Raw genomic sequence first — 144,179 nt, forward strand, 5'->3', positions numbered from 1 at the left:
CTCCACCTGCTGCAGCGGACACTGCGGTGTGCCACCCGGAGCCTCCTGCAGGAATGAGGCACTCGTTGCCCGGCTGCTGGGAGCGTGGGCTGCTGACGGCTCCCAGCCAACGCCTCTCCCCGACCTGCCTCTGCCCACGGGGCTGCCCTGCCCGGGGTCACACCCCCTCCTGTCGTGGGCTGAGCCCTCTGTTGCTATGGCACCGGCATCACAGCTCAGTTTCTCGTCTGCTCAATCCTCCGTCCTCCACGGCCTCACAGGGGAAGTTTCCAAGAGTTCTCCTAGTAAACTTCCATCTGAGAGTCTGTTTCTCAGAAACCTGACCTAAGACTCTTGCACACAGTTTTTTCAAATGCTGAATTTTGATCCTAGTGCTTGCCAAGTACGTAAACTACTTTAATCACTGACCCTTACAAGGTCCTATGAGGCTAATTTTAACACCCTCTTCTTCCAAGTGGGGAAGAAGCCCCAGAGAAGTTAAAGGTCAAATCATTTGTCCAAGGTCATAGAGGTTGAGTCAGGATTAGAATCCAGGTCAACTCTAAGACCTTGGCTCTTTCTATCAATAACACATCGTGTTCTGCAAGGCCCTGCCTGAGCCCTCCTCCCCTCTTCAGGGTGCTGTCCATGAGCTCCTTAATATATTCTTACGCTCTTTCTCTTTCTCTCCCTGCACATCTCCTTGCTAAGCCTCTCTATGGCATTTTCACTCTACATTCCATATGAACTTTCAAGGCACTTACCACTCCTTGACAGAGAGCCTGGACCATGTGTGCCGTGGGTCACCTGTACACATCCGTTCCCAGCACATGAGGGACACAGGAGATACTCGGTGCATTGAGTTAACTGACTCCTCACACAGTAGGATGTCTTCTTCGGATTCCTAGGATACACTGCTTATGAAAATACATGTCTACTTGGGGCCTATGTGACCTATTTAATCTTCATAGTTCACCTGTCCATGTGGTATCTAAGGACAATCTAATACCCTGATTCAACTTTGAGATTTTAAAAGAGATTTCTAGAAACAAGAATTCTTTTTCAGGCTTTGAATGTGACACAGTTTCCGAAGACATGTGTAAATGAATCCTGGGACATAAAATTATGAAACAGAGTTCAATCCTAAAGACCTAAAGGAATCACTACTTAGGAAGCTGAAAAATCTCTCTACCTCTTACCTAGGCATCAGAGGGCCAGGTCACAGTTTATTACCAGGCTAGGCCACCAATCTCCAACTGGTTTCCTGTAACTCACCCTTCTCCTTGTGGAAAACCATCGTCTCCACCATCTTTATTACTGACGAGCCCTTGCTACGTGCCAGGCATGAGCTGAGCACTGCTGAGACATTATTTCATTTGTTCTTCTCAATAAAATACCATTGTTATTCCCATTTTAGGGAGATAGACTAAGCAAATTGCCTGAAGTTACACCAGAGAAAAGTAGCAGATCTGGGGGTCAAATCAAGGCTACAGGCAGAGCTGAGAACTAAACTGTCTCCCAAAACGGTAGAAACATCACTGTCTCTAGGCGATGAGCTTGTACTCCCATCCATCCCAGAGTTCCCAAGAGACCAAATAAATACCAAATTAATAATGATTCTGTTCCATGTATTTTTTGCTGTCTAATTCTTTACGTCTCTGTTGGAAGACAATTATCCACATGTTCCAGATTATCTTTTCAAGGATGCTTGTATTGCAAATGGCGATGGAAGATAGAGACAGTGTCTCTGTCCAGAGCAAAAGGTAGATTTGTTAACAGATCAGGATAATAAAATAATGTCTGCCTCTGGGCAAAGCTCAGGGAGGCTTACTGCCCATTATAAAAGCTTCTGGTTCCCAAAGCTGGATGCCCTTCTTTTACAGGTTCCCCATTGCCTGCGCAGAAATTAGGGCACAGGGAACTGGTGTCAGTGCTGACGCCCTGGCTTCTGCTATTGCTCTGAGTAATAAATTGCCCTTTGTCTCTGACCCTGGAGTCTTGTGTCTTCTGCCAGCACCCTGAAAACTGCGGCGGACTGACTCGTTAAAATGCCCATAGAATAAAATCTCAAGTCCCCCACAGTTCTTGATATTTTCCTCCATGCTGGAGCAGTAGACACTCTCCTGGACCGAAAGTCCCAGAAAGGTCTTCCTGGGCGGTGTTGCCTGTGTGGTGACAGCTGTGAGCTCATCGGCTCCAACACGGCCTTCACCGCTGGTCATCCCAAGGGGAAAGCAAACACAGAGGAAGAAAAGCAATCCTTACAGATGGAAACGTAAACATTAAAAATAATGACATGGATGGTGATGATGATGTCGATGAAGATGCTGATTATGATGAGGAGGAGGATGACAATAAGGTTGATGGTGATGATGATGATGATAAGGCTGATGATGATGTCAATGAGGATGATACCAGTGACAGCAATAATGCCAGAGCAGCTGCCATCGGCTAAGCACCTAGTGCATGCCAAGCACACACACCGCCTCGTTTGCTATTTACAATACACCTGTAAGGTGCAAACTACAGATTCTCTCACTTCCTTCTAAAGTCTTTTTTTTTTTTTTGAGACAGAATCTCGCTTTGTTGCCCAGGCTAGAGTGAGTGCCGTGGCGTCAGCCTAGCTCACAGCAACCTCAATCTCCTGGGCTCAAGCCATCCTGCTGCCTCAGCCTCCCGAGTAGCTGGGACTACAGGCAAGCACCACCATGCCCGGCTAAGTTTTTCTATATATATGTTAGTTGGCCAATTAATATCTTTCTATTTATAGTAGAGACGGGGTCTCGCTCTTGCTTAGGCTGGTTTTGAACTCCTGACCTCAAGCAATCCACCTGCCTCGACCTCCCAGAGTGCTAGGATTACAGGCGTGAGCCACCGTGCCCGGCCCCAAAGTCTTTATTCAACTCTGTCTGTTTCAGTTTCAACAGTCACTCTGTTTAAATTACAGTATTTAAACCCCACTGCAACACACATCCCCCGTCCCTTTACTTTGGCCTAATTTTTCTCCCATCACACTTACCACCTTCTAACATACTATATAATTTATTAATTTATTGTGGGAATTGCTTATTGCTTATAACTTTCCAGATGAGATGGAAGTTGTATGCAGACTGGGGTTTTTGTGTGTTTACTTCACTGACGTTGATCCCACATGAGCAGAAGGGTGCCTGGTCATAGTAGACCCTAAATAAATATTAGTTAAATAAATGAGTAGATGAACTTGGCTTTGTGCATTTTGGGGAGTGTCACAACCTCCCTGGACCTTGGATTCCACAGCCTTAAAATGAGAACTTGTTGGCTTCCATGGCTTGACCCACTTCTGAAATCCCAGGGGCGTCACAGATGTTAATGCATTAATCTTCCGACACTGCTCCATGACAGAGCCATAATTTTACTTTGTCAACTGTTTCTGCTTAGATTTTATTCCTTAATCAGTCACTCATTCATTTAATCAATTAAGAGTTTTCAAGCTCATCCAGTTCTGACCGCTGTCTGTGAGGGTTCTAGTAGACACCAGGACCACTCAGGGACGGGTGTGTGTGCTCATTTCAATGAGGCTCTGAATTTTGGACAGGTGAGAGAGAGAGCAGCCATGTCCCCAGGTGGCTTCAGCTCTGCAGGAGGTATGCAGCCAGCAGACCCTTCGGGCCTTTCGCTTCGGTGGCATTGACGTCCTTGGGCTGCACAGGGCCTGGGGAAAGTGACCCTGTGGCGTGGACCCGGGTTCTCTTTCCTTTTCAACTCCCCACTTTTCACTGCCCCCCACCACACCCATTCAGGTAAATCTCTGTCTCATTTACACACTGGTTTGAGTGTGGTTCCCACCAGAGCAGAGGGGGTGAGGGTAAGAGTGCTGGGTGTAGTAGAACACTCAACTCAACAACAACGTGGACAAAGAAACCACTATGTGCAGGGCTCTGTGCCGAATGTCACTGCGCATACACAGGTGGCTCGAGACACGGTCCTGCCCATCACAGGCTTGTGGGGAGGCAGGTTTATAAGTCAAACATCACAGAGCAACGCAGCAAGGGCTTGCTCACGCGCCCAGCTGAGGAGCAGGCTTCTGCCGGGACATCAGGATGGCACATGCCAGGGAACTTTCCAGCTGGGGCTCAAGGAAGTGACTTGGAGTTTGCCAGGCGGAGTTTGGAGGGGGAGGACAGGGTGGCCCGGCACAGGGAGGCCACCGGTGTGAGGGCCTTGAGGGGCAAGGCCTCGCCAGGCTTGATGGCTGCTCACTGGGTGTGGGTTGAGCACAGGGCATGGCTAGGAGGAGGGGATGGTGGCTCCAGAAGGCAGTGGCATCACCGTCGCATTGGCTGCTCCAGCCCCAGGATCCGGCCCACCAGGCGGCACATGATGGTGCCTAATGAGCATTAACTGAACAAGTAAATGAAGAATTAAAATGGGAAGAAAACAGCTGCCACACAGAAGAGCTGCAAACTGTCAGACGCTCTCTTGTTTACCCGCCGGGCCCCTGTGTTATACTCAGGTTTCCCGGGGACAAAGACTAGTTCTTTTTCTCTGTGGAACCTCAGTGTCCGGCACAGCCCTGGCCACCGGAGCCCTGGCACAGAAGACATGGCGGGTGGTGGGCAGCATCTCTCTCTGCCCCTGTCCATGCAAGGCCACCCCTGGCAGGCCCGGGGACTTCTGTGGGGCGTGGGGGGAAGGGGGTGATGCCATTCGGAGGAGAGAGGCAGGCAGCAAAGCTCCTGGTTCAGCTGCGGTTCCCTTGAAGGGCGTCACACTTTTCACAGCGTCAGGTCACATGGTTCTGAGCTGGCCAGGTTGGGGCTGAGGCAGCGGCCCTGTAAGCAGAGATGTGGGGGAGGGGGAAATCTCCTGCACCCTGATTTCCTCTCCTCCCACATGGGGCAGAGACTCCACCCAGCCAAGAGTTAGTCACCATTTGGTCCTGGTGGACCAAGAGTGACTGTGCCACTGAGGAGGGCTGCTGGGAGGCGCTGGCTGGACCAAGGTGGAGGGTGATGGCAAGACGGTGCAGGGCCCAAACCTCATGGCTCCACTGGTGCTGGAGCCGGGGCACGTCCTTGGGCACCGCCCAGCAGCCCCTCTGACTTGGGACCGTGAGTGAGGTGTGGGCTAGCTGATCCTTGGAGAGGGCCACGGGGCATGGTCCCATTTGTTCCTGGGAAGGCCAGTTGGCTGTGGGGTGTGTGTCAAGGACTTCCCAAGCCCGCCCCGTCCCTCTGGTAGCCTCCCTAGCAGGGAAGCTGTGCCATTCTACTCAGCCACCTCTGCACGTCCTGAAATGCGCGCCCAGTCAAAACTGGGCCCCTCGGCCAGAAAGCCTTGGGGGGCAGTACACAGTCAGCGCCTTTCCTGTCGCTCCGCCAGAGCCCAGGTGGAAGCAGGCAGGCCAGGTGGGCAGGTCCGGACGCCGCCCTGTGTGCACGGGATCCAGGGCAGAATAAGGCCACGTGCATGAAGCCTGTGCCCCACGCCCGCCCCACCTTGGCCTTCCCCGCCATGTTGTCTCCCCTGCATTCTGGGGTGGGGGTGCAGGCAGGAGCAGGTCCCCTGGCGGAACTTGCTGCCAGCCCTTTGGGCTGCTGCCGTCTGCCTCCCATGCGGGGTCCCGGGCCAGTCTGTGGTCACCCCTTTCAGTTAAAACTTTCTTTCATCCTGGCCTCTGCTCTTTCCCTCACTTTTTTGATCGGACGCGTGTAATTTATGGGCTGTGATATACTGCACTTCAGAATTGATTTTTGTGCTCAACTGGTGTAAAACATTTTTGGTGACTAATGCCTCCGGGTGAGATATTTCTTCGTTATTGATGTGTGCTTGGGGCTTTCGTCCCCACATCTCTGGGCCTTCTGGCCAGGGTCACTCCCTGGCTCCCTGAAGCAGGAGCACTCAGCCAAAGGCGAGGCAGCCTTTTGAACTAAAGAAAATATTAATTTAAGACATTGTTTCAACACGAAATTACAGGAGCCTTCAGAGCGCCTTGTTACTTTGATTCAGGGCTGAGTTCCACACAGTGTCTTAAGGGCTGAGATTGGCCAACTTACAAAAAGTTTGCTGCCAGTGAACTAAGGGAAAGAATTCTGCAAGGGCCCCCAGAGCTTCTAGTCCTCCACACAATCATTACCAGTTGATTTGCCTGGAAAATCTCTTGCTGGAGAAAGAAAAGCAAAAATAGCCCTGTCTCATCTTTGGTGGCAACCTCAGCTGGGCAGTTACTGGCCGGTAATTCCTGAAGCAAGAACTGGACTTCGTGGGCTGCCAGATGTGAATGTACTTAGGGGACCCTAGGAACAAATGGACCTTGAGACTTCTTGGAAAATATGAATCCTGTGTCACCGTACATGTGACATTCCAATAGCTACCACTTACCAAGTGCCACATGCCTCAGGAGATGAGTCCCATTTTACAGATTAAAAACCGAGACCCAGAGCAAGTACGTTGCCGCAGGGCATTCAGATAGGAAGGGGATGGAGGAGAGGAGGGCCCAGGTGTTTCTGACCCCAAAGCGCACACTGTCCCACTGTCCCGTTGCCCCAGGCTGCCCGCCCAGGCTGGGCTGTGCCCTGTGCTCTGACGCCAGTATGGCCAGCTCCCCTTCTCAGCCAAGGCCACGCAATCCAGCCCAGCAGAGCGAACAGCTCCCACCTCCTCTGCCCCTCTGGTACTGGTCAGGGTACAGGTACAGGTACCCGGTACTGGTCAGGGTACAGGTACAGGTCTTTGGGAACTTGCAGCTTCTGCAGGGGGATGGCTTCCTAGGGAGTTAGTTCAGTGAGTGGGGTCAACGTGTTCATTAGGCTCAGGGACTGAGACACTTTTGTAAGGGTCCATGAAAATGTTTTCCTATTTATTTCTCTTAAAGTCAGGAGAAGAAATGAATATAAGGCTAACGGATGCATGATAACAAATCCAGCCTGGATTGTGTGCATCTTTAGACTCATGCAGTCATAAAACACAATTTTAATCTTAATGGAGGAAAGGTTTGTGAGGGTGAAAATGCCCAGGGGCCCCTGAAATTCATAATGTGCCCCAGGCAGGGAGGTAGGACCTGGTGGAGGCACGGCCCCGGGTTTCAGGTTGAGGCGGTGGGACCGGTGCGAGGAGAGGGGTGGTGGGTGGTGTGCAGCTGGTCTCCTGACTCTGAGGGTGGCATTCGTCCCCACAAGCCATTCTGTCTTTCCAGAGCTGAAGAGCTCCCCCTGGATAAAGGGGAGAGCCCCGAGCCCTTGCAGAGCAGGACAACCGCTGTACAGGGTATTTAGGCGTCCTGCTCTGCCCCTGCTGTCCCCTGCCCAGCTCACCAGGGCGTGAAGTAGGCCTTGGGGGGAGAGACTGAGACAGATGCCTCCAAAGAGGCCAGTCCTGACCCCATGTGAGCCGCCCACCTCCAACATAAGGGACAGTACTGCAACTTCATCTTCTTAGCCAATGACACATAAGAGCATCTCAGAGATCACCGAACCCAACCCCCTCATTTTACAGATGGGGAAACTGAGGCACCATGGGGAAGGTAGCGGAGCAAAGCGGAGCTCTCCCTTCTTTTCCAGAGTACCTTTCCCTTCCATATTCCTGCCTGCAGAAGATTAGTTTCCATGTCACATGTGCCAGTGTCCGTCGGCCTGGGCGCATCAGAAAGTGTTCCTGGCAGACGGAATAAAACACAGTGAGTCACTGTCTCTCATCCCCTGCCCGCGTCCACATTCCCTGCCAGGCGGAGCTCCGAGCCCCGGCTCCTCCAGCTGGCGTGGGGACCAGAGGCTCCGATGACATAATCAGGGACGGCGCACTTTCTCCACAGGTGCCATTTATTTTCAAGCATCCGCTCGATCCCTGCAGAGGGATGAAAACCGCAGTGTCAACTGCCTTCAACCCAGCTCCTTCGGGGGCCCATTTGGTATTAACATCAAAGCGCTCTGCATATTTATCATTCCTCGCGCCTCGGCGGCAGGCAGGACATCTGACAGGCACACAAAAGCGCCATAGTTTCCACTTGGACTCCAAAAAGGCATCAGCAAGTTCAAACCCAAGTTGAAAACTCCCTCAAATAGGTATATTTTCCTTCCTGGGAACCTGGGCAGGATTATCACTTAGCATCCTCTCCAAAGTCAATTTGCGTCCACTTACAGTCGCTTCTGGTATAAAGTAAAGGAGCTTACGGTTCATCATTCGGGATTTAGCAGATGACACCCGGCCAGCTCCCGAGAGAATATTTCTGGGTGGAGGATGGGATCAGAGACAATGCCCTGTCTTTGGTCTTGCTTTTTTTTTTTTTTTTTTCAAGAGCAATCATGCCTGCTCTTTGAAATATAATGGGGACATGTTAAAATACGGATTCAAGTAGGATCTGACAAAGGAAAATATTCGACTCTGGTTGTGCTCAAAGTACTTACATTTTCTTTGAAAAGTTAAGGAAAGGACAGAAATCTGGAACTTTGGGGAAAAAAGTAAGTGTGCACTTGTTCATGAAAGAAGCATGAGTGGAAATCAATTTCTATCACGAGTGATATTTATCTCACTTCATATTAAAACTTTGTCTTGATTATTGGTGTTGCACATACACACTGGCTTTGCCTCCAGCGAAAGCAAACAAAGCTTGTTGTAACTTACCCGGTTTTGTTTCATGTGCTGGAGGACTTTTGTGGGTGAACCAGCCAGGAGGGACCCAGACAAGGGGCCCCTGAACTCCTGTATGTGAGCACCGATGCCCCTGCTGTGGCCCCTCTTCTCTACCCACAGTGGGACCTATGATTTCCAGGTGACTGACAAGAGCGATGAGTTTTCCAGAAAGGTGCCTGGGTTTCCTAAGAAAACTGAGTTGAAATATGGCCTGCAGCCGCCGCGGCTACTCCAGCAACGCCGGGGACGGCTGAGTGCAGCACCCCATCTAAAGACGAGGCAATGAAGGCCCAGAGCACAGAAGGGACCACCCGGCTCACCTCATTGGAGAGGAGCAGACTCCAGACCCAACCCTGTCCCACCCCAGGCCGTCAGAGACCACACCCTGATGGGCGCCTGCCCCAGCAGCTCCTGGGCAAGCTGCTTCTGTGCATTTTAGAGATGAGGAAGCAAACATCTCTGGAGGAGTGGCTTTTCCAAACCCACGAGACGAGCTGGTTGAGGAGTGGGACTACGTTCGGTTTATCCATGTCCCAGTTGCGGGGTTGGGGGTGTTCATTGTGTCACGATCCCCAAGCATGGCCACGAAGGACCCCAATGCCAGTTACTCATCATTCATGCATGCAATAAATATTAATGAGGCACTTGGTATATGGAGGGAAAGGACGTGGGCTCTGCCCTTGTAGACCTCATGAATGGCTAGGGGAGACAGGCACACAGTAGAGTGATGGTGAAGGCTGGGCATGAACTGGAGGCAGGCATGTTCACCCGAGGTAATCCAGGGAAGGGCATGAGGAACTCTGCCCAGGTTGGTCAGAGAGGGCTGCTCAGGAGGGAGCTGGGGCTAAGGAGGTAGGATGTTCAGCAGGAGGAGGAGGGAGAAACATCCAGGAAATGGCGTGTGCAAAGGCCCTGAGGCAAGACTGAGCTCAGCTGCCTAGAGAATGGACAAAGGTTACGTTGGGGGCACAGAGTGTGCAATAATCAAGAATGCTCAAGCACCAGGCAGTAACAGAGAAACCACCAAACCTCAGTGGCTCCACAAAGTAACGCTCCAGTTCTTAGTCCTGGGCAGCCCAGGCAGGGTCAGGTGGCCCTCACAAATCTGAAGCACGCCATGGCCTCTGAGGCCTCAGTGGTGGGGGGAACATGCAGGCTCCTAATGCCTCCACTTGGACATGTCACATGCCACTTCTTCTCATAGCCCATTGGCCAGAGCAAGTCATATGGTCCAACCAGACCGCAAGGGATGCTGGGAGATGTCGGGATGGGCGTGTGGATATTTGGTGAGCGCCACCAGTTTCCTACCGAATGCACTAAGAGTAAGGGGGCTGAGGGGACTAGTGGGAACTGAGAGTGTCAGATTGTAAAGAGTCTTGGGGAGAAGTCAGGCCTCAGAGATGGAACATGGGTCGCCCAAGGTCACCTAGAGTGGGGGTCTCCTGGCCACCAGGCCACTGCCCTTTCTATTATGTGGCTCAGTTTCCAAAGCTGGAAAAGCAAGTCCTCTAATTGGCTGTCTCTTGTTGCTGCAGGACAGAGCAAAGGAAGTGATAACTTCACCTGCCTGGGGCAGCTGGCGGATTTGGGACGCCTCCTGCCTCGAGGTGAAATAGACCTCAGACTGGTCTCACCCTCTACTCCGGCACACTGCAGTTTCCCTTCCTCCCACAGGTGTGGACCAGCCCCAGGAGCTGGGCTGTTTGGGTTGAAATTCCAGCTTCACCACTCACTAGCTGGGTAACCTTGGGCCTCAGCTTCTCATCTGTAAAATGGGGTGAATTGCATTGCCTACCCGGAGAGACATTTTATTAATAGCAAAACAATAGCTATTAACTACTCAGCTTCCCCCCACCATTTCAGCTGCTCTGGAAAGCACCTTACAGGCATTATTTCATTTAATCTTCACATCACACGCACTAGCCCATTTTACAGACACAGAGACCGAGGCATATCAGGCAAGCAGCAGCCAGAGTTTGAACTTGAGCTTACCTGATGCAAAGCTGCTGTTCTTTCCATGGAGCCCATGACCTTGGGGCACTGGTCCTAGAGGTCAAGCTTCTCTGGGGTCTTGTACCTTTGCCATGTGGCCGGGGGCAGCGCTGGGCCTCTCTGAGTCTCAATCACAGACTTCCTCGGACTGGGAGGCCGAGAACTCCCTTTGTCGAGGACCAACTCGCTCTTCTTCCTTTTCCTAGCTGGGGCATCCGGGCATTGCCCGCTCAGGAAGTTTCAGAAGTTGCCTTCTTCATAAGACACACAAATGACGTCCCCCCTCATCCTAAACTCAGGCCTCGGGTCTTCCCGAACAGAAACGCCTGGTGACCTTCCTGATTTTTGTCCCGTGGTCCCCCTACTTTGCTGGGCTTCATCATCCTGCCTCTTTAAAATTTGCAATTACCAATAATTCCCTTTGTTGCACCCAAATGCGAACCACCATATTAAATTATTAAATATAAGTGTTTCTGAAATATTTTATCTTGACATGTATCTCCGGAGTCAAATGACCCCGGGCAGTGTTCATAATTAATTTCTTCAAAAGGAAAAAAAAAAGTGCTGGCAAGGGACTCTCTGAATGACTCCCTGTCCTGGAGAAATACAGCTGACACTTGGTCCCTTCTCTCTCTCTCTCTCCCTTTCCCCAGGACTCCAGGGCAGGGCAGCCTGCAGAGTGGCTCTGTCCACAGCATCCCAGAATTTCAGGCCCGGAGGGGACTCTCACGATCATTTTGGCCAGCCCCTTCAGTGGCACAGCCTCTCCTGTGCCTTGGCTCCGCTTGCACTCCCCTTACCCGTCCCGATTCACCCCTGCACCTCCCCCCCCACATCCCCTGCTAGAGGAAATACCAATTTTCCTCTTTCTGTGGCAGAAGAAACAGGCCCCCAGAGGTAGCAGTGACCTTCCCAAGGTGGCAGAGACAGAGGGTGGCATTAACTGGACATGGGGCTGCCCCCAGCCTGGTTGCCCCTCAAATCCTGCTTGGCCTCTGCAAGGCTCTGAAGTAGCCACATAGGCCAGGGCTGCCTCTTCCTCTTCTTCCTCCTCCTCCTCTTCCTCCTCCTCCTCCTCCTCCTCCTCCTGGACCAGAGAGGTTCACTTAAAGGAGCTGGGGAAGCAAAACTGCTTCTGCACATGAAAAATGCCCTGAAACAAAGGGCTTTTTTGTCCCCCTCCCCCACCAGGCTCACAGAGAGAGAGAGATTAAGTTTGAGGAGTCACTTCCAATCAGAAAGCTACCATTTAATTACAATGCGCAGGAAATTACAGAGTGAATGGGCAGGCCGGTGATAAGGGACTGCCCTGCAGGACGACAGGCTTGAAATCCAACCACTTCATCACAGAGCTACTTATCACGAGAGGCTGTCTGGAAGGCTGACAATCTGATTGTACTGTCAACTCAATTCATAATTAATATATTTATCAAATTAATTACTGAAAATATCTCCCCGGCGCTCGCCATAAAACAGTGGCTAGCTTCATGGCGGGCTGGCTTCGTTTTCTGCTAATAACCGTGCTGTCAGTTTAATGAGGGCGGGGAGCGGCCCCTGTTTTGCCTGCCTGACAGACAAATTGCCCTCTTGCAGGGAATGATCCCTAGAATTTAAGAGAAGAAAAGAAATATGGCATTGTTTGGTGACAGCCGCAATCGCAGGCTTGTCTCGGAAACTTTGCATCAATTCTAACATGCAAGAAAGGGAGGGGGGGTGCTCTGGCAGCTAAATAAATACTTTATGAATTCCTGACTGATCCTTCACCAGAGCCTCTGGCGGAGCAGTTTCTCTGAGCCCAGAGTTAACCCCCAGCCTGGCCGGAATCTGCCAGTTGAGGTTTGGATTTGGGGACCTGAGAAGTAGGAGATTCTCCATTGATGATATTTTGTAAGGAAGAAAAATCCACAGGCCAGGGGTTCCCAGTGTGCAGTCAGATCCTTTCGATGGGCCCTGACCGTTTGATCTCTGTGTGGAACGATCGTTTTCTGCTCTGCCTGGGGACAGGCCTTGAGAGGGTTTCTCCCAGCTGGAGTCCGCCGCCCACGGGGCTCCTGAAGACCCTCTGGTGAACCGAATGCCCAGCCACCACCTTTGCAGCCTGCGTGGCATCTGCAGCTCCCAGCGTCTGGGCCTGCACCAGTGGCTGGGCAGGGCTGGCTGCAGAGACCTTGCCTGCCTTTGCAGAAGCCCACCTGGCCAGGTGAGGCGAGACACCTGGGTGCAGGGGACGCAAGCTAGGGAGATGTGGGAAGCCCATATCTTAGCCAGACGGGGCAGCGGTCCCGGGGCAGCCGCATTCATTGCTGGGGAATTGAGGCCAGGGTTAGAGCCACCACGGAGACCCACGCTTGGGGCTCGGCGTGGGGAGGCCGGCCGCGCTGCAGAGGCTGCTTTCAGAGGGGTGTCCGCCAAGGCCTGGGGAGGCTCGTTTTTATTCCAGCCCTGTCTGCAGGCACCTCGGTGAGCGCGAGGCCTCACGCGTGTTCAAGGCCTCTTTGACGCAGCACGACCACGGCCTTGAGCTCGCCTGGTCTCTGTCCTACTCGCCTCCCCAATGCCAGTCTTCTCGGCTCCCCTGTGCCTTGGCTCCCCTTGCCCGTCCTGACTCACCCCTGCAGCTTCCCCCCAATCCCTGCTGGAGGAAATACCGATTTTCCTCAATGAGCAGGAAAAACAACCACCTGCTTTTGCCAAATGTCAAAGCGAGGGGTTCCAGGGCCCTGGGGCCACTGCACCTGCCTCTGCGGCCGGGCCCCTTTCCTCAGCCGCGCCCTCCCTGCCCTCAGCCCCATCCCAAGGCATTTCTGGTGCCAGCCAGCTTCCTGTCCTCCACCTGCCTCAAACCTCTCTGGCGTCTGTCTCAGAAGGCAGCTGTGAGCCCATGCTCGGGTCCGGCCTGTTGGCACCCACCCGCCAGGACTCCCCCTTAAGGCAGAGCAGACACCTGTGGTGACGGCCGTGGGGGGAGGCGGTGACTTCAGAGCCCAAGCCGCCGACACGGGCAACTCACTCTGGGGACAGAAGGTGTCTTGGCCAAATAAATCTCCATATCCATCTAAGCCTCCAGGTGGAAAACTAACCTAAAGGAAAAAAAGAAAGAAAACAGAGCTCTGCCTGGCGGTCAGGGCTACACTCTGCACCACCGTGGGCAGCGGTCACACCCTGCGCCCCCCAGCGGCGGGCAGCGGGCCGGCAACCTCGACCGGCCTCAACGCGCGCTCTCCTTTCACCCCGGCGGGCAGGAGAGCAAGTACACACGTGATAAATGAATGAATTAAACTGTCATGTTAATACTTTGATCAAATTAAGAGGTTGTTAATTTTTTAAATCACTTAATGTGAGTGTGTTGCCTGTTTAAGGTGCTTGAAGGGTTCAAAAGAAGGATGTCATCCTAATTTGAAATTATGAGATTGTCAAAGCCATTGGTGGTCTCTAATCCATGTACAAATGCACAGTGTCCTTTAACAGACCAACAACTCACATGAACGGCCAGGAGAGTGTTTTACGCAGCTTGCTGTGTGACGTGGGAACACGGGCTGTCTGTCACCAGGCCCAGTTGGTGGCACAAGAGGAGACAGTCCATGTGGCTGGCAGGGGACATCCAGTGACACATTCTCAGGAGGTTTTTAGTGGCAAAAGATGTGGGTAATTTATATGATGTTTAACTAGCTTTTAAACAGCCAGTTTTTCTTGTACAGTGACTGGGTTTCCATAAAACAGCGCCAAGGCCTGCTCTCTGGCGTGGGTGTAGAGGGAAGGTGCCGTAAAGTTAACGCAGTGAGAAATCTATCGCGCTCTGACATTAAACCCAACACGGGACATAAAGAATTAGGCTTGCTCTAAGCCCGGGCGGCAGCAGGTAAGAAGATCAAGCAATCGTTGCAGATGGAAACCACCCCTAGTGAATTGGAGTGTGTCTCCTCCCACTGCAGAGCTGGGGGCCTGGAGAGAGGGGTGAGCCGGGGACCTGCTTCACGAAAGGGTTTGTGCTACAACCACCAGCTTGGGAAAGCAGCCAAGCCAGCCCAAGCAATGCACCATTCCTGGACTCCCAAAGTCAGAGAAGTACTGGGAGAGAGAAGAGGAAAAGAGAAGAAAGAAAACAAAAAAGGAAGTCCAAGGCTGTGACAAGGGCTGCCTTATGGGGGTGGGGGAGCAAGTGAAACGTCTCAAATGACAAAACGGTCCTTTCGGGTGCAGGTGGCTGGAAGAACGAGAGGAAGAAAGGGAGGAAAGAGCTGAACCGATGGAACTAAAGCAATCTCGGGCAGGCGGCCAGCAGGCTTCTTATCTGAGGCGGATTGGTTGGCTACGGACAAATGATGAGGTCACCGGGGTCAGGAGGCAGGGAAGGAGCCCTCAAAACTGGGTGGAAACGAAGAGAGCAGAGACCTGCCCGAGGGTCCCCAACAGCCCTGCATCGTTCTCATAAATGTAGACATTTAATTGGGGCAAAGAACAGTGGCATAGGTCTCAGTCAAGGGGATGAGGATGCACATAGCAAACCTCAGGGACAGGTGACAGACGCCTAGTGAACAAGAGGGAGATGTCACATGCTCTACCTGTGCACATGGCAGGTGCGTGGCTTGGAGGATAGGGTAGACAGTGATTGATTCCAGAGAGTTATTCTCTGGAATTATTATTCTCTGGAATTATTATAATAATATTATTATTATATTCCAGAGAAAATATTAATAGAACCCCTTTTTGTGGTCAAGTTCAGGGATATGGCCTCACTGATTCATCCATTCATTTATTCAACAAATAGTTTATCACCGCCTTGCGCCAGGCCTTGGGCTAGGCATGCAGTTGTCGACCACGTAACTCCCCCAGCTGTCCCCAAGTGCCCGGTCTCAAGCTCTAGGTACTAAAGTATCACCTGGGAGCTTAAAGTGCAAATTTCTGGGCCCCATCCCCAGAGAGTCTGATGTGCTTGGTCCTAGGTGGGGCCCAGGAACCTGCATTTTTAAAAATCTCAGGTGATTCTAATGCAGAACAAGACGATGTCTGAGGCTCAAGCTTTGAGAAATGCTGGCCTGGTAGGAAATATGAAAAGCCAATAACTCAAGGAAAGGAAGCCAGGAACTTCCCAGAGATGCTCGGGTCCCAGAGTTAAAGGCTCCTGCATGGAAGGGGCGAACACTAGGCCTGTGTTATCTTCATCATCACCATCATCATCATCATCATCATCATCAAATTGGACACATTGGGAAAAGGAGACTGTGCTGCCAAGGAGCAGTGCCTGTCGAATCACATCTAGTGCTTTCCACTAGAACTCGGGAAGCGCAAGACCCCTCCCCGGGCTGGGGAGGGTGCGGGCTGGTGGCCACGCTTGGCAGGTGGGGGGAGTTTGGTGGCAGGAGCAAAATGGCGGCCTGCCGAGAGGAGGCCTTCTTCAACCAGTCGGCCAGTCGGGCACCGGCTTCACAGTCCCAGGGCCCAGGGCCTGCGGTGCGGCCGAGGCAGGGTTGGGGAGACCCAAACTGTTGTCCTGGTGTTCCTGGATCAGCCACTTCTTCAGTCACACCACGGATGTGTCACCCAGCAGCAGTGGCACAAAAGACAGAGACCAATGGGACAGAGTGACGGAGGGAAGTCACCGGCCAGTGTGATAAACTGCTACCATGGTTCTTGGTGGTCCAGAGAGTGCTGGAATAATCTGGAAAACATTCAGAGCTGCAGCTGTCTAGCCTGCAGCTAGGCCGGCAAGTGGCCTCCAGACAGCGACCGAACGAGAGTGAGGGGCACAGCGGGCAAAACCCCGGTCTAAGCGGCCACACCCAACAGGGCTGTGTGACCTTGGCAAAGTCACTTCCCTTCTCTGAGCTTCAGGGTCCTCATTTGTAAAATGAGACGGCTCGGCAAGATGTCTTCAAGGGCCCCGGTATCCCTGAAAGCCTATAAAATTGTTCTTATTTTAATAAATAATAATTGCCCTCAACTTTACTAGCCTTAAAGCCTTCTAGTCATTAAAGCCATAATAATTAAGAAAGCAGAGAAGAATAAATACTCTTAAGAGTTGTGAAAATACTAAAACTGAGACTAAAATGAAAACCTGGCATCTATCTGAGCACCCAGAACGGCCCGGCCCAGCCCACGCCGAGGAGTCCTACTCCAGCCAGAGCCTCCTCCCGACACTCGGATCCTGGGGAGTGATGTGATCGCTTTGCTTTGGAGAAAAGAGCAGAGCGAGGGCCGAGGCTGCTCCTCCATCGGTGCCATTCCACTGGCTCCTCAGATTTCCTTGTGGACAACAACTTCCTGAGAACAAAACTCAGCACCAGGAATCTCAGGGGCCTGCAGAGTGTGTGGACACAGGCCGTGATTACCAGCTCATCACTGTCACGGTGAGTTAATTAATAGGTGAGTCACATCCCAGCATCACTGTTGCTGCCTCCCACCCCACGAGAGAAGGAAGCACAGACCCCAAGTTTCATGTTCTTTAGACTCCACCAGATTGTATCTGCTGCATCTCCCCCATCAAAGAACAGGGAGCTGCCTAAAGACCAGGGGACACGGGAAACACCCAGAGCATCGTGTATGTGCAGTTAAAGAAGGCCTCAAGGGGAGGCAGGAGGCCTTTGTAAGCCAGGCAGACCCAGAGTCAGTAATTTTCGAGCAGTTATGTAGACAAGCTGCTTATCCTCTCTAAACCCCAATTTTCTCATCTGTGACATGGGGACGATGATCATGACTTCCCAGAAGTATTGAAAAGATCACCAAGTTTGTAAATAGCAGGAGCCCAGGAACAGGAGTGCGACCGATTCTATATCCCAAAGAATTGTTCCACATGCTCTTCCAGACTCTCACCTCTTCCCATCATGACGGGGAGTCCATTCTGCCTCCCTGGAACCTGGGCGGGACTTGGTGACTAATTCAATGACTAGATTGTGCCAGTGGTAATCCTACATGACTTCTGGGGCTAGCTAGGTCATATCTTAGTCCATTTTCTGTTGCTATAACAGAATCCCAGAGTCTGGGTAATTAATAAAGAAAATAAACTTATTTCTTACAGTTCAGGAGGTCGGGAAGTCCAAGATCAAGGGGCTGGCATCTGTTGAGGGCCTCCTTGCTGCACCATGGCAGAGGCATCTCGTGGCGAGAGGGCAAGGGCATGCATGTCAGCTCAGGTCTCTCCTCCTCTTCTCATAAAACCACCAGGCCCTGTTCAGTCAAACTAAGATTGGCCCAAGGAGGCCTCCGTATGAGTTTCCAACTGCAACCTAACTCAGTAGTAAAACAAAAACCTAGCTCAGGAGCCAATAGCTGAGTCTCAGCCAATCACAGGCAGCCAACTGTTCAAACCACATTCACATAACACAAGTGGCCAATCGGCTGCCTCGCGCTTCCTTTTCTCTGCCTATAAATATAACCTGCACATGTGGAGGGGAGGAGCATTGTGAGCCATTTTGATCTGAACTGCTGCTGATTCTAGAATCACAAATAAAAGCTTAAGATCTACAACACTAGATTTGCTGTAATTTTGTCTTTTAACACCCATGATGGGGGGCCCCATCCTGATGACCTTATCTAACCCTGATTATTCCTCTAAGTACTGAGCTCCAAAGTCAAATTCAACATATGAATTTGAGGATTAAATTTTCAACACATGAAACTTGAGGGACATTCAAGCCATGACAGTGGCAAAAAGATGACACGGTTTCTTGGTGCTCCTGGGACATGTGCCTTGGGATCCCTGGGCTGACATTAAGAAATCGGTGACCCAGAAGTTACTGAGCTGGAAAGACAGTGTGGAGAGAACTTGCAGAGACTGAGAGATGCCCAGCGAGCCCTAGCTGCTCCCCCTCCGTCTTTGGAGCCTTCCTGGCCTGGGCGCCAGACAGTGAGTGAGTGCGTGAGCTCGCAGAATATTCTGGCCCTCAGGCTCAAGCCCCCACAGCTTTGCCAACTAGAGTGGAATGCAGATTCTTGAGAAAAATCAGTGCTGCTGTCGTTTTATGCTTGGCAACGGCTTGTGGTGCAGCCTTGGCTGGCTGGAAGAGCACCCCACCTGGGCTGTTACTGTTCCACATGGGAAGGTGCAGGGAGGGACTCCGGATTGGGCTTGGAGGAGGGGAGAGAAAGCCCACCTAGTGGATGCGCTGAGAATGCTGCAGAGAGCCCAGGCAGACCCCAGCTCTAGCGGGGCTGGGTCATTCCTAGAATGAACGACCTGGAGGCAGTTGTCTGGGCACCAGGGCACAGGAAGTGCTGAGAAAGCTAGCTGGAAGGCTGGGAGGGAATTCTGAGGCCCTTCCTATGGCTGGCCAAGGAAAAGGAGAGACAGCCAGTGCAAGACACTGTCTGCTGCGCCCCGGGGCCCCAGCAGGCCTCAGAGATGACAGCCACCCGACAAGGGAAAATCTACCCACAGGAACAGCAGACAGTTCCCTGGCTAAGGAGCCAGAAATCAGCAAACTATGGCTGGTGGGCTAAATCTGGCTTTCTGCCTGGGTTTATAGATTTTTATTGGAACAACCACACTCATCTGTTTGCACATTGGCCATGACCGTTCTTGCACTACATCAGCAGAGTGGAATAGTTGTGACAGAGACCATCTGGCCCACAAAGCCTAAAGTATTTGCTGTTTAACACTTGTGGCACAAGTTTGGCGACCCTGTCTCAAACTATCAAAACAAGATCCTGAGAAACAAAATGCTCTGCCCTGGCACGATGTCTGCTCAGAAAGGCCCTTTAGGGTGTGTGCACATGCCACTCCGTTCACTTAGTCGTTAAATGTTCGTGCACACTTCGTGCACGGCAGGCTCCCAGCTCTGCCTTGGGGACAGAAAGATGGATCCATACAGTCCTCGTCCTATCAGAGGTCACGGTGTTTTGTGCAAGAGACAGCCACACAATCCAAGAATTAGAGTACGGAATGGTAAGAACCACAGAGGAGCACAGCCCTTAGGAGTCTGGCAGCCCAGAGAGAGGAAACCAAACCCACTTAGGGCTGGGTGGCCAGGAAGGATCCCTGGAGGAATGAGGGTGGCCCTGGATCCTGCAGGAAGAGCAGGATGTGGGGAACCTACAGCGGGAAAGCGAGGCTCCGAGGCCAGGGGCAGAGGGGTGTTTGGACAGAGAAAGCAGCAGGTGCAAAGGCAGAAAGGAGACGGGCAGGGCATCTAGAAACAGGCAGCTCAGTTCACTGGGCTGGGAGAACATGGTACTAGGCAGGGACAGGAGAAAGGGCCGGAGAGTTAGGACCAGCCAGGTAACAGAGGGCAGTCAGGTCCTGCGGGCCAGGCGAAAAGGCAGATGCCAAGTATAGCTTTGTGGCCACAAAGGACCTGAGAAGTGCAACTCTCAGACAGGGAGAGAGAAAGCACAGGCGCACAGGCTGCCCAGAGTACAGGAGCAGTACGATGAGCTCTCTGTAGCAGTGAGGGCCGTCCCCTGCACGGCATCTGGGGACCCCCACACTGCATGTTCATTTTCTCTTCTTCCTTAGCAAGTTTCATCTCAGGTCAACTTTCAGAGGGGGAAGAAAGAGCTGCCAAGTAGAACACAAGAATGGGGAGGGGGGACACAGCCACATGCCATGTGTCATCTTCAGGTGAGCTGCAGGTGACGGGTGCCCTGGAAACCTCTCTCTGAGAGTGCATCCAGGAACAAGTGGGCCTTTGTTGATGGGCCTGGCATCCGGGAACGAGCAGGGAGCCGGCATCTCGGCTTTGGCCGGAACATGGTCGATTTAAACCTGAGGACAGCCGGGGCTGCCCAAGCCCTTTGTTTCTGTATAATGCCCTCTTTTAAAGTTGTGTTTCTTTCATTAGAAGCAGACAACTGTGAAGCTGTTTCCATAATATTATGGCTAAATACAGAGGCATTTTATGAAAACAATCCCAATGATAAATCCTGTTGCCCTCCACAACCTTGTGTATGCAATTACCACTATTATTGTCATATCATCGTTGTCATTATTACTTTTCTCAGAGTTTGAGCCACTGCTGTGAGAAGGGGAATTCTGGAATGGAAGGCCTTCCCACGGGTGGTGGGGATCAGCTTCCACGGAAGCAAGCTTGAGCTAGACACAATTTTCCCTGCTGCACCCTTGGCATTCCTCTGCTGAGAGCCTCGTTTCCCTGCAGGAGGAAGGTGGAAATCCCTGGGGATGTCATAGACATTCAGCTTGGGGCAAGTCCCAGCTCCGGCCTGGCATCCTGGGTGACAAAGAGGAGCAAGTCCTCTGGTATCTGGTGGCCTTGGTTTCTTCATCTACAAAACGGGAAGCTAGGCGATCCTTTCTTACAAGAACTACTTTGAGCTCCTTTGCAAAATAAAACACATTAATTGAAGAACTAAAGGCCTGTTAAAAACCTAACACCCTGATCCTCCAAGTTGAGAGGTGTAAAACTCTTTCAAAAGCCCACAGCACACGTGTATTTCCTCCTGTGCCGCCGGTGTGTAATTGGGCCCAGGATCTATAGATGGCAGCCTCTTGCTAACTAAGACCTGAGGGGCCCGCTTGTGCTCATCTGCATGTTCTCAGCACAAGGAGCAGGGGAGGAAAGGCGACTGAGATGAGACAGTTCCTTATTTATCTTCAGAAGGCAAGGAAATCTCCCATGGACCAGCGTGGCCATCGGGAATGTTTCATCTTGAAAACAAAAAGTCTTTTCTAAAGTAATGAGTTACAAATCGTATTTTCACTGGAAGAAAAATATTCTGCAAACGAACCCGTACCTTGTGAAACACTGTCCCCTGAATGTTTAATCTCGTGGTGTAAATTCTACAGAAGCAGGGGAGTCCTCTTTGAGATCCTCCGCAAACAATTCCTGCCCCTCCCTTGGCTCCTTCCACGCTGCTCAGGTGTGAACTTCGAGCCAAGGGAATGCAGTCTTTTCTTCTCTGCCGCTGCACATCCACCATATGATAATCCAGTTGGATCCTTAATACCCAGTTTGTGAGCCACATGCAACCAGTTGACATTTCCATCCAAAAGTCTATGCCGATTAAGAGAGTGTGCTCTTAAAGTCAAAGGCGTTTAATACAGATAAAGAGATACTGTGCTTGCATCCTCATTGGACAAAAATTTATGAATAAGTATTGGGTCGAGCCATATGAAATGGTCATTTTCTTACGTCAAAAATGGTCGGTCAGACATCAGCATTTTCATATGATTCAACTTAAATGCCAGGGTCGGCGCCAGGTGTGGTGTCTGTCACAGCTGTGAACCAGACTGGTGGGCCCTGCCTTGGCAGGGTGTGGTCCAGAGGGTGGCAGCCAGGTGAGCAGGCCATTTTGATGCAGGGCAGTAGGTGCTGTATTAAGGCACAGCGGGAAGTTTGGGGACACGAGCCAGAGAGCCGAGGTGGGGGCCGGGGTGGCATATGACTTCTCAGAGCAAGGACAGACGTTTCCTTCGCAGGCAAAGCAGGAGGGCGCTGCGCCCGGCAGGAAGGTAGCAGATGGAGGTCTGGAGGCCCGAGCGCGGCAGTCTGCGGTCCCAGGGGAAGCGCAGGGTGCCAGGATGGCCCGGGGAGGACAGAGATGCAGGGGGAGGCTGGGTGGGGCCTACAGAGCTGTGCGGAGAGGAGCTGCCCCACCTGAACTCAATGGGGGTGACTCGGGCTGACAAATGGCGAGATGGGATTGGCCATTTAGGCCAAGTGTAGACAGTTAGTAGGCCGAGTAGGAACTTGGGCTGGAAGACCCACCAAGCTGAGAGATGCCGGTGGCCTGCTCTGGGGTGCAGCAGCAGAAAGAGAGGGGAACAGGGGGAGTGGAGACGATTTTTGAGATGGGAATCTCAGGATTGAGTAGTTGATCGGATGTGAGAGAAAAGAAAGGAGATGGTATCTGTCAGAGGTGACGGCCACTCAGGTAGGGTGGAGACAAGACTTAGAGGAGAGGATGCCTTCACCTTTGGACACAGTGGGCTTGTGGTGTCCGCGAGTCGCCCAAGGGGGCTGGCGCAGCAGCCCTGCACCCACAGATCCAACACGCAGTGGGGAGGTCTCTGCAGGAGTTGGGGTGGCTAGAGGCTGTCGTCGATGCACGTCCTGCAGAGCTCGGGCCCCAACACCAGCGTGCATGGGAATCAGGGCTCCATCTCGGCGCCGTGAGCCGGAGACTCAGGGAGGGCTGCCGAGACTCTGAATCCTTAACCAGCTCCCAAGGAACCAAACTGGCAGAAACCCTCCTGCTGCCCTAGAGGGAGAAGATAATAATAACAACCCAAGATTGGCAGTTTCTTTAAAAACAAATACTTGAAAAGAAGAATGCAGCACTGCTGAGGGGGTAGTGAGAGAGACACTTCCACGCGCTGCTGTCGGAACACACCTGGAACATGTGAGCATAAAGGCCTAAAATGACAGTGAAAATCCCAGGGAAGAAGAACCTAAAAACTAGGCGGCGAAAGCAGCAAAGAAGTCACTTCTGCCCACTGAAATGCCGTGAATGACGGAAGTAAAGACTTCACAGCCCGTGTCCTTAGGTTTAGTGATACTTTTGTCGGAAGGCGTATTTACAATGGAAACCCAAACTAGGCAGGTTAAACATACATAATATGCCCAAGAAAACTGAATTTACCATCGGGGGAGAAACAGATTTAATACATGAGTCTTAATATTCAAAAGAAACTGAACAGCTTAATGAAACCTCAGAGTATGCACCCATGATCTGAGCTGGGACCAAAGGTGCAAAGCAAGAATGTCACTTCCCCCGCCCGACACTCCCGCTGTGCCCTGTTTACGCCTCTGTTGCAGTGCTGGGCGCAGTCTGCCTGGGATCAAGTGATTTACCTCCCTGTCTGCTCTCCCACCCCAGTGCCATCCTTTAGGGCAGGGACCTTGCCTTCGTCACATCCACGGGCATTATTTGTTGGCTTGAACGTTCGTCACCGAATGGAGCTTCCCAATCCTGGTTTGCAGGTCCAGGGTGTCTCTAGGCCAAAGCTTGATTTGGAATTCTCCCCGCAGTTGTTCTCTCAACAGTAAAGTGATTTTGAAACAGCAACCACAGAGCAATTTTAGGAAGAGAAAGCAGGCACAACAAAAGCAGAGGAAGGAGGGAGGAGGCCCTAACCCTCAGAGCAGGGCTGCGTGACAAAGAGTGGGTTGGAGGGGAAAGTCTCCCGAGCAGTCCTCTTATTTGGGATTCACCGGCTCACCCGCACTCGCGAGGTGCTCTTCTGATAAGCTGCAAAATCTAAAACTCCTTATTAAATGTCAGATAAATCGGCTAGCCTGGGGCGCAGCCAATGCACGGGCGGCGGGCGCTCCAGTCCGGTTCTCGGTAATTGATGGGGTCTGAATAAGCAGAACCAATCCAGGCTGATTGCGGATGGAATGACTACAGCCAGCAAAGTTCAAACAAGAAATATGTGAACTTTAAAGTACTTGAACACAAATCAAGACAGTGAGTTTTTATAAAAATCTTTACTAGCTCAAACCGCTGAAGCTCAGGATGACCTTTATCCTCGGGGTGAGCGGCTGGCGGTGCAGGGAATGTGCACGCCATATATCAGGCCGCGGGAAAGAGCAGCGGCGGGGGCTTGCCAGAGTCACCACTCCTGGCCCTCTCCGGCTGTGCCCGTGTGGACGAAGGAGGCGGTGACTTTGAGATGGTGACTCTTCTCCGTGGTTCCGCCTGGCAGGACGCCCGGCAGGGCCTCACGTTCTCCCTTGCCGTCCAGTTAGTGGGACTCAGGGCTGCAGACCCAAACACGAGCCTTTGTGGAGCCAGTGGCCTCAGTGACCACGTGTCACAGATGCTGGGCAATAGCCATTTGCAGAGCACGAGTTACGCTCAGCCCTTCGTAGGTATCAATCTACCTCCTGCACCCAAGCCCTCCCCCACCCAGTCCTACCCCAATACCCTTTTCATATATGAGGAAGAAGGTTCTGGAGAGATTCAGCTATGAAAGGATAGACGTGGGTTTTCGCCTGCACCTGTTGGACTCCAGTGCCCTGTCCTTCCTACCCCACCAAGCCACGTCCCTTGCTGGTGGGTGCGGTGGGCACCGTTTGCTGTCTGTCTCGCTCTGCGTGGGGACTTCCTATCTGCCCCCACAGATCTCCAGCCAGGCAGTGAGAGCGTCGGATAAAATTACCCCCTGGGGTAACAACGCCATACTCTAACTTATCAGGGATTCTTCCCTACAGCAACTATGTGTTCTAACGATTATTACTTCACTCATTCAACAAAGATGTCTTGGGCGTTTTGTGCACCAGGCAATGAGTAAACACCCAAGCGTGGTAGAGTTGATCCTTCCCACAAATAATCTGTGGTCTCTAGGGGAGGGAGAAGCAGCCATGGCTCAGTTCTATCCCAGAGCACTGAGGGAGAGATTGTTTTCACCTGTGGGGTAGGAAACAGGAGCATCATCAAGGGATTCCTGGAAGAGGTGGCCGTGGGGAGTGGTTGGGATGGAATGGCATGAGAACCCTATTATTCTAAGTAGCAATGCCACACATGCATTAGCTCATCTGCTCCTCACGGCAGCCTTGCTAGGTTCTATTGTTACCTCCGTTTCATAGGTGAGAAAACAGGCGCAGAGCATTAAAGGGAAGGACGTAAAGATATGCAGTGGGAAAGTGAGAACCAGCCCCAGGCCGTCCGGCTCCAGGCTCAGGATCCTGCCCACTGTGTGACACTGCCTCTGTCTGGAGGAAGTGGGCTTCGGGACAGGAGCCATCCTGCACAAATGCGTGTGTCGGGGATACCTGGTAGTCTGTTAGACTGGAGCACGAACTGTGTGAAGGTCAAACAAAGGTTGAAAAGATGCAGTATACATGGCATTGGAGACCACTCATTCATTCATTTGTTCAACCAGGACTCACCAAGCAGCTACTTGGTACCAGGGACTCCATTAGGCAACGGAAACACTGTCACCAGCCACTGTTCCAAAAGGCATGGGTTTGGGCATGAGTCCCAGTCAGCACCTCTTCAGAATTATCTAGACATTGCACACTTCTCTCTTGCAAATAGCTACCAAAAGCCACTGGATTTCGAAACCAAAAATATGTATCTCCAAGTGTGGGTTCAGAAACTACGTGAGAAGGATTGACAGGTAGAATACAGGATGCCCAGTTAAATTGACTTTCAGATAAATAACAGATAAGATTTTAGTGTAAGTGTGCCCCAAATACTGCATGGGGCATTTTCGGTTTATTCTAGAAAATTATTCATTGTTCATCTGAAACTCAGGTTTAACTGGGCATTGTGTATTTTTATTTGCTAAGTCTAGCAACCCTAAACCTGAGTGATCTTGTAACTGAGCTGCCCTGTTTCACAAATGAGCCAAGAGAAGGGACAAGGCCAAGGTCACCCACGGAGCTAAGCCAGTGAGGCCAAGGAGAGATGCCGGGTTTCAGGGACCAGTCCAGGGCTCCTTCTGCTCCATGGGGCTGCCTTCCACGGCCCCAGCGGGAGAGGCCAGGATGCAGGGACAAGCTCGAAAACGACCGAATGGAGTCACTTAGTCTCCTAGTCCCAGCAGATCTGTTAAAGCTTTGTGCCACTACGGGCAGTAGAGCAGTTCTGAATGGTGGTGGGAAAAGTAAGAATCTTGATAGTGAAATTCCCCAGGAGTCAGGGTTTCTCTGACCCTAGAATCAAAGGCTGCAGCCGCAGTGGGAAGCAGTTAAGCCCCGGGGCTCCCTGCGCCCCGCCCCGGCCGTAATTGTAGACAGGTGCGCAGCCCTGCAGCCCCGCACGCTGAGATGCTTTGGGGAAAATCAAAATGTAGCATCAGCCGCAGCTTAGGGGAAATCAGATTTTCCCTTCAGAGCAACATCTCGGGAGACTGTGGCCAACTTGAAGGTGCCTTTATTTCAATGCATTCCATTAGGAAAGGAGCAGGAAGAAGCCCGGCCTCGCCAGGTAACTCGATCGGACTCCGAGGCATTCACAGGGGTATCGGTTACCATAAGCCTCGCGGGGCAGCAAGGAGATTAAGAGAGGGATTACCTGCCACTTACTATGTGTCATCAAGGAGCGGACGGCTTCGGCTACAAGCCCTGTTTAATCGGGTCCTGGTGGGCTTTTCTCAAAAGGATGGCTGACAGCATTTCTAAGCATGTTTTAAACCGTCCGTCATATCGGTGATAGGGACTCACCGACAGAGAGTGACAGCAATGTCAACAGCGGCCATCGAAGGACTTTCTGACAAATGGCCTTTTGTGCAATGATGAGAAGTTGGACCAGGAGGTGCTGGCTTTGTCCTGGAAGCTCCAGGCCCACTTAAATGTGCGCTTAAAGTCAACATCTTTGGGCATGTTTCAGCTTTGTGTTTCACTCCTCAAACAGTCTGCGTGCTCGGGCCGAGACAATGTGGTTGTCAAGACGGCATAATCGGGTGTGACACCACCTCCAGCAACGGGAGGCCGGCGTCAGTCTCCGCTCTGAATCTGGGTGGCCAGTGACAGCCCTTCGTGGGAGCCAAGAGGCGAGGTGGCCTGAAAAGAGGGTTGAGTCCCAAGCCATTTTTTACAGTCTACACCAACGGCCAGCAAACTGTGACAGGCAGGTCAAATCCAGACCTCCAGCTGTTTTTATAGATAAAGTTTTATTGAAACCCAGGCACACTCATTCGTGGATGCCTTATCTGTGGCCTCTTTCCCCCTACAGGGGCAGAGTTGTTAGTAAAGGCAGAAACTGTATGGCCCACAAAGCTTAAAATAGTCACTGTTCTGCCCTTTACAGGAAAAAAAAAAAAAAAATGACGGATCCTCTGTCTGCACTATTCCTTAAAAGAGATCTCACAGCCCTGGTTAGCCTCAGATCTGGGCTGAGGGACAGAAGAATGGGTGTCACGACACAGGTGTTGAAAGAGTGACTATTGAAGGGGAAACCTTACTGAGCCCCACCACCTAAGAATTCTAGGTAGAGTCATCTCAACCAAGCTCCCTCCACAAGGGTTTTACGTTGACTGAAAGAGATAGAGACGGAGCACCCACGTTTGGTTAATTTTTCTAAAGTGAAATGCTGACTGGCCTCAGAAATCGCATTTGGTTTCTTGCTGCCAAGAGAATTAGATGAGGCCAGTTTCTGACCCTACATTGATGCTGCCCACAGTTGGCACCCAGTCCCTTTTTGTCCTTGCATCAGAATTTCACATAGTTCATTCTGTGCCTGTTCCTGCCTGTCACCATGCAAGAATTGCGAGACCAACAAGGTCATACTCATGTCTCTCTATGCCTTCGGCCCTGGACCCGAATGGAACAGCTCTGTGCACATGACCTGTGCTCTGTGCACACGACCTGTGGTCATGCTGTCACCTGCACAGAGATGTCCTTTCCTCTGTCTGCTTCTGATGGGCCCTGTCCTACAAGAGTCATCTCAAGCATATCCACGAAATTTTTCCTGATGCCTCCAGTCGGACGGCTCTTCTCCCTCCCTGGGCCTCCAAAGCTATTCTTCCAAACCTCTCTTGTGAGACTGATCAAATTCTACAACAAATTGGTGTAATCTGTGGCCTGGGAAGCCATGGCATTCACAGACATAATGGTCTGCATCATTGTGGAGTGGCACAAAGGTGGGTGAGAGATGGGTGTGGAGAGGATGAAGACGATGCCTTGGGCATTGTCCCCCAAGACTTTGGGGTCCCTTTCAAATCGGCTGCCTGCAGGTACAGTTGAGTCCTCAGACAGTGACTCTGTCCCTGTGGCTAAGGCAGCACCTGCGGAAAAAGAGCGTGGACCTTCGGGGACCAGAGCTGAGAGGCAAAGCCCGGCAGAGACAATGGCAGCTCTCAGGGCCTCCAGGCTAAGGTGCAGCTCTGCCTTGTGTACGCCCAGCTACTTTGGTCTGCCTCCTCCCATCTGCGTGGGCAAGGAAAGGCCCACTCCCCACCAGCACGCCCTTCCTCATCTCTCTCACGGCAAGGAGGATGCAGAGCATCAGGCCATTTTGTCAGCCAACAAACACTGGCCGAGCCCCTGTCGTGTGCCAAGTTCTAGGGGAAGAGGAGAGCAAGGCCACTACGTTATCATGCTTGCATTCGGGCCCAGAGCAGAGATTCTGGAAGGAAGCAGGAGCAACGAAGCCTTCACCTTCCACCGGGAGAGGCTCTGGAGTGGGCTTCCCAGCAGCCGCCAGGGGCTGCCTGGAGGCAGGAGAGAGACAAAGGTAGTTTAGCACCTCAGTCTGTGTGGCCCTCCTGTGCCTACCTGGGCAGCCATCATTCTTCCCCAGGTGGAGTTTTCAGAGAGAGGAGAGCTCATTGGGAAATAAATGCTCACAGTGCTCATGTGATACCAAAGGGAAGAGGCAGGTGCAGGAGCCTCGAGTCCCCTGTTCTGTTCTGGCAGGCTGGAGGGCAGGTCCCAGGTGGCAGGATGGCCTACGCACCCTCCAGACTGACCCAGGTGTCAGGGCTGGTGGCCAGAGAGGCCTGTGCGTCGCGGCCTTGGGCAGAGACTGGGTTCCGATGATGAGAAAGGATTCGCCCGGATCACTTGTGAGGGTGCTGGGACCCTGGGCCAGGGCTTTCTGCACAGGTGACTGCCCTGGGGCTCCTGTTGGGTGGATCAGTCTCTGCGGAGTGACTCAGGGTCGCAGGTCGTTTTCCACCACACTGGCAGGCTCCTCTGCTGGGCTCTGGTTGGTAGTTCAAGGTCAAGGAGTGGTTCAGTGGGTTTGCCAAAAAACGCTCTGAAGCTATCAACACCACTAATTGCCCTGCAGGTCTAATGAGCCTCAGGCTCGCGGAGCCCAGCACAGAGCCTCGCACACAGTGAGCGCGAAAGCGTCTGGTGCGTGAGCCTCTGACCCAGCTCCCATCCCGTCCCCCAGGGAGTCTCCTCTTGCCCTAGCCTGGACCCTCCCCCCACCCTCCCTCTGGGCTTACACCGATGTGCTGGATTACAGAAGGTGGTTTCCTCGGCCCTTCTGGGAAATTCTTTAAAAATATGACTCTGTCTATGGAATGGCCACAAACTTGGGTCAAGCCTGTGGCCTGACTCATAAATTACCACCTGGCTGGAGAGAGCAAGCAGGGAGGCCCTGGCGCCCACACTCTTCCCTGTGCCCAGCAAGTCTCCCACTGACGGTAGAATTTCAGGCACACCCAGCTCAGGGGTGTGGGGGCACAGGTGGCGGGAGCACGGGCGGGAGTAGAAGAGCACTGGGCACCAGGCCTTCCCAGTGGCTTTCCCAAAGCTACCTCTAAGGGCTCAAATCCTGTCTCTCCAACCCTACGACCCCTGCAAACCCTAAGCCTCCCCACCCCCTCCGACCCCTGGAGCTGGACTTTGACCCTTAAGCCCTGGTCTTTGCTGAGCTCCAAGTAGGGCTTCATCTCTGTCACCATCTCCCCTCCCATCCAGGAGACTTGTCTGGGCCAGTTCATGACGGTGCTCCTAATGCCCAGCGACCTTTCCAAATGCCAGCCCTGGCTGATGCCAGCACCCATGCCCAGAGACGCCTGAGGTGGGGCACCTTCCACCTGTGGAGCAGCTGCCAAGGGTGGGGGGGAAAGGCTGCTCTCAGCTCCTGGGCCTCAGGGCATAGGAGCAGCCCACAAAGGGCGACTCAGAGCGCTCGCTGTTCCTGCCGGGTACACCAGGTTGCCGCGGCCAAGCCACGCTGGGAGCGGCTGACAGTTCTCAGAAGCCTGAATCCCCCCGGCTTGCCAGGCCGGTGCCCACCGAGCTGATGCCCCGTGGACTGCCCACGTGCGCAGGTCCTCCCCTCTCCCTGCCCTCCAAGCCAGCAGACCCGGTGCGCAGCCCTCTGTGTGGCCAAGAAGTGCAGAGTGACCCGTTTCTTCCAAACACCGTTTCACTTGCTCCTGCGCCAACCTCTGCCTTTAACAGGAGCCGCCATGGCCTCCTCCGAAGCGCTGGAGAGCCCGCCCTCCCTCGGCCGCTCCCCTCCTCCTCCTCCTCCTCCTGCTGCTTGTCTCTCTCTCAATTTCTCCTTTTTTCTCCCTTGCACAGGTAATCGTGAGCCGGCGAGGGAAAGCCCTGGAGTATTCAGTTCCAAACGCTCCCCAGCAGTTCTCAGAAGGGCACAAAGGATCGCGGTGAATGTCACATTGAGTCCCCTCCAGCTGCACCTGCCGGCCGGCCCGGCCCCTCCGGTTCACCAGGGGGTCACCGAGCGCTCGCAGACTCTCCGATGGCAAGGAGCACTACTATGCTTTCAGTTCACAGTGAGATTAAATCTACAACGTTTGACCCGTCTGATTTATTTTGTAGCTGACAGAGCAAGGGCAGTCCGTAGTAAGATCGGGATGCATTTCTTCCCCTTAAACAAAACACCACGCACTCTGTAGGAAGCCGGCAGCAGCTAGATGTCTCGGCCCGGGGCTGGAGGTGGAAACGATGAGTAACCAGCAGTGGGCCCGGAACCTGGATCCTGCTTGCTCTCCTATTGTACAGATGAGGACACCAGGCCCCAGACAGGTGAGGGGATCTGCCCGTGACCACACAGCTGAAGCCCTGAGGCCGCATCTGCGTCTACATCTGCCCGGCTCCCGGGCCTGGGCTCTTAACCTCACCGTCGTGCCAGTAGCTGCAGACCCGGAACTGGGAAATGGGCCTGGGGTCCTCTTGTCAGGGTGCATTGTCTCCAAAAGAGGGGTGTTTGCAAAGGCCAGGAAGAAATACGAGCGAGGCCTCTCAGGTCCAGGACCCAGCGTGGCTAAATCAAAGCCCCTAAGCCCCAGGCTCCCAGGCTCTCCACGACATGCAGGGTGTCTCGAACTGCGGGCCCAGGAACTGCAGCTCTGCTGCGATGGATGGGCCCCCCGGGACAGGGATGTGAATTTCAGCTCAGGCTGGGGCAGGGCTGGTTATTAATTATAGCGCATTAATTACGGCGTTCGGGGAATGCTATAACGGAGGACCGCGGCCCACTCTCAAGGCCATATCTCAGTCTCATATTTCTCGAGTGAGGCCCTGACTAAGGCTTGGAATTAGAGGCGGATCAGCCCTTGCCGGTTGGCATTCAGGGTAATTCAGTCCATTGCTGGTCTTTAAAACGCCGACCTCCGCACAAGACGAGCTGCAAAGGCACCGCACACACGAAGGAGTCCAGGGAAGTGTGATAACAGGCTACGGCTCAAAGAACGACAACCTTGCAATAATTTTAGCTCCAAAACAGTGAGGCAGATTGGGCTTGGGATTTCTTTTTTCTCTTTTAGGAAGAAAAAGTTTGTATTTTCTATAATTACCGCAAAGCACGGCAACGAGATTGGGAAGACAGTGCCACCTGCTGCTCTTCAGGTTTGACCAGTGTGCAGCCTGTGTGTGGTCATTAAAAGGGGCCCGCGGTGGCCGGGCACGGTGGCTCACGCCTGTAATCCTAGCACTCTGGGAGGCCGAGGCGGGAGGATGCTCGAGGTCAGGAGTTCGAAACCAGCCTGAGCAAGAGCGAGACCCCGTCTCTACTATAAATAGAAATAAATTAATTGGCCAACTAATATATATAGAAAAAATTAGCCGGGCATGGTGGCGCATGCCTGCAGTCCCAGCTACTCGGGAGGCTGAGGCAGGAGGATCGCTTGAGCCCAGGAGTTTGAGGTTGCTGTGAGCTAGGCTGATGCCACAGCACTCACTGCAGCCTGGGCAACAAAGCGAGACTCTGTCTCAAAAAAAAAGGGGGGGGGCCTGCAGGGGTGACATTGAGGATTTATTTCTAACTCTCACCACGGCTCCCTGCAAACAAGGGGGAGTGAACACAGCAGGAGAGTCTGCGGTGGGTTCCTCCTGGCGTGTGTGCAGCATTGATGACAATAGGTAGCATTTATTGGGCACCTGTTATGTGCCACACGGGGTCTTAAGGGCATATGCATAGACTGACTCATTTAATCCTCACTGCAATGCTGTGGAGACAATATATCTGTCAATATCATCTGACAGATGAAGGATCAAGACCTGGGGGTCCTATAGCCTCTCCAGTGTGCCCCAGCTAGTGAGTACTAGAGCCAGGAATTGTGCCAGGTGGTCATTCTCCAGGGTCTACCTCTCAACCACCTGCCAGACCCCTCAAATTTTAGCAACTACAAGAACCACCTTATGTATATACCCAAGAGAATGGAAAACATACATCTCATAAAAACTTGCACATGAATGTTCACAGCAGTATTATTCATAGTAGCCAAAAAGTGGAAACCACCTAAATGCCCATTAACTGATGAATGGATAAACAAATGCATCACACATACCCACACAATGGAATATTAGTCAGCCATGAAAAGGAATCTGCATGCTACGATGTGGATGAAACTTAATAACATGATAAGCTGAGTGAAAGAAGCCAGACACAAAAGGCTACATATTTTATAATTTCATTTACATGAAATATCTAGAATAGGCAAATCCATAGAGACAGAAAGTAGATAATAGTTGCCAGGGGCCGGGGAGAGGGGGGAATTAGGAGTGACTGGTGACAGGTATGGTTTCTTTTTAGGGTGATGTAAATGTTCTGGAATTAGATAGTGGTGATGGTTGTCCAACACTGTGACTATACTAGAAACACCACTGAATCGTACAATTTAAAATAATGAATTTTATGTTATATGAATTATATCTTAATTAAAAAATATATATTTTTAAAAAAGAACCACTTTATGTATCAGTGATAACACTCTCAGCTTTGCCCTGGGCTAGACCCTGGGAGGCAGGATGGCAGCTCCAGCTCCAGCCATCACAGACGCAATCCCATTTAGTGGAAGAGACAGGATTTCTTTCCTCTCAGGTGATTGTTTTAGTCTGTTTGTGCTGCTATAACAAAATACCCGAGACTAGGTAACTTATAAACAACAAAAAGTATTGCACACAGTTCTAGAGGTTGGGAAGTTCAAGATCAAGGCGCCAGCAGATTCAGTGTCTGGTGAAGGCAGCTCTCTGCTTCCAAGGTGGTGCCTTGGGGCTGGGTCCTCTTGAGGGGACAGACGCTGTGTCCCCACCAGGCAGAAGTGGGCAAAAGGGACAAACCCAGCACGCAGTCTCTTTGATAAGGGCCTTAATCCATTCGCGAGATGGCCTAATCCTCTTAATCATGGCCTAACCGACACTTCATACTTTCGCACTGGGGATTGAAGTTTCGTGAATTTCGGAGGGGCACGAACATTCGAACAATAGCGGTGACTTTCAAAGAACAGGATATCTTTCCAGAACCCACTCTCCTCCACCCCCGCCACGCAGATGTCCTCTCACATCCCATTGGTCAGGACTGGGTCAGAGCTGGGTCCCCCACCCTTCGCTAAGCCAATCCCTGCAGGGGGTCCAGGGAGCTTCTGGGTCTGTTTAGACCAATCGGGATTTGCTCCTGAGTTTTGTTAGGTGGACACCGCAACAAAACTAGCTCTCTGTGGGCACTCACCGGCGTCTGGTATACCCAGCACTTGTTAAAATGCGGACGGCCAAGGCATGCCCCCGGCCTCTGATAGGGTTTGAGGTCTGTCATGGGATTCAGAGCCCTGCATTTGACATAAGCTCCTCTGGTGCCTCTAGCAACAGTGTCCCCAGACCACACTCTGAGAAATATTGTTCAGTTCTTCAGGCTTTCTCAGATCTTCAATAATTCCCTATTCTTCCCACCCCCACCCTCTGAAAGAAAACACTACACAAAGGAAGGGGAGGGGAGGAAGACATGGAGAGAAGGAGGAAAGGAGGGAGGGAGAGAGAGAGGGAGGGAGGGGGAATATAAAGGAAGAAAGTGAGAGGAAGAATAACATTTCCTGAGCATCTACCCTGTGCTTTTATATATATACCCATGATGTCACTGCAAGACAGGTGTTACTCTGCCCATTTCAGAGAAGTGAAGACTGAGTATAAGAATACCAGTAACTCGCCCAAGCCATGTGAAAATGGGGGATCAGGCATTTAGACCTGAGCCCTGGGTTTGGGTCTGGAGCTGCTGCCCCAGACCTTGCCCCCTCCCTCATCAGACACACTGACCGACAGACTGGAGGGTGGTCAGGCCCCAATACATGGAACTTCTAAATTAACTGTGAGTCTAGCTTGCTTAGAAAGTGATAGTCTCTTAGCAAAGAGAGTTCAAGGCTCCTACTGAGAATAGAAAGTCTTTCATTTTTTCATATCAGAAAAAAAAAAAAAGAAAAAGAAAATTGCTCATTCTCCCAGTATTAAAATTGTGCATCGACACCCTTTGGCCTTTTTTGCTTTGACAGTGCGTTTTCTCTGCACTTGGCTTTGATGTCACTAAAAAGATGAACCTAATGCAGCCACTCATCATGCATTTATGCTAAAAGGACCGACATTCAGAATGCACCTGCTTCCATTTGTCTGCAGCCTCCCGCCTCCACAGACTGTGTCCTCTAGACCCGCGGTGGCTGAATCGCGGGGCGCTCCCGTTGACAGTTACTAAAATGGGTGAGAAAGCTCTTTACAAAATAGACCCCCTGACACAGGGCTGCTACCCCAGAAATGCTGTCACCTGGAGCCAGCCCACTCACCTCTTCAATCAAAAGCAATTCTTTCCCCCCTTAGCTTTCCAAGTCCCTCTTTTCTACAGATCAAAAACCTCGTGGGATTACGGTTTTAGGAGAACTGAATTTCAATCTAAATGCCAACTCTGAAACACAATTTCCCTGTAGATTTTCCCAGGACTGTTCCTAAGGGAAGAATCCAGAAACCCCCCACCCTAAGCAGTGCTTTCAGAAGTTCTCAGAGAGGTAGAACTCTCTGGCCACAAGGAAGACACGTGTTGAAGGCTTGGGGTAGGCGAATTCAGACATGTGGCATTTTCCAAAGACAGCTGTCACCTGGGGCTGTGAAGGTGAAGTTCTGAGCATCCGAGACGAGGTGTCGTGTGCGCAGATCTAGCTGAGTTGCGGGTGATCACACCTGTGAACATCGTCCATGTGGACTGGGGCAGCTCAGGAACCTGCAGTTCGGACGGAGAGAAAACGGCTCCCTGGGAGGCTGGAGTTCATGCACACCCTGCGGGTGCAGAGGGATGTCTGGAAAGAAGGCAGCAGAGACTCTGAGTATAGAAGTAAGTGCTTGTGGGCTGAGAGTGTCAAGAGAGGGGAGGCTGGTGCCCAGGCAGAGCCAGGCTGGAAAACTGAGAACAGCAGGTGAGCGAAGTGTGACGCGTTAACCTTAAAGAGCAAAGTGTTTCTGAGAGTGTCACTTGAGCCATCGGGATGCCCAGATGCAAAGCCTTCCCACGCAAAGCAGATGACTGAGTCTCACAGGATGAAGGATGTGGCGACGTGGGGGAAGAAGGATTTGCCAGCGCTATTCCAGCCCCCGGCAGGATCATCGTAAGCTAATAGAGCAGTTAATACAGCCCGGCAGCGCAGCAGACGAGAGGACTCCTGTGAGATGGGTGATGTTCCGTGAAACAATGACATAAGGAATCAGTGTGAGAAGACATCAGCCCGGGGTTACACCATGTGTGTACCAGCAACAACGCGGCCAATGTGAACATGCCTGCACGCCTGCCGTGAACACTTAACCTATGCCATCTCGTTTAACCTGGCTCATCCCAACCCCTAAGCGAGGTTCTATTATCCTCATTCCCTTTCTACAGATGGGGAAACTAAGGTTCAGAGGAAAGTAGCCCGGCCCAGGTCACACAGCTCACAGATGCTGGAACCAAGACCCAAGCTGAGAGAGCCCCCTGCCCCAGAGCTGGCCCGCTCTGCACGAGGGGCTGAACCGATGCTTGTTGGCTCGCCTGCGAGTCGGTGATGCCTTTCCTGTATTGATCCTAATGCTCTCGCCAGGGCTGTGACCTCCACGCTGAGCCATGCCGGAGGACCTCAGCTGAAGCAGGCACTAATGCGAGAGTGAGCGCGTGGGCTGTTCCATCTGCCGTCTTATGTCTTCACCCAGAGGAGTTGAAGGCAGGTCTTCCAACGTATTTACTTGCATCTCAAGTTGAAAAGTGCCCTGTTAACACACCAGCTAAAACAATGCAACTCAGAAAAGTCTGGGGCTGAGTCTTGGCCTGTGACATATGCAAACCATGCCCAAATTACACTACTCACTTTGCATCCCGCCGTTAAACTGTCATGATAGGAAATAAATAAAGTCCCAGTGCACTGTTTGGCAATTAGCAATTATACCTCAACCTCTTTGGTAGCCTTCACACTGCTCTGTAATTGTGAGATTAAAAAGCTATAATTCACATGGTTGGCTATAAGTGTGTGGATATCTTGCTATGACAAAGCAATTACCCAAGAGTCATTATCCTCATAAAGTAATCTGCAATTGTAGGTAAATAATGATTATGTGGCTGACAAATGCTGTATTATTGACCCTTAAAATAAATATTAAGATTTATCTTTCCGTGTGGCAATATATGTTGTATATTCCAGGCATCTGAGGTAGGGTGGCGTTAAGCTAATAGAATGTGAGATAGGTTTGTGGCACTTCAGAGTCTGCCAAGTACTTAAGGGTGTCCTTTCCTAACTAATCCACACAATCATGATGTAAAGAAGGCAGAACAGGTAACTGCATTCTCCATGTTTTGCAGAGAAGTGTGAGGCTCAGAGTGGCCGACTCAGCAAAGCGGACGTGAAATGCCTTTTCTTGGGGCTCCTTAAGTGTATGGACACCTCTCTCCCTAGACAGTCCACCCTCCGCCTCCCAAGGCTCATAGGCTGAGCCAAGGACTTTTTAGTCTCTATAGAAAGCTATGACTCCAATCCATGTCAACAAAATAGAATAATTCATGCTATAATGACATTCCCCCCCCCAAAATCAAAAGGCACTATATACTTCAACTAGATTTTATTGCCTTGTTCCGTAAAGTTGGCCAAAGGTCGTAATTCTTTCATTGTGTCTATACAAAGTTAAATGGCCATTTGAAAAATGTGAAGCTAAAAATGTTCAAATGAAATGGTTCCACATCCACCCCTCGAATTTTATTACCTGCCTCCGTTTGAGCAATATTATAATAAATACAGCCTGATGGCTCTGTAAGGACAGAGCCAAGAGCCGTGGCAAGGAAGTCCCCGGAGCACCTGGCCCACGGGACCAGATTTCATGTCTGAGCTGCTCAAAAATGTCTTTAGAGATCCTTGTGTGGACACGGGTGGGGCTTCCTCCTTTGTAACTGGTCGTAGAATTGCAGCCATGGACAACCTGGACTTTCTTTGATTCCCTCCCCTCCTTACTAAACAAATACACCCTGAAGGCCTACCGTGTACCAAGCAATGGCCCTTGGGCCCCCACGAGGACAAAACAGGCATGGCTTTGACCTCTCAGAGCCCGGCATCCTCCTCAGAAGGACAAAGAAAAGGCATGAAGAAGAGAGGTGAGGACTCCGTCTTGCATGGAGGTTTGAACGTTGTGCAAATTCCTAAGTTTTATTAAGTTCTACCCACTTTCGTATATTTCCATTTCTGTATTTTAAAAATATGCCTAGCTTTATACTTGCTTCCTTTAAAAGAACATAATAATCTAACAAACACATCACCGAGGCAGTCCGTAGGTAAGTGTGTGTCACCCTGGCGAAGCAGCGTCCCAAGCGGCCCAGTCTTTGAACGGCACCATGATCAAACAAGTGTGGTCCAGCAACCAAAAATTGATCTGAGCATTTCAGTTTCTCTGCATACATTTCTTCTCACGTCCATTCATTCATACACACATGCACACGTGCACACACGCATGCAGGGGACACATGGTCCAGGACAACACTCCTTAAATTCCTTTTCCTTTTTGTCATTCTTCCTCACATGCTGCAATTTTTCACCTACTTCTCTCTTCCAAGCACCTAGAAAAGGTAATTCCGCCAGCCCCCTCTCAGGGTCCCCCAGCAGCACGGCCCCCGACCCTCGTCTGTAGACTTTTTCTCCTTCCCCCCCCTCCCTGCTTTCCCGAGCCTGGCATAGACACCCAGTGAACGTCTCTGGGAATGGAGGGACCTTCGGAGGACAGGGGCGGTGGGGCGGGTGGGCAGCCCCAGAACGTCTCTGTGTTAATAGCTTGTGCCCCTGCATACGGATATTTACAATCAAGCTCTCTCTGCATAGTCCTTCAAATAGATCAGCAAAGTGGGCTACGGATGGAGATGTTAGAATTCCCACCCCGGAGATAATGAAGAAGAAGAATAGGAGATTCACACTGGGGCTGATTGGAGCCATCAAAATATTTGTTTAACATCTGCTTTAGTCGGGAGGCCACAATTGGTGGCATTGTTCCTGGAGCTAATCTCATAGATTTACCCCTTTCTCTAGTTTTAATTGAATTGCCCTACAGGTAAGTACACGGAGCCTTTGCAGTGCAGACACCCTGTGCGTGGATATCATCCTTGCCCCGGATTCTTTGTGTGTCAAACGAAAGCCACTCCAGACCCACGGAGTCCAAAGTAGTTAATTAACGGGAATCAAAGGAGCCTTTGTTGCCGCCCCAAATCTTTCTCTCTTCTCCAGATGGGGACAGATTCACTGACAATTTAGTCCCATTTCTGAGAATGGTTTCTCAGGTTTCCCTTGTCGGTGACTAGAAAGGGCCAGGTGCCATCAAGGACTCTGCTCCTGGGGCTCTGCCAGAGACCAAATCAAAGGAAACAGAAAGGCCTCGAGTCAGTGGTCCAGGGCCCGAGGCTGTAGGACGGGGTCCGAGATGGGGTGGTGTAACCTTCAGAGAGAGGCGCTGGAGGGGGGGGGTGCTGACGATGTCACAGAGCACTGCCCAGAGCAGAAACCGAGAGGAGGGGGCCCTGAGGCAGAGACGGCTCCTCCTGCCATCTGCCCGCCAGAGACCCCGTGCGTGCAGGTCTGAAGGCACCACGTTCTAGTCGAGTCACCGCTGACATCGACGGAAGATCTGTTTTAGGAGTAGCTTTAAGAAATAAAAAGTAAAGAGGCTGCTTTAAGCACCTGCTTTATGGGATCAGCACAGTGTGGAAGCGGCAAAGGGCATTCAGCAAAGTCCAGTTTATAGAGAGGGAAGACGCCGTGAGATGCAGCCAGGAGGATACAGTCGCCAAAGGTCATAAAGAGTATGGACAAGCAGACCAGGCCTTTAAAACCCAGGACACTAGGAGAAGAAAGCATCATCACGTGCAATGTCTAATTCAGTGATCACAAATCCCTGCACAGTGATATTCGCCAAGGAAAGAACTGACAGGGGGAAGAGAGTCATTACCTAGTAGCACCTCCCACTGCAACCCAGGCCTGCCAGACTCCAGGACCGGCACTGTTTCCAAGAAATCATGTGGCTTCCTGCAAATACTAGAAAGCACCCTTTGGAGCTTGAAGGAGACAGTTTTAAAAATGAAAGGCGGTTCTGCTTCATACAGTGTGTAATGAGGTGCCAGGGTTTATTTTAATGCTAAGAACCAAGCATAAGCTGAAAATAGATGTAGATTCAAGAATATTTTTAAGCAGCGGTTTTCATACGGTGCTCGTGCAGACACGGGGGGCTGGATGAGATGGATGGGGGCAGGGGAAGGACACAGGCGCATCCCGGGGAAACTGAGGAACCTCCTCTCCGATCGCCAGCCCAGAGCGTATTTTCTATCTATCTCTGTCTGCCTATCCATTAGTCGATATAGATATGTTTTTAATTGTCTTAAAAGTCTTAAAATTCCACTGCTTAAAAAAAAAGCTTATAATTGACAGTTTGGGTTGATCATTTTTCCCAGATGGATCCAGAAACATTAGGGCAAAGAGGAAGAGCTCCCACCTGGCATCTGACTGTGCTTTTCCGCACCGAGGCTCCACCCGGCGTGGTGTGAACCAGCAGACACTGTTCCTGCTCTCTGGTCCGTGGGACCCACAGGGGCCACACCGCTTCCCTGCGGGAGCCCAGGCTCCATCAGCTCCAGCAGCTGGGGGAGTCTGATGGGACTGTCACTGGAGCCACACAGCGCCTCTCCCTGCCGTGGAGGTGCCGTGGTTGGCAGAGGGTGCGCCGCCCCTGGGCTCAAGTCTTGTTCCACTTTCTCTCTCTGGGTGGTCATTGGGATCTCTCGGAGCCCCAGTTGAGATCAGCGTGGTGGGAAAACGGCAACCCCTTCACAAGATCTGGGGAGAATACGGGGGGCGGGGGTGCTGCTGTCAAACTGGAGCCGCGTGCCTGGAAGCACCTGGAAGCGCTCAGAGGCCAGGAGACCAGGAGCCCCTGCAGGTTCACGAGCACATGTGACACGCACCCCCTCCCCCCATTTGTCCCAAACAAAACAACTTGCTGTGGTGAAAAGTCAAGGAGCTCAGAAAACAGTATTTTGTGAAATACAATTCTCGGCGAACTGGGAACAATATCTACCAAAAATAAATAAATAAATAAGAAATGTAATAAAAATGAGTAGAATCTACTGAAACCAAAGGGGACAGAAAAGCTTCAACCTCAACACTGTTTAAACTTGAGCCGTAAAGTGAATTCCCCAAATGCACCGAAGGGCACTGGCTGCGGGCCCGGAGCCCCGCCCCTCTGAGCCCCTCGGTCCGGGGTTGCCAGGAACCGCGTGCCAGGCCCAGATCTCAGCGGGCTGGCTCCTGCCCTTCCTCCCCCGGGCTCCCCCAATCTGGGTCACGGGGGACGGCTTCCAGTTCCTCCACCTCTGCACCGCGCTGTCTCCTGCCTCTATTCCCTCTGCGTGGAGCACCCTGCCTTCTTCTAGCTCCACCCTCCTTCCGAATCTTTCACCTGGAAACTCTAAGAACGCTTTTCATTCTTCCAGCATGGGTGTGAGGTCTCCTCCCCAGGAGGCCTCCGTCAAGCAGGCAGGGCGACCGTGACTCCTTCAGTGGCGCCTGTCCTGGGGTCACACTGCCCTGCCTCCAAGTGTCCCTGCAGCCCCTTCCAGGCTGCCAACCACCTTAGGGCTGGGACCAGCCAACCTGCCCTCATTGCGTCCATAACGCCTAGGCCAGTGCCAGGTGCTTCCTAAGTCCTCCACAGAGACACGTTTAAAGGGGTCGCTTGCAAGGCCAGTCTGAGCAGTCTCACTCCAGCTACTGGCAGCTGCTCTCAGCCTCCCCTCCCAGGAATGCGCAGAACACAAGCCCCCGGGTGTTTTCTAGCAGTCTTACGAGGCTTGCAGGGATTCCTTCCAAATCCACAGATGAAGCCAACTATATTATGAACTTTCTGGAAGCCCTGGCCTTGCCCTACGTCGTCTACACCAGTCCCCAAAGCCCAGGCAGGGCAGCCCAGGCACCAGCCACCCCTCTGCTTGCCGGCCTCCCCGTCACCTCCAGGGCAGAGCCCAGCCGTGGGCGTGCGGCTGGGAGACATCCATCACGGGATTACAGCCCCAGCACCCCGGCTCTGCGGCTGCGACGTGATGACTGTGTATTTCACGCCTCTCAGTTTCCCAGCTGGGATTCGGAGATTTAAAGACATGGGAGATGTATTTTTAAATTTACGAGAGGGCCATTGATTTAATTAATTGTGCCCGAAGAGTGCAGTCAGTCACAGGAAGATTTCTTAAAGGCAAAGGGGACCGGAGAAGGGTCTGCGACGGTCTGGGGCTGCCAAGCCCTGTGTTTCTGTGATAAAGCCAGTCGTGCTAAGCATCGGGGTCAGAGCGCGTTCTTCAGAGGGCATGCCCGAGCGCAGGCGACGTGCCCGTGGGCGTCGGGGAGGACCCGGTCGCATCCACCACGACAGCTCTCCTCTGGGGTCTCTGTGTAACGTGATCCTTCAAAGAGGACAAAAACCAATTCATCTGCCAGAAATAGCCTCTCCTTTCACACTGGTTGATTCTAGGGTCCGGCCGGTGCTGGCTGGGCCCGAGCCCACTGCCCCAGATTCCTGGAATCGGGTTCTCTCCAGGCAGCGACACTAAGGACAGTCCTGCCGTCGTCACTGACCGATGCACCGGCGACACCTACAGCCTGCCTGCTCCAACCGGCTACTGTCACAGACGGGAAAAGTGAGACCCAGAGGCCTTCCCTGGCGAGAGCTACGGGGTCAGAATCCAGGTTTCCTGGCCCTGTTCGGGGCTCTCTCTGCTGGTGGCACTGCCCCTGGGCCGGGCGGCCTCGGCCAGTGCTCCTTCCACATGTCCGGTTATTTCCTCCTCTTTCGAACGTTCACTATTGCCCCAGAAACACTTTTTTTTAAATGAGCGTATGTATTTTCCTTCAGAATTACACCCTATCTTTCTTCTCACGTACTTACAGTGACATCAGAATTTCACTTTGATGTCTTAGACCCAGACGCTGGGCCCGGGCAGAGACAAGCCCCATGGGCGCCACGGCTGAAGCGGGTGTGAAATCAGTTCCGCTGCCCATTGCTCCACGGTCCTGTTCTGGGAGATCTAACGCAGACTCCGGGGAGAAGGATGGCAGGGAGGAGAAGGCAGCCCTAAGGCAGATGCAGATGTCACTTAGCATTTTTTGCTTGTATTTATAAAGGGGGGTTTGTTAATATCAGAGAAATGCTGGCCGTCATCTGGGTGTGACCCACCTCCCCAGATTGTCTCTTGCCGAGAACCCCCAGAGAGGTGTGGCAGGGAAGTCTGAGATTGGAGCATCAGAACTGGAAAATAGCATTACCTTAGCCTGGAACCCGTTCCTGACCCTCCCTGCCCCACCCTGGGCTATTCCTGTCCCCAGTGCCAGGTGTACCTCTCCCCTCACACCCCGCCGTCACAGTGCAGGCTGGTGTCTGCTGTCCCTCTGGCTCCCGCTGGGCTGGGAGCACTTTGAAAGCAGCGACATGTCTGCGCTGTGAATCTCGATCTCCCAGCAGAGTGCCTGGCACATAATACTTGCTCAGTAAATGCCTCTGGCTTGGATGAATGAAAGACCTCAGAAGTCTGGCCCATTCACTCATTTTGTAAAGAGGAAACTGAGGTCCAAAGAGGTCAAGTGGGAAATTAGAAATGGAACCAGAGCAAGGATCAGGCCCCTGCCCCAACTTCCCTGGACTCTGCATGTTTGCAAATTATAAGCAAGCGATAAGGGTTAACCTGAACCACTTAGTTCTGCTTTCCCGGAATCATGCAAACTTCTCCTCTACCTCTCACTGTCCAGCCCACCCCATGGCCTTGGAAATCCTGCAGGTTTTTATGCAAATGACATTCAGAGACTGAAATAAGAAAATGTTTATTTTTCATTCAAAGGTCCCAGATGGGCCCTATCTGCCGGTGCTGGCTGGGCCCCTGCTATCAGATGGGCATGCAAATGACTGCGCTAGAAAAGACCTGGAAGAGAATAGCTCTGTTTCCAAACACACAGACATTTGCCTGGACATTTCCCTAACTCATTTCCCTTTTCCATCACAGCTCCCTGCCTAGTAAAATTCAACAGCAGGTAGATAGAGGCCTGTTGACACCGGGAAGAGCTTAACCACCTTCCAGCCAAGCAGTGAGAAGGGACCTAGCTGCAGAAATCCTGCGTTTAGCAAGAGCGCCATCTTATCCAAGAAAGAAAGAAAGAAAGAGAAAAAGACCATTTGCCACCTGCAGGGACGCAAGGGCACCTGGGAGGAGTCCCCTGGGGGAGGCTTTTGAGAAGCAGCACTGCACACCAAGGGGTGACGTGGTCTCAGCCATCTGCTTGGAATATCAACATGAGAGTTTTTAAAATGCAACTTTTATCCCCAGTTCTAAACTGCCTTAGGGCCACCCCCTGAGAACTGTGACTTCACCCTAGGCAGGGGCAGTTAAACCTTGAACCCCAGGCCAAGGGCAGGCCTTCCTGTCTCGCAGCTTTGAAATGCTTTCAGACACTCACTGGTTCCTACGTGAGTCAGACCCCACATGCCAGAACCTGGAGTGAACTCCCCCACCCCTCAGGAATGGGTGTGGAATTTTATCAGAACCCCCATACCTGAGTTACTGACCTCACCTTCTGGACTTCAAAACACACACAGATTCTAGAGTCTGAAAGACACAGGGAGAGCTAGGCCGGGCAAGGTGACACTGTGTGGGCGGCTGCCCTGAAGACCCAAGGTGGATGCTGCCGTCACAGCGGCTTCTCCAACACCGAGAGCTCAGGCTGCGACCGGGTGACATCCTGTTAGCCTTGGAGCTAATCGCCAGCACCGGGGCTGCCCCCAGCACTGGGGACCTCACGTTTTGAGGCGGGTCTCTGGATCTCCACCAGGTGGTCAGGCCAGCTTCCCCTGAGAACAGCTCCATGAAGAAAGGTACGGGCGCCCCAATCTTTCCCTCGACTTTACTTTCCACGGAGGCTGCTTCCACCCTAAGCGGGCAACGAGACTTTAATCGTTTCAGAATTCACTCACTCCGTGTGGTTATACACCTCATCTATCTGGAGTATTCTCTGCGAGATCTGTTCATGTTATTCTCCCTCTCTTTAAACATTGTAAACCGAGAAAAAATTCTCTTTGCATGGCAATAAACCGTGTGATTCATGAAATCATACTTTGATCATCTCCTTCTTTCCACCATCCCAGGAAGGACAGACACACGGGCCTTGTTTTAGTGGCCCTGGGCGGGACCCACTTGGATCCCAGAGAGGGAGCCTGACGCAGGGAGCCACCTCCCTGGGCAGGGATAGGACAATGCACTTACCCTATGACTCCACAAGCCCACCCTTGGGTCCAGACAAAAACTACGCCCCAGTGTTCACAGTAGCTTTATTTATAAAAGCCAGAAGTGGAAGTAACGTGGATGTCCATCAGCTGGGGAACGAGAAGCAAACTGCGGCATATCCAAATAAGGGGCCATGACTCTGCAGTGAAGGAATGAACTAGGATAACATGAGCAAACTGAAGTTCAAAGCATTGTGCTAAGTAAGAAGAGGCTGGGCCCAGGGTGGAAGGAGGTGGAAAAGGGAGGTGGGCAGTTTGCAGAGCGATGGGAACACTTTGTGTCTTGACGTGGAGATGGTTACACAATTGCACACAAGTGTCAGAATTCATCAAATTCTACACTTAAAATTAGTGAATTCTACTGCATGTATTTTACACATCAATAAGGACTATTTTTTTAAGAAAAGAAGAAGAAATATCATGATACTGAGATCATTTATGTTGAATTAGAGATTACTCTTTTCTGAGGATTATCATTTTTCTACCCAAACAATGGTGTTCAAAACACAGACCAGCCAGCCCTTCCCCCAGAGAGTCACAGGACAGGAGGGGCCGAGAGCAGTGATCCTGCCTCCTTCCGGCAGGGGTCAGCTGCTCGGCATGCTGAGAGATGAGAGTGGAGATGTCAAAGCCCGAGTCTGAAGCTCAGCCCTGCCCCTTACCAGCTGGGCGACTTGGGAGAGTGTTAAACTCTGAATTTCCTTGTCTGTAAAATGACAATAAAAAGAGTACTTCCCAAGGTGGAAACAAACCAAGTGTCCCTCAGAGAAACAAACTGTGGTCTGTCCACACAGTGGAATAGTACTCAGCCCTAAAAAGGAAGTTAGTTCTGACACAGGCTGCGACCTGGATGAACTTTGCAGACACATGCTGCGTTGAAACAAGGCAGATGCAAAATGACACGTACCACATTACTCCAGTCATATGAAATATCCAAAAATACGTAAGTCCATAGAAACAGAAAGGAGATTGGTGGTTGCCAGGGTACAGTGAGGAGGGGAAAAACTGCTTAATGGGATAGGGTTTCACTTGGGGGTGATGAAAATGTTCTTGAACTAGACAGAGGTGGTGGTTCACGGCATTGTGACGTGCTGAATGCCACCGAACTGCTCACTTTCAAATGTTTAGTTTCGTATTATGTGAATTTCACCTTGGTTAGAGGGGGCCACGGTGGAGAGTGGCCGTGGGGCACTGGGCTCGCTGGGGCCCTTCCTCCTGGCCTCTGAACTCCCGCAGCTCGCGGATGACATCTCCACCAGGTAGGTGACAGCGGGCCCTGGAGGAGCCGAGATGGCAGGCTACCTTGCCACTCCAGGGCCCAGCCTGCGCACCCCATCCCTGCTGCCCCTTGCACGTTTCCCCTCCCGGCAATCCAGGCTTGCACGGGAAGATGAGCCACTTAGGGAAACAACATCACTTGTGTCGTGGGCCCAGCCCTGGCCCCAAGTGGCGACATTTGATCTTTGTCCTGTGACCCCGGCTCTGACCCGTGCCTAATCCCGTGGCCCTGCCGACAGCAGCTCAGGCCGGTCGGGAACGTGGCTTTCTCGAGGAGGCCCAGACAAGCCTTGACGCTCAACAGCTCTTGCTTTTGAGTGCACCTGTCAGGCCAGGTATATGGTGAGCTCTGGAAACAGACAGGTCTAGGCCCGAGTTTTCCTGAAGTCCTCCTTTGGGCCCCGGTGCCCATGAAAAGAGCATCTAACCCTCCCAAAGCTGGGGGTTATTTTGCAAGGATGTTCCTGCCGGGAAGGACAGGCCACTTTGGACTAGAAGCTGTATGCACCCCACGGCCACTTAACCCTCCCGAGGCCCTGGGCTGTCATCGGCACAGTGAGAGGGCTGTGCCACCTCGAGACTGGGCTTGTGGCTTCTTCAGCTCTGTCTGCAAATTTCATCCATCCACCAGGGAGAGCGCTGGGCTGTTACCGAAATACTGAGAGCGAGGGGGAGAGGTCCGGGCTAGAGAGAGGCTTGGGAACCCTTCACTTATGAAAGGCTAGGAAACTGCAGGGTCACCCAGGAGAGCACAGGCCAGTGGCTCTGAGGCTGTGCACGGAGTGCCGGGTCCACCCCAGAGTGTCCGCTCGGTGGGTTTGGGGAGGGCCCACAAATCTGCAGCTCTAACAAGAACAAGGTGACACTGCTGCTGCTGCGGGTCTGGGGGCCCACTTTGAGAACCCCTGGTGCAGAGAGAAGAAAGAGGGAGAGGAGGTCCCCCAGGCCGGGAGCATCCTGAGGTGTCAGGTGGAGGGAGCGCAGCTTGAGGGCACGGATGGGATGGTCCAGGTGGAACGAGGAGCTCCAGGAAAAGGCGGTAGGTAGTGTCCCGCCACGAGCAGACAGAGCTCCCAGCGGGAGGGTGTGCTCAGGGTCACAGAGGGGCCGAGCACAAAGAGGATGGAAAAGGGGGGCAGAAACAGTGTGGCATGCTCCAAAAGCAAGAAACCTGTGTCATTAGACTCAGCTGTTTCTGACACACGTGGTCTAAGTATGACACGAACTTGCTGGCCCTCCCTTTCATAAGATCCATGTCATGCTCTGGTTCACGGCAGGAGTTTCTCACTGAAATCGGGGAGGGATGCCACTTGCACAGGGACACACGGGAATGGGGAGGCAGGGCCTGGACTCGAACCTCACTCCAATGGCCCCTCAGTCAGGCCGTAGGGGAGCCGTGAAGTCCCCACCGCCAGGGGCACCTCCTAGGGAAACAGCTTCACCCCCAGGTGATTAAATGGGGCTATTGCTGCTGGGCATGGACTGCTTCAGCTCTCGCCGTGCAACCACTCTGCGCGTGGGGAAGCACCCACTCACTCTCGGCTTTGCTAACACGCCCTAGCGAGTGTCCACTGGCTCCATTCAGCGACGGTCCAGGCTGGCCCTAGACACCGGAACAGTAGCATCTGGGATTCTGCCAGTCAGTCCCTGCAGGTTTGCTCAGGCCGAGGGCTCAGATTGGTGAAGCTGAATGGAATTTTCTTTCAAAGCTGAGCCAAGCAGAGCCCCAGGGCAGGCCCCTGCAGGGCTGTAGTGTGAAGGAGACAGAGTCCCTTGGGGAGGGCCCAGGAAGCTGGGCTACCCTGCAACCCTGAAGATCAGCAAAGGCCACTTGTCAGCGGAGGAGCGAGGAAACTTTCCCTGCAGACTGCCAGGCACCAGGGAGCCTAAGAGGTCACTGGCCTAGGACCCCAAGAGCCAGATGTTATCTCGGGCTCGGCCAGTGAAACCTGAACCTGGACACTGCCTGCCCCTAACCGCAGATGACATCCCGGGGCAGGCGCCAGGCCGAGATCAAGGCAGGGAGCTGTTCCTGGCCTGGGGTGCTGGGGATGCGGCCTCCCTCCCCGCCCCACCCCTCCTTTCCTCTCCCTCCGTCTGGTGCACCACAGCAGGCGCCACCTCCCCCTGCCCCCCAGCCAGGCTGACGTTGCCAAGCAGCTTCCGGAGGATGCTGGGGGATTTTCCTCAGGGGCTGGGCAAGGATGTGGTGCAAAGCCGAGGCAGGGAGACGAAGCCCCAGCAGAGCTGCTCCCACCTGACCCAGCACCTTGGCTGGGCTCAGAAATACCACAGGTGCCCCTTTGGTGTCCTCCGCTCCAGCCCATGGCACGCCCCCTCTGGTTCATGCCTGGCTACTTTGAGATGTGTCAGGGAAGCCTTCTAGATCTCTTTGATTAGGTCAGCCCCACCTGCTACATCACGCTCTCCTATGCATTTAGCTCCGCGATGCTTTGATATTAACACCTCTCTCCCCCTTGGCATAGCTCTGACATGCAGAGCCATGTCTACCGTGGCATGGTTCTCCTAGTGAGACAAGGGTGGGCCAGATGTTCTAGAGGTGAGAGTGAAACCCGTCTACCCCCACACTCATCCTGGACACTGAGGACCACAACCACACTTGTCTGCATGAACACCTAGGTCTGTGTGCCCCAGGCTCGTCATGACCATGAGTTGGTTTTTCTGGAAGCCTCTTGCCCAGGCAAATGATTGGTTTGATTGTTCACTAGAAGAACTTCCCCAAAACCACATCAACTCTTCAATGGGAAGCATCAACAGACAGTTTGCACCCTGAGATAATTCAAATCCTCACCTCAGAAATCCTCACCTGCTGTTTCTACCAAACTGCCAATTCTTAATAAATTCCAATCTTGCCTTACTCCTTTTGAGACAGCACCAAAGCTCTGTAGCGGTGGTGTTCTCCCTTGCCACAGTCAACAATAACCTCAGCTCTGTCTTATCTACAGCTTGTGTTGGTGGAATTTGGGGAGCCAGCATTAAACATAGCAATTCAGTATTTATAGAATGGTGAATAGACAGATGGGTGGATGGATGGATGGACTGATACATACATAGGTAGATAAGTGGTTGAATGTTGGGGGGAGGATGGATGGGTGGATATGTGGATGGATGAATAGGTGGATGGATAGATGGATGAATGGATGAATATGTGGATGGATGGATGGATGGATGGATGGATGGATGGATGGATGGATGGATGGGTGGGTGGATGGATGGATGGATGGATGGATGGATGGATGGATGGATGGACTGATACATACATAGGTAGATAAGTGGTTGAATGTTGGGGGGAGGATGGATGGGTGGATATGTGGATGGATGAATAGGTGGATGGATAGATGGATGAATGGATGAATATGTGGATGGATGGATGGATGGATGGATGGATGGATGGATGGATGGATGGGTGGATGGATGGATGGATGGATGGATGGATGGATGGGTGGATGGATGGATGGGTGGATGGATGGATGGATGGATGGATGGGTGGATGGATGGATGGATGGATGGATGGATGGATGGATGGATGGATATGTGGATGGATGGATGGATATATGGGTGGGTGGGTGGATGGATGGATGGATGGATGGATGGATGGATGGATGGATGAATATGTGGATGGATGAGTGGGTGGATGGATAGATGGATGAATGGGATGGACATGTGGATGGATGGATGGATGGATGGATGGATGGATGGATGGATGGATGGATGGATGGATGGATGGATGGATATGTGGGCAGACAGATATGTGGGTGATGGATGGATACGTGGGTGGCTGAGTGGGTGGAAGGATGAGTTGCTGGATTCCTACCAATGCTGATGGAGGAGGCTTCAGGTCTGGGCTGAGGCAAGGCCAGAGGAGGCCTCATCCTGGTCTGATGAGGACCCGAAGCCTGTCTGATCAGGGAAGCATCATCCCCTCTGCAAGGAAGCCCCTTGAAATTATAAAAATTAATTCTCAAATAGCAAATCAAGATGATTTTGGTTGAAATTTGCAACTCAAAAGCAGCATTTGAAAACAGCTTTTGAGAGTGGGGCTGCCCGTCCCAACTTGATATGAAGCGTGTAGATCAGTATCAAATTAAATTTCCCTATTGTGCCTTCTCTGTGGCGGGGGGTGTCACTACCCCCAACCTCCTCTTGGTGATATCCTTTTCAGCTTAAATTATACAGAAGCAAATAATTATCAGGGCCTTCTGTTTACCCTCCTTAGAAGATTTAATTTATCCCAATAAACATGGGGAGCAGACCTTTTGGATTTGAAATGACATATAATTTACTTCTAACAAATGCTCGGGGTCTGGGAGAAAGCCCATTCATCAGGCCGATCTGGATCCCAGGCAGCTTACCAAAAGGGCCTTTTGTCTAATTGTTTTCCATCACAAACAACATGTGGGGAGGAGATTTAGGCAATATTTCCAAACACTGTAAGCTACATAATTATTGTCCTCGGCAAACCCGGTGACAGCGTCAGAATCACAATGGCAATTTATCTGCCTAATCCCCCATTCACTGGGGCCCGTCACAAGGACCACGTGGCCGAGGAGGCATTTAATAAGGTTCAATTCAAAACCCTAGATTTAAATAACATTAATGTGCTGACCCGGGCCCCACAAAACCCAGGAAATCCAAAGGCGGCTGGGGTGCCGTGCATGAGGCCAGCCTCCTGCAGGGAGTGCGGGCTGGCAGAGGGTGGGCTCAGGGCCTCCGCCCCCTGCGACCTGGCCCAGGCACAAAAGACATCAGCGCCCAGAGTCGGTGGCTGGGCTCAGAGCTCCCGACCTGCCTGCCAGGTGCCACCCAAGGGGCTGTCAGCTGAGCTTGTAGGTCTTTCCAAAATTCTTTTAAGGCAGCAGTAGTGTGGTTTTCACCGGCTCTCCGTGGACCGAACTGTGCCCTGGCTCCAGGTCTTGGTACCTAACTGCCCACTGGACATCTTTCTGGTGATTCACTGACACCTCAAGCAAAGTTATCCAAAATCAAACTACTCATTGTATACCCACTCCCCTGCTCAGTGGGTATGAATGGCCTCATCATCTACCCACCACCCAGGCCCGAAACCTGGGGGTCAGACCCCACGTCTCCTTCCCTCACATTCTGCAGGCGCAGCTGGTCAGCGGCCCCACTGCACCTGACCCCTCAATAGTGCCCACGTCCGTCCACGCTTACATCCAGCCCCGTGGCCTCTCCCCGGATGCAGGTGCTCCTCCCTCACCACGTTGCTGCAAATCCTCCCAGCTGGTTTTCCTGCCTCTAGTTCTTTTCCTCTTCCAACCCATGCTTTGCAAGACAGCAAATATAAAATATAATTCTCAAATGGCAAATCTGCACTATTTTGATAGAAATGTACAATTCAAAGGCAACGTTTGAAAAATAGCTTTGGCAAGTAGGAGTCATTCCCCTGTTTGATAACAGCTGAGACTTCCTGTTATCCTCAGGGTCCAGTCCAAGGTGACCACGCCCTTCCTCTCCACCTCCCCACGGGACTCCAGTGACAGCAGCAGTTCCCCACACGCACCACTGCCCCGGCTTCAAAATTAAGAAGATTCAAACCCAGGTGCCACGGGATTCCACGAACCCCATCTGGAGCAACTGGGGCAGAGGGTGCGTCTGGAGAAGGGCTCTGGGGTGTGGGTTTCACCTCCGTCCTTCAACTTCCATCAGCTCCTGGAATTTCCACATGGAAGAAGCGACGCTTCCACTAACAAAGACAAAAAGACTGATCCTGCCCCCACGAGAAACTCAACAACTCTTGTGAGAGAGAAGCTCACGAAGGACTAGAGAAGAAACACAGGCTTCGAACTCTCACCGACTGCGGTCTAGTCGTCGGCCTCCTTACTTCCCAGCTTGAGACTGTGGGCTGGGGAGTGACTGGGTCTTTGCAGGCTCCTGTTTTAAAGTGGGCAGGGGGGGTATTAATAACACGACCCACTATGCTCGTTGTGAGGGTTAAGTGGGAACACCCAGCCCTGTCAGATTGGAATTTAACCCCTGTTAAATCGAAACACCCCTTCGTTGCCTGCAGACTCCTACTCTCCTTTCAGAATCCTATCTTTCATGTCCCGTCTCCCAAGGACACCTCCCTGGTCCCCCGTTCCCCAGAAGAGACTTGGAGGGTGCCATCCAGTGAATTCCTTCTTGGCACTTTTCATCCAGGCTGCGGTTGCCTGTTTGTTCCTCTGCCTTTCTTGGGGGCCCTGAGCTCCATTAAGCCCCCGGCACGAGGAACAAGTCCATGCTCGGGGACAGGAGTACGGACGGACGGCCACTGGCAGGAGCAAAGCCCCTCCTGCAGGGCCTGGGAGCTGGACAGACAGCCTCTGCCTAACCGTCCTCTTCTCCTATCTGCCAGGCGGATTTTTATTTTGTGCCTTGAGGTCTTCGATATGGTTTTCTGTAAGAGCTCACGGAAACGCCCAGCTTTGAAAGTTGTGATGGCCTCAATCCCAGACACGTGTGTGGGCCCTGGCGGCTCACAGCTGCCTCCACCTTCGCGGACTTAAGGGTGCAAAGCGGCACGGCCAGCTCCACAGCACTCCTCTTGGAGACGCCTTCCTAGGTCCTGGGCTCGCTGTCTGTCCAGCGCATTCCTCTGTCCTGACAGCGGGTCTGGCTGCTCCTTGGCCGTGCAGGAGGAGGGAGCAAGCCCCTGACTGCCGTGTTGTAAAAATGCAGCTGGGCCTTGCAAGACCAGCACGGTTCCACGCAGCTGCACCGTCGCCCTGTGCGTCTTTCTTCATTTGCGGGTCACTGACCGGGTGGGCAGGGTGGTGGCTTGGCGGGGTGTATGGACAACAGTGTCCACCTGCCTGTGTCCACCCGGGGAGGCTGGCATGAGCCCGCCTGGGTGGATGGTTAGTGACGCTAGGCAGTGGCTGCGGGCGGGCCAGTCACTCAGAGACCTAGGGCCTCCCTGAGGAGGCGCGGGGTGTTTCCCTCGATCCACGGACACCGACTGAACACTGCCCTGCGCCCCAGGCGGGCACTGATGATGGAGAAGACAGACCCCAGTGGAGGGTGGGGGGCTACGCATTACAGGGAAAGTTCCTAGGACTGGGAATGGAATAGACTCCGTCTACTGGCTGTGTGACTGGGGAGAGCAACTCAACCTCTCTGAGCCTCATTCATCCAGTAAGTACTTATCAAGTATGCTACGTGCCAAGCATTCTCAGACACACTGGATACAATCTTTTCTGCAAAATAGGGATTTTACTACACACCTAATAGGACTGTTTTTAAGTCCAAAAAAACACATGAAGCAACAACTCTAGAACCTGACCCTCAATTACGGTGGATCGTCATCTCATATAACATACCTTTCCTTTGGGGACTTGGGGGTGGGGAGGATGGGCAAAAAGCAGGTCGGTTCAAAGCCTGGCATTCAAGAGAAAAATACATAATGGGTGATAATAGCAAATTCCCAGCCATTTGGCTCTCTCCTTCGAGAAAAACATGCCAGGCAGGGCCTGGAAAGATGGAAAATTAAGGCAGCGAGTACAGTGGCGAGAATACTCGGCCCCGTCTCCCCCACTGCCTTGCTGTGTGACTTTGGCTGGAAGTCTTGGCTTCTTTCTTCCTTGCTTTCCTCTTCTGTGGGAGGGAAATAGTAGCACTGCCCTACTCGGTCCTCACAGAGCAACATAAAGCCTAGGAATGTGGCTTAATGCAGTGACATCAAGCTGAAGCTAACGTATCTGAAAGTGCTCTGAGAAATACAAGACTGCCTTCCTCAGTTTGGGTTGCTATAACAGAATACCTTACACTGGGTGATTTCCAAACAACAGAAATGTATGGCTCACGGTTCTAGAGGCCGCAAAGTCCAAGCAAGACCGAGGCGCCAGCAGATGCAGTGTGGAGGTCCTGTTCCCCACAGACGGCGCCTTGCACATGGCCTCCCGTGGCAGGAAGGGAACAGCCGTGGGCCTCTCTCACAAGGGCTTGGATCCCATCATGAGGGCACCACCCTCATGACCTAATCGCCTCCTAAAGCCTCCCCCGCCTAATACTATTGCACTGGAGATAGGCTTCAACTTCTCAGTTTTGGGGAGACACAGACTTTCGGACCATAGCAGATGCCAAATGCAAAGTAAAAATGCTGCCTTTGCAATATTCCCATATTTTGTGTCATCATGCCTTGGTCTGGGTTCCCTGAGGGCAGACGCTGGACAGCCGCCGGGCTGCAGGCAGACTGTCTGGGAGAGGGTCTCAGGAGTTAGACCCTGTTAGCAAATGAGGGCAGGAAGGGAGGAAAACCAGACAGAAGGTTGAATGAGCAGGTCACTGCCACAGGCCACTGGGGCCCAGGCCTGCTGGCATCCTGTGGGGAGTCGCGCACAGCACACCCCTGGATTGCCCCAGGAAGGGACAGGCAGGCTGAGGTGTTCACTTGCCTACTCCTGGCCCTTGTTGGTTGAAGGTTGTGCCTGAGGCAGTTAAATCCCTGGCACTTCTGGACTGCAGGGACGTGGGCCGAGCACACTCCCAGAGCCAGAGAGAGCTCCCAGGCCCAGCAGCAGAGGGGATGGGGGTGACGCTGGGGGTGGGAGGTGTGGCTGAGCTGGAAACACCTTCGCTGCTGCAGAGAACTGCAGAGAACTCGCGCCCCAGGGGAAAGGGGCTGTTGTCAGCCGCACCAATTACTCCTACACGTATGACAATATATTTTCAACATATGTTCAATATATCAGTCAACATATTTTCATTATTGTAGTGATGCCTTACTTACCTAGAGAGCATTTGCTCAGCACATTTGATATGTACTAAGAATGAATCAAACAACAGGCAGAAATAGGAAAAGGAGAGAGCTGAAGGGTTTACCCTAGTTGGGGAGTCAGGAGCGGTCTTTGAGGGGATGACTTGCAGGCTTAGAGGTAAAAAATGTAGAAGAACTAGCTATGAGCACACCTTCCGCCTTAGTCGTCCTTTTGCAAATGCTCTTCCTTGTGTTATGCCTTAGGTGGGGCCACTTTCCCAGGCCCACGCTACCTTGTTACATGAACGGGCTTCTTGGGCACCTTCTACTCAACAGTTAAAGGTCAGAGGAGGGTCAGGCAGCCAAGGAGAAGTTAAAATCCAGGCCCCACACATCTCCCAGATTTAAACCAGCCTGTTTTAATAAGGGCACGATTTATAATGAAACACATGCCACCTCTTTATTTGAAAATGGTGACAGTGGCTTTCTTCGTGTGGGCTTATGAGATGGATCAAACCCTGGTTTAATATTTTTCTGCATTCTGGGCTGCTTCTGGAGAAAGGCCACTTCCCAATAAATAAATAAGAAGAAATCACAAATAAAATAACACCCGGGTCCTCTCCGTCCTGGAGTCACACATGATTTAGCAGAACTGAAATTCACGACCTTCCACTTCCGACCATGGGGAGGCGGGTGCAGGGGACTCCGCATTGTCTCAATCCCAAATTCGTGCCCTGAAGGGAAGGGTTTAGTTTCTACTCTGCCAGAGAAGAGAATCAACAGAGAAATAACGACAGTGTGCAGTGAAGGGAACGAAATGAATAAATAAGCCCTCCGTGAGCTGGATTCAAACATTTATTTTACATGAAAGGGGGCTAATGACATTCAATAGGATAGAGGAAATCAAAAAGTCATAGCCAGCAGCCACTCTTTTAAACCAGATTTTGAGCACAACCCCCCAAGGGCTGTTTCTACCAATTTTCCAATAAATCACAAACTGACTTTTAGAAGAGACAGATATTTAATTCGTGCATTAGAACCACAGGACCATAACCAAAGGCTGTGGCCCTGGCGTCCCATCCTCTTCCTACACAGTCTCTTAAACCACCCGGCTATAAAATGACATGTTAATTGGGTAATTAAGCACCGGGCAGGCTGCAGGGTAAGGGGCTGATGGCTGACCTTGGGGGGCTGGGATCAAAGTTCATGGGTTAAGGGACCTGCCCCATTTGAAGCCCACGGCTCCCTCTCCTGCTCCAGGTAGTTAGATTATAATTAATTATTTAAATAGGTGGATATATCCAGAGGCTTAAATACCCGGGTGAGAAGCCAGAGCACCTGAGAGTGGTTCATTACACACCTCCTTCCTGGCTGTTGGAGCTGAGGTCACCTCTCTAATTAGTATCTGGGAAAGCAGGTGGCAGAAGAAGCAGTGCCATGGAGGCTGGTCCTCCACGTAGCCAGGTAGGCACAGGAAGACGGAGACCCTCCACCTGCACGGCGGTGTTCCAACCCCCTCACCCATTTGTCTGCTTATTCAACAGCTCGTTCAGGGCAGCCCCTGTTAGCTCTGGACAACGCTGGGGGCTGTGGGTGCAGCGGGAGGGGAGCCGGCAAGGAGGTGACGCAGCCCTGATCCTCCCCGAGCAGCAGGGAGCGAGGAATGGGAAAGGGCAGTCAATACCCAGTGTGTGCACCCGGAAGTGTCCCGTGTCTACTCTCCCAGAGGGAGGACCAGCAGGGGAATACGGACAGTGTCTCAGAAGGGAGGTCCACAGTCCTGCTAACGGCGCATTTGCCCGGCAGCAGAGTCAGGCGCCCTGAGGCAGTGAGGAGCTGAGGTCTGCAGGACCCAGGGACCGGGAGGGGTGCAGGCCTCCCCACAGAGGGGCAGCAGGGCACGGAGGAGGGGAAGGAGGAGAAAGCAGACCAGGCACTGGTGCGAAGTGGGGTGGGAGTTGAGGACCAGCCACAGAGCAGCCAGACCAAGCACCGCGGGGCTATTCCTGGGGTTCACCCTGCCATGTGAGGAGGGTTTCATGCACCTGTGTGTGCTAGTGACCCATCACTAGGTTTGCAAGGTCTCAATGGGATCCAAATCTAACCCAAAGCAGAGGCCCTGGCCCAGCCAGGAGGAAAGACTCAGAGTGTCTGGAACCCCTACAGCTGCTGGGTTTGAAACAGCACCCCCTTCTCCTACTGCGCTCCATAAAGGCCAGTGGGGGGTGGCAGTGGGGGTGGGGGAGAGCCCAGGCATGGGAAGGTTTGGAATGCTCCCATGGGGCCCTGAGGTGAGACCACCGTCACCCCAGGCCATCTGATGGCAGCAGAAGAGCAGGACCTGCGCGGGGAAGCCTATTGGGAGGACGGAGGGGCTTCTCCCGGCTGCTGGAAATGCTGCGTCTTCTGCCTATTTGGGGCTCAATGATGCCTCTGGCGTCAAAGCCTCAAATCAGAGAACCCAGGCCAGGGTTCTAGGCCCACCCAGACCTGGGCACAGCCCAGAGATGCAGGTCAACAGGCTGGGAGGGGCCCAGGGACCACAAACCGCACCCCCAGGCCTCCCCCCAACCTTGGCGTGCTCGGCTCCCACACTGGAGGGCTGCCCTTGGGGGCTCCCCTGCCCTTTGTACCCTCTCTGCCTATAGTGTGCATGGCACACTGGTGTCACCAAGTGCTCACAGACCTGTCTCCTCCCAGACCCCAGGCCCTTGACAGTCTCCTGCCCTTCCTACCCTCAGCCCTCAACGCAAACCCGGGTGGACCACGTGAGTTGCATCATCCCAGCAGCAGCCCAGTCTCCGCCTGCCACCCCAGCCACAGCCTCAGGGACAGCCCAGCATCCTATAGAAACAGTTTCCTGGGCACCCCCGAGCCAGGCCACAGTGAGCCAGCCCAGAACTGCACCCACAGAGGTGGTCAAGCCGCTGAACACACCCCCAGAACTGAGCGGGGCAAAGAAAACCCAGCCTTCCATGGCCAGCTCAGCCATTTAGTGCAGGAGTGTCTGCCCACAGATGGGAAGCTCTGCTGCTGCTGCTCTGTCTGCAGGAAATTCTACCCTGAGTTGCACCGTGGTAAAAGAGACAACAGAGAGTGTTTCATTCTCCTGTCTGTCCCCCCACCTAGGGTAGAACCCTTGCCCTGGGACATAAATAAAGCACAGGCGTGAGGCTTAGAAAACCCACAAATTACAACACCTCCCAGACGCCCATTGTGTCCAAGCTGACTCAAGCAGGTTTGCATGTCCCTGCATCCCCAAAACAATAGCCTGAGTAGTCATCAGATGGCCAGGAACCAAAGCCACTGTCATTAAAATCCAAGAGGTGCTATTAATTAAAGTGCCCCTCACCATTATGTGGAGAGAGCTGCTATTTCCATCTGAAGCCTGCTAGTTGGATAACCGCTTCCATTAAAACAAAAAATTCACTCCAGGATGTTATTTAACATGCAAGTGCTTTGGGGTTTCAGACCGGCTGCTCCCGCTATTGAAACAGGCACACCTGACTTTCTGGGCCCACAGTTCCCAGAGTCTATCTGCCCACAGGCCTGCCTGGAAACACACATTCTCCTGAATTAAACTCTGCTTGCCATAAAGCTATCACCAAAGTCAGCAAAGGCACACCAGGCTGGAAACCCAGTCGGTGCATCAAAAGTCAGCCATTTGGCGATCACATTCATTCATTCATTCATTCATTCACTTGTGCATTCTGCCCATACATTTTGGGGCACCCTGTGGGGCCGGCTGGACAATATAGCCTGCACTAGAATAGTATAGCTGATCAGCCAGACACGGTGCCTGCCCACGTGAACTCACAGGGAATTCAGAGGTAGGACAGAAATGAGAGGGAGGACACAGCAAACACGAGTGCACTGAGAGTGCCCATGACTCAGGGACCTGCCCCCCAGCCTGTGCCACTGAGGCTCGAGGGCACAGAAATCTCCATACAGGCACCAAATGTAGTCTCTGGAGCTATCTACATGGTGACAACCTTTGGACGGAGTGAGATATTCCAAGAGGTGTTGCAATCTCATGACTTAAACTCAAGAGCTATAACCCAATACAAAGAGAAATGTTAGCAAGTGCTATAAAGCTGGGGCATATGCAGCATCAGAAAGGCTATCCTGAGCTCCCTCTGCGTTTAGGATATGTTCCCCTGCTCGCCTGCAGGCTCTTTCCTGATGGTCTACTGTGAGATGCTCTAGTCATCAGTCAGCTGAAGCAAGAGGAGGTAAAGACTAGAGTCTGGTAACTTCTCTCAGGGCTGAGAGCCCACCAGGCCAGGAAGAAGGCTGTGGGGCTACAGGGACAATCTCTTCTCTCTGGCCCGTACATACACAGCAACACCGACCCACTCCCACGGCTCGGGCCAGACCTCGGTCACATTGAGCCTGAACTGCCAAGTCCTGAGTTTGTGGTATGAGGGATAATTGCAGGGAGGAATGGAAGAACAGAAGAAGAGGGGAAAGAAAGGAAGGAGGGAAGAAAGGAGGAAAGGGAAGAGGGAAGGGAGGGAGGAAGGGATGAAGAGGGAGAGAGTGAAAACAGGAAGTAAGGAAGGAGAGGAGGAAGGATGGAAAGGAGGGAGGGAAGGAGGGGAGGGAGAGAGGGAGGAAAGGAAGGAAGGAGAATGAAGGAAGAACCCAGGGCTATTTTGTTCAGAGACTAGCTCACTGCTTAACACACAGTAGGTCCTCCATAAATAGTTTTTAGAGGAGAAATAGATGAAGTCAATGGATATGACCTAAATCTGCTATAAAATTCCTTTTCCGTGCAGTATAAGCTGCAAAATCATTGATGAACTGGCATTATTCCATGAGAACAAATGATTGTGGATGGAAAGCATGCAGGTGACAAAGGAACTTCAGGAGCAAAAGCCGCCAGCTTTGGGTTTGGAAGCAGCTGTGTCCTTAATTACGTTGCTTGATTTATACTCTATTAAATCTGTATATAAGTAACCCATTTCTCTGAAAGCATTTAAACCTCTTATATTCCACCAAACACAGTGCTTTTATTTGAAATAAATGTATCCAGCTCTTTGGGGAACATATGGTATATTTCTCTCTTATTAATAATTCAGTTCAAATGAGCAAAAATTAGTTGGTGCAGTTACGGCTGATTTTGTCCTGAAAAGATCTGCATTAATTTTAGACGTTTTGTAAATTGGGCTATTAAATAAAAGCATTATATGTGAATTACCCTTTAAATTTTAAGCAACTTGGTAGTTTAATGGTATTTTCTAGTCGGATTCATTTTCAATCTCTAAAAAATTATAGTCATTATGGTAAGACAAATTTTTGAAAGCTGCTCCTTCTATCCAATTACATATTGTACTAATAAGTAAACTAGAAAACTTTTATGTTCTCATTTCGTTGTTCGCCCTATCTCTTGACGGCATCTGTCTTCTGAGATGGTCCCCGGAGGGAGGTCGGTCCTGCCCGAGAAGCACCAGGAAAGGGCTGGGCTCCAAGGGGAGCGGAGAGCCCATCTGGGAGGAGATTTGTCATCTTGCTCCAGAGCGTGTCTTTCAGAGCACTGGGTCCTTGCTGACACTCCCACGCTCTGGGACTGCAGAAGATGCCACAAGCCTCCGCCAGGCAGCTCTGCCAGAAAGGCCCGGGGGTCCCTCAGTGGCCGGGGAGATGCTAGTTGCAGAGAGGGTTTTTACGAAAAGAGAAAAATAGTTCAAGCCACCAATTGGGGCCCCGGAAGTCATGTCCATACCCTCCGAGTCTAAACTGCAAACCTCTGAAGGGTCGTTTCTGAGGGCGGGCACAGGTGTGAGCCCACCCCACATTGTCCAACCAGACTGTGGGCCAGTCCTTGGCCGCCCATGATTCGTTTGCTTAGAGAACGTTGCCAGGTGTGCCCAATGTCACATCCACTACAGGACAGCTGCCCTTGGTACACAGGAGGACCACACCACTGGGAATTCCTGGCTGGGAACGCCATTCGGGTGGGCTCAAAGAGGAAGTCCAGGTCCCAGCAGGAAACCATAAGTATGAACCACTGAGCTTTGTGCATTGCTTTAACACCTTTATAGCACATTTCCACGCGTGTCCCCGTTTTATCTATTCACCAGCCTGCGGTTGTTCTTCCCAGTGAGTACTATTTCCAGCTCACAGTGGAGGCCGAACCACTTTCCAGAGGTCTCGTGGTCAGTGAACAGAGGGATTAGGATTTGGATGCTGCTCCAGAGCCCATTTTGACAATGACACTGTGCTGTGTACATGACCAAATGCCTCCTTGACCGTGTGCCCCAAAACACAGCAAGAGGGATGCGAGGGTTAAAGTTATGTGTCAACATGTATATTGGGAGTAAAGCAGATTGCTTTCCATGGTGTGGGTGGCCTCAGCCAATCAGCCGAAGCCCTGAACAGAACGAAAGACTGACTGACCTTCCCTGAGCAAGAGGGCATTCTGCAGCAGATTGTCTTTGGACTTGAACTATAGCTTAGCTCTTCCCTGGGTCTCTAGCCTGCTAGTACACCCTGCAGATTTTGAACTTGCCAGGCTCCACAAGCGTGTGAACCAATGCCTGAAAATAAATCTCTTCATACACACACACACACACACACACACACACACACACACACATCCTATTGGTTCTACCTCTGTGGAAAACCCTGACTAATAACAAGGGCTTTAAAAAAAATAACATCCTCATACACACTCACTGCCACACACAACTTTAGCACTTTGCACACCGGGATGTGGCATCAGTTTGAGCCTGTCTTGTACTCAGGTGTCAGGTACAAGCCAGGTTCCCAAGGATATGCAGGTGCAGGGTCTGGGGCTGTTCTTGGGGAGCCCCCAACCTGGGAGCCAGGTCAGTAGCCATATTGGGGGAGCACAGTGCAGGTCTGGGTTCAGTGCAGCCTTCAATACTTCTTGGCCATGTAACCTTGGATGTGACCCTGCTGGGCCTTAGTTCCTCTATATACCAAATGGAGTTCGCAATTTCTACAATAGAGCATTGGTTATGAGATCATTAATGTCAAGAAACAATAAACTGAACAAATGGACTGCAGGATTGCTCCTGAAGTTTCAGAGCCAAAATTCCTCAAGGGGATGGCAGTATCAGGAGAGGTTCCAAAGATGAGGCATCTAGTCCAAAAGAGGGTCATGTAAGAGGACACTCACGCACCGAGATGTCTGTCTAAGAGCCGGTGAATCGGTGTCTCTCTCTGTACTCTCTGATGATGCAGGAACAAGAGTGCACTTGATGAAATTAAAAAGAGAAAAAATCTAAAAAGCACAAAAGGAAATACTTATGCACATGCTGTGTCATTAACCTGCAGAATTCGGGACCACAGGTTATTATTTAGGTGAATGGCTTAAAGGAATTAGGTGCGTCGAGAATGACAGCACAGTTGGGTTCTGCCACTCCTATTGGCATCGAGTGGTCCAGGCGGTTTATAGGCGAGCTGCCCAAACGCTGCGACGTGAGCAGCTGTGTGTAAGGATAGTCCGCCACAAACTGAAGCAGCATCACCATCTACCACCACCTATCAGAGGAGGACCCCCAGAGGCACATAACAATGGCCCAGAATCAGAAGGAAAAGGACTCTCAATGCCCAGAGTTGAAGGCAGAAATTATCCAGGAACGAGGATGCCCATTCCCCCAGGTGCACCATGAATGAGCTATCATGGATATTTCTGTGATGTAACTGGTGTTAATAATAACGATGAGATATGAATAATATGACAATGACAGTTAATATCACTGTCCTGTCTGAACTCAGAGTAGGGAGAGAGAGATGAGTACAAACTAGAATGGTCCAAAGTCCCAGGTGCTGTGACAAAGTAGTCCAACAAAAGAGAAGACCAACTCTTCCATGAGTGGGAGGGGAGCTGGGCAGAAAAGCCTTCAAGGATCAACTGAAGCTTGAGCTGAAACTTCCAAGATGATCTGGGTCTTTACTGCAAGACGGTGAGGTGCCTGGGACAGTCACTCCAGACAGAGCAAGTAACATGGACAAAACGAGGAGGTGAGAAGGACTTGAGCTCATCTCATGCACGCCAAGGGATTAAGGATCGTTGGAGGCAGGAAACCTGGATGAACACTGAGGCCCGAGATAGGCAGAGGCAAGACTGAGCGTGCCAACACCACACCGTGTATCTCGATGAGTTTCAGCCATGTGGACACCCTCGATGCCCCCGTGAAAAAGCAGCAAAGATGCCACGCTCTGAGTTCATTCCCTGGGCTTTGAGATCCCTCCAGCTGCATGAAAGTGTGTCACATCAATAAGACCTTCTGCAGAAAATACCTCTAACACAACAGAGGATGACACATTAAATGGTTATGTGTAGAGAGGTTTGGGAAGAAGGCAGCAGAAGGGAGGGGAAAGGAAAGGTGGGTGATCTCTACCCTCCTGTCTTTGTCCATCACATCTAGGGTGGTTAAGAGTAATGCTGACTACATTAGTCTTACAGCCAGAAAAACAATCGCCAAGGACACCCACCATGTCTCAGTGAGTCTTCACATATTTAAGTAAAAATGTCTTTCTAGAAATCCAAAGCTTATTTGCTGACTCTGGTTCCTGATGTAAGTGGAATCTTAGTGAACTACTGTATATTTGCAAAACCAAAATGCTTCCCCACTCACTAGCGATCATGTTCCAGGCAAAAGTCTAATCTGAAGTGCCGTGGTGATTAAAGGGAAAATGAAAGTGCTGTCGTTAATCTGTGGATCATGCAGATGTCCGTATATGCTTGCTAGTTGGATGATATGCATGAGATGCAGAAAGAATTAACAGGGAGGTTGGGGAGATTGATAAACCTATTCCTTACACTAGAGTGTTTGATGAAACTTATATCAAGATGCTAAAACAACAAACCCCCAAATCTCCAGGGCTTAACCCACTAGGAGTGTCTTTCTAGTTTAGGTAAAGTTTCATGGGGTATTTGGAGGCAGGAAGAAGCAGCCTCTGAGGCCTCTCCATTTATCCAGTGGGTGGGGAGAGAGAGCAGGGCTCATGCATAGGAGGGTTTGATGGGCCAGACCCAGAAGCGACACATGGACACATTCTTTTGTTCAGAACTCAGTTATAGGTGTCCATCAAAGAAGCAGAGCAGGCTGGGAAATGTAGTCTAGCAATGTGCCCAAGACTAAGACGAGAGCACAGATGTTGGTGAGCAGTCTTTGCTGCATAGCTTAATGCCCTAGAAATCAAACTTTAAAAATATTATAAAATAGCAATAAATATTTTGTAAAATCTTTTGCTTTCATTCCTACTCCAAATCAAAATTATTTCTTTCCCAAGCTGGTTGACATTCATTTCCTCTACTCCCCAAAGTTGTACAACCATGACCCATGTGCCCCCGGAGACTTAATATAGGATATAAATCAATAAATTCTGCTATAAAACCTCACACAGAGGAAATGCTCGCGTGGGGTGAGAGCTCATGCTGGCAGGTGTGGGCAGCTTGCTTCCAGGACACCAGCTACTCCTCGCTCGCACCCCGCCACCCCCCTAGAAATGTGGGAACGTACCCTACTTGCCCCAAATCTTTGCATGGTTGTCTACACTGGTTAGAATCCACCAGCATTCAGAATCTGATGGCTTTGCTTTAATCCAAACAGCTGTTGGCCGAAGAAATCGGTTCTTTTTGCCTTCTGCAAATAAGTAGCCAGAGCCACTGCTGCTCAGCCAGGTCCGGAGTGGACACGTGCACGGTGGACCGGAGCCGAGACTCAGCCCCGCCACCGTCTGCTTGCCAAGCAAACAGATGATGCAGGCAAGCATCGCTCTGACCTGGCCATTTCTCACATAGCGGGAGTGACCTCATAATTTCTCCATCCCGGCTTCTTAGGGTCTACTTAGATGAAGACACATCGCCGGGCGCTCACCATGTGACAGCTGCGAGGGGGAGGGCAGCACCTGCAGATTATGGCTAATCATTGTCTGCCAGTCCCTAGGTAGTTGGGACTTACCAATGAATTGCACCAAATGTGGTGTAAAAATCCCAGCTAATTAACTGTGAGCCGGGGATAACTTATCCCGGGCCCATTTCATTCATATTTTAGACCAAAGACACTGGCAAACAATTCAAACTGCAGTGTGCCACCACCAAATTTGGGAAGGAAGCATCCCGGGCTGTAGATTCAAAAAGAAACCACAGTTCACATCCTGCAAAAGGCAAGGCCCAAACTGACAGGGCAGGGGAGAATTTATTTTTTTTTTTTTCCCTTTTCTCCTTAGCCGAAGTTATTATCACAACTGCGGGGAATTTGTGAGATTGGGAGATAAGGATCGTAATGATTCTTTGGAGACCCGTCAATCACTGCAAACTGCTACCAGAATCGAAATTACATCTGCATTTGAATTAGCAACATTACTCGCCAATTTAGATCAGAGTGAACATTTTTCCATTGAAGATGGAATTAAATTAGAAAATGAGTGAGTCTTTAATTTCCAGATTATAAATCACTGAAAATAATTCAACTCCTGTACCTTAAGGCCAATTACATTATCCTAAGCGACATTTTATCTCCCAACCTTCGGAGTGATTTGGTGACGGGAGCCTTCACACAAATCAGTCTTGCTCCAGTAGCAAGAAATATATCTGCCCACCGAGTCACACACATAAAACACCAGGAACCGTTTTAATGTTGAAGCTTATTTTACATGAAATTTGATTGTCTGTTTGATAGTGTATTTTGTGTTCTAATGAACTGATGCATTCGCCAGATGTGAGGTCTGAATGACGTTCGGGTTCAGCAATGAAATTTAAAAATGATTGACTTGTCCCAGGTTGGGGCATCTTCGTGCCTGCCCACCCTCCCCAAGCCCTTTGGTTTGACAAAAGGCAAAGGTAACGTGGATGTGTTCAAGACGGAATATTCTCTCTCTCGTCTTTCCATGCCCCCAACACCCCATCTGTCCTGCTTCCACCACCTCTGACTTGGGTTACTGTCTGACACCCACACGTCTGTCTATTCCGAGGCTGTGGGCTCCCCAGAGGGCAGGGCACGATGTTCTCGTCCAGCAAAGGTGCCAGGCACCAAGCAGGTGTGCAGTAAATACTTGGCGCATAAATGATTGAATGAACGGTCCTCTCGTTGGATGTCGGGTCCTCTCCGCCTGGTGCCGTTACAATCAAATAGCAGCGGTAGGGGCTAGACAAACAGGTAACCAGGCCACCTCCGGTCTCCCCACCGCCTTCACCCACACGGCGCCAGTGCCAACTAGCAGGCCAGGAGAAGCACCTCTTCCACGAGCAGGTCCAGTTGTCCATTTGGGGTTAACTGACCCCAACAAAGATCACAGAGTCGTCCCACCAGATTGTAAGCCTTGTCCATCACCTAAGAAAAGCCGACCTGACCCAGAAGACTTCTGCGTCCCTGATGCAGGGACGGATGGGGAAAGGAAAAGGAAACGCAGGAGGTCGTTAGGAGACAGCATAGACGTTTTACGTATTCGGGCCTTTTAACAAGGGTCCACTCGCAGGCAGGAAGGGATGAGGAATAAAACGTTGTATTTTCTTACGCTGCTGTCTGTTGAGTGACTGATTGTCCCCTGACCCACCTGCAGGGACGGGCGAGGCCTGTGCCGGCTCTGGCCGAGGTGTGAGCCCGGCAAGTCACTGCACCGCCCTCTGTGGGCCTCACCTCCCCATCTAGAGTGAGAGGCTGAGCCCCCCGATCTGATGGAGAAAGAGCCCCGTCACTCAGGCCCAGGATTATTCCGATGACCCCTGAGTGCCTCACATCACCTTGAGCAAGGTGGCTGCAGCTCTGACCCATTTGCACCCCAAACTCTCCGTGTGGCCTGAGCAAGCACGCCCTCGGGGCCTCAGCCTGCCCATCCACAGAATGGGGACCCGAATGTGGACTTGAATGTCGGGGAATAGGGTTGGAGGAGAGATTAATTAGACAAGAACCTTGAAGGCCCTGGGTGAGCTAGGGCTGCTCCACCCCCAGGCAAGAAAGAGAACAAAGCACCCCTCCCCTTTCTCTCTTTCTGGGGGCAGCTGGGACTCAAGTGCAGCAGGGACAATGCACAAGCTGCTCCCCTCATTAGGGAAGGAGAATCCCACCGCACAGCCAGCCCCGCCGCACGGCCCGGGCCTCTGTATGGACAGAGGCCCCCCGCTCCAGGAGGCTCCAGTCTGCACCCGCCCCCTGCAGTGCTGAGCTCCGCCGGCCTTGCCCGGGGGATGCCCACAAGATGTGCCAGGTGAGGGGAGGCAGGCTGGGGGTGGAGGCCCCGCGGCCCCTCCTCCGACATCCATGCACACACACCCCTAGTGGCCCTGCTGCTTTAGTCTCTGTCTCCTGGGGTCCTTTGTGAACTCGCACGTGAAAAATCATTCTGCTGCTCCAGTAAAACACTTCTTTTAAGTTTGCAATAGACTGAGTCCAACCTACTCAGTGCAGATAGACAATCGTGGCCCTGATGGTAGGTGGGACCAGCCCAGGGAAACCCTGAAAGCTCATGACAGAGTTTGGAGCTGAACTCAGGACTCAGACCCCTGCTCACACCCATTCAAAAATTACTCAGCAACAACCACCTCCTATATGGATCACCGGGTGCCATACCAGGGACAATTTTTCTATATTGCCAGCATGAATACACTCACAACAACCCTATAAGGTAGGAACTATCCCATCACGCCCATTTTTTAGATGGAGATGCCGAGGCTTGGAATGTTGGAAGTAACTTCCCCAAGGTCTCCCAGCTAGTTTGAACCTGGCAGTAAGGCTTCTGAGCCCCCGTGTGTAACTGCAATCTAGTGGTGTATCTGGTATCTAGAGCGCCTCTCACGGCATAGTTGGTAGGCCCAGCGCTAGACCACGGTTGCACTGAGGGGCTTGGCCTGGCTGCCCCCATTGCTGCAGGAGCTGCCTGGGCTGTCACCACTGCATTAACATGGGAGGGACAGCAAAGACGCAGCCAAGCATCACGGAGCATTGCTGACCTGTCCCTCTGGCCACTGCAGTACCTCCAATGCCACCTGGGACATTGGTGTCTTATGCATATCTATGGGATGACTAAAGAATCTAAGGGAGGGAGGGGGACACCAAGCACCTCCTCCCCATCAATCCAAGGCAGACATTACTAATCAATCACACACTCTTTCCCCTGAGCCCAGATGTCTTCTAGGCACCCTCCTCGACTCTGGGATCCAGGCCACCACCATCAAGGAAGGAAATGAAAGAAATTGAAGCTGTCCCCGATCGAAACTCAGCACAGCCAAAGGACTGGGTTGCACTGAGGAGAGGGGCAGAGAGAAGAGGGAGGGTGGTCGGTTGGAAAGGGGGAAAGGCGTGGACCTGAGTCAGAAGACCTGGCTCTGAGATCCTGAGCAAACTCGCTCCCCTGCAAGGCAGCTGTCCCTGGTGGACATGCTGCCCCGCAGGGCTCAGCACTTGCCCCACCTCCTTCTCTGCAAAACTCTCTGCCCTGGTCTCCAGGCCCAGGACAGCTAGGAACATGGGAACTGGGAGGCCCAAAGGCTTCTGTCCCAGCTGGCATCTTAGGTCAGAGAACTTTCTGGAGAGTCCCAGACCTGCACTCTCAAAGGCTCAGCACAGATTGGCTTTCATGAAGGGCCCAGGGTGCTAAATCCTGACCCGAGTAGTGCAGCAGTAAAGGCAGGAATTGAGCCAGGCAGTAGAACAACAACACAGCAAGGGGTTCCACATGGCCTGTGTCCAGCACCGATGGCTCTGCACCTGTCTGCCCTTTGGTCCCCAGACACATGATGACAACAGGCAGGTCTTGTAGGGCTGAACTATGAGTAACCGACTCAGTGAAGGAAATACCAGCAGGGGACATTTGCTTAGGACTTTACAGTTACAACCTGTACACACACACACACACATACACATGTATGCATAGTCACATATGTGTGTATTATTATCATTAATTTTTTTAGTTCTCATAGCAATTACGAGTGAGGGTTAGGTAGGAATTCTTCTCAGGCCCACTCTGAAATACGGAAACCGAGTCTCAGACACCGCTCAAGGCCATGGCAAGGACGAGCTGCACCGGCAGGAGACCACGGCGCTCACCTGCCTTTGCTGCACCGGCTTCCTGCTCCCCGGGCCTTTCCCAGCCCTGAGAGGCATCCCGGGGCTGTGACCTCAGGAGTCAGGAATCCTGGAGTCTCAGAGACAGAATGGGCCTCTCCTCACTCCCTAAGGACACGCAGTTTCTGGATCTCCTCGGTGCATGCTTCCCGCCACAGCCTGGGCACCTTTTCTGTGGTGGGACCATGGGGGGCAGGCAGCACCGACTCTCGGCTGCAGCAGAGCTGGGTGGGGGCAATGTCCTGTCCTTTCTCCCCACCACATGTCCCACCCTTCCCCCATCTCCCCACATGTACACACATGCATGCATACACACACATATACACACATGCACGTACAGCCCTGGGCTTAGCTCTCGTCTGAGGTCAGTCGGCCCATGGCCCTGGGGGTCACGCCCCCCCTTCCCACTCCCCTCATGAGAACCTCACATTCTCCACTTCCCCGGACCTCAGCCTCATCGCCACAGCGAGTGCTGAGGAGCCAGGTCACCCTGTGTGACGCATGTCTGTCTTGTTAGGTGACCTGAAAGCATTCAAAGGGGGAGATTCTGGTCCCTTTAAGACCCCGGGTTGTTCATGGGGGAAGCACCACCTGGGGGGGGAGGGGCTTTGCCCTTCTGTGTGAGAAGCTGCTGAGAGCCACGAACATGCTCCCCAGAACAGCAGTGTAGCTACGTGCACACGATTATAGCAACTTGCACACGATTTCATGGGAGCGTCTCTGTGGGACTGGGGCTCTCTGCCCTCGGGAGGACAAAATTTGCTCAGGGAGATGAGCCTCACCTGCGTCAGACCAGAAGCCAGCAGGACAGTGAGCAGAGTGGTCCAAATCCCCACACCTCCGCCGTCTTGTCGAGGGAGGTCGGGAAGGGGCCGCCAGGAGGGAAAGGATGGGGTCTGCGCTCGAAGCGCAGGGTGTGCCACCCTGTTACACTCCCACGTCCCTGCAAACTGCTCTGGCTGCCCAGGACAAGTTCTCCACTGGCCAGACTCCAGGCCGTGGGAACTCCAGGGGTGGCTGCTGTCATGACAACCACAGCTGGCTACCCAAAGGGCATGGTGCCCAAGGACATGGTGGGCAGGAGGCCACACGTGGTGGCCCAAGCCCAGGGCAAACAGCACTTCCCTCTTTGGTATCTTCCGAGACAGTCCCTGTCATCGTGCAGTCAGGAAGGCAGTGCCGTTGACCTCCCGGGCCAAGTAGCAGGGTGGACACCACGCTGGGGCGCAGAAGCGAGCATGCGTAAGAGATGTGCCGTGCTCAGGGATACTGCGGTCACGTCCACCGGAGAGGGCCGCAGAGGCAGTTATCGGAGGGACTCAGAGAGGGAGGCCCAGCCCCGACGAGGCTGCCCCCACACTCCGGGTCACCTCCCCTGGGAGAATGCTCGGGTCTGGCGAAGGCGGCCTGTGTGAGCACGGTGGCTGCCAGCCTCACGTGAGTGAGTGGTGTAAACCCTGCACGAGTTAAGGTGCTTCTGCCTCCAAACCAGTCACTGTTCCCGAAAAGGTGTTTTGCTTCTCACATCTCCGCCTCGTAAGAGGCCTAAATTTCAAGGGATGCGCAGCGTCCACCCACGTGCCGGTTCCAGGGGGACAGGCCGGTCACTGTGGCCTCCCGAGAGCCTGCGGCAGTGCCCAGCGCGGCGTGGCTGCTTAGTAAACACGTCTGGAGTGGACGAGTGTATGATTGAATGAATGGTGCAGAGACTAATTGAAGAGTCATTAAGTTTCACTTTTTTAAAATTAATTGCAGGAATTTTGAGGGAAGAGCACACAGGCTACCTGCCCTCTCCTGTTTGCCTCTTTCCCCACCTGGGGTAGTTGAAAGGTTGATGGGGGCAGGACATGGACAATACACGTAACCTTAACATTTGTACCTCCATAATATGCTGAAATAAAAAAAAAAAATTAAAAAAAAAAAAAAAGAAACGTTGATGGCCCTGAACCAAAGTGTCTAAAAAAGACCAGATTCCAAACTCTCAATGAATGAATGGCAGCATCAACCTAAAGAAACACGGGTTTCTCAAAGAGGAAAGGTTGAAAATGCTCCCTAAGGAATCTCACGGGCAACAGCAAACAACGTCGGAGGATGACAGTGCCCGGCCCTTCCAAGGCCCCTGCTAAATGGATGCTGATTGGCTGAGCAGCAGAGGAGGTGAGGGTAAGTTGGAACGCCATGAAAGTTGTTCTTTGACCAAGTTTTCCCACCAGCTCCTGGAGTCCAGAATTGCCTTAAGATATGGCCAACATGACCCCATGTTGCTTCTCTTTTGGTTTTGGCCCCTGTGCTCCAAGAGACACATGAGGAAAAAAAAAAAAAAATCAGCTGAGACCAGTTGTACCCATGCACAGCAGACAGGTGTGCTGCGCCTGGGCCAGGCTGCCCCACCATCTGGGCTCCCGTCTGTGGCCCTGGCGCCAGGTGGCTCACCAGCTCCAGGCTCCAGGGCCTGGTGGGACACACTCCTCCTTATCCTAAAGCTTCACACGGGGGCCAAACCCCAGCCCTAGACAATGCTGGGGCCTGCCACAGAGGGAGCCATCGCTGTTCCTAGAGACACGGCCCCTCCCCCAGCCCCATTCTGGATCCTGGACATTAAATATTTATGAGTTCTTAAAAAAAAAAAAAAAAAAAACCCACGAACCTCAAATAATGCAAGTTGTCTACCAGGCAGGGAGATTTCAAGATGATAAACATTATTTAGAAACACCATGATATGCTTCGTATTGTGATGTGATTGGAGACCATATTAAAACCCACCGAGGCTATTATACCTAATTTTTGTTTCAATTCAGGCAATAACGCCACTGCTTAATATGATTTCTATTTACTTTTTTCTATTGTTACTATTTTATTGGGGTTGTGTCTGTTTTATCAAGCAGATCTCCCTTGAAAGGAAGGTCAGACTCTGCTTGGACCTTGAGTTTTTCTGCCGTCTTTCTTTTAAAGGGGTTTCTATTATATTCTGCTTGGTCTGAATTCACTCAAAAACCCTCAATGCTAATATAAACTCTTTTTCTTTACTCTTGTCCAATTACAATATTTCTACTAGCACAAAGCCTGACAGCTTGATATTTAAAAGCTATATAAACTCTCATCATCTGGTTTTATGTTCCCGTTTTTCTATGGTACCATTGGATTTGGGTGAGTGCTACATAAAATGTGTGCATTGAAGGGTTTCAAATCAAGTTATCTCCTCCATCTATAAAAATTGAATTTTAAAGGTTATTTTAATTATAAGTTTAAACCCAGGCACTATTAATGACAGGGGCAGCCTCCTCCACCAAAGCATTCACTTACCTTCTCCCCCGGGCTGCAGCCAACCTGGGAAATCCTGTTATTTCCTGAACGAAATGCAATTTTGCAAAACAGGATATTATTTTTTAAAGTATTATACACTTTGCATAACTCTCTCTTCCTGCACTGGTCCAGAGAGGTGGGGAAAGGGTGATCCACTCATCTGCCTGCAGAACGAGGCCTGCTCTTTGCACACCCTGCAGGAATCTTGCCCTACCGAGAGTTCGAGGAAGGAGATTATATCAATTTCCCGACTCCCTTAAGCCATGGCTCACCCATTGGACTCTCTGGAAGCCAGGCAAGCATGTCACATCACCGAAGAATTTGGAGAAAAAATAATTAATAAAGTAAGTAAAATCCAAATTTCAAACCCCGTTTCTTCAGATTGGGATCTAAAGTCCTTTAGTTTAAAGAAGAAGAAGAAAAAACATCGTTATGTAGACTCCTATACTCCAAGTTTCTAAATGTGTTATTGAAGCCGTGATTGAAATCTGACAAAAACAGACTGCGTTTTATAATAATGTCCCCCAGCCAAAGTATGGCACCAATAACTAAACAATACTTTATCACCTTTGCCACTTTCAACAGCTCCCATTAATATTGAGATCATAGTGTTCGGCCCTCTATTCCCCAGCTGACTGCCTTAGTGACAGCACTGGCTAAGGCAGTGACATTGAAAAATATTTGCCGTGACATGGCCACAAATCACAGCCAGACAAGTTTAAAACTCAATATTCACTAAACTTGCATCTGCTAGTTTCTTGTTCCAATTTCTAAAACACAATTATTATATGTCCCTTTCTCTGGAAATAGCAGAACACAAATGGGTGCATGTTAAGCAAAGAAGGAGGAGGTGATAAGAAAATTAAAGTCTTAGGGATCTCCACGAGTGTCATTTATAAGCCAGAAATTGTCACTGGAGTAAGATCTGAGAATGCACACACTGTACGTGGAGGAAGGTGCTTGTTTTCTGGACTGTTCGGGATAGTCACAGCAGCCTGAACTCAGATTGCAATTACTTGTGGTCCGGGGTTCACTCGACAGCCTAATTTTACATGTATCGATTTTTATTTTCAGCTTTCTCAAGATGCTGAAGCAGATGTTGGTGCAGTTGGCAATTGCCCCTAATTCACTTTACGGAGGGTGTAGTCAACGTGGCAGAAGGCACGCCTGCCCACTCTATTCCTATTGCGCTTGGCTAACCTCAGCGGAACCATGCCAGCCAGCCGAGCCTTGACCCCCCAGTCAAGAACTGGGAGCCTGCAAGGCCTGGACAGTATTGCCTTGAAAGGAATACTTGTTCCTAGAAGGAAAAACTTCCAAGAGGCCTGGCATCCACATTGCTGGAACCAAAGCACTTCCTCTTTGGGAGTGTCACTGGCTGGGACTCTGAGCATTTTCAGAGCACGGAGCTACTCTGTCATCCTCACACCTGGTACAGTACCTGGCACACAGCAGATTCCTTCTAGGCATGCACAGAATGGAGAGTGAGCATTTATCCAAGACAGGAGGTTACTGCATGAAGGGCCAAGTCACCATGGAAACTTGACCAAGTGTCTGCCCCTCCCAGAGCCTCAGGTCTCCTTGTCTACAGAACGAGGAGGTTGTGTAGGATGATCTGGGGCCACCTCCAGCATTCGAGTTCCATTCCGTGAAGAAAATCAGTGCCATGAATACAGACCACTGGACCTGACACATTAAATGGCAAACTCACCATGGTGGCCATTCTCTGGAAGATGCTGAGATGGTCCTCAGAGCCTGAAAACCTTGAGAAACTGCTAATCATCTGTTCTTGCTGAGTGGCTATCTGGCAGGAGAGTTTTGTTGTCCCTTACTCCTTGTTTCTTTTATTAGGAAGGGGGCTCAGTGTCCCATGGGCATCAGCTTTGTGTATTGCTGTCTGGGGTGCTTCCTACCAGCTTCCAAATATTTAGAAATAACATCCAGGTGAAAAGGAAAGGTAAGTCTGCATTTTACAGGTGGTCTCTCTGTCCACTCAATATCAGATACTACTTCAAATATCCAGATGTTCACCCTGCTGTTCTGGTCACCATGCAGATGGGAAGGAGAGAGAGTGATTGGGTTCCTCTAAGTAGCCAAAGACTTATGTTGTAGCTTAACAACATTCAGATATACGATAGGTCCAACAATAGAGGATTGATCGAATAAGCGAAAGTATATATTTTTTAATGGAATACTCAGCTGCCATTAAGAATTGTTCAGAAGGCTAGGTATGGTGGCTCCTGCCTGTAGTCCTAGCACTTTGGGAGGCTGAGGTGGGAGGATCGCTTGAGCCTAGGAATTTGAGACCAGCCTGGGCAACATAGACAGACCCCGTCTCAAAAACAACAACAAAAAAAATTAGCCAGGTGTGGTGGCACACACCTGTAGTCCTCGCTACTTGGGAGGGTAAGGCGGGAGGGTTGCTTGAGCCCAAGAGTTCGAGGCTGCAGTGAGTTATGATGGCACTACTGCAGTCTAGCCTGGGCAAGACTCCATCTCTAGAAAAGAAGAAGAAGAAGAAAAAGAATGATGGGGAAGTATAGTAGGGGGCAAAATGTTCCTGCAGCTGCAAATTGTTCAGTGCCAAAAGCGAGCTATAAATCAATATGTAGAATGTGACCTCATTTTGTTGAAAATATACTTGCATACAGGATGCTTAAGAAAAGTCTGGAACGCAATGTACCAATATGTTTGAAGTAATGTTCTGGCTGGTAGAGTAGCAGTAACTTTTATTTTCTTCTTTATACTTATCACTATTTTTGTAATTTTTAAAAAGTGAACGTGAATGAGCTGCTTAAGTTAATAAATGAGTAGGTAGGTAAATAAATAAATGTCAGGGTAAATGTTTAGCTAAAATTAATATTAATGTGAGTTTCTCTGTTTACTTCTACTGAGTGCCTGTCCTGTCTAGTTTGCCTACGTGAACAATTTGCTTGAAGGAAGATGAGAATTTGTTACCGAAGGAAGGAGACTGTATTTCAATTCTGACATTCAAAATAGAGCTTTGCAACAGAACAATGTTTTGAGATACAGAGACACAGATTTTTCTCGCTTCCTCTGGCTGGCCTGTGTGGACTGAGCCCCTGAGGTCCAGATAAGGAAAGACAGGCAGAAAGAGGGGGGCGGCCTCCCCTTCGCCCCAGGGGTGTGGGAAAGAGGGGCACAGTGCCAGGAGGTGAGGGGAAGTCGAGGGACCCTCTGAGTGCCTGAGGCTTCTGCCCTACTCTGGGAGGAGACCCCCATTCAGGGGAGCCCACCCCGACACGGGGTCCCCCAGGCACAGTGGGGAGGGGCAGCCAGACTGAAGGCCTCCACACCCGCACCCTTCCGAGTCTGCCTTGGTTCCACGTCTTCCTTGGTTGTGGTTTTCCAGATGCTGCTCCGGCGGGTCCGCCAGGGTGGCCGGCAGCGGGAGCTCTGGGCGCAGCCCGAGGCGGCAGCTGTTGGGGGCATGGGAGAGCAAGCCCGCCAATAACAGCCCCCAAGCCAGGCGCTCAGTCAGTTCCGGCCACTGTGACCCACATGCCATGGACTGGCAGCTTAAACAACAAGCATTTGTCACGGGCCTGGAGGCTGGAAGTCTAGATCACGGTGTCCCCTGAGGGCCGGCTTCCCGGTTTGCAGGTGCCTGTCCCCTCACTGTCACACGTGGTGAAGAGGAGAGAGAGAGAAAGAGGAACAAGCCCTCTGTGTCTCTCCTAAGGGCGCTAATCCTGGTCACAGGGGCTCCATCCCCATGGCTTCATCGCCCCCCAAAAGCCCCCCTCCATGGACCATGACACTGGGAGTTAGGCTCCAAGATACGAATTCTAGGGGACACGTTCAGTCCATAGCTCCAGGCAAGCCTGAGTGCAAATGCTGGGGCCTCTCTTGGCTGTGAGAACGCAGACAAGGCATTTCGCTTCCCCTGAGTCTCCGTGTGTTGGTCTGGAGCCCGGGAGCACGCGAGCTCTTCTGCAGTGCTCCTGTGGCAACCGAGGCAACGTGCACAGAGCACCGGCCACCGGCTCCCAAGCCACTCGCCACCTGGCAGCATCTCAGTCCTGGGTCTGGACGTGAGGCCTAGACATGCCGGAGGAAAAGCGCTTGAATGAGAGCGAGGTCCACGCCCAGGCCCACCCCGACCTGCTGAGTCGCCTCAAACAATCCCCTCAAAACCTCTCCGGGCTGCAGTCCCCGTGTGTGTAGAATGTGGAGTTCGTAGCACTTGACCCTAAGGTTCCCTCCATTTCTACCCGCCACGACCCGAGGCCTTCTGCCGGGGCAGCTGTCGTGCTCAGACCACACCAGGCTTCTTGGAAAGAGTGGGAGAGGGGCCAGAGAAACCCCTCTCTCCCCAGCCTCCGCACTAACGTTTGGATTTTTACTGATCACCTAAGAAGGAGACAGATGACACATTTCAGAGGGGAGCCTGAACACAATTGTCACCTTTATGGAAAGAATCCTCTCATGTGAGACAGGCCTTTATGAATAAACTAAATACGGCTAATATCAAAGGCAATGGTGCAAATGATCGAGTAGCTTGGCAGGCCTCCCTGCCAAACAGCCTCTCGCTGAGAGCTCACCCGGCAACAAAGCAGAGGCAAGTGCTGCCCCAGGCAGGGGAAGATTCAAGCGAGAGGGAGGCTGCTGACCTTAGGGCCACAACTTGGGCCAATGTCCAGGAGTGCCTGGCAGCTTGGCAAGATTGGAGGGGATCACCCACAGTTTGGAGGTCCCCTTTCGCTCTGCAGTAAGATGTTCTCTTGCCACGATCTGGATGCCAAGCCCAGTGGGGCCTGGCTGTCTGACCAGTCAGCGGTGTGTCCATTCTGTGCGTGAGTGTGACATTATTAGAACAGGAAGGGTTACCAGCTTGAGCACCCCTGGGGGTCCAGGCATCCCCCCCAGAAGTGCTGAGGGCCTGGGGCTTGCCCCATGGCACCTTGCATGCCTCCCCAACCCCTCATCCCACAGCGGGAACCTCGGTCACTGTCCAAGCTAGATGTGGGAAGTCACAGATTCAAGATGCCATCACACTTCGGCTCCGCTCCACCTGCTCTCTGGTGAAAGGAGACTGGCTCCTCATCGGTTGCCTAGCCCAGGAGCAGGGGGTCCTTCCAGCCGAGACCGTGACGGCTTCGTCTTTGGGGCCCCTCCCCACTCATCCTCCTGCTCCTAGAACAGCCTGGTTGAGTTTAGGCCCCAAGCCTGCCAGCTAGTCTGCACGGGCCCAAAGGACAGGACTGTCACACAGAGGTGCAAGTCCTGAGTTCCCAGCTCCGAATGCCCCTTCCTTCCTGTTCTGGGGAAAATAGGGGACTCGAAGCCATGATTCACAGAAACAATCAATGCTGAAAGAGAAGGAAATACATATTTCTTTCCACCCTTCTGTCACTGGCCACCAGCTGAAGCCCCGGAGCTCGAATTGGATTTGAGCACCGTTGTTTTCCGAGCCCCTGCCTAATCTCATAACTGAAACGCTGCTATTGATCAGAACACGGGCCCTCTTGGAAAGGTAGGGAGGCCTTTGACAATCAATGCTGCTTCTGGGCCCTGGCACCTGGCATGTGCTGGCCTCTCAGCTGGTTACCTAGGACACCCTCCCGGGCCCTCCCCTAGGTGATGCAAAGGTGAGGCTTCCCGTTACCCAGCAGTGACGGAAGCCCTCACCTGGCGCTCCGGGCCCCCACACTCTGGCATTTTCTTCCCGCCCTGCTCTCTCATTCCTTCCTGCCCGGAACCTGCGTGAATCTGCCCACCAGTCCAGCCTCCTTGCTCTCTGTCCAGGACAACCTCCCTCCTCTGCATCCTGCTGGGCTCCTTCTCCGTGGACACCATCTGCCTCCCTTGCTGCCTGTCTGAACCCTGAGCAACTACTCTGACCACTCCAGACCTGCCCCCAGGCCCTCAGCACACACGTGACAACGGCCCCCTTCTTCACTCTGGGGCTCAAGGCACCGGTCCAGGTCCATCCTACTAGAAATGGCCTTGCGTGAGCCTCTCACCTCCCTCATTTGTCAGACTCATGTCCCTGACCTCCGAAGGAGGGACCACATCATGCGTTGCTATGGAACCGGCGCAGAGTTTGGTCATTAATAAACAGCTCTCAGTGTTTTTGACCATCACCCCCATCTTCCAAAATGGAAAAGCCTCTTTCTCCTCTTAACTCCCACAGTGTTTCGGCCTCACTTCCGACTCACAGCACATTTTCAAGAACAAACACATGTAAAGTGCTGGCCCAGATCATAGCAAGAGCTCAGTAAGTATTACCTCTTGTTGCTGTTATTAGTCTCTTACTAGAGTTAACTGAAAACGTGTTTTGCTTCCTCTATCCAGCATGCATTTATTTAATCTTTCACCACTTACCAAATACCTATTCAGCACCGCTTTGTAAGACTTGCAACTCCTGGGGCAGTTCCGTCTGAATATCTTTGTGCGCCTCCAGCAACACGAAGCACACTGTGGCATGCAGTAAGTGCTCAATAATTATTTGGTGGAAGTGTGTATAAATAGATATATTTGACTTCCCACTTACCTTATACATAAATGTATATGGCCTTGTAACCCAGATAAATTTTAGAGGTTCAAGTGGTCTAATCTGAGAACACCCACATTTAAAGGAACCAATCCAGCAACCAAGAGTAATTCTAGTCTTTATCCCAACAGCTCGGCTGACATTAAAGGGAATCAAAATTATTACTCATAGCAATGCTTCTTAACATGCACTTCCTTCTGGCTCTCCAAACCTTGCAGGCTCTGCAAATGTCCCAAGGTTTTCCTCTCAATTTTACCCAGACCAGACTCCTTCCCTCTATAGTTCCTTTTGGTTGATTCTTTTTTCTTTTTTTCACTTTGCCCTACTCACCAGGTACTGCTGAACTTTTCCTTTGAGGAGGAAAAAATGGATGGCTTGAGATTCTATTTTATTTTATTTAGAATCATAGGGCCTGGTAACATGGCAGAAGCTCAAACTATTATTGCAACCCCTGATGCCTGAACCATCCAGTGAGGGTCTATCCTATTGAAAATCTCGATTTTTTTCTTTTAATGAAAAGCAAGGCTATGCTTATTTTTAATTACCTCTAAAGCAATGTGATAATGGCATACAACAAAAATAGAATTGCTAAAGTAAATCCTTTAGAAATAATCAAACTGATTTACAACCAACAAAGCTGTTACAATGAGGCATATTTTTTAGGATGTTGCTGATTGTGTCTCAGGGTGGTTGCTTTATTTGAAACTACCTGAGACCATCAGTACTGGGGAATTAGAAGGGCATCTCAGTGGACTAGTTGTATAGGTCGGGAGTGAAAAGTCCCAGGTATGAAACATGAATCTCAAAGGGAGGGCAAATTCTAAGAATAATTCAGTTATCTGTAAGGCAATCTTATTATTTCTAATGTTTTAGTATCTATTTTTCTACTCAGAGATTCTATAAGAATTTCTTTTCTTTTTGTTACTTTTTAATTTTCACCATTTTAAAGACTTTTTAAAATTATGTAACAAGTTTAGTACTGTTAAAAGGAAAATGAGAATGAAAGCTCCATGGAGACAGAAGCTTTTGTCTGTCTTGTTCACCAGAAAAATCTCAACACCCACACGGCCTGGCAATGTACTCATGGGGGGAGAAAACCAGCTCCAAAGTAGGAAAATGTTTAAAACTTTTCAAAGCCTTAAATTTGAAACAAACTAGCCAAGAAAAGGTAGACTTTTTCAGTCACCAAATTCTCTAGTTAATGAGAAGACTAACAGTAAAGGCAAGGAATAATTTTGAATTAGATTTAAAAAGTCCAGTTATTATTGTTCCCAAACTATCAAAATAGGAGTGTGAACAGAAGAGGTCCTGTAGTTGTAAAATAATACTATCTAACATGTATGCACCAAACACTGTTCCAAGTGCTGTGCTTATATGAACTCAATTAATCCTCCTAACAATGTTACACACTGAGTAGTATTATTATTCTCATTTCAATGGGTGAAGAAATTGTGGCACAAAGAGGTCCAGTCATTTGGCCAAGAGTGTGCGGCCAGTAAGTGGAGGGGCTGGTATTTGAACCTAGGTGTCTACTTCAAGCTCCTGACCGCTGTACATGCTGCCCAGACTGCTCCACATCAGAGCTGCCCAGCCACAGAGTGGGCTCTCTGGAGTGAGAGTCAGCACCTCAGCTCGGTAAGCATTTGTGCAGGAATGTCACAGAGGAAATTCGGGCATTGCTCAGGAGAAGGAAGGCTTGAACTAAATGACTTCTGTGGTCTCTCTCAACCCCGAGATCCATGACTCTAGGAAGGATGGTGCCTGATTTCTCTAGCATTGTATCTACATTCACTTTTTCCTTCAGTGCACCCAATATGCTGGGGTTTACATGAGCAACTCCATAAAACTGGCTAACACATTTGGGAGAAGAAAAAATAAAAAGAAAATTGATTCTCCCAGATGAATATCTCCAGGTGCCAACATTTGCCAGACAGTTTCCAAGCTTCCAAATTAACCCAGACCTCCAGAGGTCAACCCAGGAGGAGCCCCGTGACACCCCAGGAGGCTGCCAGCCCAAACACGAGGGCCATCTCTGACGAGCATTACACCGCACAGCGGAAGCCCTTCAAAACCCTCGAAAACAAACTTTGCCAGGAGAAGAACACCTTGCTGGGCCAACTTATGAGATCTAGGTGTCCCCGGATGCTTGTTCTGAGGTTCCTTGGCCCAACCCATAAAACTTTCCAAGCTGCGTTTGTGTTAAACTGTTCCTGATATGCTCCAATAAGTGTGCTTTCGACACATTGTTAACATAAGGCCAGATCTGTAATACAGCATGGACAATTAAGTGCACAATTTTTGTATAAATGCAAAATCCCTCACTGTGAATTATTTAATTAATGCTCTCCAGTTCATTTAATAGAGCTCTTTCAGAGGCCATTTCACTCACAGAAAACTAATTTCATTCTCCAGGTTGATTTAATTAGATTGTATGATATATGGTATTGCTAATTCAGCGGCTCCGGACGCAGCGGCTGGGCCCGTTGCTCCTATTGTCGGCAATCTGTCAGCCCCATTTTTAACAGTATTGAAAAATTCAAGCTTTATTATTGCTCGCTCACTCTTTCTCTCCCATCAGGAGGAAAGTAATGAGCTTTTCTTCTTACAAGAACCGGCAGAGAGCGCGGCACCCTCGGCGCTTCAGGCGTGAGGCAGTATTAACAGGGCTGATTCATGAGTTAAGTTTCCAACTGCTCGTGGCTATTAGCACTCAGTCCTTTGGCTGTCATTTAGTTAAAAAGACTCTTCGGTTAATTCACTCTTTTAATGAGACTGTGCTATTCAACTAATGTATTTTACTGTATGAAAGGTCACACCAGGAACCAAAACAGATTGGAGGGAATGCAGCAAGAGGCCCGGCTGTCAAGAAACAATTCAAGCCTCCGAGGCATTTAGCAGCCCTGCGTCTGTAATGGGCTAGGAACTGATGGGCCCGCATTCACCTCCCGAGTTGAGCGCCATAAATCAAGGCTAAAGAGAAGGCAGATTAATCAGAGGCTCAGACAAAAAGAGCACGTGTTTCATTACCCATATAATCACTAACATGATTGCCAGACAAGCTAAAGAACTGGATGTAGGACTGGAAAAATATAGTTCAAGAGAGCGCTGGAACTCAGTTCTGTTTAGCTGCAAGCACTAAATCTTTTCATTAAGGCCCTGTTGCCTCCATTTTCCTGTTCGGTGCTGGGGGGGGAGGAGCAGAAGACCTCGGAGGTTTGGCGCTAGATCTGAAGGGGAGGCCATGTGTGCCAGGGGTGGGGACTGAGTAGGCGGTGTGCACAGCCCTGAAATTTGATGCGGGTCCCGGTCGGCAGAAGGGTCCAGCCGTGCGGGGCTGCGTCAGACCTTGGAGGGAGGTTCCAGGCCCAGCCTCTTTCTGGAATCTCATTGAGAAGGGAAACAAGGCCAGATTCATCGTTCTCACTCAGCTCTTCCTTTCTTTGCGCTGAGATACACGCGCGCACACGAACGCGCACACACACACACACTTTCGAGGCGGTGTGTGTGCAATGGTGTTGAAGCCTCTTCAGAATTCTGCTTTCTTATGCTAACCAGCCACCAGCCTGTGTCGGCAGCAGGCTCTGTGTAGATGTCGCTTAGTCGGAATTCCAGAGCCCCCCCTCGCTCGGAGGCCTCCAGCCCACCCTGACATCTGGGGGCACAAGTGCAATGCTTGGACACTGTCACCTGCCGGGCTCCAGCGAAGACACTTCCTTGCCAATGATGGAGCTCACAGTTCCCAAACGGGGCAAATCGCAGGACGCTGCCCTCCCTTGGTATTGAATCCCACGGCCCTCCTCCCCAGATTTCCCTGCGGGGTTCATTCTTCCAGTCACTGTCCTTGGGAAGCTGAGTAACCTATACCTGGGTGGGGAGGTAAGAATATTTTCTTTAGAACCTGAGTTTCCTCCAACTGAACAAATCAGGCCAATTTGAAATTCCTCCAGCTCTCTAAAACAGGGAAACCGTATGCTTAATTACTAAACATCTGTTGCCGAGAACACCCCATCGCCTTTGCAGCTCTGATCTCACGGTATGCATTTTAAAATCTGTCAGCAAGGGATCACAAAAGCTCTGGGAGCAAAGAGCTGCTCACGTTAACCTCTGAACCAGATAATCTAACAGTAATCCATTCAGAACTAATCAAACATTTACAGAACCGCACCGGCATCCCGGCAAACAATTCGTCATCTTCATGCGCTCATTACACTTCCAACATCTCAATCTACCTATGCAAATGAAGCGAGGGAGCTGACATCGGGACCATGTACAGAAATTATAAACAAATATTCATCCATTATGCTGCTGAAATTTAACAGCTGAAGTACTAACAGTAGCTGAACTTCGAGCCCTGAGTATCAATTATTTATGAACCTAAAACTGACAGGACTGTGTAGGTGAATTAGCTGCATATGTCAAGCTTTGTTATAAATCCCAACCTACTGTAAAACTCATTTTCATAGAATGTATGTACAAGGCTGACAATATATCAACAGCGCAGCATTAATAATTTAGAAGAATGAGGCCGTTCGGGAACACCTTGGAAACTGTGCTCTGCTCCAGAGTTGATATTACAAATAAAAAAGTCAAATAAAATAAATTTCCCATAAACAGAGAATCAAATAAAGCATTTTCTCCATAATTTTATTTTCAATTTTCAAAAACATATCGGTTGATACTTTCATGTTTAGGTACTAGAAGCATCCTCCTAAGTTATCTTAATTCTTTTTTTTTTTTCCCGAGGAAATGGCAGAGAAATTTTTGATCTAGTGATGAATGAGAGGTTTCTTTCTCTTTCTTTTATTTTTTTATGTCCAAGTAAGTGGAAAATGGAAGAGGAGCTGGAGAACGCATTATGTTGTTTGCCATAGTGAAATTGTTTGCCATGGTTTGCCAACGAACGTATTTAATAAAAAGAAGCACTATGCGGTAATAAAGACAGTTAATCGAGACAGTATTTCTCAAGGAGATGTTAAGATTTTTCCTGTCACTCTCGACTCAAACATGCAGAAGTGCAACCAGTTGTGAAATCTCAGCGACTTGCTCGATTTGCAGCGGGCAAATATTCTTCTGCCGGGTCCAACCTGAATGTGCCAACGGGGGAGCAGCCAACTCTCCCAGCTGGGCTGGGGTGGGTGTGGACTGCTGGAAGCTCAGCCATCTCAGATCAAACAGCCCAGAGCACAGCCCATGTCCCCAGCCCGCTCCCGTCCCTCTCACTCATCGCCGGCTTTAACCTTAGCAATCATTTTTAGGCGAGCAATGCTCAACTACGAGACTCTTTGTCACCGCTAATGACTTCTCCCTGTCCATCTTCTCCCGACTCGGGATATTTATGGCTCTGTTGCCACATCTGTCATCTCTGGCCAGTGAGGAGGCATCTCTCGGCACGAGGGGGAACCTCAGGCTGAGCTCAGGGCTCCGAATCCTGCGCCAGACGCAAAGCTTCGGTCCTCTTTGGACGAGGAGGACAGGACACACTTGGCCTCCTCTCCCGTCCTCTCCTCCCCACACACTCGTTGCTCAAGGGCAGGGGAGCGAGTGTTCCCGTCTCTCACCCTCCTCCACGCCGGCATCTCCGAGGGCTGGGGAGGTCCTCACACCTGCCCAAGGTGAGGCCCCTCCTAAGGCCCAGTGGCCCTGTCCAGGTGAGCCCGAGCGGCTCACCCAGCCAGCTCTAAGCACGCAGCAGCTGTCCCCACGCCCTGCCTTCCTCCTGCCCTGGTGACAAGTGAATAAGAAACAGCACCCCCATAGCTCCCCTCATTACCATGAGGCCCAAGCAAACATTAAAAATTTCTACCCACTCACAGCCCAAAGGCACAGGCCATCTTTGAAACTGGTGACAGAGTCATTATCTGGGCGGCTTGTGTCCTCGCGGGTGGAGGTTTCTGCAGGGGACAGCGCAGCGCCCCCTGAAGTCCCTCCCCAACCAAGCCCACGTCCTCTCGCATTGCCCCGGCCCATCCTCTCTCTTCTCTGCAGCCTTTCGGGGCGCCGTCAAGCTCTCCAAGTTCTTCCCCGTGGCCTTTAGTAGCGGGAGCCCTGGCAAGGAGCCACTTGTTGTTTTTTAACATTACGTGAAATGACACTGTGCAGAGTACCTGCTTGGACAACCTGCTTGGGCTGCGGAAGCTCCCACGTGTGAACACGCGTGCTGCGCAGGAAGACAGCGACCCGCCTCCCTCTCTTTACCGCGGTGCCCATGATGTGGGAAGCGCCGTCCCTCGGCCCTGGCAGGACATAAACGCAAGGCAGCGCCCGCGGCCACCGCTCTGGCCTGCACAAACACACTCCATTTATCGCGTCCCAGGCAGGAGAGGTCCCTCTCCCCCTTTATGGGCGAATTCCTCACGACCGCAGCGGCAGAAATGTGAGCGGGCGAAGGCGTGCGTGGCCTGGAGTTGGGCCGTTCTGCTCCTCTTGAAAAATTACCCTGGGAAGTTAACTGATTAGAATGTGCGGGAAATGCTTGCTGTTATTCGAATGACTGCGCAAGTAGCCTTTAATGTTCCCAGTTTTATGAAATGCTAAAATATTTACACTCTTTTTACTTCGATCAGGGGGGAAAATCATGTGGATCTGTTTAAAAGGGGGAAGAATTGAGAGAGCTGACATTTCCGAAAGAAACAATGCTCAGGCGTGCCCCCGGAATGTAAATGAGACTCCGCACGGCACGCGGTCCTCCCCGAAGGAGCTCTCGCCCCCGTGTGCGCCGCCGCGGGACCCAACCTCGGGCCGCATAGACACGGCGAGAGCTCCGGCTCTTGGGGTCAGGGCGATCGGTTTTATTTGCACTTTTCGGGGGTAAAATATCTTGAGAATGTTTAAAAAGAGCATTTCCCTCTTCTCTGTTTATGATTCCCACCGAATTGCGCCTTGTCTCCTTCCCGAGCTTCGCTGGGCAGGCGGGAAGGGGAACGGCGGTCGGTTTATTCTCGGGAACAGCTAAAAGCATCGCAAGAGTTATGGGCGCTGTGTTCTATGGAGGAGGAAAATATATATTTTGGTCTTGAAAGTTATTGCTTCAATTACCCAGTAATTTCTTAAGCAACCTCAGGGTGGGCTTTTAAGAGGTGGGATTGAGAGAGGCCTGCAGAGACTCTGTCCCTGAGTACCGCCATTTAAACTTGTCACAGTGGGGGCGGAGTGTCAGCCGCACACAGGAGGCCACCAGGACACACTGGCACGGCCAGGGCACCCAGCCTGGGCTTGTCTCTGTGATTTTTGTGACTTGAAAAAATATCAAAGTATGTTCATAACATTCTTCGCCATAGGCAAAAGGTGAAAATAACCCAAATATCCATCGACGGATGGATGGATAAAGAAAATGTAGTAAATCTACGTGGCGGAGGAATATTATTCATCCATAAAAAGGAATGAAGTACTGACACATGCCACAACGTGGATGACCCTTGAAAACATGATGCTAAGTGAAAGAAACAGACATAAGAAGTCACATATCGGATGATCCACTTGCATGAAATACTCAGAATAGGTAAACGCAAAGAGACAGGAAGCAGACTTGTGCTGGGGGGGGACGAAAGCAGGGCTTTTACTGAGGCATGATGAAATGGTCCAGGACTACACAGAGGTGGTGCTTGCAGAGCACTGGGAATGTACTAAAATGCCGCTGAATTCTGTTCACATTAAAATGGTTGATTTTATATTATGTAAATTTCACTTCAAAAAAAAATTTAAGCATCAGTTGTGGTTAACTAAGTGGAAGAAGAAACTGAGGGTGCAGTCAGGTCCTCCTGGTGATCATTCAGGGCCCACCACTCTCCACGTGAAAACTGCCACCACAGCGGGCTGAGGGACAGCTGTAGAGTCAGGCGAGAACGCTCGGGGTCCAGAGAGTGTCCTCACCCGGTGAGGCCTCCCTGGCTGATGCCTCTGCCTGAGGACTTCCTGTGTCCTGTTTGCTGGTTTAGCACTTTACAAAAAAATATTTTTTTTTTATTTTAGTGTGGTAAGAACACTTAACATGGGATCAACCCTCTTAGCAAACGTTGAAGTGTATAACACAGGATTGTTAACTACTGACACTATGCCACGCAGCTTACTATGCACTTATTCATCTCGCATAATTGAAACTTTGCGCCCATTTATTAGTAAGTTCCCATTTCCTCCTCTCCCAGCCCCAGGAAACCACCATTCTACTCTCTATGAGACGGGCTGTTCAGACACTCATGCAAGTGTCTGTCCTTCAGTGACTGGCTTCTTTCACTTGGCATAATCTCTTCAACGTTCATCCTGTTGTCACATACTGCAGAATTTCCCTCTGTTTTAAGGCTGCATGGTGTTCTGTCATAGGCATATACCACATGGTCTTTCTCCACGTACCCATCCACGGACATGTAAGTTGCTTCCACCTCTTGGCTATTGTGAATAGCGCTGCAATGAACATTGGGTGCTAATATCTCTTTGAGATCCTTCTTCCAGTTCTTTTGGATAAATACCCAGAAATGGACTGCTGGATGATATGGTAGTTCTATTTGTAATTTTCTGAGGAACCTCCATGCTTTTTTCCACAGCGGTTGTGCCATTTTGCATTGCCACCAACAGTGTACAAGGGTTCCACTTTCTCCACATCCTGGCGAACACCTGTGGTCTTTCACATTGGCCTATGACTTTAGTTGTCAAGAAACAGACACTCTCAGGTGACCTTAAGCAATGTGGATAAGGACAAACCTGGCCATGGGGATGACAAGAATAGCAATGGCACCACCTGGCTTCATGGAGGCACGCGTACCTTAGAACAGAAGTTCGCTCAGGACCCCCCTAAGCTTGAGCCACCTGGTGGGTGACTCCATGAGCCAACACCATGTTGGCTCAGAGACAACATCCATCCACCCTACTTGAGGGCCCTACCACTACGGCAACTTGACAGCTGTCCCCCCACCCCCCCCACCCCCCGGCACTACACCTGGGCTGCTTTCTCCTTATCCGTGACTGCTGCTGGCTCCTGGTCCCGCCCCTCCAAGGCTCCTGCTCTGTCTTCTTCCTGTTTCTCTTTCTGTTCTCTAGAAGAAACCATTGGCCTACTACTCTCTGTATCCCTTGAATTCGGGCACTCTGTCGTAGGTTCAGTTTGTTAATCAACTACTACCATCTCCAGTGGGGAAGGCTGTCACATCAGGGCCTCCTGGACATCAGATCCTCCAGGACAGCCTAGGTTGCACACTGCCCTGCTGTGTGTGCACTTCTGCAAAAGCCAGGATGCTCCCTTTCAAGTGTGGTGGGTTTTGGTGTGACTTCTCCTAAGTCTGTAGCTATGCAGCCTCTGGACACCCTACCCACCTGGAGGGGGAGTAGAAACAGCTGCTGAGGGGGGCCTAAACTCTAGCCTAGGTGGCTTCTGTCAGTTTAATTTGTTATCCACTGTCTTTGGAGGAAACCCAGGCCCTGAGCTTCCTGCTGAGCGAGTGGGGCAGCTAGGTGGTGACAGTTAGGCCTCTGTGCAGGGGACGTTTCATTTGGGCCTTTCAAGTCACAGAAACCCAAGCAGACCTTGCTCAAGCAAAGTGGAGGCGGTATTGGCATTTTGTGACGTCTGGAGAGCACCCAGCACAAAGTCACCTCCTTTATTCAAGGGACATTGGACAGTGGCTCCACTTTTATTTAAAAGAGGAAGGGGCTGCAGACTGAAAATAGGAAGGAGCTGGAGGAGGGTATGAAGCAAGTTTAACCGTCATCGTTGTTATTGTCAATACCTGTGAACTGAGCCCCCACTATGCACGGGGTCCTGGGGTGGCCTGCCCGGCATCTCACGAGGAGGAGGAGACTTTGGCCTCTCTGCCTCCTCATTAGTTGAGCATTTGAAGAACAGATACTTCCACTGCCGCCGTCCCACAGGGCTCAGCTCCTGGGCTCACATCAAGAAATCTGATCATCTTGTTCACTGCTGGGGCCTTATGTGTCCCTTGTCTCCTACAGCCATCAAATGGCCCTGTAGGATGTGCGGTGTGTTCCTACTCCCCAGCTGAGAACACTGGGGCCGTGGGCAAGTGACCTGCCTGCGGCCATGCAGAAATCACTCGGCAGAAGTCAGGATTTAAACCCCAAATGCCCTTATGTGAAGTATCAGTGCTTTCCACTGTACCGTGCTACCTCAACAAATGGGAATTAAACCCTGAAGAAGGCCAAGAACTGGGTAAAGTTCCAGTCCCAGAATAACGGGAAAGTCACCTCAGTGTCGGCACTGAAGCGGAAGATGCGAAGAGGGGCTGGGGGGCGGGGGGAGCAGGCAGGGTACGATCTTGAAGCTGGGATTCCAGTTTCCACTGATCTTTTTGCTATCAAAACATAGGCCGGTCCCGCTCTGGGACTACACCTTCTAAGAAGGCCCCGGTGGAGAAGAACGTCACTGGCCCTGCAGCTGACTGCGGGTCCCAGCCGCAGCGTCCTGTGGACAAGGAGACATCAAAAGTTCTAGATAACAGGAATCTACCCATCTCTGTCCATAGACTTCTATGATTGCAATTCCTTAACTATATTATGGCATCATTTCTGGCAGGGTGAGGATTCCATTGGCACAGTTATTCCTCATTCAGTAACCACGGGTTATGCACCTATTTCATGCCTGAGAGTCTACTAGGCACTGAGATACAAAGAGAAACAAAGCAAACCTTTAGCCCTCATGGAGCTCGAACTCTAACTGAAGATGTGTATAGATATATAGATATAGATGTTCCAATACATCTGGCTACATTGAAGATGCAAAGATGGAAAAGCTAATTTTCAACTCTCTTTAAAAAGAAATAGACTAAAGAATTATCTGCTGGTATCAGCCGTGGCAGCAAGGGTGGTGCTAAAAATACTAAAGGTCCATCGTCCTGGTCTCTGTCTTCCCAAATGGCTGCAACTGGGGGTGGCAATTACATCGATGAGTGCCTTAGCCTCTTAAAGCCTCAGCTTCCTCAACTATAAAATGGGCATGCTACCCTGGAGCTTATTGCTGCAGTCCCCAAACCCCAGGCTGAGGACCGGTAGTGGTCCATGGCCTGTTAGGGACTGGGCCACAGAGCTCTGCCACCCCTCACCCCCAGACCGTGGAAAAATTGTCTTCCATGAAACTGGCCCCTGGTGCCAAAAAGGTTGGGGACTGCTGCCTTATAGTATCTATCAAATAAGAGAACAGAGAGTACATGGCTCAGTGTCTTGAGACATCAATTCTGGTCCTTGCGTCTCTTTTCCTACTCTGCCCTATTGTCAAGCTGTTCTGGGCCTAGCTCAATGTCTCCCCCACAATGTCTGACCCCAGAGTGGGGTGGGGGCAAGTGACTAGTTCTGGCCAATGTGTCACTTCTGTGCTGAAGACAGGCAACATTGTCTGTCTCTTCTGCTGTGAAAACCCAACATTGCTGATGATGGCATCGTAGTGCCCCTGGGGCCCTGAGTCACTGTATGTAACAAAGCCCTTTGATGACCCAGAGTGGACAAAGAGCCTGAGAGAGAAATGAACGTGTATCGTGTTAAAGCCACTGAGATTTAGAGGTCATTTGTTACTGAGCTATATCCTTCTATCCTGACTAAAAACAAGTACATTAGAAGCATAATCACACCTTGGACAGGAATTGATTTCTTTACATAAAAAAAAACAACAGTTTTAATTAAGCTTTCTTCTATATATATAGTTTTGAAAAACTCACTTAGACTTCAAATTGTAAAATCAGTCAGTGCCCAGGCTGATTTCCATTTCCTATAATTTGGAATTCATGCCATTTTTCGTGAATTTGTTTTCTAAGTGCTAGAGAAGAAAACCTCAGACAAAAAGAATTCTAAAGTGTAATTGGTAAGCTGAGAAAATAGTGGCATGGAAAATACCCACTTTTAGGAAACCAACAAAAGATAATGGAAATGCAAGGGCTGCTCATTGTCCCGTTGCCATGGTGAATGCAAGACTAGCATGGCTCTGGACGATGCGATGTCTACTGCAAGCAGCAGCTTGGCCCAGTCCCAGCCCCGACGTGGACAGTCAGGAGCTTCACCCAGCAAGGAGAGGAAGCTGTTGCAGGAATCTGAAATAAGTCCTGGGGTACTGAGCTAATTAACATGAGTTGCGAGGTTAAAAAACACTGAATAAATGACCAACCCAGCTTCTCCCAGAAGACCAGGCTGGAGATGAGGCTGTTTCCCTGGATCACGGGGAAGCTCATCATCTCTGATAAGGAGACACTTCAGCAACTTTGCTCCCTCATCAGTTGAGCAGCTAAAGAGCAGGCACCCCGCGGGCTCGGGCTGCGGGCTCACGCTGAGCCCAGACCACGTTATTCACTGGCTGGGCAGGTTCATAGGTCAGCCTGGCAGGCGAAGTAGAGCAGGGTAAGGAGGGGTAGGAGAGAAAGAACGAGAAGGTGGGATTCCGCCAAACTTAGTGGGGTTTTATCCTTCCCACGAGTTCTTGTCTGAATGGATCTAACTGGTGACTAATCAGCAACTACCTAAACGTCTTCAGTTAAACCAACTTTACCAAATGCCTACTATATGGCAGGAACCGTGCTAGATACTGGGGATAGAGGGGACAATCTTGGATCCTGCCCCTGGGGAACTTAAAGTCTCATTTAATAAGCACCTGCTATATGCCTTGCCTCATATACTAAAGCAGAGAGGAATTAAATAGTAACAACGATAACACTTCTGATTCTCAGGGCAGTTGCAATCCTTGAGGACCATTAAAGATGATGGACATGGGATTATTGGGGACTCACATGGGTGGTCACCCCAGTCGCAGAGGTGAGGTGGGGCTTAATGAAGAACCATAGTGGTATAGGCCTCCGCCCATCATCTCTGTGGGGGCTTCCAGTGCTCCCCTCAAACCTGGGCAGGCCTTGGCACTCATTTGCCCATCCTTTTCTTTGTCTCCATCTTTAAGGGTGGGTCTCCCTCCCAGTCACATCTTCAAGCCAAGTTTGAATGACTGCCTCTTGGAAAAAGTGCTGCTTTTTTAGGACTCAGTCTTCTTTCTGGGCTAAGAAATTCCAATTTTTTGATTCATTCATCCAATTTTTTGATCATGCTCCCACTCAACCACCAAAGATGCCAACAGAGTTCTGTTTAGTCCTAATCTAATTAGCCATGGCAATTGCCTTTCGGTTAGTCTCCTGATCACCCCTGTCGGGAGACTGTCTACTAAACGCAGAGTTGAATTTGTACCAAGAGCCTCAAAAACATTCATACCTTTTGATCTAAACATTTCACTTCTGGGTATATTCCAAGGAAACAGTTTTTAAATACAGTTAAAAATGGTTTTGCACAGAAATGCTGATTGCAACATTATTCACCCTAGAAATAATTAGAAACCAACTAAGTAGCCACAACACGGGCAATGGTTAAGTACCATATGGGCCATCTATACACTGGGGTATTTTTCTAGCCATTAACATGTTGCTTACGAAGAACTTTAATAAACTGATGAAATATTTATGCAATAATGCTAAGGAGAAAAAAACCAGAGTACACAATGGTATATAGAGTTTGAGCTCAACTATAAATTGTTTGCATAGGAGGAAGAATTAAACTAATATTAATAGTTATCTCTAAAAGGTAGAATTATGGGAGATTTTTATTTTCTTTGTTATTCTTTTCTGTATTTGGCACATTTGCTGGAATGGGAATGAGTTAGCTTTGTAATCATAAAATTAACATTTTAAAAGGAAGTGATCAAACCAACTGGATAATACTGGTGTGTCGGGTCTGTGCCTGGGGTCTGGCAAGCCGAGCTCAGCTGTTCAAATGCGGGAGAGACACTGAGCCTTTAGGAAATATCACCAATACTCTTTAAACCGTTAAATACATTTTATAATTGCAATTGCTCGCTCTAAATTGGCTGTTTATTTTGTTAATGACTATTTTTGCAAACCACTGTTTACAAATAAGGCAGTTCCTAGAATCTGCTAGCAATTAGGGAATTGTTCTGGCCTCCTAATGAAAAATAAACACCATTAATAATGCCTGTCCCTGCTTATACTCATGTTGGTTTTGTGTCATTTACTTTGGGAACGGATATTAACAACCCTTTAAAAATGTATTTAGCCTACAGATTGTTCCTGTGCATCGTTTGCTAATCTCATGGCAAGAAGAAAACATTGTTAAGACAAGGTGAAGGAAGAAGATGACTTTTTCCCTCCTTATACATGTTGGTTGTCACAATGTTCTGCTGACAATCGTTCTTGCTAACTTAGCTATTTCATGTTGCATATGAAACATAGGCCAGGTTAAGGCCTCACTCCTCAGACCAGGACCCACAGTCTTAAACTGGGGTGCACAAACACCCCTAACTCCATCCTGCTTGGTATGCATGGAAACCGTGGGAATGTAGCAAGAGAAATGAAAATTAAGATGATAAAATAAAAGTACCCTAGAAAAACTGAAAGCCTATATTCATGGAAAGACTTGTACATGAACGTTCATAGCAGCTTTACTTTTAATAGCTCCAAACTGGATACAAACCAAATGTCCATCAACAGGTGAATGGGTAGATAAATTGTTACATATCCTTACAATGGAATATTACTTAGCAATAAAAAAGAAAGAACCACTGTTACACAGCAATAGGTACGAATCTCAAAATTAATATGCCAAATGGAAGAGGCCAGATCAAAAAACAGAGTACATGCTATATAATTCTTATTATATTAAATTCTAGAACTTTTAAGCTAATCTACAATGACAGCAGGTGGGGGGGGGAGGGTGGGAAGAGGTAGAGATGACCACAGGGGAGACAGAGATGTTCATTATCTCTATAGCAGTAATGAATTTACACGTGTGTTTATATGTCAAAACTTACACTTTAAATCGAGGCAGTTAATTGTTATGTCAATAAACCTGTTTTTAAAAAAACTAATGAACCACGTCATCATATTTTTCTTATAAATCATAATGATTTTATCCATAGCAAAAATCTTCTACCATTAATAAAGAAACTTCATTTTAAAAATTTTAAAAAGTGAACAAAATAGAAAGTGGTGAGGAAAAAACTATTGCTCTTGCCACGTGGGATGAATCATTTAATCACTATTCTGGCTGAGTGGTTGATTCACGTGTCTTGCGGGTATGTTATATACTATTTTGCATGTCAAGTATTTTATAATGCAGTTTATAAGAGAGAGATCCTGACCTCTCCATCTATCTATCCATCCATCCACCTATCCATCCACCTGTCTATCTCTATTTTTCTCTCCCTCTTAAAGGCGAATAGTTGGGATCACATAAAAGTACAGTACATAAAGTATAACAACCCACTACACTTACATATTTATGGTGGTAGTTGTTTTATTTGAATTCCTTTTGTGGAGAGAGAATTCATTAGATGCCTGTTTGCACCGTCCTGATGTAGCACCATAACCCGTGGAATTTGCACACTCCCCCGGCAGCTAGCTGAGCACCTACCCAGCCCTCCACAGGCTACAAAGTGATATTTGCCTGTAAGGCAAAAGCCTATAGCAGCAATAGGCAGGTTAACGCAGGATTTGGGGGCACCTGGGTGACTCTGCGCACCCCCTGGTTCTCCTATTTTGTGAGCAGCATCCTAAACATCTGGGCACTCCTGGTGCCTCTTTAGCCATTAACCAAATTCTCAAAGGGGCTGCTTGAGTGACAGCTAACCCCATTGGGCACTGCAATTTACAATCTTTTTCTCAGGGTCATGGGTAAAATTTAACTACAAACACATTGTTTTGTAGACTTTTGAAAGGAATTGGAACCTGAGCTCCCGGCAGCACCCCTGAAACCCCGCGCTGCTTCTGCGCTGCGGTGGAGCGAGCAGCTGCGGCGTCGCACCTGTCCGATTCCCTTCCAGCTAAAAGCCTTGCGGTGACTTTCATAGCTGCGACCCCAACTCTGGATCAAATGCATTGCTAACGTGTGTTTGGGCAGTTTCTGAGCAATCAGATGGATTTTATGACGACAGATATTGAGACCCAGGAATGCAACATCTGGGCTGTTGGAAAAGACATTCATCATCAAACTCCGAGGGCATTATAAGTGCTTGGATGATATTGGGATGAATTCCCAGCTTCCTGCATCCCAGCCACTCTGCTTCTGACCTTGACTGCAGGTTCCAGTTATACCCAAACCAGTGGCTGTCAGAAGCAGGGGGTGAGCACATCGTTTTGCTGTAGCAACATCACAAATCACACAGAACTGCTTTTTAAGATGTGCTTTTCATCTAAGTTCAATATCTTTCCCGTATGTGCTGTTGATCAATTCCTGAGGACTCCAGAACTCTGAGGCCTCTGAGTGCAACAAGGCTATCATCAATGAATATGATCAAACAAGGATGACTTCACAAGCCCAGCAAGCAACTCCAGCTAGCCAGAAAATTGGAGGGCAAAAAGAAGAGAGACAAGGTGGCAGCCAGGAAAAATAAATTTGTCCTCCTTCAGTTGACGTTGGAAGGACTTTGGCCCTCACCTGCAGGCCTTGGGTGAGGAACAGATCCCGTGAAGAAGGCAGCCCATGCCACCAGCGAGGAGTCTGCCCAGGCAGCACCAGGGCATGCTATTTAAGTGGGACAGAGCTCAGCAGGCACCTCCGACCACCTCCGAGACTCACAGGTGCAGTGGGGTCCTGGGCTGCGGGAGACTAAAGGGAGGGGCACATCTCTGCTCAAGGAAAAAAAGAATCAGTGGCCACAGGCAAGAGAATCTGTTTTATGGGCTGAGGTCACCCTGATATTCTGGAGGCTTAAATACCACATACCCCAAGGTCTGGTATCTATATTGATAGTATATTTTTCTATAATTAAAGATCTTAATATAACTTTGGGGTAAGAGTATTTTCCTAATGTTTCCAAGAGCTTTCCTAGGAATGTTGGCAAATGGGGAACTATCCCTCAGGAATTATGCAGTGAAACAATCACCCCAAGGAAATGCATGAGAAACATGCAGTTGGGTGTACATTTGCAACAAAAGGGACAAGGGGGTGCAGAGGTGATCCTGAGGTCTGGTGGTCACACTCACCAGGAGCTTCACGAAAGGGATGCAGAAGGCAGGGGACTGGAGCTTCTGGCGAGAGCCAGAGCAGCCTGAGTCCACCATGACACCTAATCACAAATGAGGGGTGGCTATTTGGCTCTAGAACACAGTAGTAAACTGCTTTGTAAAAACTAAAATATTAATAGAATCAGAAAAATACTATAGGATTCCATAGAGTATAAAAGCTGGAAAGAGGCCTCAAGATCTTCCACTCCCCTGCCCCTCTGCTCCCTTGGCTGGCTCCCTCCATCCCCACCACCCCCCACCTCCTGGGAAGCCTGAGTCCCAGACAGTTAAGCAGTGAGTTCCAGTTCATCTGGCTCAAAAGCAGAAAGGGCTGCAACTGGAACCCCACTGTCCATACTCCTGGGGCACAGTTCTTTCCACTCCATCTCATTTGCTTTTAGGGGCAAGTTTTTAGATGACGAATGAACCCTATACCTTAAAACAAGTTTTCCTACAAGACTTCTTTAAAAAGTCATTTGTCCTAGACTGGGCACAGTTCCTCACATCTGTAATCCCAGCACTTTGGGAGGCCGAGGTGGGAGGATTGCTTGAGGCCAGGAATTCAAGACCAGCCTGAGTAACATAGCAAAACCCCATGTCTACAAAAAAATAAAAATAAAAAATTTAGCCATGGTGGTCCATACCTGTACTCCCAGCTACTTGGGAGGCTGAGGCAGGAGGATTGTTTGAGCCCAGGAATTTGAGGTTACAGTGAGCTATGACCCAGCCACTACACTCCAACCTGGGCAACAAAGTGAGACCCAGTCTCAAAAAAAAGAAAAGAAAAAATCATTTGTCCTAATATGTTTATATATTTATAGCAGAATTGGGGTCCTTAAAAAACTGTTTTCTTATCAGACTAAAAGTAAGTTCTGTTTGCAGAAAATAAAGACCACTTACATTCTAACCTTGTCAAATGCAAACTTTCTAATTATGAGATACAACATCTTGATATCTCATCTCTACCAGAGGGTTCCAGTCTGGGTGTTCAATAAAACCATTTGGGAAGCTTGTTAAGAGTCATAGATTCCCAGCCCCCAAGCCAGGCCTGCTGAATCAGAATCCATAGGAGAGGGCCTCAGGAATACATATTGTAGAATCTTCTCTGGATGATTCAGATGCAGTGTGACACTCGTTCAATGACCACTATTTGGGAACTACTATCTATATCATAGAAAACACCAGAGTGACACTAGCTATTGCATTACAGCAGACCGACCTAGGAGAAGGTGTCCTGTTGACCCAACCAGGCAGGCAACAGTAATTTGTTATGATGACCAGAGAGAGGGAGAAAAATATCATTGCGTCCCCCAAGTGGCCCATTTAGTTTTTGACTGTACCCTGTTCAAGATGCTAAACATCTTCAAAACATCATTTATACAACCAGTTTATCTTTTAAACTGGAATTCGGTGCAGATATTCAGTGCAGAAGATACCAAGGAATTCAGGGCAGAACTATCATTTTCCCCTAAATCATATGTCTTTAATTTCGAGGACATTCCATGCTCTTCCTCCTTCACCCCCGTCTCTCTCCCTGCACGCGGAGATCTCCCTCCCAGAGCCCCCAAGGCTTGTTGAGGTTGGGAAGGGAACACTGAACGTTATTTTAGATCTCTTTTATCCTCCCTTTCCTTGCCTCAAAATAAAAATTGATCTCTAAGGAGCACAAGTATTGGCTTAACTCGTTCTGAATTACTCTAATCTCAAGTGACTCTTTGTCACTCATCATTTTACAGGAAGCAAGTAACATACCTATTATCCTGTTATCTCCTCCCAGAAAAGAACATTCTAATGGGAACTCACTGTTCTGGTTTGCCGGCTCCCTCAGCAGCCAGGCTCCAGAGCCCCGCTAGGAACTTCACGGGGACTGAAGGTTTCAGACTCCCCTCCGAGAGAACCACGTTTCTCACCATTGGCTACACCAAGGAAGCCCTGTGCCCATCTCTCCGAGTAAGGGGGCCTGGCCTAGGGAGACAGGAAGGCCTGGGTTCAGACCAAGGCATTGCCACTGGGTCCCATGGAGAAGTCATTTATGTCATCTGGCATGCCTCTGGTTCACCCTCTGTGAAATGGAAGCAATAGCCCCTTTCGTACGTGGCTTATGGGAAGCATATGGAGAGATGATAGTTTTGAAAATGATATAGCTCTCTATTAAAAGGCTATGGCATGCATTATATTTTAATTAAGGTAACCAGATAAAACACAGAACGCCCAGTCAAGTTTGAATTCCAAATAAACAACAGATACTTTTTAATTATAAGTTTGTCTTATGCAATATTTGGGACAAACTTATAACTAAAAAATGATCCCTTGTTGATCAGAAATTCAAATTTGACTGGGCTCCATGCCCTTTTCTTTGCTGCATCTGGTAGCCCTAATGTTCACGAAACATTTTTCTAACAGAAATGAATTAAATTCCTAGACAGAGGAAAGAATTGCTGATTGCTTTTTTTCTTTTTTTTTTTTAAAAAGCTTTATTGAGATAAAATTTACATACTGTATAATTCACCCAATCTAATGGTTTTTAGTATAGAGTTGGGTAACCATGACCACAGCTTAAGTTTAGAACATTGCCACCACCCCAAACAGAAACCCAATAGCCACTAGCAGTCACTCCCTGTAACCCCACCTGACACCCCAGCCCTAAAACTAATCTACTTTCCATCCCTATGAATTTGCCTATTCTAGAAATTTCTTAGAAGTGAAATCATACAATATGCCAATAGTTTCTTTCACTCAGCATAATGTTTTTAAGATTTATCTATGTAGTAGTATATATCCACATTTCATGACTTTTTATTGCCAAATAATATTCCATTGTATCATTAAACCACATTTTGTTTATCCTTTCATCACTTGACAGACATTTGGGTTGGTTCCACTTTTTGGCTACGATGAATAATGCTGCTATGAACACTCACGCACAAGGTCTCATAAGGACGTATGTTTTCACTTCTCAGACATATACCTAGAAATGGAATTGCTGGGTCACATGGAGACTAGATTTAACTTGGAGCTGCCAGACTATTTTCCAAAGCACCATTTTACATTCCCACCAGCAATGCATGAGAGCTGCAATTTCTCCACATCCTCATCAACACTTGCTATTATTTGCCTTTTTGGCTCTAGATACCTTGTGGGTATGAAGTGGTATCATATTGTGGTTTTGACTTGTGTATATTTAATGACAAACAATAGTGAGCATCTCTCCAAGTTCAGCTATTTGTATATCTTCTTTGGAGAAATGTCTATTCATATCCTTTGCCCATTTTTAAGTTGGATTATTTTATCTTTTTATCATTGAGTTGTGAGATTTCTTTATATATTCCTTATTAGATATCTAATTTTTAAATATTTTCCCACTGTATACATTTGTCTTTTCCCTACCTTAATGATATTATTTATAGCACAAAAGTTTTTAATTTCTATGAAGTTCAGTTTGTCCATTTCTTCCTCTTGTTGCTTGTCTTTTTGTCTTCATAGCTAATAAGTCATCGCCTAACCGAAAGTCATGAAGATTTACTCCTTTGTTTCATCTGTTGACATGCTTTCAAGATCTCTCGCTTACACTGGCTTGGGAAACCTCTTTGTTCCTAGATTTTCTAGAGAGTAAAATAAGGAGTTGAGGAAGAGTGGAGGAGGGGAGGTCTGCGTGACTTACAAATAAAAACAGATGTTGTAATATAAAGTAAAATGTCCCTCCAACTTGTCAGCCCTGCGACAAGCCTCAGTGTGATTTCCAAGTGATCTTTCTACTACAGAAATGAACCATAAAAGTACTACGAACCGACCTCCCCCAGCCCTGTGTCAGCCCCTGTCCCTGGAACTGGCTGGACCAGGCGCCGGCAGAGGCGGACTGAGCGCCAGGCCGCAGGACAAGGCTGGTGCAAGGAGCTTCTGGTCAAGATAGCAAGAGAGGACGAAGCTGGAGAGATTAAGTCGGAGCCCGGGAGAGTTGGGGTCCAAATGCCAGTGAAGCGAGGGTCCCTGCACACCGAGGGCAAAAAGGAGAAGGCAGCAAAAGTGAAGCGAGGCATTGTAGGGTCGTGAAGCCAAGCGTGGAGTCAAGACGAAGTGGAAATAGGCTGGAATCGGTGGTGGAGAGATGAAAGATGCCGAGAAAGACATGAGTAGCTGAAGCAATGATCTGGAAAAGCCCAGCCTTCGAGACTTCCTGGGAGCCAGCTCATCAGAAAGGGGAGGAGAGGCGAGGTCAGTCCGCCTTCGGGAGGCAGGGGTGGGGTGAGCAGAGCAGGGATCGCTGGCAGCCACCTTTCTTGAGAGCCAGAGTTCTTCAGACAAGTTACTTTACCTTCTGAACAGTCTCATGAAGGAGTCAATGATGTCTTACCCATTTTCTAGACATGGACGCTTCATCCCTGAAAAATGCCTCTGGACCTCTGTTTCCGGCAGTATGGAAGCTAATGTCATCCAAAGGGCTGTGCTGCTGCATTTATTCTGTTGCTAGGATCTCCCTTCCACTCCCCACCCCACAAAAGGCAAACCCAAGCCCTATCTGCATTAAGCAGATAGAAAGTTAGGTTGCACTAAGTGGAAATGCCAATATTACCAGCTCTGCAACTGAGCTGATACTAAGATAGTAAGCCCTGGGCCATGAGCAGGATAGGGAGCTAGGCCTATGACTGCCATATTAAATTAGGGACCCTCAACAGAGTCTAAAGTGGCCTCATACATATCCCTTCTTAGCTCCCAGAAAGAAAGCTAATACAAAGCCTTTTTTGGAGGGAAGCATTCTCCATTTAGATGTATAGCATTCCTGCCAATTAAACACATGCAAATGTGACCTCATTAAAAAAAGACCACTAAATACACAAGGAAACAAGTCACCATGATTTGAAGTTAGCAGATACATCAAACAATAAGCTTAGACTGCCAATAGCTCAGAAGTTGGAATTATTTAGATAATATGAAATAACTATGCATTAACTGTTTAAGAAAACTAAAATGGAATTACAAAACTAAGCAAGCAACAAAAGACCATCAAAATAACCAAGGATATCTGAGGAATAACCCAATAGAACCTTTAGTAATAAAATTATTTTTGAAATCAGAAATACAATAGGTGGGTTAAACGACAAATGAGACACAAAGAAAGAAAGATTAGTGAACTGGAAGACAAAGCTGAAAAAAAATTACCTATTAATGTAGCATGGTTGTCAAGGAAATGGAAAATATGAAAGAGAGATTTATGATCTATGAAGGCTAAAATTAAAAACTCTCAATCACATTTAATAAAAATCCCAGAAGAAAAGAACACAGAAAACGGAAGTTTTTCAGAGAGAATAGCCGAGAAGTTTCCCAGACTGATAAGACATAAATCCAGAAAGCATACATCCAAAAAGAATAGAAGATATATCTAGACACCTTGTATTGAAACTACAGAACACCAAAGACAAAGGGACAATATTAAAAATAGCCAGAAAGAGAAGACAGACCACTCCCAAAGAGATTACACTGATAGCAGGCTTCCCAACAATGAGAGAAGACAGTGGAATAATATCATTTCAGTACTGAGAGAAAATAACTGTTAACCTAAAGTTTGTACCCAAGAAAACTAATTTTAAGACTAATTTTAAAACTTTTAAGTTTGAAATAAAAAGCAATTTCATATAATTTTATAAACAAATAATAAGAGGTTTGCCACCAACTGGTCTAAAGTCATTAAAGGAACATCTAAAAGATATTCATCATGGGGAAAGTTTTAAAATAACAGAAAATGTGACTATGCAACAGGAAGAAATGGTTAGCAAATAAAATGGGAGACATATAGATAAATCTAAAAATTTTCTATTTTAACTAAATACTGAACTAAAATATTGAAAAACCACAGCATGTAACTCATAAGTCAGGGAGGGGGACGTTGGGTTTAAAAATTTTCTAATGTCCTGTGGTTTTCATTAGGAATTTTGCTAAGAATGCATGTACACGGTAAACTAGGATTTTCCTGAGAAAACACCTGTTATCCCAGCATAAATGTTAATAGCAGCCCCTTTTAATCTCAGAAGAGTCCTGGATTGAGCAATAAATCACACTGTCACCCTGTCTATGACACAATAATCCCACTCCTAGGTACATACCCTAGAGAAACTCTGTACACATGCACCAAATGTGTACGAAAATGTTCAACCATATGGAGACTGTTGATGGAGCTTTGTAAACTGTTCGGTCTTCTTACAAAAGGAAACAGTGGAGACAAGGACAACACATAGAGCCCGGTACAGTCACGACCCAGAGTGTGAGCTGGAAAGTGGCTTTTCTTCCCAACACCACCACTCCCTAGCCCTGACCCCCTGGTCAAGGTGCCAGACCTTTCTAAGCCTCAGTTTCCTCACATGGAAGGTCCGGATACTAATAATGCCTACTTGCCCTACAGGGTTGTTGGGAGGCTCATTAGCATTCGTAACAGAAACCAACGTTTACTGAACGATTACTATAGCCAAGCGCTCCACTAGGAGTTTGATGTATACAGCCCATTTAATCCTCACAATGACCTTTGAGGTGGGCTTTGTTGTCATGCCCGTTTTGTAGGCGAGATAGCCGAGGCGTGGCAACACTAAACAACGTGTGCAGGGTCAGAACTAGCCCAACAGGCGCCAACACTCAAAACACAGGCCTCCTGACATGAACCCCCGGCTCTCTGCCACGACTGCCCGGGCCTGGGCACACAGCCGGTGCACCGTGCCCACCCAGTACCTGAGTGAGTAGATGGTGGTGACGATGATCCTGGCGGTGTTGTCACTCCTGTCCAGTCAACAGGGGGTGGCAGGTGACAGAGGGCCTGTAGGTACTCCATAAAAGGTGACACCGTCGCTCCGTGTCACTCAGCAGATTCCCTAATGCTGCCAGGGTAGAAGCGCAGCATCCCCTCCAGCCAGTTGCTGGTGACCGTCCGTATTCCAGCTGTGCTCGGAAACACCTTCCAGGAGGCTTTCCAAACGTTGGCAGGCTGCCAGGATCATGGACCAGTGCCTGTTGTCACAGAAACGTGAGCAAGCCTGAAGGGAGAGACAGGAGACACCCTTTGGGCTTGTGTTCTTTCCGACATGCTTTGCCGTCCAACTTCAGGCCGGGGAAACAAACAAAAGAAGCAGGTGAGAGTCCAGACAAAAACAGTCACGTCTGCTCTTTTGCTCAGAGCAAGAGAACAAGGTCTGAAGGGCTCCTAATTTAACCCCCGCGGTACAGCAGCTCAGACTCACCTTTACCCCGACCTGCCCGGGCCTCGCTCCTCTTCGGGTCTTTTCAGTTCTGCGATCCAACGTGGCGAGAGAAGGAATGGGCTGTCGTTTTTTACAGATGAGAAAACAGAGCTTCCACTCCAAGGCCAAGGAGCCACGATGGGAGAGAAGTGGGCACTGTGAGCCGGAAGGGGGTGGGGGCCCGGGGGCAGGTGACCGTGCCCCACCCAAAGCTGCTGGGGTTGTGAGCAGGGGAGGGCAAGACCCGCATCACAGTAAGTGTGGGCCTGGGGACAACGAGCAGCCTGCCTGTCCCCCGCCTGTCTTCCCACCTGTGAGTGACTATTGAAGGCCTACGGGTGCCGACCTGGGCCCCGCCTGTCTTCCCACCTGTGAGTGACTATTGAAGGCCTACGGGTGCCGACCTGGGCCCCGCAGACGGTCGTGAACAAGCCAGCTCACCCTGTGCTCTTCGGGAATGGAAGAGTCTGGCCCACAGACGCCACTGCGAGCCTTCTGCAGCCCCGCAGCAAAGACAGGCGGCCGGGCAGGCCTCCCCGGCAGGCCTCCACTGCTGTGGGTCCAGCCCCCGTTTTAGAGCCGTCCAGGCTCCATGCCCACGTGAGCCCCCCACACACAACTCCAGAAACAGCCTCCCTGCCCCCGGATCCAGGGTTTTCTGCATCTTCCAGGCTTAGATGCACCCAGAGTCCCGACCTGCGTTTTTCTTGCTCTCGGGCCTGGCTCCACTGTGCTCCATGCCAGGCCATTTACCAGGGGCTAAACTGAAATGATCTCTCCAATTTGCAGCCACGCTGCCGGGCCTTCTGATGGTAAAAGGCCTGATTCATTACAGCTGCGAACAAACCCATTGCCTGCCTGGCTTTGGCTTCCAAAAGCTAGTCCTGTTCTCCCTGGCAGAGGCAATGGAAAGGGGAGGGATGGGGACCTGTTCTGCCCCCGGTACAGAGGACCTCCGTGAATTCCTGACCTCAGGCTGCTGGCAGAAGGGGCTGCCTGACCTCAGGCCACTGGCAGAAGGGGCTCCATGGCTTTGCCTCCAGCCCTTCCCTGTGGTCCCACCTGCTCCATCCACCTGGTCTCCCATAACGCCCGATGCATGCGTGCACCTCCCAGGCTGGACCTCACCCAGCCAACCCTGTGTGTCAAGGGCCCGCCTGGTGCCAGGCATGTGTTAGGAACTGGAGGTTCATTGCTGAGCGAATTGGACATGGGCCCTGCACTTTCTGCACTCCATTCAGGGAGAGAGAGCCACATTGCTCAAATCCTAACCAAATATTCACCTCTAATTATAACATAGGATACATAAGAAAGGAAAATGCAGAGCCATGGGAGGAGGTAGCAGCAGGAACTAATGTGGTCAGGGAGGGCAGAGCAGGCTTCTCTCACCTTTGAGCTGGAGTGGAAGGATGAGTGAAGAGGGCCACATTGCTGGAGGTGGAGTTTCAGGTGGGAAGAATGTTCCATAAGAGGGAGCTGCATGTGCAAAGGTCCTGCAGCAGGAGGGAACATGCATACGCAAGGAGCACACTGCCCAAGGGAAACTAAGGCTGGAGAGGGGGCAGCAGCTGGTCCAAACAGAGCTCATGCCTATCTCAGTGACTTTACTCACAGCACAGTCTCTGCCCAGCACACCTGGTGCCTCTCACTCCATGAACTTCCCTTCCCTTCCTGCCCAACTCACTTATCACCTCCTCCAAGAAACCTCCCTTATTCCTTATTTGCAAATATTCGCTCCCTACTCTGAGTCCTCCCCTGCTGGACACACTCCAGCAATCCACACACCTGTGCTGGGCCCCTGATCACCTGACTGCCAGGGAGATGCTAAGACAAAGGGGCCCAGTCCCTGCCCCACAGCAGGGGGACCAACACATAACACCTGGGAAAGCACCAGTAAGACAAAAATCTGATGCCAGTGAGGCGCTGAGCCACGAGGACATCTGGGCAAGGGTAGTCAAGGCAGCAGGAATGGCGAGTGCAAAGGCCCTGGGGCAGGACCACACGTGGCATGACTGAGGAGCAGCTGAGCACCTGAAGTGAACTGTACAGGGGTTAGGAGATGGAGCTGGAGAGGTGATGGCAGGGTGTTTCGTGACTATAGCCCAGACTTAATTTATAGGGGTGAATGAGTGACAACATGGAGAGGTCAATACTACTGAAAAAATTGTTTGCTTCTGACATCCTGTGGGGTGGGCAGACCACTGCGCAGGGCTACATGAGGAAGCACAGATGGGGGGGGTGGAGGCAGAGGAGCAAGGGGAAGCCTGGGCCAGAGCCTTCATCCTGGTTTCCAGGGAGGGGCAGGGCAGAGCAGGGGAACAGCTGGGGATGGCTCAGCTCATTCGAATGTGTCGCCAAGCTCTGGGCTCCAGGCTGGTCTCCAGGTGTTAAGTCCCTGGCCCAGCGGTGGTTTAGGGTGGAGGAAACATTGTCTTGGTGTGTGAGTTAGACCTGCAGCGTGCCCACGATGTGAACGCATCATAAAATGTGGAAAATAACAAGCATGACTAACACAGGGGCCGGATCGTGCAGGGGCTCAGCACCACCAGAAAGACGTGAGATGCCCTTTGAAGGAAATGTGGGCCTTTGGACGTACCCAGGGGCGACAGAAACCTTCAGGGAGGCTGCCCCGTGAGCTGAGTCCAGAGACAAGGACAGGGGAGGCAGTTGGAGAAGGGGAGCAGTGGCAGCGAGACTCACAGACGTGACCGTGTGTGTCGGGAAGAGGGAGTTTATGGTTGGAGCAGCCACTGGAAGGGGAGGCAGAATCGTGATCTCGGAGGCCAGGGGTGGGGGAGGTGGCTGGTGTAGACGCTGTAGCGCTGAAGCCTGAGAACCAGCCATCAGAGGCCCCCAGGCTGGGCAGTGCCTGCTCAGACCTTCCCACGTTGCATTTTGACCCTTTTACGTTCTATAGTTGGGTCTACGCTTCCTCCTCCAGGACCCTTTGACATTCCTGAGCCCGAAGCCTGCTGTTGATAGCATTATGTGGCTTCATCCCCCACCAGCCCTGGGCATACGAGGTAGGTGCAGTCTCTACCTCTGTACAAGTGCAGCTAATGCTCAGAGTTCAATAACGTGCCTGTGGCCACCCAGCCGAGATAATACGGAGTCAAGATTCAAACGCACCAGTGGTGACCTGGTAGACGTTTAGCCAGTTCTCTGGGAAAAGAGAACTGATTACTAGTGTTTGCCAATTTCTGTGGTGTACATTCTCCCACCGTGGCTGATTTCAAGCTACCGACCCAAGGTCATGGGAGGAGGAGTTGGGAAGAGAGGAGCAGTGGCTGCCACTGCACAGTTCCCACCAGGAGGATGCCGCAGACATAAACAACCTGCAGGGCGTAGATCGGGGGTTGGCAAACGCGGCCTGAGCTACGGGCCAAATCGAGAACTACCTGTTTGGAAAATAAAGTTTTCTGGAGCACAGCCGTGCCCACCCATTGATGTATTGTCTGTGGCCTCTTTTTCCTTACAGCAGAGCTGAGCAGTGTGACACAGACCAGCAAAGCCTAAAATAGTTACTATATGCACGTTCACAGAAAAACTTTTTGAACCCTAAATACGGAAAATAACAAAATGTTATAAGATAATTAGGAAATGATGAGTTTTGAATTCTTTTTGTTTTTGATATAACTTATCGAATTATAAGTTTACATATTTCAATTTTTAACAATGGCTAGGGTTGAAGACTGCCGGATAAAATGCCCGAAAATGTAGCAGTCAGGGTTTGCGAAGTGCTGAGACCCGTCTCCGGCACACCACTGAGCCATGCCTGCCTCCAAGTCACGTGCTCCTTTCTCCGTGAATGAATGAACGAATCAATGGAGAAGGGGTCTGGCTGGAAGGGAAGGGCCTCGGCCTGCGTGTTGGGAAACGTTGCAGACTGCGCCCCCAGTCAGCAGGCGCAGAGAGTCCTTGGGGACAGGAAGGATGGACCGCAGCGGATCCACTTAACGTGGTTAGCGGAAGCACGGTCAGAGAGAGGAACTCGAGGAGGGCCCTCCACGCTGCGGTCAGGCCGAATTCACGCGAGCAGAACCCAGACCAGCGGGTGCCGCAGGAGGTCTGTGTCCACTCCGGCCCAAGGCCTGTGGCCTTAGAATCAGTGGAAAAGAAAGTCTAATTAGTGGACACTGTTTTGCCCCACGCTGAATGCAGACAATCTAACCTGGTGCCTTAAGAACCGGAGGATGTGGAAGCCGCCAGCATCTCGTATGAGGCAAGTTTTCTTCAGAGAAACCTTCACACCTAACAGGAAATCATTAGGAGTGAGAACCGCATGGGCAAAAACATGAGGTCTGAGAGGATATGAGCTGAGCCTGTCTTCAGCAAAGGGTGTCTGAGGGGTAAAGGTGCCCACACTGGAAGGGCTACACACGCACACACAGGCACTCATGCACACACTCACACACATGCCTGTGCACACAGACACACATGCACACACTCACACGTGTGCCTGTGCACACAGACACACATGCACACACACGCGTGCCTGTGCACACAGACACACATGCACACACTCACGCATGTGCACACAGACACATGCACACACTCACGCGCATGTCTGCGCACAGAGACACACATGCACACACTCACACACATGCCTGTGCACACAGACACACATGCACACACGCATGTGCACACAGACACACATGCCCACACTCGCACGCATGTCTGCGCACAGAGACACACATGCACACACTCACACACATGCACACACTCACGCATGTGCACACAGACACACATGCACACACTCACACGCATGCCTGCGCAGAAACACACATGCACACACTCACGCACATGCCTGTGCACACAGACACACATGCACACACTCACGCATGTGCACATAGACACACATGCACACACTCACGCACATGCCTGCGCACACAGACACATGCACACACTCACAGATATGCCTGTGCACACAGAGACACATGCACACACTCACACACATGCCTGCACACAGACACACATGCACACACATGCATGCCTGCACACACATGCACACACTCATGCTCATGTTTGCGCACACAGACACACATGCACACACTCACACACGTCTGTGCACACAGACACACATGCACATGCTCACATACATGTCTGCATGCACACACACATGCATGCATGCACACACAAGCACACACACAAACACATCCATGCATGCACTCACACCCAGACTCGCACACATGCCACATTAATGATGGGTTCACCCCCTCCCCTTAGTCGTGGTAGCTCCTGGCACCTGTCATCATATTCTGTCCCCTGAGAACTACCCCTGACACAGGGCAAGACCCAGGCCAGCGGCTGAGCACACAGCAGAGGTGTGGAAGGGGGATGGGGTCCGCAGAGGAGAAGGCAGGCGTTTGCAGGTCCTGAGCGTGCTGGGAACCATGGCCTCATCACTCTTCTCTAAGATTGTTTGATGTGGCTTCTCTAGCCTGTTCCAGCTAAGTCAGGTGGCTCCAGCTGAGTGAGGGAAAGAGGATTTCTGGCTTCTTCTTTTCTCTTGTTGTTGTGCTGCCCTTTGCTGTCCTGGACAGGGCCACTCCCTGGCTTTGAGATTCGCCTCCTCTCTGTGGGCCTGCACTGTCCCCTTGGATGGGACACCCGAGGCTGCTTGCTCCCAGGCAAAATGCACATCACCTTGTCTTCAGAGATGCCCCCAGCCAAGCTGGCCTGGTGCCCAGGGACCATTTAGGTGCCACCCTGCCATCCTATCATCCTATCCCTGGTCACCCCTTGCATGCGAATCACACAGGGAAGGGGCAACTCAGCTCCCAGGCCCTGGACTGCAGAGCTCCTCCTCAGGCAGACAGAGCAAGAGACTGGCCCAAGGTCACCCTGTTGGATAGGAGGAAAACCAGACCAAGAATCCAGGTCTCCTCTCTCCGGGAACTCCCAGAAACTGAGCAGAACCCGCTGCTCAGAGGAAATCATTCTCTTCCTTTCTGCTTTTGCATTATCCACTAATGACAGAAGTTATCAACACAAACTTCCAAAACAGCTGAAAGGGCGCCGTTATTGTTCTTATGGAGTGGGGAGAGAAGGAGAGAGAAACTTTATACATAATAATTTTTGCTATCAAATGAGAAATGCAGGTGACGGGCAGAGGCCAGAGCGTGGCACGTTTAATTTAAGCCGTGGCAGCGAGGGGCAGCTTCCATTGCAGCCGTAATAAATTACATACAAGTGCCACCGAACAATAACAAAAAACTGCGGGCCATCTATTTCAGTTCCATTTACAAGAAATCAATATCAATACTTAATGCAATACTGGTGAAAAATGAGCAGAGATACAGAAAGCATAATAAACCAGGAATGGAAGGCTCATAGTGTTTCACTTTGGAAGAAAAAACTAACTGTCTATATTTTCATGTCGAGGGATATTTCACCACAACCCTGTGCTAGAGGTATGAGGGTTTTTTAGATCTAAGTTTAAAATAAACTCTTTATTAAATTAAGAAAGTTCTTTGAACTGTGCATGACTCACTGGATAAAAACTCATACATACGGAAAGAAATATTTCATCTTTCCCAAGGTACTGGGAATCTCTCTTCTTTCAGGGCATCAAATGTTCTTTCTTGTAATAGCCTCAGTTTTGTTCTGTACACGTACAGTGTTCAGGCTGTAATTAACAGCCCAGCTTTGTGTTTGGGGCAGACAGGAAGAAATAATCTCCACCTATTCTAGCGTCAAACATGATACTGTGGGGCAGCTTAGTCAGATTTGCGGCAGGGAAGCCAGAACGCCCGAGATCTCAACCCAAAATGCAGGGCAGACCCCCTCGCTGTCCCTTCTCCCGGACCCGTGATGAGCGGACACCAGCCATCTCGCTTTGGACCGTCTACGGCCATTGTCTGACCGTCAGAGCCCGCACTGCCCACCACGGCCCCCGTTTCCCAGCAGCAGGTCCTGGTGGGAGGCCCCTGTGGTCCCCAGGTGTGCAGGGGCCACCCCGAGGCAGAGCACCATCTCTCGGCCACAAGCGACAGTCGGCCGGACAGTGTCCGTCTAGCGGAGTGTGACTGTGAAGTTATTTTATTTCTCCAAACACTGCCCCAGCCGAGCAATGCCGGCTGCCCCTTCCTTGTGATCAGCGTAGCCTAGAAGGGCCTCTGGGGCAGATTCTGAAACTTTCAGGTTATTTCAGTTACGGTGTCTGGTTTAAACTCCAACAGATGGCCTGGCCCCGCCATCCCGGTGCTCCCTACCCCACTGGGGAGCACTGTGATGCCACTGCGCAAATGAGGTGGAGAGCCGCCCACCAGTGCCTGCGCGTGAAGGCACCGCGAGCCCCCGAAGGATGGCAGTGGCGTCTCTTTGTGTCTTGCTAGGTGCCTCCTTAGTACTGGTGGTTCAGAGATTGAGGGGCAGGAAGGATTGCGTTTCCTTCCCGCAGTCGGTGGACTTGGCCGGCTGTCCCCCATATGCCGCACCCACTGAGGGAGCCTGGCCCACCAACAGCGCAACATGGTGATGTTGAAACTTTCGGAGGAGATTTTCGTGGCCGGTCTGGGGACGGATAGGAGGAGGGGAGTCCCGAAAGCAAGAGATGGGGCTGGAGGCTCGAGGGGTCCAGGTGAGGGAGGGGGGGCCAGGTGAGGGAAGCAGGGCCCAGCAAGGGGCGTGTCCACGAGGACAAGAGGCAGGTGGATACGAAAGACTCTCAGCAAGTGGAACTAGAAGGCCCGTGCCCAGGGAGGGGCGCAGGGAGTCAGTCTATGAAGATGCCCGGATGTCAGGCCGCACACCTGGGTGCATGCCTGCATCACTAACCAAGGCGGGGAGGGGGTGTGTGTTTGAAGCGGTGCAGAGAAGACACTGGTTGGCGTCATAGGGGACAACGAGGCTCTGAAAAGCCTGTGGCACATCCGGGTGGAGACGGCCAGGGTGTTTGGGGCTGGAGATGCCATGAGGCCTCCAGTGTGGCCAGTGGGTGGAAGTCACCGTGCGGATGGACAGGCGCAGCTGGACCTCGCTAGGGCTCTGCGGCACCGGCGCCTTCCACGCTGCCTGGCGCTCTCGCCGGGCCTCCAGGTCTAGGCTGTGGCCCCTCGCTGTGTCCTGTCTCTCATTCTCTGTGTCCTGCATGTCTCACAGTCCCCAGATTCGAAGAGGGAGTTCAGTGAGCTAGAATGCGGCCCTCCTCACTCCCAGCCGTGACTCCTCATCGCAGTGAGTTTGTTCCTTGTTTCACGTGCGTCCTCTGTGCTACTTGCAGCACAAGGTAACCTTTTCTCAAGTAACTAAAAACATTTATATTAATATCACATTACATTAATGCAAGTTAATGCCCATGGGGGTCTGGCAAACAGCATGCATTCCAATGTCTCCTCGTTTTTCTTCTCTTGCAGGTTAGGTAATTGGATATTCATTCATTCACTCATTCACTCGTTCAGCAGTGCTCCCCAGCGATAGGCAGGGAAGGCAGGAGAGGATGTGGCTAATTCCACCCCGGAAACAGCAGCCCAGCTGAGCTGAGACGCGAAGGGTGTGGGGAGTCCTTAGTCGGGTGACGGGGAGAGAGCACGGGGGAGGGGGCCGCACAGAGGACACAGAGTTGGGGGCAGCCGGCCAGTGGCGCACTGGAGAACTGTGTGCAGTTAGAGGGCCGTGGTGCGTATGGCATAACAAAAATGAGATGATCACATTGCCAGCTGCCCTTCCCCCCTGACAAACTCCTATTCACCCTTTTAATCCCAATTCAGGCATCACCTCCTCCAGGAAGCCTTCCTGCCAGTCAGAATCAGATGTTCCCTTCTTCCTATCTGCACAGCCCACGCTGCCTAGCAGGGTGGGAGACGGGCTGACCTCTGCTGGTTGAACTATAAGCTCCTGCAAGGTACAGACTCATGGGGTCATACTCTTTATAGCAGCCTTAGCCCCTCGTGGCGGCCTGAAACTGAGCCAAACATCACAGCCATGACCTTGTGGGCTTGTCATGAGGATTACGGAAAGCCAGCTTCATAAGGGGTTTAGCACAAACACAGTAAGTGCACAGCAAATGCCAGCTGCATTTTTACTAACTGTTCAATAAACAAATTCTGCAATTCTCTCTTTTTATTGACAGAGATTTCAGAGCTGCACTGGATGAGGAAGAAGGGAGAGGTGGGAGTTCTTTTCTGCTCCCCTCATTCCTAAACCCTAAATAGAAAGGCTTGGAAGAGTAATTGGGGAGGGGAAAATAATTTTTAAACATCCTCCTTTTGTGCTTTTATTGTTAAGTGATAGCATTATTGACACTTTTTGAAGTTCTCTGAGCAAGTTGCAGGGCTCTTTCTGCAGGTGACAATGGGAGGGCTGAGCCTGTGAGTGCTTGTTCCTGTGTATGAGCTGTCTGTTCCTCCACAATTAAGAGGCCAGAAGCAGATGGCTTCAAAGGTGAATTAATTCTCTGCTGGAAAAATTGGGCTGGAAAAATCTAGTAATTAGGAAGCCAGGTGAGCAAGAAATGTAACTTCTGCTTAATGCAAGTGAACTGAATTTCTCTTGAATCCTGATTTCCCTAAAACTCATTTTTAGCCAATTCAGCGCCCTCTCTGGCAGTCCCAGGCCTGTCCATGGGCCTGTGCGGGGGCTCGCATGTGCCACGGTGTCAGGACCTGGTCCTGCTGTGGTCAGCTCACCACCTGGCCACCGACATGGCCTCAGTCCCTGCTGGTCATGGCTCCTGAACCAGTCCCGCTGCTCCACGCAGGGCCCTGCCCTGGCCTTCCTCCCAGCTGCTCCAGTGGTCTCCCCCTGCCACCATCTCCTCCCATCTCCAGCCCCTCTCCAGCACCCGCAGCCATCTGGGGTCACGCAAACTCCCTGCACCGTGACACCCTACACCTGCTGCTTCTACCCTACAGCTCTGGCCCCGTGATGGGCCAAGGGCAGTTCTGGGATTTCACCTGTTCCAAGGCCTTTCCCTGGGGATGGGGGGTGAGCGTACCCTCTGCTGTCAGCCCCCAAATGCAGGGAAGGGTCTATTACTCCTTCCCTTCCCACAAGCACCAAAGTTCTCTATTCCTCTCTCACTTCTTCCTTCGACCGCCCCACCTCCACCACCACCACCAAAAGTCATCTAGCCATGGCATAAGAAAAACTGTCTCTGACTGATTTGCATTCCGTCAAACATGTCCCTGTGCTAAGACCTAGGCTGCTGGAGGCTGAAAGCTGATTACTTGACCTTTTGCTCTTCTGCTGCCTATACTGGGGGGTGGGGGGAGGCAGGAAATGCCAGAGAAAGAAGTGCAATTAATATCACCAAATATTAACCCTCCAGATGGAGTGACAAGTCCGGGCTCCCCAGGGTTAAGCAGATAAGCTGGTTCTGTGGTGCTGCCAGAGCACTGTCCCGGGTACTTCTGGCCGCCACCGCGTGCTGGCTCTGGTACAGGCGGGCGGCAGGGCAGGGGACCGCTGGGGAACAGCAGTGCCCACCCTTGCATTTCTGTGCGCTGCTCCCTCCCTGTGTGAGCAGAGCAAGCGTCTCCAGCCCTCGGAACCCTGGCTCCCACCGGGACCTCGGGTGACAGCCACGGTGTGAGAAGCAATCAGGTGCAGGGGACCTGGAGAGAAACGCGGGACCCCCTGTTGGCCCCACATTTGTTCTCCTCTGTGCGGTCTGGGTAGAAGACCAGAGAGAGAATGGACAGCGTTTGCCTCCTCTGAAAAAGTGACCCGAACCCCCTTCCCCGGAACTCGGCTCCATTCTGGAACAGCCGGAGGCAGGACGCTCCTCTCAGGGAGGCTGTGAATGAGACTAAATTGCACAAAAGAGCTCACGCTCGTGCCAACAGCTCTCCATAGACAGACTCTGCCCACTGGCTGCCAATACTTCCGGTTCTTGGAGAGTACCTCGGTGATATCCGTGTGCACATGGGATCTGTAAAAATATAGGGGCATTCAGGGCCCTGTTTCTTACTCCTCCCTGTGTCCACACCCTTTGCCACACGACTTTGCAATTCCTCCCACCAAAGAGACAGAGGATACCTTCCTCTTGACTAGGGTTGACCATGTGACTTGCTTTGGCCAATGGAGTGCTAGTGGACACGATGTGGCCAAAGGCTTGAAAAGTGCTTGTGCAGCTGGGCTCACCCTTGGGGGTCTCTGCCACCCCATGAGAACATGCCCAGGCCAGCCCACGGGTCCCAGGAAGATGAGAGTCACATGGAGCAGAGATGAACCACCCCAGCTGAGCTCAGCCTAGACAGTGGGATCCCTAACAGATCCCCAGCCAAGACCAGCTGATCTCCAGCCAACACAAAGATCCAGGAAAATAAATGGTTGTTCTCTTAAGATACTGAGTTTTGGGGTGGTTTGTTAAAGTATCATTTTTGTGTTAAAAGCTAATTAATACAATCAGTGGGTTGTGGAATGGGGCATCAGAAATGAAGGAAAACAAGGACTGGGCAGGTAGACGGCCATCCTGGGCCTGCACAGGGCATGGCACAATGCAGGAGCATCCCAAAGGACAGAGCTCTCCCCTTCCCTTTGACAAACACTCTGGGAAGAACGTAGCCTGCTGGCATGACCTGCTGGATGTAACCTGCATTGGGGTACAAGAGTTGCATTTTCAATGGAGAGCTGAGGCTGAGGCCAGAACTAAGAGGCCAGTGGTGAGCTCCGTGGCTGTGGATTCAAAGCACATAACTCAGATTTGCAGGGAATACATAAGCTCTGAATTTTTTAAAGAAATTACACATTAAGAATAAGATTAAGATTGTTACATCATGAAGTTGAACATAACTTCATAGGGCCCCTCATCTTACAGATGAAGAAATGGGGGCCCAGAGAAGCCAAAAAGAGGCAGCTAGGATGTAGTAGAGCCAGACCGGAATGTGGGTCTGGTCGCTGCCTCCTCCCGTGCCACCGGGCTGTCCCCTGAAGGCCACAGACCCTTCTTCACCAGAAGAGGAAGATGTTTTGCAAGACTGTTCAAGATGACACCTGACTCTCCAAGCCCACTTCCTGTTTCATCTTTAGCTGGACACCGGGCACTGTGTCCGCACTTTTACGTGGCTGTCATCGTGAACCCAAAGCTCCTATCGGGCTCTGCCCAGGAGACTGGCTGCCTCCTCTGTAAAAATACTTCCAGTTCTGAAAGTGCTGGTGCCACAGGCTGACCTGGAGAGGTGGTGGCGGGAGGCAGTGGCCAGTTGTGTGTCTGTTGCATTTATTCAAGTCCCTTTGTTCCACGGCCACAAAGATGCAAGATGTGGATGATACGACAGGACAAGATAACATTTAAAAAAGAGAACAAAAAGAACGATTTCGATAGGCTATGGTCTGGCTGGTGTGTACTTATGGATTCAGCCTCTCGGGAGGTGTCTGATAGTGTCGTGGTAAGAAGGTAGTTGGGCCAAGCGTCAGGAGAACCAAGGAGAACCCGTTTCTAGTGCCAGCGCTTTGTCATCACCGGGGACCTAGGGGAAGTCACTTGATCTCCCTGGGCATAGCAGCAGCCCCCCGGCAGCTTTCATGAGATAGCATGAAGATGCCGTGGGGACCCACCGGGTAGTTGCAGTGACGGTCCTAAGGGGACAAGTGGCAACCTTTCCTCTGTCCTGCGGTGGCTCCAGCAGACGGGCCCTCTGCTCCGTGAATGCAGGGACCCTCTCCCGGAAGTCAGCCCCGTCCTGCCTCTGTAGGTGGTTTGGTCCCACTTGATCCTTTATTGAAAAGGTAATTCAGCCTTTTACCTCTGATCTCTGGAAGCCCCCAGCTCCCTCCCCCAGCAGCTCCACGGCCACCCAGCGCCAGCCATCGCCACTTCCCCTCTGTCCTCTCTGCTCCCAGCCCTGGCCTCCAGGACACCCCTCCCCTCGCCGCAGCAGAAAAGCCTTCCTAAAATCACCGCTCTTAGGACAAAACACACATCCTGAACACAACCGGCAAGACCCCACGATCCAGCGGCCGCCGCCCCTCCAACCCCATGTTGGTCTCTCTCCTTCCCTCTCCTCAGCCCCATGCTGGACTGCACACGCGTGTCCTCGAACCTGCCGCGTGTGTATGTCCTGGGGCTGCCGTAACACATCACCACAAACGGGCGGGGGGATGGCTTAAAAGAATGGAAATTTACTCTCCGCAGTGCTGGAGCCCAGAGAACAGGGTTGCCTGTGCGGCCACGCTCCCATGGAAGAGGGTCCCTGCCTCTGACGGTTTCTGGGGACGGTGGCGGTCCTCAGAGCCCCGGGCGTGCAGCTATGGCACATCGGCCTGTGCTGCCACCGCCACACGGCGTGTGTGTCTACACAGGGCATTCTCCAAGGACACAGGTCAGCTTGGATGTAGGGCCCACTCTACTCCAGCATGACCTTATCTTAGCTTGATTACATCCGCAAAGGCTTCATTTCCAAACACGGTCGCATTCCCAGGCACCCAGGCGGGGCTGAACGGGTCTTTTAGGAGGATACAAAGTCAACCCACACCTGCCGAGCGTCTTCCTGATCAGACCCTTCCCATGAGTTCTTCCATTTGCTGACACCTCTTCCCACCCACTTCAGCCCATCCCTCTGCCCCAACCCTGCAGATTTCAGGTCAAATGTCGCCTCTCCTGATCTATGAGGGCAGGTGCTGTCGTACTTGCCGGATGTCTCTGTAGTACCCATCACCCTGTGCACATGTACTTGGGGATTATCTGACTAAGGTCTGCCTCCCCCGTGAGGCTCCTCGTCTGTGAGGACAGACTGCCCTGCTCACTCCTCGCCGGGGCCGCGGCACCGGGAACCAAGCAGGTGCTCCGTGCACTCAATGCAGGCGGGTTCCCGAGTGAACAAACTGATTGAGAGCCCTGTGGGCCAGACGACAAGGACACACAGGTACCAGGAGAGAGGCAGGGCCCCCTGAGTCTTGGCTCGGCAGGGAAGACAGCAGATAAGTAACTAACACCGAAGGTGGCACACACACCACATCCAGGGACCAGCTGGGGCTAGCAGGACTCGGGAGAGGGAGAGAGTAAGTGTGGGGAGTCGGAGAGGGTCTCCACTCGGAGCTGCCCTGGAGCTGCGTTTTAGAGGGAACGGATGGAGAGGGGCCCTGCAGGCGGGGGGCCGGCCTGCACAAAGGCACAGAGGTGGGGAAAGGCCAGTGCCTAGAGAACAGTGACAGCCAATCCTTGGCCAAACGGAGCGGCCAGGGCCAAACTTGGGAGCCGTTGTCTAGGAGAAGGAAATTCTCCACGGACGTAGACATTTCCTTACAGGCAGTAGTAACTGTCACGACTAGAGTAAAGGACATGCAGAGATTGAGTGGCCCTTTTCCACGGCAAAAGGAGGGTCTAGGTGTTTCATTCTGATCTGAGCCCCTTGGTTGTGAGCTCGGAGCCTTGGCCTCCCTCCCCCCGCATTCCGCAGCAGTCAGCAACTCGGGCTTCCAACCCCGGGGGCTTTTTAAACAAGTCCCTGGAAAAGCATGGCCAATGCCCTTCAGGAACTGGGAAGAAAGCCACCTGCCCCACTGTGCTGGTTCCTCACTGTCCTGTGGCCCCAGCTGAACAGGCTCGGCCTGGCCCCCATAGAACACGTGGGGCCGTCTGTCCTTCCCAGCCCAGGGTCCCCAGAAGTCCCAGCCTGGCTTCCAGAAACACTCCGGTGACGCTGCGGTGTGATTCAGATTGTGTTGCCTCCTGAGCGTGACTAATCCAATTTGTCCCTTCCCTGCCACGTACACAGAGTCCTTCCCGCTATCCTCTGCACCGCAAGAACGGCCTATTGTGAGCAAGAAATCCATGCTCATCAATGCGGGGCAGGGTGCATTAGGAAGGCAAATTACACAAATATGAGTTGGGGTAACTATGATTAATCCTCCGGCCTGGCAGAGCCCTGCTTCCCGTCATGCCCTTGGGCGGCTCAGAGGTGACGGGGCTAAGGACAGCGTTTCTGTGGCCGCTGCACCCAGCCATTCATTACCGTGATGTCCCCATCACTGAGCCTACTGATGAGATTATTGATCTCGGGGAAATAATTATATGAAACGCATCACGGTGAGTGCGGGCCATTGTCTTTGTGAGTATTTATTGGCAAGAGATGTAAGCTTTTCGTCATCTTAGAAGAGCCTCGCTTTTATGAATTAATTGATGGCACCTTTTCAAACTAACAATTGCTACTTTCACTGGGAGAAAGAGCAAGAGGGAAGGGAAGAAAAACAGAAAGAAGGGGCGAACCTCAGTACGTATAGGAAAGGCCTAGAAAAATGGGAAGTCTGGTACCCAGTAGATGGTGCTGTAATCAAATTCTAAAACCTGTTACACCAGCCGCTTGGGAAGTGCTGGAGGAAGAAGGGGAAGGGAGAGCGTGGAGTTCAAGGTGCACCTTTCAACCGGCTCAGCCCTTTCCGGACTTAGACAGAGGCTGATGATGGTGATGAAGGTCAGAGCAAGGCTTCCTTCTAGAAACCACAGGCTGGGAGGGATTCTCGCCTCTAAAGGAGTCCATGCAGGGCGGTGGCAGGTGATAGGAGCCCCTCAGAGCTGAACATCCTTGCACCCTGCCCACCTTGGTCCCATGCAAATCCCAGGAAAATCATCAGAGAGTAAAAAGGCCCTTTCAACACTGAATATTAAGTGACAGTTGAAGAAATCTTTAATCCCACCCCCAATGAGAACAATTGTCATTCATATGCATTTTCCCCACAAGAGGAAACATGTATATAAAAAACTCTCCTTAGGTTTTCAGAATAGATAACTGGAGTTGGCCAGATGGGAGCTGAGTGTGCAAATCAACAGCCTCTCTTCCTGCCGGTCGCCTCAGCTTGCTCCAGAGCCTTTCCAGACCTGTCTGAACTTCAGGGTGGCCAAGGTCCCCAGGTAGAGGTGAGAGTAACTCTGCACAACACCTGGAAGAGCCTTTTGTTCTGTGGGCAGCTAGGCAGGAGTTAGCCCCACCTAACAGGCCAAGGACCGGCAGGGACTGGGGACTACAGATTTAGACTATTAGCTAAATGTTTTGGCATTTATGGATTCAAGGAAAACTACAGCAAAGTCAGAAAACTTTTTCATAAATCACATTCCCTTGTGTAACACTTCTCATGTGCCCGGACTATCGAGCCGCAGATACGTTTCCTTGGGCTACAGAATTTCATTTAATCCACAGTGGGCTCCTGCTAATAAGGGATTTCAGCAGGTTGGTATTTTCAGCAGCGTGAAAGTCAGTTCTAAATGCACTGCATTTGCACCATGAAGGAGGAGGTCACTAAAAGTCATAAGTATGCCTGGTTTTAATCATCAGTTTTTACTGATAACTATATTCCTAGTACTCATTTGTTATGAATCTGCCACTTAGAGGGTGTAACCAGAGCAACTCCTTAACAGTGACTACCACGACATGTTTTGTTTATATTTACATATTCCTCGAGGCACCCAGAGCCCCAGTGTTGGGGCCTCTGGCAAAGCCAAGCAGAGGATACAGGTTGATTCTCAGCCACTTAGAAATGGGCCATCCTTCCACCACGCTGAGCCTCACGCTTAAGTTTGTAAAATTATAGGTAAACCGCAGACCTACTGTGTGTGCATGGTGGTCATTCCAGAAATACCTCCCAGATAAATGCATGAATGAATGAAAGAATGAAGAGAAAGTGATTTGTAGATGGTAGAGTCCTGGACAATTAGGGAGGAGTGATGAGTCACTGTTACTAAATTTTGTATCTAGTGTCCTACAAATCTTCCCAGGCATTGATCTAGCTTTGAAAACAGTGGAAAATACGACTTTTTCCCTCCATTCAATCAACAAATATGTTGTGAGGGCCACGCCACAGGGACTCCAGGAGTCGGTCTGCAAACAAGACAGACACAGCTCCTGACCTCATGGAATTTGGCCTGGCAGGGACCCAGAACAGCGAACAAGTAATTACACAGATGAGCATTTAATTACACACCTGATACATGCCGGGAGGGAGAAGCATGAGGCCCCAAAAGAACAAACAATGGGGCCTGCCCAGTCCCAGGGCTCAGGTGTCCCTAAAATCGTGGCATAGAAGCTGAGACCAGAGCCTTGCAGGACTTCAAGGAAGGAAAGAAAATCAGACCCAGAAAACTGGGGGAAGTGGGTAAGTGGGAACTTGACCATGGTCAGGTCTAACAAAGATTCCCCCACTATGCACCCAGAATCAGGCCTTCATGGGCTGGTGGCAGTGAGGGACAAGAGGAAGGCCACCATGCCTGGATACAGATGAGGCAATGCCCTGATTCTTGGTGGCCCCGAGCATCCCAGCCTCACCTCCTGCACCCCCTCCACACCACAGGGGCCATGCCACACTTCCCAGAACCCTTCTCCCGCATGCCTCTGGATTGGGGTCGGCCGATGAGCTTGCTGTGCAAGATTTGGAAGGCAGAAAGGAGGGCGAAGCTTCATTATTCTTCAGTGGCAGCTGCAGGTGGATAGATGGGCAGAGGTCAAATCACCCACTTCGGAGCTGCAGGCAGGGAGGCTGCAGCAGGGGCCCTGCTGAGGTTGCACAGAACCGCAACGACCACGGGTAGTTTCTGAGGGTGACACTTTACATCTCCCTGCTCAGCAGCTGCTTCCCTGCCCTTCCGATGGCTGTGCAAACCTCGAATCCCCTGCATTAAATTCCTTTTCTACTTGGAAGACCTAAACACAGCCTCCTAAACCAGGAATCTTTCCAGCTCTGGGAGAAAAAGGCCCTGGGAGAATAGCTCACAGCAGTGTGTGATGGCCAACTGCAGGACGTTTGCATTTTGAAAGGCACTGCTTGGAAAGGGCCTTCACTGAGACAGATCCGCTGGGGCTGGGGTGGGGGTCTTCGGGCAAGCAGGAAAATGCGACCCTGAGAGCAGGCAGCATAAATGCATTTGGTGACATTACAAGAAGCTGTCAACTGGCCCAGGACAAAAACACAATGGCATTTGATCTTCCTACTGCTGCTGCCAAGACCCACCTCAGCCCTGGGGGAAGGAGAGGGAGGACCCAGCCTAATTAACGCTCTTGCATCACTCTGAAGCCAAAGTGAATGCTTCAAAAATGGGTACAGAAAATATTCAAATGCCCTTGCAGATTTCCATGGATAAGAAGTGAATTTTAGCTCCCTTCTATGACTATCCTTCCTTCCTGGGGGCCAGACCGCCACAGAGTGGGGTCCTCCTAGCACGGTGCTGGCAGCAGGGCCTGGGCCCCTCACTCCAAACCAGCCAGACTGAATCGAGGCTCTTCCAAAGCAAGCAAAGAAAACCCATAGCACTGGTAGCTCTAGAGGCCAATTTCACTCTAAGACCTTCCTTAACTCCCCACACCACTGTTTATTTCCAAATCTTGAAAGCAAACAGATTTTGAGAATGCAAGTGACACTAAAAAGTGAAAGTTTGTTCCTCAAGATCTCGCAAGTTAAATTCCAGGAAATTCTCTCTCTTTTGAAGAACTGCTACCTTTTTTCTACGAGGTACTAAAAATCCCACAAACCATCATGCCCTAGGTAGCTGGGAAGCTCCAAGCCAAACGGAACGCACAGGGCCGACAGCTCCATCGGTGCCTGTGGCTAACAGACATGCGTCTTCTTTCTTTTTGTGAATTCAATTTTCCAGAGTTTAGTCTAAAATCCTTAATGTTTACACGACCTGTATGCACATTTACATCATGACATTTAAATGTAGAGGCTGATTAGAAAAATATAAAAAAGCCCATAAATACCAAGAAGAAAAAAGGACAAAGGGGGAAGAGCAAGAGCACAGATGAACGGAATCTCACGGCTCCGACGTCAGCACCCGGGGAACGAGCCAGGGCAGGGCGAGCACGTCCCCCAAACAGGGAGCCGGGCTGACGCTGATTCCCGGCTCTCGTTTCCAATAGGCACCATTTGAGAAATGTCCTGTTCTGAAACACGGGAAAATGAGAAATTATAGAGCCTATCTAACAAATCAAAAATAAATGAAGTAACAACATAAAGGTAGATTTACCGTTATTTATAATTTACCATTTTTACCTTGTTTTCAATTGTCTCTCGTCCTCTTCATTTGAGGAGCCCATTACATTTTATTATGCTAAACCCTATCTTCTGTCACATAAATTACAGTTAAAGATCTTAATATTAAAGCCTCTTAGCTCTGAGATCATATTTCAAGCTTTGTTCAAACCAGACGTTAATGCTGGAATTGAACACAGAACACTTTGTCATCATTACCTAAGATCTCAAAAGTATAATACAATTTTTGCTATATATGGCACAAAAATGCCTCTTGGTATAACACTGAATTATGGAGATATATTGATTTCTGCAGTATTTTGACAAAACAATAAAACTAAACCTGTTAGCTCCTAAACAGATACCCAGACATCAACCCAGCCATGATAGCAACAGTCATGAAGATAAAGGCTTCATTCACCCAGTTAGAAATAGGAAACGCCTTAAAGCCTGGTTCATTCTGGCAGTTCCTGCCGCCCGTGTTTTTATCATCCTTTTCTCTTTGCAGGGGTAGAACAGGAGAGCGAGGAGAGAGCCAGTTTTGCCACTGGGTTGGCTCAAATGGGAACCACTCATACTCACTGGTTGCGGGATCTCGGGCCACTAACCTAACCTCTGGGGGACTCGGTCTCCTCTTAAGTAAAATGGGGAAATATTAGCCTCATGGGGTTATTGGGGGGGATCAAATAAGTGGATACCTACACGATACATCTAACCTACCTACGAGCCCAGTATGCAGCAAGCGCTCAATAAATGGTGGCTGTCAAAATCATCCCTCAAAGCCTGCTGCACAGACCGTGGGTGCCAGTTGCCCACACTCTGCTGCACGCCAGTTAGGAGAGCCGGCCAAGTTCTCCTGCCCCGTGATCCCGGGCCAATCACGTCTGTTTTACAAGTCTCCATCTAGAAAACGGGGATATCACGCCCGCCTGGCCAGCCTCTCGGAGGGTTGTTTGGGGATAAAATCGAATAAAAGATGTGCTGGTGCTTTGCAAAGGGAAAAATGCTACACGGGCATAAAGGATTATTACCACAAATCAGTCTTGCGGTTGGAAACCGTAAGCACCCTCAGAGTGCTATGTCATTCCGAGTCAGGCATTTGGCCAGCACGAAAAGAGAACTTTGTAAGGATAAATCAACGTGTCCTTTTCCCCCTAGTAATGGTGGTGGTAATAGCACCACTACCATACCGCTAACTTTTTCCCCCAGTAATGATAAGAATAATGCTGCCCGCCACAACTCACATTTATTAAGCTCCTACTATGAGCCAGGCACTACGATAATATTTCCACATAAAGCAGTTATCCTATTTTCTTCTCACTACCTGGTAATGTAGGCACTACTGTAATCTGTGCTTTACAGGTAAGGAACCTGAGGCTCAGAAAGCCTCAGCAACTTATCCAAGTGTCGTGGCAGCTGGGTGGAAGCCCAGGATTGGGACCCGGTCTGCCTGACTCGAGTTCAGGCTGTCTGCTCCACGGCTCTGAGGGGGCTCCTGCCCAGGTCTGCCCAGGGGCGGTACAGAATACCGGAGACTTGTTGGGCTAGAGCGCCAGTCCTCAGAGAAGACTATCGTTGAGCCCTAAATCACCAGCCCCACTTGTCTCAACAGCTGCTGGGAGCCGAGGGCTCACAACTGAATCTACGTGGGAATGGCCCCACAGCAAGAGCCCATGAAAAATTCAGAGCCTGGAAAAGCACTTCTAACTTGGACAGGATTCCTGGTTATGGGCTATGTTGGAGAAAGAGAGGGGCTTTGGAGCAGGAAGGCCAGAGCCTGAGTCTTGTTGTCACCATTGCCTGAGTCAACACAAGCAAAGCCTCCACTGTCACTGATGCTCAGTTTCCTCCTCTGTAAAGTAAGAAACCATAAGAAACATAAATAACAATTCCTCCCTGCTCAAATCGCTGTACAGTGACATGAGTCAGGGGCTTGAAAAGTCTTTGCAAACTATCAAACACAGCCCCAGTGTCTCCTCTCCTTATTCCCCATGGGGTCTGAGATCTCACCTTGGCGTGGTCACTGCAATTGCATCTATTGTAGTTCCTGTCCCAAAGCCAGGTTCACCCACAGTGAAGCTCAAGATCTCCCCAAGAACCACCCCCACCCCCATTGACATGATCCTGGCGTGTGACTAAGTAGAGCCATGTGTTCTGCCTCTCTGTCCTTCCTGTGCACCAGGAGAAATGTGTACAAAATGTACACACACACATACACACAGGGGCACACATGCATACACGCACACACACACACACACACCTTCAAATACTTCAGTGTCCTCCCACTATTCTCAGAATAAAAACAAAACTCTCAGCACAGCCTACAAGGCCCCAGACGTGTGGCCTCCAACCAGACATGTAAACGTGCCCTGCTCCTTGAACCCTCCCTCCTCTGCTTGAAGCTCCTGCCCTCCCCGCCCCCCCATTTGTCTAGTTATGTCCTATTTCTCCTTCAGCTCTTGACTCAACCATGATGCCTTTGTGTCTTCATTGAAAGTCTTCTCTCAATTGTATGTGACATTAGCATCTCTATTTCCTAGTTCCTGCCATGATAGTAATTTTATATTTATTTTTGTGATTCTTTCATGTCTATCTATCTATTCCCTAGAAAATGAACTCCATATGAGCAGGAGACATGCCTATTTTGCTACATTTATGGAACCCTAGGGCTTAACATGGTGACTGCCACCCAGGAAATTTTCAAAATATAATGCCAGAATAGTTAATATTTGGAAACCAACATCATTCTCACTTGCCCTCTTTACTGGTATATTGGTGCTGCCCAGAAAGTATCCAGCCATTATTAATATACGGAGAATGGTTTGCACGACATTGATGTAACCTGGCAGCCAAGGAGAGTGGACTGGGACGCACATGTGTGAACGATGACAGCCTCACCGTACTAGTTAGTGGGGCGCCAGAAGCCATTGCACTCCAAATGACTGAGTAGAGCAATGGATCTGCATCAGACCTTGCATTAAGCTTGCACATTCCTCCATGGAAACTGTTTGGATGATTTGGAAGGCTTTTGAGGAGTGAAAGCATAAATGAGTGCGGTGCAAATAAAAGTGTGGCACAAATGCTTCAAAGATGGCTGAGAATGTGTTGAAAGTGATCCACGTTCTGGAAGGCCTGCAACAAGCAGAACACCTGGGAATGTTGAACGTGTACAGGTTAGGGTGAGAGATGCTGGGAGAACAGTGTGAGGTCCCAAGGTGCCTACTTTGGAGGGGACTGAGGTGTCATTGTCCTATATACAATGTTTCATAGTCCTATGTTTCATTGTCCTATGTACAATGTACAATGTTTCTTGTATCTTGTATCTTCTTCAATAAATGTCTCTATTTTTCAGATCACATGGTTGGACATTTTCCAGACAGCCCTCATATCTGTGCCTTTCGATTTATTTAAAAATTATTGATGAACCTAGACCCCTACCTCACAGCATACACAAAATAAATTCAAAACAGATCAGAGACCTAAATGTGAAAGCTAAGACTAAAATAATTCTAGAAAAAAATAGGAGGAAAATCTTTGTGATCTTGAGATAGGCAAATATTTCTTAGATAGGACGCACAAAAGCTTAACACTAAATGAATAAAATTATAAGTTGAATTTCACCAAAATTAAAACTTTCTGCACTTCAAAAGAAACCACTTTAAAAATGAAAATACAAGCCACAGATTGAGAGAAAATATTTGAATCCATATATCTGACAAAGGTCTTATATCCAGAATATATTATAACCAGACGGTCTTATATCCAGAATATGTTATAACTCGGTAATAAGACAAGCCACCCAAGAAATAAAATGGGCAAAAGACTTGAATAGGCACTTCATAAAAGAAGATAAACGAATGGCCAACAAGCACATGAAAAGCTGTTCAACATGATTAGTTGTCAGCGAGTGACATGAAAATGAAGACTGAGATGAGATACCACTTTTTTAATCACGGAAATGGCTAAAACTAAAGACTGATAATACCAAGTGTTGACAAGGATGTGAAGCAACTGGTACTTTCACACATTACTGGTGTGACTGTAACAAGATACAACCACTTTAGAAAACCACCGGCTGCATCTTACATAGCTAACCATATGCTCATCCCCCTAAGCATTTACCCAAGAGAAATGAAGGCGTATTTCCACAGGAAGGCTTGTATCTGCTTTATTCACGATAACAAAAACTGGAAATAATCAAAATGTCTATCATAAGATAACTGATAAACTGTAGTATATCCATACAATGGAATACTACTCAGCAACGAAAATGTAGGAAGTGCTAAGCAACAACATGAATGCATCTAAAAACATTGTGCTGAAAGAAAGAAGCCAGACACAAAAGAGCACAAAACGTATGATTTCATTCATGGGGAGTTTGTTCAAGAACAGGCAAAATTAATGCGTGCTAATAGCATTAATGTATGCAAATAGACATAATGTATGCTAATGGTTAATTGAGGTAGGACCTTAGGTGCTGAAATGCTTACCTGTATACCTGGGCTGGACACATGACTGTCTACTGCGTAGTTCATCAAAACCTGCCCAAGCATACATGTAAGATCTGTGCTCTTATTTATGTAGATTATACCTCAATAAAGTGGAAGTTAAGAAAGCAACAACAAAGCAGCATGGATCAAGCCCTCACTCCACGGCATGCCCCAAAGAATGAGCTGGCTGCTTTCTCACCTTCCCCCCTCCTGGGTAAATTTTGGCCAAACAACAAAAAAAAATGGAATTTTAAAAAGTAATTGATGCATGTGGTTGTGTTTTCTTAAACAGTAGAGGACAAAGCTGGTCTCCCTGCCGCTCGCCTCGTTCCCTCCTATCCATTCTCCATGAGAAAACCAGAACGTGCTTTTGAACTCATTGCATGAAACGTGTTTCTACCTGCCTGAAACAATCTCCTATACCCTCATCCCATAAAGGACCAAGGTTTCTGGCTGTGTAAGTTTCCCGGGGCTGCCATAACAAATGACTACAAACTGCATGGCTTACAACGGAAATGTATTCTCTCACATTTCAGACTGGAGTTTCTAGGGGAGAATCCTTCCTGCCCTTCCGGCTTCTGGTGGCTCCTGCCTTCCTGGCCTGTGAGTGCGTCACTCCGCCCTCTGCCTGTCTTCTTCTTCCTGTGTGTCTCTTCCAAGGACGCCTACCTTTGCCTATAGGCCCACCTTGATCACCTTTATAATCCAGGATGATCTCACCTTAAAATCCTTAATTAGCTGGGCACGGTGGCTCCCACCTGTAATCCCAGCATTTTGGGAGACCGAGGCAGGAAGGTCGCTTGAGGCCAGGAGTTCAAGATCTTAATTACACCTTCAAGGACTCTCTTTGCAAATAGGGTCACATTCACAGGTTCTGAGGGTTGGGACATGGACATATCTTCTTTAGGGCGACCATTCATCCCACTGGCACAAAACCACTTTGTAGTGGCCCTCACTTTCCTTTTACTTTCTGTTAAGCTGTAACACGTGTTCTGGAAAGAGCCCATGTTACACGTGTTAGACGTTTTCACAAACAGAACACACCTGTGCAACCAGCACCCAGACCGGGAAACAGATTTTTACCACCTGAGAAACATTCTCACGCCCTTGTCTGTAAAATGGGGAGGAAAAGTGCAGCTGCTCCCCTGGAACTGCCCGAGGGTACCACGAGGTTATGGCTGTGAAAAGCTCAGCCTTGAACCGAACTCATAGTAAGCACTCAGTGAAAACTATGATTTCCCCAGAACAGATTATACAGCGTGGTCTTCCTCTGGATACCGAGGGGCCAGGACTGAGTTAAGCAGGAGAAACATTTGCACATCTTCAGATAAAGCCCCCAAAAAGAGCAGAACGACTGCGCCCCCAGCTTCGGCCGGTCCCAGACGAACAAAGGGCCCGCCGTTGCCGGGAGAGCCGCAGTGTTCACACCTGCGCCAGGCGCATCACCTGTGGAGCCACCAGAGAAGCAAATTGAGTTTATGTTGCAAATAGAAAATGATGGCACTAATTATCTTACACTGTAGCGGCCCCGGATAGTTCCCCGAGCACTTTGCCTTCCATTATCTTGTTTGATCACACTATGAAAGAGAAGAGACTTCCATCTCAGGTGTTCATGGCTGTATTCTAGATTTTGTGACCACAGCCCCTCCCCATCATGAGTTGTTTTTGTTTCTCGGTTTGTGGGTTTCTTTCTCAGCAAAGGGGAAGACTCACTCACAGGCCATTACCTGTTCAGGGTGGACTTCCCGTGCTGCGGTGAAAAGGGGGTTCAGGGTCTGTACCTGGGGCCGAGTGCCCCATACTTCAGAATAAGGGTCTCTTGGAAGTTGCTGTGTCCTTGTGGGGTCCCCAGCTGGGGCAGCATGGCCAGCGTTGGCACGGGGACCGGCCAGGCCCCTCTAACCTGGACTCCTGTGCTTGGATGGTTTTACCCGCTCCGAGTTCCAAGGGGTCCCTCCCATTTCCAGTGCAGCCCGTGAATTATTGGGATAAGATGAGGGACCAGGGCATAACTGCACCAGAACATCACACAAATCATCCTAACCTGACACAAAACCGTTTCCCCACCAAGTATATAGAATATTCTGCCAGGTTCCATTGGCAGCCGAGAAATCACCCCTTCAAAATACCCAAATGGGGTGTTCCCCCCGCCACCTCCTGGATTTCATTTTGGCCTTTGAGAGTTCCCCTCTTTATTAGGATAGAGATTTTCTTTTAAAAAAAAATTTTTTTTCTTAAATATATATCCTTTTTTTCCATTACGACTGAAAAAAAAGGTCATGAGCCTCCCCTGATGAAGGTATAAATACTGCGTTCCAGAGGTGGAATGGTTAGCCTCCCACTTTGTGGAATCCCCTGGGTGAAATCCCGCCTCGAGCTGCAGTGGCGGCCTCTTTGCACGGGCTTGTTTGCAGGAAAAAGCTCCCAAGGAGTCATGCCCCGCTTTCCGTTTCAAATGCTGCAGCTGCTCCTAGGGCGCGCCTGGCCCTCCGTGTGTAAGGAGGGCCCAGGAGGGCCCCTGCAGCTACACCACGCTCAAGGTTTTGTGGGAAACCCAAGAAATGTAGACCTTTTGCCTACTGGGGGAAACAAAATATTTACCAATATATGAAGAATTTTCCTAGGGGGATACCGCTCCCTAGTCTCTTAAGAAGTACAGCACAGTTTTTATCCAAGAGATTTTTAAATGACAGCCTTCTTCTTTATGTATTTTCTTCTCCTCCCTCTCTCTCTCCCTCTCTCTCTCTCTCTCATTTGCAGCTGTCCACATGGACTCCGGGAACAGCTCCTCCAGAAACATCCCCAGCAGGGCTCTCGGCTCTGATGGGGCCCGCCCGCTCCGGCTACCTTTAGCATGCCAAATGGTGCTGTTTCATTTTGTTCACTTATAGGGCTACTCTTTTATCTGAGGCATGTTTATTAACCGGTAGCTGTTAATTATATAAGAAGATAATTTCATGTAAATGTTGGATTTAAAAGCAGCCTACGTAGCATGCTTACTGTTTAACAGAAAGGCTTTGGGATTTGTTTTTTGTTGTTCCTATGTGAGTAAAGCAATTAATTGATTCAGTTGATTGAATGAAAAATGCATCGTAATTGCTTTATCCCATCAAGGAGCTACTAGAATTATTTAATGCTGGCAGAGGGACAGCAGCCTCTATGATACACCATCTCTCTGTTTATTGCTCTAATAAGGCACTGGAACTGGGGCCTCGATTAACAAAGGGATACTCAGATGGGGCTGGTGTCCTTTCTCTGACAGCAGCGAGAACAGCCCCAATGACTTGGACTACTCAGGACTGAAAAAAAAAAAAGGAAAAAAATCCACTTTTAGTTCAGTTATCCGGACAATTACTAACCTGTTCTGTTTAGCTGGCCTTGTGGAGCCTATAGTATCGGGACAGAGTGCTTCCCAGGCTCCGGGCTTTGTGTCTGCATGGAGATGTGCTCATTCCACAAGGACGTGATGCTCTCCATGCAGGAGAAAAATTGGGGGGCTCCCGGGCATGTCTCCTAAGAGGTTTCCAAGGGGGCTTAAGAAAGATTAGAGCAGAGATAAGGAGGGTCCTGCCTGGACCCATCTACACATCCACGGACACCATCCATATCTGATTGATCCTTAAGTCTTCAGTGCCCAACCTGGGTGCCTGGGCTCAACCCAGGCTCAGGTTGAAACGGAGTGAGCAAACCCACCATCCTGGGCTCCCGGGTGCCACCGCTGCAGGTTACGCTCAGAGCAGGCCGGGGCCGCATGCCTGACCCAAGCCCTGGGTCCAGGCACGGTCCGAGACTGAGCTCTGACCTCTTACACAGCATCGCCCGACACTGAGCTCCAGGCCCGGTTTGGTCTCTGCTGAGGGCACCCCCGGCGAATCGAGTGCCGTGCAATGCACTCAGTTTAAGTCATCTCATAGGCGTGGGTGTACATTTGACAGTAACCGCACAAGGAAGACATCATCCCCATTTGTGGAAGGAGGAACTGAGGCCCGTTGGTTTGCCACTGGACACAATGGTGGGAGGCAGCGGAGCTGACGCTGGAGGGAACTCTCCCTGCCCCCCGGGCCACGCCCCTGCCGCTAAGGGGTGCAGTGCAGCCTCAGCAGGTGGAAAGTGCCCCTCGCTGTTTGTCGTTGTGGTTGTCGTCATTGTATTTCCATGGCGCTAAGGGCCTCCATTTACCCTGCACCTCCATCGAGGGTGTGCGTCTCCAGCCGTAAGTTGCTCGTGTTCTATAAAAGGCTTCGGGTTTCCAGGTGGACCCTATGGCTGCCCTCCTTTCTCTTTTCCCCTTTGTAACAGCCTTCGAGCCTGCTGACTCAGATCCACTCCCGAAAGCAGTTAGAGAATGACATCGGGGCTGCCATACTGGGACTTCCTCAACTCTGATGACCGTTCTGGCCTCTATAGCTAGAAATCCTAAAGAAACACTCAAAGGACAGCTGTAGGATGGCACCAACGAGCACACACACTCACACCACACACAAACACGTAAGTACTATATCGAGGAACACTGACTGACCCAAGAGTTAAAATGAAAGAGAAGAAACATTGTGCCGTGCATGGTGGAGTTTTCCCAGTTTGAACATAACCCACCATTGTACGGTGGCACCTGCTGACTTTTCACGTACAAGAGGACAAGAACACCAAGCCACTCCACTGCTCCGCCATACCTCGTTCCGCAACACCAGACAACAACGACGACAATAATACACCAAAATTCACTTTGGCTGACTTAGCACAGTCTGGCCCTGAATTTTTTTCCTCAGCTGCCAATATGAATTCTTTAGTGCTTCTAAAATTAGGGGGCGTTTTCCGTACCTGTGATAATGACCTTCCAGACGAACGTCCATCGCAGATGGAGACGTTTGGCCAACGGGGTGCAGTAATGGTGGCCATACGTCACCAAGGCCCTGCTCTCCTGGGAGCCACTACGATGCTTGCTAGAATTAGATGAGAATAGTCTGGCGCAATCCCTTTTAGACCTGGCCATTTGCATGTCCCGGCCAATGTGCTGCTGTCATTACCAGGGACTCACACCGCCTTTGCTAAGAGACTACCGGTAGCAGGTAAGAGGCAAGAGACTACCGGTAGCAGGACCCCTCCCTAAGTTGGAATGTCTGGTTCTGCAGCACTTGCGGGGACGGGGGGGGGGGGGTGGAAAACAGTGGAAGAAAATGGGTGAGCTCCAATTTCTAGGTCAGGCAGTGGCTGTGCCACCTCAATGTCCCTGAGTCTTGGCCACTAATGCAGTGGCTTGAACTACATTACCATTTGTAATAATAATGGATTCTAAAGGCTTTTATGATTAAATATTTTGGGAAGTGCTGCATTCTGTATCCCCCTCTTGACACACAATACACCTTAGCAGTGTAAAGGCTCTGAGAAGTCCTGCAGCAAAGACACCTGTTGAACAACTTTAGTTAATAGTCCTTTTCCACTTCCAGGACCATCAAACATTTTTCAAGAAATATCACTGAAGTCCCACAAAGCTACTGCACCCCACTGTCCACACCCTGGGGAATGCTGACTGGATGGCAGCTGTGGTCTTTGCCAGCACTGATGCTCTAGGATCGCGAGGGCACCACTAGTGGCCCTTCGGAAGGTGTCTTGTGACGTCGCTCAGCAAAAAGACACTTTCTGTTTTGCAGAGATCTCCCTCCCATTATTAGTCAGAACTCCTTTGTTCTCAAGTGATCACAACTTTCCTCAAACTATCCTGCGAATAAGGAGAATTTATTAGGGTATAAAGATTATGAGGTCAGCCCCCAATTAAAAACGAGCTGAAGAACGAGCTCCTTGCGGATTGAATGAGAGCCCAGTTGCATGCAGGTGGGTGAACGTGGGTGATGGGGGTCGACTTTTTGTTTGTCGTTCTTTCCACCGCTCTGCCTCGTACCTGTCCCCTCCCCCTCGACCAGCCAACCCCCCCCCCATGTTCCCTGTGTCCCCTGGTCCCTCACTCTCTCCAGCCACTGACAGGTCTTCCCTGCAGGACAGGGACATGTTGCCGGCAGCCCCAGCCCAGCCAGCCCAGTAGAGAGTGAGACAGAGTTTCTTTCTTCCACCATCCCTCTATCAGCCCTGGGACAGGACCCCGGACACCCAGCTTGAGCCGCTAGGATTTCTCACTGCATCAGGGACCCCAGGATGGCCAGCTTACTTCCCCTGGTGGCCGGGGGTGGGGGGCAGCGCACTGAGCTCGCAGCCCCACCAGGACTGCTGGGGTGCAGGGGGGGTCCCCTAAGGAAGAAGGCTGTTGCCACAAAAGGAGCAGCAAGGGAAAGGAGGTTGAACACCGCCAAGAGCCCCCCCCAGGCCCCTCCCCTCTCCAGGAGGACACGCGGAGCCATGGAGCCCCGTGGTGTCACACCACCTCTGCTCAGCGTGGCCTGGATCCCAGCTAGACTGCGGGAATCTCGAATCTGCACACACTTGACTACGTAAGGGATCGAACTGTTAAAGACATCTGTTAGTTTGCGTGCATATATAATACACCATCACAAGCAAGGGAAAGCTAGCCTGTGGTTAGGTCACATGGCCCACTCGGGTCAGCGGCCACCAGTCTAAGCGAACGAGTCCTTCTCCAGACATTTCCGTTGGTGAGTGTTTCCGTCACGGGACAGGAGGATTTACGATCAAATTAGCCATTCAATGACAATGGGTCAATACTCAATTATTGCCCTTCCTGGAGTTTTGTCCACACCATGCCAAAACGGCTAGTTTAAAAAGTGAATAATCAGGTTCATCAAACAGAGTGCCAGTCCACGGTGATGGAGGGCTTTCCGCCCAGCCACTGGTTGCTTTGGCGTCATGGTCCAAGGAGCTACCAAGCTCATAAAGGAAAGAGGAGGATATTCAAGGGGAACATCCCGACCACCATTTATGTGAATGACGGGAATCTATCCTACTCGGGCTTAATTTCTCATTATTCCGAGAAGAGAAGGACTCAGAGCCACACAACAGCTCGGTGGGTCAATACTTTCCAGGGAGATTGAAAACTCCCCAAGGGTGGTGTTGTCACCAGGGACCGGGTGCGGGGCTGCAGATGGGGCAACGCGTGCATCCGCCACCAACCCGGCCCAGGCAGTGCAGGTGCACTGGGGAAGGTGGGTTTTACAAAGAGCTGTGTCACTCCTCTCTCACAACAACCATGACACCTGCAGAGGTGGGGGCACAGGTGGAGAAGTGACGTTTGGGCCGAGAATTGGAAGATTCCGAGAATTGCCCTGAATAGGGGGCTGGGGTCAGAGGAGAGAGGAAGTGTCTCTGGCAGAGGGGACAGCGTGGGTGAGCCTGTGGGAGCCTGCGCTCAAGGGAGCCTAAGTGTACAGGGGCGGTGAGTCACGGGTCCCTGTGCAGGAGTCGGGGCCAGCGCCAGCTCCATCCTGGCCGCAGACGAGGGCACCAGACAGCGTGAGCCTGGGCCACGACAGCGATGCCCGTAGCACATTTTCCAGCCGCAAACTAACGGCTCCCCCCCGATCCCTGATGGCCTGAGCAGCTCCCCCAGGTCTCTGTCTGTGCGACCTCTGCCGCAGGCCTGGCCTCTTTGGACCCTTGCCCTATTCAAGGGAGAAGAGAGAACCCCCAGACAGACACTGGACATGCAGTGGATGCGGCCAGTCTGTGCTCGGCCCCACTTCAATTTAGAAAGTTAATGATCTATATGTCACGTTGGTGCGTTAGACCGCAGCAGCTGCACTTTCAGCAACTGTGTGTATAACCAGACCTTCTGTACTTGTCATCGGGAGGGGACAACCTCTCTGATTACACGGAACTGATCCCATCTCAGCCCCCAACTTTTTTCATAAGTAACATTTTTATTAGTGTGTGACCCCCTATTACTGGGAAATGTGGGCTGGCCACTAAGAAACACTGAAATTATTGCTGTCCTCTCCCTTCTCCCCCAGTGCCATTTGACCTCGCTGGTTTTCCAAATATCTGAGAACGCCAGGCCAGGAGTCATGTTCTGAGGCCTGGATGGTGCTGAGGACAGAAAGGTGGCCAGGCAGACAGACCCCATGCCAGCCCTGGTCACACTGAGGGCTCATTTCTTGCTCTCTTGCTGCCTCTCGTACCACCTGGGAGCTTCTTGGGGCAGGAACTCACACATAGGGGCTGGCATCCAGTAGGTGCTCAAAAAGCATCTCTGTGACATGAATGAATGGCTGAGCACTCCTCAGAAGCAGCAATCGTGTTGGAAAGGTTATTTGGGCTTCACCCCTCTATGCATGATGTGTTCACAGAGCCTTAGCACGGAAAGTAGCTGAATCCCACCTGGAGGCGGAAACAGGCCCTACCTGCCCGCAGGTAAGGCCCAGGCTGGGTGCTGTTTCTTTCTGCTCTTGCTAGGAAGACGCTGCCATGACACAGAGACCGTCTCTGCCCTAGCAGATGGTGGTGGAGGGAGCAGTATCTCTTCCCCTCTCCGTGGTCAATTACAATTGGTTAGAAATTGCCACCAAGCCACATGGCCACTGGGAAAGCCACATTCTCCATCCACCAAGATGACACCCTTGCTCATGACAGCACAGGGACACTCTCATTTCAGAAAATGGATCCCTAAGGCCGTTAATTAAAGCATGCTGCCCTATAATTTACCCAGAGAGGGATTTTCACAACTCAGGCATAACTAACTATATAATGAAATAATTAGCATATATATCTTATATGTCTAAAAGAGACAGGCTGCGTTAGAAGCTCTGGAATTTAACTTAACCCCACCGTCTGGCCCTCAGTCAGGAAAAGGGGTATCCTTGCATCCACCATTGCCGGTTTGTTTTCACGCCTCCAGCTCAAGTGCCCTGCAATTGAACATTTCCTCAAGGCACCGGGCTGAGAGGTCGCTGGGGAGATTTCCAGAGGCCCCAGGGTTGTGACACTGTCACACAGTAGGGACAGAAAGCCATCCAGGGTTCAGAGCAGGGACCGACCATCATCTCCGCCCTGGCTGGCGGTTCTCCTAGGCTGCAAGGGCCTGGGGAAGGCACAGCCATCCGGAAGGTGTCAGGCAGCCCTGGGAGGCGCACACAGCCAGGTTCAGGGGGTTTGGGGAAAGGCAAGCTCACCTTGAAACCTGGACCCCAGGAAAAAAGCGTAGATACTTCCACAGGGATCGGGCTGAAGGGGAGAGGAAACTGCTGTCCCTTGCTCAGTCCCTCAGCTGCGCCTGATCCTTCCTGTCTCCGGGTCTTCCTGCACGCCGTTCCCTCTGCCCCGTAGCCCCCTTCCCCACCCCACCATCGGGTCCCACCTCTCACGCCACTCCTCAGAGAGGCCTACCTGGACACCCCACCACCCACCAAGCCAGGCCCTGTGACTCCCATTGTCGCCGAGCCCCCCACTCCCTTCCCCGCCCCATAGCAAGGTGTAAAAGGGTATTTAGTCCATGGTCACTCTTCCTGCGGAGGTGGGCGCCGCACCTCTGCTCACTGCCGGGCCCCGGCGCCCGGCACAGTGTCCCCTACCCACAGCAGATGCTCCACATTTCCTCCATGAATAAAACAGACAAATGGGGGTAAACTGAGCCAGGCCGGGTTGGGTGGGCTGACTCACGTGCCCCGTTCCCTCCCTCACTCTAGTATGTGCTTTATGGGTTTCTTGTCCTTGCGTGAAGTAGCCACGCGCTCCACGTGGCTGGGTGTGCGCTGAGCCCAGGGCAACCTACGGGAGGGGCGTGTGAGAAGAGAAGGGGACAGGCCGGGCCCCAAGGGTGGCTTCTGTTGGAGATTCCTGTGGCCATTCCTGAGCTCGGGACACAGATCTCCACTGAGCACGCACCGCGGTCAGCCCAGGTTCCAGGCGTTGGGGACACACCGCGCTTGCACCAGAGCAAAAGCCTGCTCTAGGGAGACGCCTTCTAGAGAGAGGAGATGGGTGAGAAGCACACAAGGAGGTGGAGCTCGTAGTGCACGAGACAGGGAGAAAAGGGAAGAGGCGATGGTGGGCGGGAGGGCTCTCAGATAAGCTGCCAACTGAGCGAAGCACGGAGAAGAGGAAAGGATCCAGCTTCCCAGACAGCGGGGGCAGCAAGGGCTGAGAGCAGCCATGTCTCCCTCACCCTGTTCACCAGGGACATTTAAGGGACAGGGAGTAATGTCCACCCGGTACCACAGAGCCCTCTGCAACATACGAATATGGCTTATATTTATAGCCAGTCAGTTAGGCCAAAGGGTGGGCTGCCCGTGCTGGCCAAGAGGTCAGAGGCTGTGCCCGAGGTGGACCCTGCAGGAGGGGAGCAGAGGCGGGGTGGGAGGAACGATGGCCCGGCCACTGCACGCAGGGCTCGGCAGCTCAGGGGGACACTTCCAAGCCCAGGAAGTGCCAAAAGACTGCTTAAACAGAGGAAAAAGATAAACAGCAAACATTTTCAAACTATCTAGAACTACAAATAGATGACATCAGCCCAAACGACTCCAGCCACGGGCCTGTACAAGAGCCTTGGGGAGCTGCCGGTCACCCACTCATCACCCCCTCCCACCATGATCAACCAGCCTTCCAGGCTCGTGGGCTTCCTAACTGGGAGCCAAGGAACAAGCCATTTCTCAGTGGCACGGCACGATTGCGCCGGGACGACCGGCTTCTGTTGTGACGCTCAGCGGGGCCGTCTATCAGAAATGCCCACTCTGTGTTTTTCAAATGTCTGAATGTTACATTTACCAAATTCATGTTTGAGGATGGCTCCCCCGCCAGTCCCGGTTTTGCTCTGATGCAAGAGCTGCTGCTCCAGCCTAGAGTCTGGGGTGTGCCCACCCCCACCCACGTCCAGTCTCTAAGACAAAAGGGTTGTCGCTCTTTCAACCAGGAAGCAGAGGCAAGCAGAGTAAGTCAGCACGTTCCCCTGCCTCCCAGATCGGGGCCTCCTCAGGGTCCTCTGGCTGCTCTTTCTGGCACGAGTCACAGACATACTGCAAGGTCAAGGAGGCCGGACGTCTCACTCTCCAGCACTCGCCTACCGGTCAGTCTTGCCCTCACCTGGCTACCCGCCCCCAGGCACACTGCCCACCCTGTCCCTGAAGCTCTTCCTGTGTCTGCGTTTGTGTGTAGACTTCCTGGGCTTTGCTCAGAACCTGAGCTCTGGGCCCCGCCCTGCCCAGCAGCACCCAGGGGCCACCCCACGATGCATGCACCAAGCCTGTTGACCTTGCATCCCGGACCTCGGCCTCGCCTGGCACCCCTGAGGCTCCCAGGGCAGCCGTCTCTGCCTGCCCCTCCCGGTCCTCCCCCTCCTCCACACTAAACACAGTGCTGTTTTCCTGGATGGAGCTGGAACCCATTCTACTAAGTGAAGTATCCCAAGAATGGAAAAACCAGCACCACATGTACTCACCAGCAAATTGGTATTAACGGATCAACTCCTAAGTGGACATAAAGGAGTAACATTTATCGGGTGTCAGGCGGGTGGAGGGGGGAAGGAGGGGATGGGTATATACAAACATAATAAGTGAGATATGCAACGTCTGGGGGATGGTCATGCTTAAAGTTCTGACTAGAGGGCGGGCATAGGCAATATACGTAACCTTAACATTTGTACCCCCATAATATGTTGAAATAAAAAAAAATTGAAAAAAATAAAATAAAATAAACACAGTGCTTACCAAGGAGCAAAAAGAAAAACAATGACAACCACAGCAAACCCCACGCTCCAAAGAAGCATATTATTCATGTTCCTTTTTTCAATATTTTTACTATTTAAATTTTAAGCTTCACATAGATATTAAACATCATTTTGATTGACTTTCATTTTCCATTGATTTCCTTAGAAGATGTAATAGGAAGATTTCTCCCCCTACAAATGACATGTTTATATTAAATTATATTGGAAAAAATGACCATTTTTATGAGGTCCTAAGTCCATTCACCTTGTTAATTGGCTTAACATAATTTTGCAAATTCTAGTCTTTTAGTAAAAGATTCAATGTTAATGCCTGTGGGAGCCAGGTTGCTGCAGCTCTTGGCCACATTCAGAAAGGCCCAGACTCCCAGACTCTGGGGTGTTTCCAGATCATGCCTCTTAATTCCCATCTTCATTCCTGACTCCTGGTTCACGACTGTAAGCAACAGTCGTGGCCGTGGGAGGCACAGATGAACCTCAGTTATCCAGAATTCTTTCTGACTCACAGTCTTGCCCAGGATTAAGATGCATTTTGTACCTCGGAGACAGAGAGACAGACAGGAACAAATGTTTCCAAACCAGGAACCAGCTGATAAAGAATTCCTAAATGGGAATCCCATTTGGAAAGTCATGGCATGTAGCAAGTGCTCAACCAATTGTGGCTGAGATGGTAACGACCAAGATTAGGACAATATTGATGGCAACAGTAGTAACACAGGCACAGATCCTCAGAGGGGAAGGAGGTGGGGACACATCTCTGTGGGTGACGGGGAGAAGGTGACCTGCTAGGTGGGGGTCATTCAGCATTGCCCATGGGCCACACGACGGGCTGGCTGCACTGGGCACCAGGTCCCCTGTGGGCAGCCTGCAGGGGCAAGCCAATGGCCCAGTTCTTGGGCCCAACTCCTAGAAGCATGGACTTGACAGGTGTAAGAGATGCTCCCTGTTCCCAAGATTCCCAAAACTGGAAAGAGAACTCACATTTGGTCATGGACATATTACCTAACACCTTGGAAACTTGCCTTTCCAGAGAACCTTCATGAATGAATACCATTTCATGCGAGCGTCATCCACAGCCACCCTGACGTCAGCAAAGTACGTTATCATCACCAGCCCCCAAAGGGGAAGGGGCTCTCAGAAGTCATGTGGCAAGTTAGGGGGTGGGATTTGAACTCAAAGTGTCCCTTTCATCACGCAGCATAGAAACAGGCTCCAAAGTTGGATTATTCTTGCTATTTGATGAGTGTTTTTAGTAGAATGAGGATCGGCTTCAGTCCAAGAGGTGGACAAAATCATAGAGTCATCCTATGGCCATGCAGACAGCAGCTGGAGGCCCACCTCCCCGGCAGCCAGTTAGGGCTGAGAGCCCAAGAAAACCAGAGTTCCAAGAAGCAAAGTAGAGACAGTATAAAGTGGTAAGAGAACAGACCTACAGTGGGCAGCTCGGGCAGTGACACCCCCCCACCCCCGCAAGTGCTTGTTTGGTCAGCAGAAGTGAGTGGAAAGTCTGGAAGCCCTTTCACATAAGTGGCGTGTGCTCCGGGACCCATCCTTCACCCCCACAGCAAGCCAGCTCTTGATGTCAAGTAGGCTGGACCCAACAGTGACTCAGCAAATGGCTGAGGCCAGAGAGCATGGACCCTCTGCACTGTCTCTGTCCCTAACTACCCAAAGGTGTTAGGGACACCTGTCCCCTGCCCAAAGGTGGCTTGAAGCCCCAGAGCCTCAGGGAGCCTTGAGCCTCGAGCACGACCTTCCCCGAGTGGCCTGGCGCCGTTTCTGTTGTTTCTGCCACAGGCCCGGGTCTCCCACTGAAGCCTCCACTAGCCCTCCCCACACCCAGAACGGCACAGGAGGGCCGGGGGCTCACTCGCCCAGCCCCCTGGAGTGTCACCAGGCTGTGACTCAGATCTCCCTGAGAAGCAGACAGAGCCCCCCAGCCTCCCCAGCCTCGCCCCACCCCCCGCCCTGCTCCACGCCCTCCTACCGGAGGCACAGAGCTCCGCAGCTCCGCGCACGCAGCAGGGCACAGCCCGCCTGCAGCCCCGGGTCCGCGCACGTGACTCCTTTGCCTTTATCTCGTTAGCATCACGCGCGGCTTCATTAACCAGCCAGATGAATCCTTGCGTAATTGGAGCTAATAAATTTAATTTTCTACTTTCTATTTTTTATAATAAAACAAAGTCATATTTTGCCAACAGGTCAAGGAAGACTCCGCATTGCTGTTTTGAGTCAATGTTAGGCCGAGAGCACAAGATGGCAGGCGGGCCGGGGCGGGTCCCTGTCACGGGCCTGGCTGCCGAGTTTGGAGTTTCTCAGGCACTGAACGTGAATGGGACCACGTTCCCGATCCTACAGAGAATGAAACTAGGGGCCCATGTGACAGCTGGTGCTTCTTTCCACTGCAAGACGTGACCACAATGGCAGCGGTCCTGCCAGGCCAGTGTGAAGAGTAGGCGACACGAGGCCCACAGTTATCAAGGACACATCCCGAGACCAGCTAGGTGATTTGCCGATACGCAAATCAACGTGTCTTGGAGGGAGTTTCTCCCCAGGGTCCTTCTCGGTTTCAGCCAGGTGAGCTGCCTGGATGACACACACCTCCCTTGTCACTCCCGTGCCACCAGCAGGCGAGAAAGCCAGGGGTGAACCAGTACTGGAAACATGGACGCGGGAGGAAGGCTCGTGAGAGGGGGCGGCCCGGCCGGCCGCACAGCTGACGCGCACGGGCTGAAGCCTGCCTGTGCCTCGTCCCTGATTAACAGAGCCTGGCTGCAAACTCAGAGGCAGTTAATTTATTGTGAGTTTTATTAGGCATATAAAAGGGAGGCAGGAATGACTAGCCTTTCGTCGCTCGAGATACATTTCATCCGTGACTCGGAGCAGATTCCTCGCAGATTAAGCTTGTTAATTCCCCTCCCGCCAACATTCTTCTCCGCATTGCTGAAGCAAAAGCCACGGGCTCTTGTCTGAAATGGATGGGATGAAAAAGGCTGGCGGGGACCCCCTCCCCCTCCCGGACAACAGTTACATTAACCACTTTGTCCTTTTAATTCATCTAATTACATGCAAGGAGAAAGCCTCCGCCTTAGCAGGCTGCCCGCGCCGCGCCGCAGCGCGCTGCCGCTGGGCCATTGCTTTGGGCTTTTTGTTGTCTTATTAGGGGCGCTTTTGTTCAGAGGGATGGTTAAAGCCATTTTCAGCAGCCAGCGAGATGAAGCCGTTTCAATAAGGACACAATGTACTTGTTTAAATTACCTTTCAAAATGCTCCAAACCATTAAGGGGGAGGTGCTGCAAATAAAAGTTGGATTTTTTTTATAATGTTTTACCCTAATAACAGCTTTTATTTTATTATAATCCATTAGTTGACAATATTATTCTATAGATTATTAGGCAGCAATTTTGTTATTTTATCACACTTTCAGCACTCACTCACCGGGCCAGAATCCACAAATCTCAGTATAATATGCTTTCAATTTTGTTAAAATCTCTATTTAACTGGTTTGGCTGCGGAACATCTTGGCAAATGTGTTTTTAATTTCGTTCTAATTAACTTGACAGTTGACAGAACTCGACGGTGGCAGGATGGTGGCCCCTTTTCCAGGGTCCTCGCCGTTCCGTTCCCGGGGTCCGTTTTTTTTCCCTCTCCGGTCCTAACAAGCAAGATGTCAGAGCTAACATCCAGGAAGAGGGTCTTTCGTCTCTGTCAAAAGTACATGCTATTTTTTAAAAACCAATTAAAAAATCTGGCTTTCCTCTTTATCTGTAAAAAGAAGGTCACTGGTTCTGTGAGGTTCTCAAAAAAAAAATGGTTTGTTCCTACAGATGCGGGTTCTAAGAGAGGAAATGAAGACCAAGCAAGTGGACAGGAGGGTGTTTGGGTGCCCATTAGGAAGCCAGCTCTTTCCCAAAGAGGCACTATGAAAGGGCGGCCGTACTCCCTCTATTTCACCCCTACTTAGGGGAGAAACAGCCTTCAGCACTCTGCTTTTTGGAGAACAGCCCCGAGAAGAGCGGCACTGAACGAACTTAGCCTTGCTCTTTAAGCAATTCCAAGTTCTCTCTCTGGTCTGGGGGATTTCGCTCTGGTACCCACTCTCGAGGTGCCGTGCACACCGTTGCTTCCAGAACCCTGCAGCAGCCCAAGACCCCGCCTTCTTCCCCGACCCCGAGCAGTGCCAGCAGGGCGGGATACAAGTGGGCCCGAACCGCAAAACAACTAACGTTTTTTTAAGAAGAAGAAATCATGCCTTCCTGATGTGGAGGCAAAACGAATCTGTACAACAAATTCGATCATCCCTATAGCTCTTCTTACACGAACAGAGATGGGCCTCCACGGGACTGCGTGGGTGGACACCTTCCGCTGATTTGAGCCAGGTACTTGAGTGACTATTAGCAATGTGCAGGGAATTTGGGGGCGCCAGCTTCTCCCATCAGTTACCTGCATCTTCTTCACGCCCCTGCTCCCTCCCTCGCCCTCCCTGCCTTGCTCAGATGTTGTGAATTCTGCCCATAACTAGAAATTCCCTGATTCCACATTTGTACTACTCATTATGCTTCTGTTCAATTATTAAGAATGTCAGTCCTACCAGGACCCTCAGAGATGAATCACTATAACGTCTTCCTCGCATTAATGACAAAAACTCATGGCTCAAGGGACGTGGGACTCACCAAGACACCGGCTAGCAAGACACGCAGACTGTGGTTGCGGACGGGTCTTCTGACTCCCGGTCTGTGCCCTTTCCTGAAAAGTCCCTTGGAAAAAGTTCTAGTTCCGTCAAAAACAAACAAATGAAAAAATCAGTATGGTCTTTTTTTCTGGTCTACGTCTGAATTTTGAATTTTCGTTTTTATTTCCAAGAACGTTGCTACACCATTGTTTGGCATAGGCCATTAGAGTAAAACAAAGCATTTGGTGTGCGTGTTTTTAAAAGGTACTATGTTTTTAGCCCCAAGCAAACAAACTATAAATGCCTAGACCAATGATTTTCAAACGGGAGCAATTTTGCTCCCTGGGGGACATTTGCCAATGTCTGGGGACATTTTTAGTTGTCAGGACTACGACAGGGGTGTGCTACTGGCATCTGGTGGGGAGAGGCCAGGGATGCTCTGGAACACCCTATAAAGCATAAGACAGCCCCTCCCCCCACCACAGAGAACCACCCAACCCCAAATGCCAGTGTGCCCAGGTGGACAAGCCCTGCCCTGCCCTTGCCTGGGAGTAAGCGTACATCTTGCTCAGGGCGAGGAGAGGATGACTACCCTGCAAGGGAGAATGAAGCCAGGTCACCCAAGCCCCAGGGGTCGTGACGAAAGCAGGATTTGAACCCACATTACAGAGACAGTGCCCATTCTTTTTTTGCCCCACCTGGCGAGCAACTAACTTACCCATATTCCCTGCCTCTGCTACGTAACTTTAATAATTGCAACTATTCCCCTTGGCCTGTTTTCTCTCTCCATTTGATGGAGGTATAATGGGGTTGTAATGAGGTATAGCCCAAGTAAAGCATCTAGTCAGCACCTAGAACGCAGTAGGCAGTCAACACGTCGGAGAGGTGACGATGAGGGTGACATTGGTGACGACAGAGCTGCTGCCCAGTGTTTCGGCCGGGATGGGGGGAGGGCATGCATCTGCCCTCCTTGCCCAGCATCTTTCCTACAGAACAGCAATGTGTCTGCTCAAATGCATTAGGACTCTCACCCAGTCTCACGCTCCCTGTCGTAAGAAGTTTGCAAACTAATGAAAATTTGGCAGGGAGAAGTGAAAAAGAGGCAAGAGGCAAGTGAAAAAGAGGCAAAGTGAAAAAGAGGGAAGAGAAGAATGAGAACACGATACTGTCCTTTGCGGGATGTGACCCACGTCCCTCTTCCAATACTCCCGGCAACCCAAAAAGGCCCCAGTAAATTCTTTGGTCAGAGCCAGCTGGTAAACACCGCGTTCTGCTCCCAGCCGCCTCCGCCTGCGTCCAGCCTGTCGCCTGAGCATGATTCTGCTCCGACACTTAGAGCTATTTCGGAAACACAAGCCCGAGCCTCCTTACCAGGTCCCCCGTGGTGACGGCCGTTGCTAGGTGTGGGGAACCAGATGACAAGATCTGAAGCCATGCTTTCTGACCAGAATGATAATCTGCACCACTAAATATCAGTCGTGC

The 144,179-nt window shown here is 50.6% G+C and overlaps 1 long non-coding RNA gene across 1 annotated transcript; it reads right to left on the minus strand.

Annotated features, from left to right (window-relative positions):
• Nucleotides 1-42,536: 42,536 nt before the first annotated feature.
• LOC105880314 (uncharacterized) lies at nucleotides 42,537-103,173 on the minus strand. Its single transcript, XR_012922938.1, has 3 exons — nucleotides 103,022-103,173; nucleotides 102,516-102,817; nucleotides 42,537-42,767 (listed from the first exon to the last, which is right to left on the minus strand). It is a non-coding gene; the product is annotated as an uncharacterized LOC105880314 (long non-coding RNA).
• Nucleotides 103,174-144,179: the final 41,006 nt, after the last annotated feature.

This window comes from Microcebus murinus, chromosome 14, assembly GCF_040939455.1.
Source record: "Microcebus murinus isolate Inina chromosome 14, M.murinus_Inina_mat1.0, whole genome shotgun sequence".
In the NCBI taxonomy this organism is placed as follows: domain Eukaryota; kingdom Metazoa; phylum Chordata; class Mammalia; order Primates; family Cheirogaleidae; genus Microcebus; species Microcebus murinus.